General features: G+C 57.9%; 1 protein-coding gene across 3 annotated transcripts; it reads right to left on the bottom strand.

The window, feature by feature from the left end:
* Positions 1-29,329: 29,329 nt before the first annotated feature.
* Positions 29,330-84,408, bottom strand: PCDH1 (protocadherin 1). Of its 3 annotated transcripts, XM_041417939.1 has the most exons (7): positions 82,868-82,944; positions 81,596-81,748; positions 74,994-75,808; positions 71,265-73,457; positions 54,686-54,905; positions 32,046-32,088; positions 30,125-30,256 (listed from the first exon to the last, which is right to left on the bottom strand). In XM_041417939.1, the coding sequence occupies exons 2-6, from the start codon at positions 81,657-81,659 to the stop codon at positions 32,063-32,065; spliced, it is 3,318 nt and encodes a 1,105-aa protein (XP_041273873.1). In that variant the 5' UTR covers positions 81,660-81,748; positions 82,868-82,944; the 3' UTR covers positions 30,125-30,256; positions 32,046-32,062. The 3 variants fall into 3 exon arrangements, with proteins under 3 accessions (XP_041273880.1, XP_041273867.1, XP_041273873.1); XM_041417946.1 differs by lacking the exon at positions 32,046-32,088 and having other exon boundaries at positions 29,330-30,256; positions 82,868-82,957; XM_041417933.1 differs by lacking the exons at positions 32,046-32,088; positions 81,596-81,748; positions 82,868-82,944 and adding an exon at positions 84,308-84,408 and having other exon boundaries at positions 29,330-30,256.
* Between the last annotated feature and the right edge of the window lie 55,830 nt (positions 84,409-140,238).

The raw sequence follows: 140,238 nt of genomic DNA, 5'->3' as shown, positions 1-140,238 counted from the left end.
AATCTGTCAGATCCTCCCCAGCATGGGAGAAAACATTCCTCCTTGGGAAGGCAGGCAGTGCCTCTGGAAGAGCTCCTCTGTTTAGCTCAGACCCCTCAGGAGAAACAATCCTCTGGTGCTGAGTTCCCCTCTCAGGTGTGGATTCCGTGCCACGATTCCTGGAAAAGCTCCTGCCCCGCCTGGCTGTGCCCAGGGTGTGAGTGTCAGCAGGGATGAACTCAGCACCTGAGCTGAGGTGTTCCCACTTGGCTTTGGATGTCTGTGGCTCACTTCTCACCGCTCAGCCCCGTTTCATTCGCACTCTCTGCAGAGGAAAATCAACTTCAGGCACCACACGTCTGACAGAGTCTGGCACACACCCCTGAGCTGCTGCAGGAGGAGCCCAGGGTGATTAAGAGGGTGAAGATCCCACCTCTGGCCTGATTAGTCTGACCTGTGTCTGCTTTCATCTTCTCAGGAAGACAATTTTGCAAGGAGGGCCAGTAGCACAAAACGCTGCCGTGCAAAGGCGGCGTCCGTGGGAGCTGGGAGCTCTTCTTCCTAAATGGAGAGAAAGCAAAGAGCTGAAAGAAATCTGGGAGGCTGGAAGGAGTTCAAGCCCTGTCTAGAGGCTTTCTAGGAGACACAGAGCGATGCCCTCTGGCCAGGAGGGGTCAGAGCCAATTGCCTGGGAGCAGCAGCTCTGCCCAGGGCTCAGATGTTCAGGGATGGTTTCAAGGGCGGCCTCCAAGTGCCCAGTGCTGCAGAACGGGTGAGGGGCTGACCCCAAACACATCTCCCTGGAACCAGGAGAGGAGCCAGCATGCCCTGGCCTGGCACTGGATATGGGATGGGGGCCTGCAGAGCTGTGCAGTGCCCCAGCCTGGGGGCTGGCACAGCGCGGGGCAGTGCTGAGCCTGGGTAGGGTGTGGCGGCCCTGTCTTCCACATCCCCTGGGAGCACAGGCTGTTCCCACCCGCTCCAGGGCACCTCCTGCCACGGCTGCCACCTCCTCCAGGCAGCTGTGGCTCAGGGCCGTGTGGCAGTTCCGAGGGACCAGGCAGGGATGGAGCAGAAGGGAAGAGGGGACAGGCAGGGGATGGAGCAGGCAGGAGGATGAGGCTGCCAGGGGGATGAAGAGGGAGGGAAGTGAGGCAAGGGAGGAAGATGAGGTAGACACAGGGATGAAGAGGAAAAGGATGAGGATGAAGCAGGAAGGGGATGAAACAGGCAGAGGATGAAGAGGAAGGGAATGAGGTAGGCAGGGGATGAAGACACAGAGGATGAGGGAGACACAGGGAATGAAGAGGCAGGGAGTGAAGAATGCAGAGGATGAAGGCGCAAGGGAATGACGGAGGTAAGGAATGAAGAGGCAGGGAATAAAGCAGGCAGGGATGAAGCAGGTAGGGAATGAACAATGTAGAGGATAAAGCAGGCAGGGATGAAGCAGGTAAGGAATGAAGAGGCAGAGGATGAAGAGGCAGGGATGAAGCAGACAGGGGATGAAGCAGGCAGGGATGAAGCAGGTAAGGAATGAAGAGGCAGAGGATGAAGAGGCAGGGATGAAGCAGGCAGGGGATGAAGCAGGTTGATTTTAGTCCAAGCAGCCAAGCCCTGGTGCTGCTGCTGCTGCAGTAGTTTCCCTGGACTGATTTATCCAGGGCTGCCCTGATCCCTGCGTGCTGTGTGGGACAGAGAAGGGCCTGCAGGGGCTGGAACTCACAGGAGGCCCAGGTGAGGAGCTCCAGCAGAGCCTGGGCAGCAGGGTGGCACACAGGGTGGCACAGAGGGTCAGGAAGAGCAGGCCCGTGCTGGGGAGCTGTTCCCTGGCCATGCAGGGACATGGTGGCACCCACGGGCTGTGCACACCAATGTCCCTCACGTCCCTCTCATTTGATTAATGGTCCTTCTGGACAGCTGGAGAAATGTTTGGACTCGGCAGTGCAAGAACAGAGGTTGGCAATCATGTGAAAAATAAGGAAAAGGGTTCAGTGAAAGCCTGGTACTGTGAAATGAATGGAATTAATCCAAAGGCAGCCAGGCCACGGTGTCACCCACGTCATGGGCAGGCAGTGCCCTGCTCGGGGAGAGAGCAGAGCCTGGGAATGTGGGCATGGCCCCATGGCCACCCCATTGATCCGGGCAGGAGCCTGGCCCTGGACAAACAAGGGAACTGCCTGGAGCCACATGTGACAGCTTGAACAGGAATAGGAGTGGATGTGTGAGAAATGCCAAGGGGTGCAGAGCACGGGGACAGGGCAGTGCTGAGGCACAGCCTGAGGGAAAACAGCACCTGTAGTGCTGCAGGGAGGCATGGGGACATTGGGGAAAATGAGGAACTGCCCCAGATTTAATCACATTCCACCTTTGGTGGTGGGAACAGGTTGGCAGGTGAGCCACGAGCAGGCTGTGTCCCCTGCAGGCACTCCAGCAGTGGTGACACAAGTGGGGATGTGTGTGGGCAGCGGGGTCAGGCTGCAGCCAAGAGCTGCAGTGACAATATTTGCTGCTGCTGCTGTGTTTGTCACCTTAGAGCAGCTCCAAGTTCCTGGCTGGGCACAAAATGATTCTGTTTCATGAGAACGGAGAGAAAAGCCCAGAGCAAAAAACCCATCAAGGGACAAAGGGGAGCTGTCAGCACTTTGAAAATGAAAAGGAAAGCAGCACCAAGCAGTTACCAGGGTGCTGGGTGGGCTCCTCCAGCAGGATCTGCAGGACAGCTGGAGGGATGCAGGGGTCCAGGCAGGGATGGGGTGTGGTGGAGGGAGGGCTGGGGGATCTCATGCTGGAGGATCCCTCCCATAAAACTTCCAAGTGCAGCCCAGCAAGGCCAGAGGGAGCACAGAAAGCTCCTGGGATGGTTCCTGCTGGACTTCCCAAGATGCCTCCTCAGATATTTAAATCCCCTATGGCAGCTGGTTGCTTTCCAGCCCTACCCACGAGGGTATCCAAACCCTTCACACTTGAGCCCTGCATGGATTTAATTTCCATCTATAGGTGATGCCAAGGGATCACAGGGCTCCTCTGGCAGGATCAGAGCAGGGCACAGTGATCCCCAGGCTGTGGGATGGGATCCAAAACACACCTGGGATCCAAAGCACACCCCTTAATTCCCTGCCTGCTTCATTCTCTACTTGCTTCACTCCCTGCCTCTTCATTCCCTGTGTCTCCATCATCCTCTTCATCTTCATTCCCTGCCTGTTTCATCCCCTTCCTGCTTCATCCTCATCCTCTCCCTCTTCATCCCTGTGTGTGTGTCATGGCTCCACCCTGGCACTGCCTGTGGTGTCATCCCAGGTGTCCTTTGGGATCGGGCAATGTCCCTCTGACCTGCTGGATCAGCTGGTTCCCATTGGGAAGTGGCGGTAGGAGCCTGAGGGAGTCAGCAGGAGAAGGAGGGACGTTTCCAGCTGAACATCCCGATTTTGCCAGCTGAGAAATGGGAAGTGACAAAAGCCGGGCTCCTTTTGCCGAGGCAGGAGATGTTCCTGGCACGGGCAGTCCACTCAGCATTCCTCAGGGACAGGTCCCTGCTGCAGGCCCTGCCCTGGAGCTGCTGCCACCACAGCACAGGCAGCACCGAGGATCCCTTTTCCCTTGCAGGGATTTGCTCCTGCAGCCAGCGAGGCGTGGGATGTGTGCAGATCCCGGGAAAGGCCCTGCCCGTGACAGCTCAGCAGGTTCCGGGTGCTCTGTGTGCTCCACGCTCCAGGGTGTGCAGGAATTCTGGGTTCCAGCCTGAAGCACTCACTTTAGCCCTGGAAAATTGTGTCTGAAAACAAGAGTATGGTATCCAGAGATATCCAAGTGTTCTGCAGAAACTCCAGAAGAGACAAGGATGTGTCTGGGATCTGGACATGGAAGCTGAATTTTCCACCCTTGTCCTGCTCCTCCAGTCACTCACACTGGGATGTACTGGTGCACTTGGAGGTTGCAGCCTCTGCTCCCAGGAAACAGGGACAGGAGGAGAGGAACAGCCTCAGGCTGGGCCAGGGGAGGCTCAGGGTGGACACCAGCAGGAATTTTCCCATGGAAAGGGGGATCAGGGATTGGGCAGAGCTGCCCAGGGAGGTTTGGAACTGCCCATCCCTGGAGGTGTCCCAGGAAGGGCTGGAGGTGGCACTGAGTGCTCTGGGCTGGGGATAAGGTAGGGATGGGGCACAGCTTGGACTCGATGATCCTGGAGCGCTTTTCCCACCTGAGTGGTCCTGGGATTCTGGGATTCTGTGCTTCCACATTCCCTATCCTTACCTGATCAAGAGGAGAAGGGCAGAGGATCCATGGATGGAGATGTGCTCCTGGAATGGGCTGGAGCTGCTCCCCATGAGCAGCCTTGCTTTGGAGCTCCCTGTGATTCTGAGCTTCAGGAGCCGCTCCAGTTCAAAGGCATTTCCAGGCTGTTTTTGGGAAGATGTGGTGAACTCTGCATGAATGAAGAGCACATACAAGGAACTGGTGTCCAAAATCCAGACTCTGGGGAAACTCCAGGAACTCCTCTGACCCTTTCATCCCCCAGTTCAAGATGTGTGATGTTCTCAGCACTTCAGGCTGCATTGGGAACTGACCAGAAATTCCAGCTCATTTGTTTATAATCAGCTCCAAGTTTTCCCTGGATCCATGGAAGCTGGCAAGGGGACATGGTTGTTTATTCACCAGAGCTTTGCAAACACAGAGTGCAGGGGAAGGGGCTGGGAGGCTGCAAATGCAGCTTCCTGATCAAAATGTTTGCTCTCCCTTTTCCCCTTGGGTCTGCACAGTGTGGAAAGGGGGTCAGGGAAAAGCATCCCTGATTTGGTCACATTCCCATAGGAAGCATCTGCTGCTAAACATATGGTGTGGAATAAAACCCATCCCAGAAACACAAACACAGCCTCCTCCTTGGTTTCTGCCTCACAGAAAATTCAGGAAGGGGTTCTGGGAAGAGGGAGATGGCCTGTGGGATGTAGGTGGCACAGCACGCTCAGAGTGGGAGCAGGATCAGCAGAACTCCCCATGGATCCACCAGCTGAAGGTCAGGAGGGAGCTCTGAGCTATCCCAGCTGTGCCAGCTTCCCAGGAAAACAGAGCATGAGGAGATGGGAGTGCTGGGATGGGGAACACAGGGGGTGTCCAACCCATAAAGTACCTTTCTACCTTTTGGGCACGGGGTTGTGGCTGCTGCTCAGACTCTGGTGTCCTCATCCATCACCAAGAGGTGGGAACATGTTCTCCATGGAAGCTTGGCCTGGAGTGTCCAGGGATGTGACTCTGCACCCTCAGAGCCTCTGGTCTCATGCTGCAGGTCCCTGGACTGGGAGCAGACCCAGAGCTGTCCTCTCATCCCTGTCCTCAGCCAGGCATCGCCGTGCTGGGAGAGCCTGGGCTGGCCAAAGGGAATTCCACACCTGGAGCATCATATCCAGGGTGTAAACTGGGGGAGTTACTGGGAAAGGGCTGAGCTGGCATCAGTCAGGGAGTGGTGAGTTATTGTTTTGTGCATCACTTGTTTTTTGCCATTATGACAATTATTATTATCATTATTATTATCATTTTAATTATTATTATTTACAATTATTTTTTGCCATTATTATTTATCATCACTATTTACTATTAGTGTGGCATTTTACTTTTTTTTCAATTATGAAACTGTTCTTACCCAACACATAACTTTTATTTTGATTCTCCCCATTCCACCAGAGTGGGTCACATCTGGGAGGCTTCTCCAAGCTGCTCAACCTTTCCCAGGCTGGATTCCCAATAATTCCTTTCATTCCTCCATGTGCCCACAGGAATTCTTCCCTGGGATGAAGAACTGACTGACCAAAACCAGGGAAAAAACAGGATCTGGAGAAAAGACAACTTGAGACCTGACCTGAGCAAGAGGCCAGGCTTTAGGACAGACTTTAAAGGAAACTGTAATTAAACACACAGAAATAAATAGAAAAAGGGATTAAATCCCACATGGATTTACCAAAGGCACTCCATGGCAGGTTGGCTTTTTTTTAGGAAAGTAGCTGCTTTCCCAGACAAAAGAATTCCAGGAGATCTCATCTCCCTGAACCTCAGTCAAGCATTTGATGTAAGGCACAGAAGAAATTATTAATTAAACTGGTGAGGATGGGGATTAATGGAGAAAGGAACCTGGGAAATGCCCGGAGGGGAGGTGGCAATGGATGGAGTTAAACCAGCAAGCTCAGAGCTGCAGGCAGGCTGCTAATGGAGTTCCTCAAAGATCCATTTGGGCTCTGATTTTCTTTAATATTCCCACTAATGATCTTTGCACAAAGGGTAGGAGGTTGCTGATAAAACCTGCTGGAGGTTCAAAGGAGAAGCCGGTGATGGCAGCAGTGGAATATCAAACAGATGAGCTTGGGTGACCTCAAAGGCTGCAGGAAGAGACCTGGAAGGGATTCAAGAGTGCAAATGTGGGATCAGGGGCTCAGGAACTGATCCAAGAGCTCCAGAGCCGCCCCAGGAAGTGAAAAGCAGGAGGAGCTGCTGGGAGTCCCTCGGAGAAGGACCATCAGCTCAGTTTGGAGCAGAGGGGAAAAGGATGGTGAGCTGAGCTCCAGGAGCTCCTGGGGACAGAGATCCCTCAGTCCAGGACCAGCCCTGCCACTCCTGCTCCCTCTGAGCCTCTCCCCTTTCCCACACTCGGAAGGATTTGGCTTCCCTGCCCAGCAGGATTGCTCTGCCAGCCCAGAGTGCTCCAGGGAGGGGATGGAGGAGAATCCTCTGAGCTGAGGGGGGATGTGGCACAAAGGAAAACAGTGCTGGACAAGTCATGAGTCCTGGAATAACAGGGGAAAGAGGACAAGTTCCAGCAATATCCACTGAACATTTGTGTGGCTCTGGGAGGGCTTTGGGAGCCCCCAAGATCTCCAGCCCTCTGGCCACACAGAGATGTGAACCCCCTGCTCCGGGTTTGCACAAATTCAGCAGGAATTTCTCCATGGAAAGGGTGCTCAGGGATTGGGAGGAGCTGCCCAGGGAGGTTTGGAGTGCCCATCCCTGGAGGTGTCCAAGGAAGGGCTGGAGGTGGCACTCAGAGCTCTGGACTGGGAACAAGGTGGGCATGGGGCACAGCTTGGATGATTCTGGAGGGCTTTCCAGACTCAATGGCTCTGGGATTGTGGGATGGAGCCAGCTGGGGCAATGTTGTGTCACTGCTCTCTTCCCTGCCTGCTGCCAGAGGTCTGGCACCCAGCCGGGTGTAAGGGACATCCATCAAAACGTCACCTCCTCTACGTCACTTGGCTCCACTCCACAGCTCACGTGACGAGGTGTCCCAGTGTCAGTGTGGGCCGTGGCCAAATCCCCTCCCTGGCACTTCTTGGGGGCAGACAGGCCTTGGCTGCTGCTGTGGGGCACAAAGCCCCAGCGGTTCCCGAAGGACACACACCCCTGACGCCCCTTCCCAGGGCCGGTCCCTCCGAGATGTCCCCTCTCCCAGCAGCTGGAGCGGCATGCTGTGCTGCCAGGCAGGCTGAGGTGACAAGGCTGGTGTGTCACCGCTCCATGAGCTGACAGCTCGGGGATCCGTGGCGGTGGCAGGACACGCACGGCCCGTGCCCGGCACGGCTCATCCCGGCGCCAGCTGCTCCTGCTTCCACTCCATCGCTCCTTGGACCGGCTCCCCTGCTGGCAGCAGCTCCGTGCTCCGCGTGGCAGCTCCTGGAGGAGACCTGGGCGCGTGGCAGTCTGGTGGCCGTGACACAGTGACAGTGACAGTGACAGTGGCAGCCGGGCTGCCCACGGTGACACGGCCCCGCTGCCAGGGTAGGGCAGGAGCTGCACACGGGATGAAGGGAGAGGGAAATGCCAGGAAAGAGTTCCAGGTGTCTGGGAGGGGGTGGGTTAGAGGAAGGAGCCCCTCCCTGGGCAGAGGGTGCTCCTGTCTCCAGGAGATTTCCTGAGGAGAGGCCCAAGGCCCTCACCTTCTCCCTCCAGGGCCTCTCCCTCTTTCCCTGGAGGACATTCACTCCATGTTTTCATCAGGAAACAGTTCCACTGCCACTCCAGAGATCCCAAACTGCCATCAGCCTTGTTCAAACAAACCCAGCCTGGGCTGCCAAGGCCCTGCTCACAGGACAGAGGAGTTTTCCAAACATCCTGTGGGAACAGTTTGATCCTGGGGATGGAAAAGGAGCTCCAGAAAACTGCTTAGTCTCACCCTAAGTTGTCCTTAGGACCTTCCAGCTGCCAGCTCAGCAAGGCCATCCCTGTTTACCCCAGGGAGAGCTCGGAAAGCGGTGTGGATTGCAGGATGCATCCCTGGTGCCCAGGACAAACCACATTCCTGTCCCCTCCTGCAGCTTCCCAGCACCCACCATGGCCATTCCCTGAGGGATTGCCCAGCTGCTGCTGCAGTGCAGAGCTCTTTCCTGGCACTTCAGCACTTTCTCCACATTCCTGCTGTTATCCCAGCATCCAGAAATGGGAGTTGAGGTTCCCAAAGCCTGGCTGGGGCAGCAATCCCAGCTCCATCACTTGCCATGCATCCCAAGCAAGTGAGAAGAAGCAGGGAAGTTGTTCTGTGGATAAAGAATTCCCAGTGACCTCGTTGTGCCTGGAGCAGCAGCTCTGCAGCTGGAGTGGAGGGACATGCCCTGAGAATGGGGAAAAGCTGGGAATGAGCCCTTCCAAGCTTTTCCAGCCCATCCTGCCAAGCTGACCGTGTTTCCACAGTGCTAAATGTCGATCCATGGGCTGGGAGGCACTGGAATGACCTCTGTGCTGGAGCAGGGAAGGGACTGCCTGGAATGACACAGTGACTCAGGGGTGACCTTGTCACTCTCTACACCTCCCTGAAAGTGGCTGTGCTCAGCTGGGGCTGGGCTCTTTCTCCAGGCAGCACTGACAGAACCAGAGGTCACAAACCAAGGGAAATACAGGTTGGATATTAGGAAAAGGTTTTTTACAGAAAGAGTGATAAAGTTCTGGAATAGCATGCCCAGGGAGGTGGTGGAGTCACCATCCCTGGCTGTGTTTAACAAAGCCTGGATGTGGCACTGGGGGCCAGGGTTTAGCTGAGGTGTTGGGGCTGGGTTGGACTTGATGATCTTGAAGGTCTCTTCTAACCTGGTCATTCTGTGAATTCTGTGAATTCTGTGAATTCTGTGACTCAGGGACCTGCCAGCACCCGGTGTGGCACCAACCTGTCACCACCCTGCGCCCACCCCAGGACATGGGGATGTTGTTTCTGGGTGTCAAGCGAGCTGTGAGTCCACGCTGAGTGGCATTTCCTGCTGCTTCCCTTGGTGGATGCCATGGAAATCCAGCCCTTTCCCAAACAAGGGCTGCTTGTCTCCCCTCCATGATTGTTCTCCTCGTGCTGCTCGTGCTTGGCTGCTCCCTCAGAGAATCCCAGTCCCAGTGATACCTTGAGCAGGCTGGCCTAGAATAGAGACTAGAGGAGCTAAAGAATAAACAGGGATTTATTAGGAGGCCTCAATGGATCCACCTTGGGCAGCACAAGAGCCCAGCCAGGGCTGCACCCCAGGTGAACCAAAATGGTCACAAAATGCACAGCTGGTCACAGGGTCTCTCACTTTGATCAGTTCTGCTCCGTTTGCATATTGGAGTTCATTGTCCAATTCCAGCTCCAGCCCATGCAGTCCCATCCTTCTGGTTTTTTTCTCTTCAGCCCACGTTGTTTCAGCTCTTGGGCCTGAGATTTGGATCATTTGTCCCTGGTCCCCAGCTAGAGAAGGAATTGTTTTGTCTCCCTGCTCTGTGAAGAGAGCTCACCATCCCATAATATGAAGCCCAGACCCACAGAGTAAAGCATAACAGAACCTGAAAAATACAAAAGCTGAAACCTGAGGCATCACAAGGGCTGCTGATTCCTGCTTTTCTCCAGCTGGAAAAAAAAATCATTGGACACACTGACCCGCCAGTGTGGGCCTGCTGTGGGCTGAACCATGCTTCTTCCTGGTTCCAGGGATGGCATGGGGCAGCAGGAAGCCACTTCTGCTCCTGCAGGAATGCTGTGAGTGCTCCATAGTGCTGTGCTCATCCCATTCCCAGTGGATGCACTGGAAATGGGAATGGTGTCTCCTCAGCTTCCCCAGCATGGCAGAGTGCACTGATGGGCAAGAATGGAATTCCAGGATTTGATGGCCAGGAATAGAATTTCAGGATCTGATGGGCAGGAACGGAATTCCAGGATTTGATAGTCAAGGATGGAATTCCAGGATTTCCCGTGGGATTTGGGCTCCTGGCTGGATCCATGGCCAGGGAAGCAGGATGCTCCTGGCATGGGGCAGGCTAGGACACAGCCCTGGCTCCCTCCTAGGCAGGGGCTGTGTTTTCCAGCTGCCAGCAATTTCCATGAAAAACCTCATCAGTGCAGTCAAAACACGATGGCTGAAAACTCTGCAATTTTGAGGGAGAAAAAAAAAAGAGATATTTTAAGCAATGTCTTGGTTAACAGATAGAAAACCTGGGGAGCCTGGAGGAAGAGATGCAGGAAATGGGGAATTTTAAAGTGAATTTTTGAGGGCCAGGAGAGCTTGTGAGAGTTGGTGCCCACTGAGGGTTGAAGACAAGGCATGGTGGTGACAAAATGGCCCAAACCCTGGTGTGGGGACAGGCACTGCAGTTGTGAGGAGCTGTCACACTTGGAAATTCCCAGCTTGGGAATGCAGGGAGAGATCTGACAGGATCCTGAGCAAATCCCAGGACAAAGGAGCCACAGCTGCTGCCAGCCAGGCTCTGTTTTGCTCATTCCTGGCAATCTGCAAACACAATTTTGCTGTGACAGGTCCAGCTCCTGATAACATTTTTGTCTCCTAACCTGATTGTGCTCTGGAATGAAGTGTGCCAGGAGTTCATCAGTCCCACGACATCCTTGGGACGCAGCTGTGGAGCCAGGCTCGGAGCTTCCAGGGTGCCCAGCTGGAAATGAAGGAGCTGCAGCACTGCTGAGATCCAAGGTGCTGCGAGCACATTTCTTGCTCAAGAGATCAGCATTTCATGGCCTGTCCCAAAAAAAGGGATTTTTTGAGGGGCAGATTATTCCAGAGGTTCCTCAGCACATGGTCAACCACGGGATGATGCTGTGGGTGCTCCCAGGTCCTGCAGGATGAGGAAGTGGAGCTCCAGAGCTCCTTCTCCTCTCCTGACCAGGTGAGACAAGGAATAAGATAACCAGAGAAGCTATGGGTGCCCCTGGATCGCTGGAAGTGTCCAAGGCCAGTCTGGATGAAGATTGGAGCATCCTGGAACAGTGGGAGGTGTTCCTGCCCATGGATCTGATCCTTAAGTTCCTTCCAACGCAAACCAGTCTGGGGTTCCATGATTCAGTCATTGCCACAGCCCCAAATGCCTCCAACACAGAGCATCCCTTGGAGCACACATCCTCTCTCAAGTCAGGATTTTATCTTTTATGGTGATTTTGCCCAAATCAAAGAAAAAAAAAAGTACTAAAATATGTCTATTCCCATCTTATTTTATTTTAATAGGATTAAGTATCCTTGTGCTATCAAAATGTCTGTTTCAACATTTGCAGGCTGAGGAATTTCTCTCTCTGTTCCAAATGACATTTAGGAACAAAATTGAATCTAAGTGTTCCTTCTACTTGTGTTTGAAACAGTCCAAATTGCAGTGACGTATTTGGGCTTTGTTGACATGGAACATTTGGATTAATCCAAAAGAAACACTTCCCGAACTTCATCTCCAGAAAACACTCAGACTTTGATGGGCCTGTTTCATTTGCAAATGAAGAGGAAAAAAAGAGGGAGAAAAAGTCACATCCTCAGCATTTCCTGGGAAACTGCTGCTCCTTTCCTTCCCCGTGGTCTCTGAGGCCTGGGCTGTGCTCCAGGGAGGAACCAGCCGTGGGATCATGGGCAGCGGGGGCTGCTGGTGCTGGGCAGGGTGGGGGGGATGCAGTGCAGGTGGCCCTGGGCAGACTGGGACCGTGGCACCTGGGACTGGTGGCCCTGTCCCAGCAGTGGGACCTCCCAGTCTGATCCAAGTTGGTTTTCTAAGAAGCCCAGAGAAGCTGGAAGCATCCAAGGCCAGGCTGGACAGGGCTTGGAGCAACCTGGGATAGTGGAAGGTGCCCCTGCCCATGGCAGGGGCTGGAATTAGATGAGTTTTAACATCCCATTCCATGATTTTGTGATTCCAAGATTCCATCATTCTGTCATTCCAAGATTCCATGATTCCATGATGCCATGATGCCATCATACCATCATTCCCTGATTCCATCATTCCGTCATTCCAAGATTCCATGATTCCATCATTCCCAGATTCCATGATGCCATGATGCCACCATTCCATCATTCCATCATTCCCTGATTCCATCATTCCGTCATTCCAAGATTCCATGATTCCATCATTCCCAGATTCCATGATGCCATGATGCCACCATTCCATCATTCCATCATTCCCTGATTCCATCATTCCATGATTCCATGATAAGCTGTCCCAGAAGATGCCACCCACCCTTCTCCCAGCCCTCAGACCCAGTTCCTACAAGGTTGGATCAGCCATTACTGCATTCCAAGGGATGGGAAGCTTTGGATACCACTTCCAAGCAGCCCTGGAGCACACCAGGAGCATTTGCAGCAGCTGGAACTCATGGCCTGCAGGGAGCACCAGCAGTGATGGATGCAGTGATATCTCTGCTGCTGCGGGTCAGCCTCAGGGCTCCTCTCCCACTCTGTGGGCGTTGTTGGCTTATCCGTGTTCTCCATCCATCAGCTGTGAGCTCTGTGTGCCAGGGCACAGCTCACTGGCAGCGATTACACAGAATCCCAGGATCACCGAGGTTGGAAAAGCCCTCCAGGATCATCGAGTCCAAGCTGTGCCTGATCCCCTCCTTGTCCCCAGCCCAGAGCACTCAGTGCCACCTCCAGCCCTTCCTGGGACACCTCCAGGGATGAGCACTCCAAATCTCCCTGGGCAGCCCCTGCCAATCCCTGAGCACCCTTTCCATGAGGAAATTCCTGCTGGTCTCCACCCTGAGCCTGCCCTGGCCCAGCCTGAGGCCGTTCCCTCTCCTCCTGTCCCTGTTTCCTGGAGCACAGCCCGACCCCCCGGCTGTCCCCTCCTGGCAGGAGCTGTGCAGAGCCACAAGGTCCCCCTGAGCCTCCTTTTCTCCAGACTGAGCCCCTTCCCAGCCCCCTCAGCCTCTCCTGGGGCTCCAGCCCCTTCCCAGCTCTGTTCCCTGCCCTGGACACTTTCCAGCCCCTCCAGGGCTCTCTGGCCATGAGGGCCCAGAACAGGACACAGCCCTTGAGGTGCCCCAGCAGTGCCAGCACAGGGGACAGGCCCTGCCCTGGTGCTGCTGCCACACTGGTTTTGATCCAGGCCAGGTGCCCACAGCCTCTGTGCTCCCCTGGGCACCTCTGGGCTCATTTCTTCTCAAGTCTGATGCTGCTTTTCCTGCTCAGGCAGAGCTGGAATTTTGCTGGACTTAATCAACCAGCAAGGCACAGACCCTGCACTGTGTCCCCTCCCTGTCCCCCCAGGGATGCTGGTGGGAGATGTCACCAGGAAAGGGTGGCATTTTTTGGGGGGGTGAGGAGAGCATGAGATATTCCCTCAACAACAGGGCAGCTTCCAGCAAGTCACCTAACAAGGAGCAGGCAGAGAGCAGCCAGCAGAGCTGCTGGGAGCTGTGATGGCTGGGACGTGATGTCCTGGGGACAGGGGGACCATGACTCACTGCAACCTGCTGCGGGGGGGGAGGGAAGGCAGATGAACTCATGCTGCCAAAGAGGGGAAGGGGAATCAGATGGGTTTTACAAATATATCAGGGGAGTCTCAAATACTGGCAAGAAAGTAGAAGCCATTAATAAATTAGGAAGAAGATTAAATTAATGATGACTCTCAAATGGCTGAAGCACTGCAGAGCCTTCTAAAATCTGCCTTTAACCAAGAAGAAAAAAAAAAAAAAAAACACAAAAAAAGAAAGAGAAGAGAAGGTAAAGAGTTTCTGTGGACAATAAGAAAACAAAGGAAATCTTGTCAAATTGTCACATTTGAATCTTAAGGAAAGGCAGGTGAAGCTGAGCAGGGCTGGGGGTAGGCAGAGGGCCCGGGGTGGGACCAGGCTTCTGGAATAAAGCAGAGCCCACAATGAAGTTGTCTGAGTTAGAGAGGAGCAGGAAATTGCCCGAGGGGTTGGGCAGAGGAAATGCAGCAGGCTGCGAGGAGGGACAGTGACAGTGACGGCAGCAGCCAGAACTGCAGGCTCCATCTTCAACCCCACAGTGGGGAGCTCAGAGCCTGGGAGGCTTCTGGAAATAAAGGACTGGGGCAGGACACCAGCCCAGCACCCACAGCCTCTGCAGGGGAGTTTGCCCACCCACAGAATTCCTGCCCTTGCCCCACACTGCCCAGGGAACTGGGGAGAAGGCTCTTCCTTCCTTCTGGAAGCTGCCAGCTCGGTCCTGCTGCTTCCAAGAGAGCCATTCTGGGCTTCTGGGTCTGGGAATACATTGGGGGATCCAGACAATCAGAGGAGACAGCGGAAAGTCCTCACTGGGCACAGAGATGGGGACAGCAGCTGTAGGTTCTGGAATGGGAATGTTGATTTCATGGCACCTGGACAAAATGTCTTATTGCACAGGAATGGGAGAATCACTGAATGACAGACTATTCTGGGCTGGAAGGGATCCCCAGGGATCATTGATCCAGCTCCTAGCCCTGCACAGACCCCCAGCAATCCCCCCTGTGCATCCCTGACAGCACTGTCTAAAGGCTCCTGGAGCTCTGGCAGCCTCGGGCCGTGCCCATTCCCTGGGGAGCCTGGGCAGTGCCAGCACCCTCTGGGGGGAGAACCTTCTCCCAAAATCCAGCCTGGCCCTGCCCTGGCCCAGCTCCAGCCGTTCCCAGGTGCTGTCCCTGTCCCAGGGCAGAGCTCAGAGCTGTCCCTCGGGAGGAGCTGCAGTCCCGGCAGCTCTGCCCTCAGGCTCCTCTGGGAAAGAGCCAAGTGCCCTCAGCCAAGATGCCCCAAGTCCTGACCCAGAGGAGCAGGACAGATGCCACCCTCTGAGCTGCTGGCTCTCTGCAGAATCAGGGAAGCCTGGCTGGATCAGTCCCACATCCTCACCTCTACCAGGCTTCACATCATTTTGCATCATTTCCCCCCACAAATACAAGAACCATGGCTGGGTTTAGCCCAGAGCAGGGATTTTGGCCCAGATTTGGCAGGAGAAAGCCCTGCAGGAGTGAACCCCAGGCAGAGCCCTGGGGCTGCCTAGGAAAAGCCCTGCAGTGCCTGGGGCTGGGCTGGGGACAGCAGGATGCTGTGGCAAGGAGGGGATGCTGCAGGACCAGCATGGAGACAGGGGTGATTCCAGAATGTCCCATGGCTCCTCTCTCCACCCTGCTGCTCTGGCAGCTGTTTCCTTCCACACCATCCCAGCACGGGGATAAAAGGGGTCTCAGGAGGTCACTGAGGAGCACCCGTCACATCCCAGGGCCTTGGTGTGGGCAGAGAGGCTCCTGCAAGCAGAGGGGACAGCCCAGGATGTCCCCAGGCATCCTTAGGGACCCAAGCTCCCTGCAGGGTCAGGCCTGGCCACAGCAGGGCTGCCTGGGTGGTGCTGGCAGCAGATTCCCACCAGGATCCCAGAGCCTGGGCACAGCTGGAGGCCCTGCTGGCCCGAGGAGACAGAGGCACCAGGGAGGGGCTGGAGGATGGATGGGATTTGGGAGACAGATTAGATGAACTCAATCTGTCCAGCTCTGCTGATCAATCACACGGGCAGGGGACAGATCCCTGTCTCTGAGTGCCTGAAGGGTGGAAACAGAGGAGATGGAAATTGCTCACTGGAGCTGGGGGGTCAGAGGGGATGGGGAATGCCAGGGCTGCTCACTCAGCTCTTCCTGCCCTCCATGATGGTTCTTCAGGGGCAGGGATGGGGCTTAGCCCCAACCAAACGGTACCTGGGCAGCAGGGGAAGCTCCTGGCCCATGGCTGAGGGTCAAGGAGCTCTGTGGAAACCATCTGGGATGAGGGGATGGAGCAGGGAGAACATGGTGGAGAAACTGCTGTGCAAGGAGAGCAGTGGGGAAGGTGGGATGGGACAGGTAAAACCTGCAAAGGTTGGACAGATGAGAAGCTGCCAAGATTGGAATTTCTGTCGTGTCTGTGCTGTTCCAGACCCTGGTTTGGCACCGTGGTCCTGGGGATGTCCCATCAGCCCTGCAGGAGATGTCAGGGCAGGAGCCGTGGTGGGAGAGCCCAGGAGAAGGGAATGGGGTCCCTCCATGCAGAAATCCAGGCTCGGGGTGGAGTTATTCAAATAGCACAGGGACAGAGGTCACCCCAGTCCAAGGGTCATCACCAGGACATATCCCAGGGGTGTGGGGAGGGCTGGGATTGGGATCCATCCCTGCAGGCATCACTCCCATCGCAGGCACATCTCCAGTGCCACGGAGCTCCTCTGTGTGTCCCCTTCCCTGTCTGGAGCAGCACTGGTGGCTTTAAGGTGTCCCCCCCCTCAGTGTCCCCCCCTCAGCCCTGCTGTTTCTCGGGGCCTCTGGCAGAGCTGTGCCTCATTCAGGCTCTTTATCTGTTTTCATTTTCTATGCACACCTCTGGGGCACTGCTCAGATATAAAATAATCAAAATGACAGTCCCCAGATAAAGGCCACTTCTGTTAGGAACACGCCAAGCTCTCGTGGCAAAGCACACAAATGGCAGTTTATTTTCTACCTCAGCACCTTTCGGGCCTTGCAAGTGTTGGATCCAAAGGAAAACCTCCTGCTCAGCTCCTTCCCACCTGTGAAACGTGGTGCAGTGCATAAAGTTCAGAGGCAGGAGTGAATAACAGCGACTTTCATTAAGTGTCAAGTGAAAGCAGAGCCAGGCTGGAGCCTAATTCCAGTTGGGACCCGTTCAATAGGAAATTAACCTGCCAGTGATCTCCCAGGAGGCCACTGAGCAGAGCAGGAGGAATAATTTGAAACCAGGTTTGGAGAGCTAGGTAATATCTTTTTTATTAGATCAGCAGATAATTTGTAGCCAGATATTTATTCTGCAAGCCTCTGTGTGCGTGAGGAACCCTCTGCCTCCCCCTCTCCCTCCCAGATCCCTGAAAACCTCTCTGGATATTCCCATCACGGAGGCCAGACCCGAGCAGAGCTCGGGGTGCCCAGGAAGGGCAGGGGGCACTTTGGGCACAGGTTTGTGTGACCCCTCCCTGGCCGTGCCCGGGGGAGGGGAGGCAGAGCGAGGATGGCCACGGGGATGGCCGAAAAGGCTTTCCCCCGTTTTTTTTCCTCTTTCCCTGGCTGCTGGCAGGGAGAGGCCGGGCAGGCGGGCAGTGCCGGAGCAGCATTACCTCACCAGCGCCGAGCCGCGTTGGCTGCAGCCCCGAGGAGGAGGAGGAGGAGGAGGAGGATGCTATCTCCTGGCAACCCCCGCGCCTGTCACATCCATCACGGCAGCGGATGCAGCGCAGGACCCGCAGCCCCGGTGCCACGGGGGTCCTGCTGAGCAGGGCTCCCATCCCTTGTCAAAAATAAACCCTTGGAATGAGCTTTTCTGGGGCTGTGGTGACAGGGATGGCAGCTCAGGGATGAGAGAGCAGGGGCGAGGGCAGTCTTGGGAAATCAGGCTGGAGAGGATGAGCCCAGAGGCAGAAATCCCGAGCTTGTCCCAGCTGATGGGTCAGAACCCCCCCTCACCCCCGAGGAGGGGCTGCTGTGGCACTGAGGGTCCTTCCTGCAATTCCAGCTGGGATTCTGTCCATGCTGGGACACAGAGAGCTGCCAGCACGGTGTCCTCCAGGACGGGGAGCCCGGCAGAGCCCAGCTCCACGAGGAGCTGCTCCAGTCTGGGCCGGTGGATCCCTCTGCAGCCACAGCCAGGCCACTCAGCTTTCCAGCAGTGCAGATTTTCACCTCTGGCTCCCAAAAGGGGCAGGATGAGGTGAAATATTTGTGCCCTCTCTGCTGGGGGCCATGTGTGCATCATCCATCCTCTACCTTTGGCCAGAGATTCCTTCCTGAGCATCCATCCTCTGCCTCTAACCAAAATTCCTTCCTGAGCATCCATCCTCTGCCTCCAGCCAGAGATTCCTTCCTGAGCACCCATCCCTGGCTCTGAGCCCTCCCGCGGCTCAGAGGGAGGGGTTGGTGACTGCAGGGCCGGGCAGGCGGGCACATCCCGGCGGGAGCAGCACACACCTGTGGATGAGAGGCAGGAAAAGCTGGGAATCGCCCCGGGGCTGCCAGCCACGGCCTCTCCGGGCTACTGGCGACTTCCTTCAGCCTCACCCAGACCTCCAGCAGCAGCCTGTGCAGGGACTTGCACTGGAAAGGGAATGGGAATGGGAAGGGGAATGGGAATGGGAATGGGAATGAGAAGGGGATGGGGAAGGGGAAGGGGATGGGGAAGGGGAAGGAGAATGAGGCACCGGGCAGTGCTAGGATGGACTGCAGCAGGAGCAGAGGGATGGGGAAGCAGGAGCAGAGCAGATCCAAGGGGATCTTGGCTCCTCCTGAGCTGCTCTGAGCCATGGGCTCAGTTCGCAGCCGATTCAGCACCGGCCCCGCCAGGGCTGGAGGCGCTCGGCAGCCCCGGGATGCTCCTGGCAGCTCCCGGGCAGGGATGGAGATGGCGCTGGAGAAGAGCCACGATGGCCCCGCACCTCCTGAGCATTCCACGCTCCCGGGCTCGCGGCAGTGCGGGAGAGGGGAGGGAGGGGAGCGGGGAGGAGCGGGGGAGGGAGCGCCTGATGAGGAATCCGGGAATGGGAGGCAGACAGAAAAACTAATCGGGGATGATTGAGGGAGAGCAGGAGGATGAGTGAAAGATTGAGACAGAGTGATAAAGAATATGTCAGACGGACAGGAAAACTAATAAAGAATAATAACGGCTCCTGGCCCTGCACAGCGCCCGCACCCGCCTCGGGCTGAGCGGGGGGGCAGGCTGGGTGTGACACCCACCCCTGCCCAGGGGACACACGGGGACACGCTGTGTGTGTGAGTGTGTGTGTGTGTGTGTGTGTGACACCCACCCCTGCCCAGGGGACACACGGGGACACGCTGTGTGTGTGAGTGTGTGTGTGTGTGTGTGTGTGACACCCACCCCTGCCCAGGGGACACACGGGGACACGCTGTGTGTGTGAGTGTGTGTGTGTGTGTGTGTGTGACACCCACCCCTGCCCAGGGGACACACGGGGACACGCTGTGTGTGTGAGTGTGTGTGTGTGTGTGTGTGTGACACCCACCCCTGCCCAGGGGACACACGGGGACACGCTGTGTGTGTGAGTGTGTGTGTGTGTGTGTGTGTGACACCCACCCCTGCCCAGGGGACACACGGGGACACGCTGTGTGTGTGAGTGTGTGTGTGTGTGTGTGTGTGACACCCACCCCTGCCCAGGGGACACACGGGGACACGCTGTGTGTGTGAGTGTGTGTGTGTGTGTGTGTGTGACACCCACCCCTGCCCAGGGGACACACAGGGACATGCTCTGAGTCACCTCTGGATATCTGGTCCTGCACAGAGCAGCTCTGGTAGCTCAGCCTTGCACTCACAGCCATGTTGGTGCGCCCGGGGAGGAGGATGGGGTGTGTGGGTGTGCAAATACGGGTGGCACTGCCCCCCCACTTGTCACTGTCACCTTCCCTTCCCTTCCCTTCCCTTCCCTTCCCTTCCCTTCCCTTCCCTTCCCTTCGGTAGCTCAGCCTTGCACTCACAGCCATGTTGGTGCGCCCGGGGAGGAGGATGGGGTGTGTGGGTGTGCAAATACGGGTGGCACTGCCCCCCCACTTGTCACTGTCACCTTCCCTTCCCTTCCCTTCCCTTCCCTTCCCTTCCCTTCCCTTCTCTCCCAGCCCGTGCTTTCACCCCTCGTGCCCAGGGCAGAGCTGTGCCCGTGCCAGCCCCCTGAGCTGTCCCCTGCTGTCCCCAGAGGGGCTGGTGCCATGTCAGCTCCAGCCTCCTGCTCTCTGCTGTCTCTTGTGAGGTCAAACAAGTGGAGAATTTCTCCTGGAGCAATGTCCCTGCTGCATCCCAAACCTGCCAGCACTGGAAAGCTCCCAGAGTGCCCAGCTCCAGACAGGGAGGGGCTGGGTGGCTCTGGGGCAAGGGCAGCTCATGCCAGGACAGTGCCATGGCTGAGATTACCCTGGTGGCAAGGGACAGGGATGGGGGACAGAGCTGAGGCTGGCCAGGCCCTGCTGGTGACACATTCTCTGTCACCAGGGCTGGGGACACACTGCCAAGACAAGCAGGAGCTCTCCAGGCACCAGGCAGGCTCTGGGAGTCCTAAGGAGGGGAGGGGATGGGGTGGGAAGAGGATGGGAGGACAAACACGAGGGATGAAAGCCAGGAGGGCGAAAGCTGGAGGTGACATCCCACAGCTCCAGTGTGAGCATGGTGGGATTTGATGCTGCCTGGTGCTTCCCAGGCAGGGTGAGGATCTCAAGGAGCTCACTTGTGCCTGGAGAGGGGAAAACCAGCACCTCGAAGGCTCAGGCGGTGCTGATTGTCCCTCACATTTGGGATCCTACCGCATCCCCAGGCTGTGTGAGGGCCTGTGAAGGTGCCAGCTGCCTCCTGCTGCACCCAGCCCTGCCTGCGGGCTGTGCCCGAGCAGATTCCAGCATCCATCGGCCGGAGGCGGAGCCCTGGAACAGCGAGTGGGATTTGATCATCTCTTCATCTCCTGCACATTTGAGTCATGAGCATAATTCAGCAGCTCTCAGGCTACGGGGAGGCTGGGGAAAACAGCCCCTCCTCGGCTTCTCCTCCTTGGAAATTGTCTGTTCTTCCCCACCCCCTCACCCCAAGCGCTGACTTTTGGGGTGCAGAGGATGCCACCACATTTGGGATGAGCTGGCCAGCACAGCGAGGGAGCTGTGCCATGGCAGAGCTACCCTGGCAGCCAGAGAGGCCCTGGGAAAGGTGCCATCCTTCCCAGCAAGCTTGGAAAGGGCAGGGATGTGCAGAGCTTTTCCTGGGAAAGGACTGCCGTGCCCTGGTGTAAATTCCTGCTGGTGTAAATCCTTCAGGACCCACTCATGAGGGGGTCGTGGATCTGCTCTCAGGGAGCTGGGGGAGCTGGGTCTGTGTGTGGATGGAGCACCCAGACCTGCCACGGTGCCAGAGAACCAGAACCAGGAGCAGAGCAGTGACTGGGATGGGATGGAGAGCCCAGGGAAGCATTTAGGGTGGGGATGAGGGCAAGAAGGCTCCATCCCTCCTGACGCTTTCCCAGTGCTTCCCCACATCCCTGCCCTGCCCACCAGCCCTTCCCAGCACTCTGCAGATCCATCCCCACTGTCCTGGCTCCGTTACAGCCGAGTCCCTCTGGCCCAGAGCCCTCTGCTTCCTTCCAGGCTTTCCTTGAAGGCCTCTGTTCCCTTTTCCTGGCAACCAGGGATGCACCCTCAGGGTGAGTGCTCATGAGAGGGCCAGGCCAAGGTGGCCTCTGTCATCCATTCTCTAAGGATGCACATCCTTCCTTGGCAACCCTCAGCTGTGTTTGGGTAGAAAGAACTGACTTTTGGGGCTTTTCCTGGATTTGTGGGTGGTTTTTGTTGGAGTTTGCCTGGGTGAAGGAGGTGCCACTGGAATGTGGTGTCACTATGCAGGCAATGAGTTGTGAGTGGGCAGAGCAGCCTTCCCTGGTGGTGCCTCCAGAGCACATCCATGCAGGGAAACTGAGGAATGACTCAAGCCAGTTGATTCCAGAGGTGTTGCCCAAAGGCCACACAAAGTCCTAGGACCACTTTCAGCTCTGTCTCATTCCATAGGATCATAGAACATGGAATGGTTTGGAAGCAACCTTAAAAATCAGTTTGATCTACCCCCTGCCATGGCAGGGACACCTCCCACTGGCCCAGGCTGCTCCCAGCCCTGTCCAGCCTGGCCTTGGACACTGCCAGGGATCCAGGGGCAGCCACAGCTGCTCTGGGCACCCTGTGCCAGGGCCTGCCCACCCTCACAGGGAACAATTCCCTACCAATATCCCACGTGTGGCAGTGCCAGAGGAACAGAAACCTCTGCCCTGTGCTTGCAGGGTAACACCACAGTGGGTTATGGGGGATTCCTTCGTGTTATTACAACACTAATTAATCACTGGGCCTGATGGTTTTCCTGTGGGATCCTTCCCATGCTTCCCAGAAAGCCAAAGTGTCCCTGCAGTGCTGCAGCAGTGACAAGGCTGCTGCAAACAGGAAACTGAGCAGGGGCTACATGTCCAACCTCTTTTAAAAACTCATTTTTAAAGGTTTTGGGAAATAATCTTCTTTCTCTGGAGTCAAACCTTGCAATGTGGGGTTATTTCAGGAGTGCAGGTAGCCTCAGCTGTGTCCATGTGAGATCAGAGTGGAGATGGGCTCAGGGAGGTAATTCTGAGTTTTCCAGAGCTGCCTTTCCCCAGGGATGTGGGAGCTGGGATGTGATTGGCACCTGCTGGGCTGATGGACAGGCAGGGGGAGTCGGGGAGGGGGGCAGGCACAGTTCCCTCTGCATGGAGCAGAGCGTGGCTCCCGTTCCCGCTAATCCCATTAGGGCTGCTGGCACTAAGCCCCTGAGCCCTGGGCCGTGCTCTGGGCCTGGCTCAGCTCGGGTGGATGGGCAGGAGGGCCCGGGCCAGGCAGCCGTGCCTCCTTGTGGGATTAGATAATGGTGCCAGGCCAGCCTGGGTGTTCATAATGGGATAAAGGGAGGGTCCTGTCACTGGGAGGGGCTGGGAGCAGGGCCGGGATGGGGACAGGGTGGGGTGAGAGCTCTGGGAATGAGGAATGGGGACAGGGACAGGGTGGGGTGAGAGCTCTGGGGATGAGGGGACAGGGTGGGGTGAGAGCTCTGGGGATGAGGGGACAGGGACAGGGACAGGGGCAGGGACAGGGTGGGGTGAGAGCTCTGGGGATGAGGGGACAGGGACAGGTTGGGGTGAGGGCTCTGGGAATGAAGGATGGGGACAGGGAGAGGTTGGGGTGAGAGTTCTGGGGATGAGGGGACAGGGACAGCAGCGTGGGGGATGATCAGCTGGCCATGGAGACTCTCCTGTGTTGGAGTAGGACAGTTCCCCGCTGGCAGAGGAGCAGAGCTGCTGGCAGCAGCACCCCAGCCTTGTCCCCATCAATCTGCGGTGGGAATAAACGGAGCCGAGCGTTCTGCTGGGCTCCAGCTCCAGAGCCCCCCAGGGAGGGGGCTGGGCTGCCTCTAAATCTCCTAATCCCCTTCATCAGAGTGCCAGACAAGCAGAGACACCGCGCAAACTGCCTGGGGCTGGGCCCCCCTGCCTCCTCTGAGCTGCTGCAAATCCCAATCATCCTGCGGGCGATTACAGGGGCTTCTCCTGGAGCACAATATCCGATCTCTCCCAGAGGCCACCGCAACATATGCAGGGCCGGGCTCCAGGGGGCTGGTCTCTCGCCCATCCTGTTAGCGGAGTACGGGCAGGGCCGTGTGGGGCCGGGCCCCCGGGCCGCCCCGAGCCGCGGGCCCGCTCCTCCCTCACTCCGGGCTCCTCCCAGCCCCCGTTCGGCCGCTGCAGCCCCTCCTGCCCTCTCCATGGTCCTGCTCTGGAGGTTTCACAGCTGCCTGTGGGAATCGTGGATTTAAACACATTTCGTGATTAAAAAAAAAAAAGTGGTGTCAGCTTTTCCGTTCTTTTGGAACCTCTGCCCTGAGCACTGGGCTGGCTCAGCAGTGATCCAGAGCCCTGCTGCCGTGCCGGGGGGATTTGTGGCCATCAGCACAGCAGAAAGAGCTGTCCCATTGCTCATCCAAGGAAAAATCCACCCTGCTGGTCCCTCCCTGCTCAGGCAGCTCTGGGCAGGGCTCTGTTGGCTCACTCCGCATTTGCTTGGCCCAGGAACTGCCTCAGCACCTTTCAAATTCTTTAAGGACGCAGTGAGGATAGGTCAGGCTGTTCTGAGGTTCCCACCTGCCTCCCTGTTCCCAGCTGCCACAAATGCCCATTGCTCTGGGAGCGAGGAACTTGGGCAAGCACAGATGGGGGTGGGGGTGAGGCCCTGAGTGTGCCCAGAGCAGCTGTGGCTGCCCCTGGATCCCTCAAGTGTTCCAGGCCAGGCTGGACAGGGCTTGGAGCAGCCTGGGACAGTGGGAGGTGTCCCTGCCATGGCAGGGGTGGCACTGGGTGAGCTTTTCTTTCCCTTCCAGCCCAATCCCTTCTGTGCTTCTGTGTTCCTGTGGCTGCTGAAAATCTATCTTTAAACCTCCAGTGCTTAGGACTGAGCAAAGTCCTGCTGGGAAAACCCTCAGAAGGAAATGGTGCCACTGCACTGCTGGAGCCAGCAAGAGATCCCAAACCTCATCCCCATTACTATGCAAGCAAGGAAATGACCCTGCCAGGCCTGTGCAGGCAGCTGGACAGCTGGGGCTGCACGTCAGGCCCTCGGGAGGCACAGGAATTAAATTTCCCATCAAAATGGATGTCCCTGGCCTGGCACTCTCCCAGCTCCCGCTGTAAGCCAGGACCCAATTAAACCAGAGGTACCTGGAAAAGCCAGGTCACAACAGAGCTTTGGCACGAGCCCAGCCCAGCCCGTCACTTGCTGTCCCCAGCAGCCACCCCTCACCCCTCACCCCTCAGGGATGGCCAGGAGCTCCCACCTCCAGCCAGGAATGAATCCCCACGGACTGAGCAGGGACACTGAGGACACATCACCCCATCCATGGAGCCCTGGCAGCTGGGACAGTCCTGGGGTGCAAGATTCCTGTTCGCATCCCCTACAGGGCTCGCTGGGCACCAATTCCCATGGTGAGGGTGCTGCTGCTGGGGTCCCTGTGCCCATTCCTGTTCCCACCCCCTGCAGGGCTCCCTGGGCACCAATTCCCATGGAGAGGGTGCTGCTGCTGGGGTCCCTGTGCCCAAGCCCCCCGGCCGTGGCAGCTGCAGCATCCGCAGCATCCGCAGGCCCCTTCGCAGCCGGTAATTGATGTGTGCTGCCATGGAAACCAGAGGGCTCCAGCCCGGCTGGATGCGAGCTCAGGGCTCTGCTGGAGGAGTGGAAGGCTTCGTGTGCCGATGTGGGGTGAGGGGAGAGCACAGGAACCGGGAGGAGAGGCAAGGAGGGAACGAGGAGGGCAGAGAGTGGGTGGGACGGGTGGCACAGGGCCAGCAGAGAGGGGAAGGAGGCACAGATGGCGTCAGGGAGGGGTCTGGATATCCTGGGATGGCTGAGGAGGAGGAGGAGGGAGTGTGAGGGCATGGAATGTTCAGGACAGACAGGGAGGGCCTGAGACTGTCTCTGCTCAGGAAAACTCCCTTTGGTCACCTGTCCTGGGGACAGCTCTGCCCTCTGTGCCAGCTGTGCCAGCCTGGCACCACCCTCAGCATCCAGACCTCCTTTCCTTGGGATGGCAGCAAGGGGGGCTGCCTAGGGTCCCTGGGGACACAACCCTGCTCCCAGCTGGCCTGGGCCTGCCGTGAGGAGCAGCTGAGAGCCCCCCAGGCCTGAGCACGAGGGGCAACCCCACAGGAATGAGGGCATTGGATCCCCTCTGACAGCCCTGCAGAGCCCTGGGGAGGGGAGGCCAAACTTCATCTCCACGTGGGAACTCCTCTTTCCTGGAGTGTTCCCAGCTGGGAAGGAGCCTTTGTCTGGTGGTCCAACCACAGCGAGCCCAGAGCTGAGCAGGGACAGGTGCAAGGCTTTGTGTGAGCTCAGCACAGCCCAGATGTGCTACACCTGTATGGAACCCCCCAGAGAGGGGAGCAGCCCTACCCCAAGCCAGGAAACCACCCAGGATCATCAGGATCCTGTGCACAGGCAGGCAGGGAAACCCCACAGCCAGGGCTGGAGGAGCTCCCTGCAGCTGGGGTGGGAACAGCCATAAATGTGCCTGGTTTGGAGTGGCCCAGATGTTTCCAAAGGGTCTGAAATACCCCAAACCCCCCATTAATGCCTGGGAAAGGAGCTGGTGAAATGGTGGGAAACAGAGAAAGTCTCCAAGGAGCGGTGGTGGAGATGGGAGGGGATCCAGAGAGATGGATGGGATTTTCCCTGATTCCCACCTTGGCTGGTGACAGGTGCAGGCAGCCTTGGGGCTGGAGGTGTTTTTGCATTGAAATATTGGGGTTTCAGTTACAGAATCAATCATAGAATCACAGAATGCTTTGGGTTGGAAGGGGCCTGAAAGCTTCTCCAGCTCCAACCCCCTGCCATGGGCAGGGACACCTTCCACTGAAGCAGGATGATCCAAACCCCGTCCAACCTGGCCTTGCAGGAATCTGATCTGTGGGAGAGTCCTCTGGGGGCTCATCCTCCTTGTTCTTGTGCAGGAACATCCTCAGGCTGGCAAACAGGGAGCCAAGCGCAGGGCAGGGAGGCAGGTGGATCCCAAAGCCTCCCCAGCTCTTTCTTCCCCTGAGGGTGCTCAGGGGGAGGCGTGGGAAGGAGCAGGAAGTCCCAGAAGCAGCCGGGTTTTCACACTTTTATTGTAAAGCTTTAGGAAGGGCTAATTACAATGGAGTTGGTCATCTTGACAGCTCAGCGAACGAACGGAACAGGGGAGAACGGAAAGGGGCATCACGACGGTGTCATGCTCACGGCTCCGAACAGAAAGAGTTACAAGGGAATCAATTGTGCTCACAGCGCCCGGGGAAAACCAAGCCCAAGGCCCAAAGGCTTCCCCGCACAGGGAAATGCATCACACATTGAGCAGTACAACCTTAGCAAGAGGCGTCGCCTTAGACATAGGGCACCATCTGAAAAATAGTGGGGGGACTTTACTCTGCCATAGGATTTCTCCTTTTAGAAAAGCTACACCTGCATGTACATAAAACTGTACAAAAAACAAGGCATCACAAGCAAGGAAATGAAATCTCGTATAAATAGAACCAACACTGAAGAGCTACAAAGGGGTCGCTTAGATCCTTCCCACGCAGCCCGCCTGCTCCCTGGCTCCCACCTTTGGTTTTCCCCCTGGCTTGTCCTAGTGCAGTGTGAGATACAGTGAACCCTCCTCCTCCCTGTGCTTGTCTGGACTGGAGCCCGTGGGGAGCTGTCCTCCCCCCACGCGCACAGAGGCTTTATCCTTCTGGCTTATAATTGTGCAAATGAGCTTCTTCCCACAGCACCTCTTCCTCGCCCTCCCCCTGGACTGATCCCCAGCGACACTGGCAGCTTCCCCCCGGGACAAATCCCCTCAAACCCCTCTCCCAGGACTGATGGCTGGCACCCTCTCCTCCCCAGGGACCCATCCCCCTGCACCCCTGGTACCCCGCTGAGGCCCCGGTCCCATTGCCCCCCTCTGGCCTTCCCCACACACCCACCAGTGCCCGAGACCCCCAACCCCTGTGTGCCCCCAGACACCCAACCCTGGCCCCACCGTGCTCCCCTTCAAACCCCCACAGCCCTCTGTGCACGCCCACAGGACTCAGCCACCCCCAAACCCATCCCCACCCCCCACCTCCACACCGTGCTCGCACTGAGGACCTCACCAGGTGCTCCAGGAGACAGCACAGCAATTCCATCCACAGGAATTCCAGCCTCGGGATCCCTCTGGAGACCCCAGGACAAGGTAGGGAACCCCCAGCCAGGATGAGGTGGTCTTGGACAAGCCCCCCTGGGATGTGGCTCTCTGGGGTCCCCAAGAGGGGCACTGGACACTGCCACTGCCCAGGGGAGGCGTGAGCAGCCGAGTTGGCAGTGGAGTCAAAGATCGTGGCCAGCGCGGCCAAATTGCACATTCTGCCCAGGTTGGCCCTGAAACTACAGAGCTACAATAAAAACAAGGTCAGGAGCGGCACCTGCTCAGGCAGCCACACCGGGGGAACGCGGCCCCGCAGGGCAGAGCAGGAATCCTGGCCGGGCGGGCGGCCGGACCCCCACCGGGAGCATCCCCCGGCTCCAGGGCCACCGGCCGGACGGGAGCAGCAGCGGAAGGCCGGGAGGAGGGTCCTGCCCCCTCCGGCTGGCACCGCCGGCTGCCGGGGCCGCGGGAATGCGGGGTGGCAGCGGTGCCACCCGGGGAAGGCAGGGCTGGGGCACGAGGGGCACGAGGCAGCGGGTGCGAGCAGGCGCCTTCTGCCGCCCTTCCTTTGTCCCCCGGGCTCGGCTGGCACCGGGTCCCCTCGGGAAGCTGCGTCTGCCACCGCCCCATCGGGGGGAGAGGAGCTGCTCAGAGCGGGGTGCTGGGGGGGAGAGGCTGGGCAGGGGGTCCCGACAGGCACTACAGCTATGGCAGGGCAGGCCCTGCCCCGGCCCTGCGGGGTCCCTGTGCCCCGGAGCCCGGCGGAGCCCCGCGCCAGCCCCGCGGGCACGGACCGGGCGCTCCGAGGATGCGGCGCCACAGGAGACCCGTCCTGCCGGCCTTGCTCCCTAAGGAAGGTGCCGGAGCTGGAGACGGGAAGCACAAGGGTGCAGCACGGCCCCTCCCGCGGCCCAGACGGGGAAGGGCTACCCAGGAATGAGGCGAGAGTCGCCCAGACCCCTCCGGCCAGGGGTGCACCCCAAAAAACAGGACTGTGCCCCGGCTGCCGAGGGAGCAGCGACAGAGCCAGGGGTCCCCCTCAGGAAGCCCTGTAGGGGCAGGGGTTCCTCTCCCCCCGCCCCAGGTGGGGACCCTGCACGGGAGCTGAGGATGCCGGGGCAGCGGGGACCTGCCAGGGAGACCGGTGGACCTTTGACAATGGAAGAGAAAGCTGGACCCCGTGAGAGTGGCCCTGTGGCCTAAGGGCAGCGGAGTCCAGCGGGCAGGGGCTCGGCGGCCCCCGGTGTGACCCTGAGACAAAGCTCCTCCTCACAAAGGCAATGGTGGCTTTACAGGCGGATGGGACGGAGGTCGAGGGCACGGCACAGCCTGGCCTCGTGGGCATCCCCTGCCCCGGAGGAGGCCCAAGGCGATGGGCTGAGAGCCGGAGCCGCTGGCGACCTCCCTGCCAGCAGAGGCGGACTGAGGGCTTCTCCGGACCCAGCCGGTCCCTTCCTGGGGACATCCCCTCCCCGGACCCAGCCGGTCCCTTGACTGGGGGCTTCCCCACCCCTCCTCCACCCGCCAGGCGCAGGGCCACCACCGGGGACTCCCCCCACCCCCAAAGCAGCCCCCACCTATGGCACCGGGCAGTCCCTAGGGACCCTGCAGCTTGTGGGCACAGTGACAACGTTCAGAAAGAGATCCAGGCTGAAAAACAGCAAAGTCCCTACAGTCCGGCCAGGATGCTGCCCCTCTCCTCCAGCTCCCCAGCTGCTGTTTCAGGGACTGATCACATCTCTATTTACAATATAGAACATGAGTGCGGGCCGGACGCTGCGCTCCCAGGGGCTCTTCCACGCAGGAAACCATTCAAAGCTGGAACTTGCTCCCTGTGGTTTGTTATTTTTTTTCTCTTTTTTTTTTTTTTTTTTTTTTTTTTTTTTTTTTTTTTTTTTTTTTTTTATTTTTTTTTTTTTTTTTTTTTTTTTTTTTTTGTTTCGTTTTTTCCTCTTTTTTTTTGTCTGCATTTTTTTTTTCTCATTTTGTTTTGTTTTGTTTTCTCTTTAAACGTCTTTCTTTTTTGTTTGTTTCAAGGACAATAAAAAGTTGCGATCAGGCAGGACTTGAATGTCATTCCTATAAGATTCGTATTTACAGGAGTCTACAGCAAAGAGACAGGCAGCTGGCTCCCCGTGCTGGGGGACACTCCTCGTCCTATGCCCCAGGAACTCCACCAGCTCTGCGTGGACCTTTGGTACGTAAGCCCTTCTCTCCCTTCTCCGTGCCCTCCGCACCAGGAGCCTGCCCAGCCCTCCCCGGCAGCAGTTCGGGATGCTCGGCAATCGGGGTTGGGATGCTTTTCACCCCCCCCACCCACCCCCAGCCCCGGGCAACACGGGGTTAAAAAGGCGCTCCTCTCATCCCTGCCTCGCCCTGCCCTGCTCCCCGCAGAGCCCCCAGCCTTGGAGAAGGGCCGGAGCCATAAAGCATCAAAGTGGAAAATGTTCCTCTGGCCTCAGCTCCCTGCCCCTCACGCCCAGCCTCACAGGTAGATCTCTCTCTTGGTGGTCTGGGCCGAAGGGGTGGTGGCTGGCTGGAAGTCCGAGGTCTGGGTGAGAGGAATTTCCTCCATGGGAGAGTCCTTGCAGGGCTCATGGCTACTATTGGAGAAGGCACTGTACGTGGGGAGCAGGCGGAGGTTGGCCATTTTGGTGCTGCGCTCTTCTGACAGTCTGGGGCTGCCGTTCCCGACTTGCTCTTGACTCCCTCTGTCTTGGTAAGGCACAAAAGTGGAGAGTTTGAGGGCGTTCTTGGGCCTGCGGCTGGGGGAGGACTGGCCAGGCATCCAGCAGGTGTCGGAGTGGCCGAACTCTGTGCACTCCCGGGTGCAGGTCCCAGTCATGGCTACATCGGGCAGAGGCCGGAGATCTGCGAGGAACAAGGGACAGCGGCATTACCCCCGGGAACTCCAGCTTGGGAACCCTGCCTCGGGAACCCCAGCTCAGGAACCCCACCTTGGGAACCCTGCATTGGGACCCCTGCCTCAGGACCCCTGCCTTGGGAACCCTGCCTTGGGAACCCCTTCTCGGGATGCGGGGATGAACAGCAGGGACTGGACATCTCCGTCCTACCCATGCTGGGAGGGACAGCCGGACTCATGGACACCCTGGGAGCCGGACCTACATGAACACCTCAGGAGCTGGACCCATGGACACCCCAGGAGCTGGACCTACGGACACCACAGGAGCTGGACCCACAGACAAAAAAATGGGAGCAAAGCAGAGCTGGGAGGGAAACCCAAAGCCACAGAGAAACAGGAGGCAGAGCACAGGACAGAGCTCCCCCAGCCCCTCTGGACACCAGGATTGCACAGGGAGGCTCCACAGCTTGGATTTGCACCACAGGACACACGCTGCCACACCAGGCTTGATCCCAGAAGTTGAGGTACCACCTGGAACCTGCTAAGCTCCAGGAATTCCCACTGGGCACTGTGGCATCCCATGGCATCACTGTGCAGAGACAGAACTGCCCTGGACTCAGCCCCGAGGCACAGTTGTGTGTCCTGGGCAGCATCCTCGGGCACCCCTGCCCTGCTCCCACTGGATATTCCAGGCCCAAATTCCACATTCCAGCCCCCCCGGCACCCTCAGCAGGAGCCACAAGCCCAGCCAGAAGTCCTGGTCCCCTGTGGAGCTGAAATCCCCAAGCACATGGAGGCAAAGCCCACGCCGAGAGAGGCCAGAGATGCCATGGGGTGCCCTGTGCACCAAACCCCTGCCCCCGAGGGAGCCCAGCACCCCAGGACACCACAGCTCCCTGCTCCTGGCACAGCCGGGACACTGAGCACCAGTTAGACCAATTCACATACTGGTGTCCTCACACACCAGCCACCCCCTGCCCCAGGTGTCCCTGAGCCTTGGCCAGGTGTCCTTGGCACAGGCAGCGCCTGTCACGAGGCTTCTGAGGCCAGAATTTGGCACTTCTATGCAGAGTTGAGTGTCCCTCCCAGAGTCATCCCAGCCATGAGCCATTCCTTGATTTCTGCCCCAATTTGGGACACCACAGAGTGCCCCAGGACACGTCACTGCCTGCTGCCACAAGCAGATCCAGCCTGGTGCTGAGTTGGGGTGGAAGCAGGGGCTGCTCATGACCTTGAGGCTGCTCGGACTTCCAGATGGTTCCCAAAAATCCTCTCCATGTCTCCACCACTGTGCACTCTCCACCCCATCCACTGACAGACTGATGGAGGGAGACACTAAGGAGCTCTGGGGACCTGAGACCTGTGGGGCACCCCCTTCCCACAGGACACACACTGGCCCACACAATTCCCTCATCCCAAAAGCAGGGCAGACCCAGAGGCACCCCCTGAGCCCTGGAAAGAAGCAAACTGGACAACACTCCCTCCTGCCACCAGTTTGGGACTGCCACACACCCGAGTCACCCTGGCACAGCTTTCACACACAGGATGGAGGAGAAGGCTCCAGACAATGCTAGGAATGCTTGACACCAGCATGGACGAAGGGGTGAAGTCAGCAGCCAACCATTCTGTGAACACATCTTGCCCTAAACCAGCCCCCAGTGACGCTCCCCAAACCCTCAGCGGGCGGCTGAGGCAGCCCAGTTCCCCCCTGGGGCCTGTGCCGACATTCCATCCCTGGCACCCACGGGAGCTCCCCCTGGCAGCTGGGATATCCTGGCGGGAGCCACACGGACATACCTGATGGCAGCCCCCCTTCACAGCCTGCTCCGCTCAGGGGACTCTGATGAGGGGCAGAAAAAGGACGACAGCATCACATCAGTGCACAGCCCTGGCTCCACACCCCCTTCAGCCTCTGCCACCCCTGTCCCCCTGGCCCCCGCTGCCTCCTTGGCCTCTCCTGGCCCTGCTCCAGCCTCCTGGAGGCCGCTTGGCCACTGCTGCTCCTCCCTCACTCCTTGCTCCAGCTTTATCCTGATCCTCCCTGGAGCCCAGCGGCCCTGGCGGGACTCCCACAGGATGCTGGGAGCCACCTGGGTGGTGACACACAGAGGGGTTGGGGCTGTGCACACACACAGGGATACACATGGATACATACACAGATACACATGGATACACACACATGGATACACACTCAGAGATACACACACATGGGCACACACATGGACACACATATGGATACACACAGGGATACACACCCAGGGATACACACACAGGGATACACACATGGACACACACAGGGATACACACCCATGGATACACACGTGGATACACACACATGGATACACACCCATGGATACACACCCATGGATACACACATGGATACACACAGGGATACACACACAGGGATACACACCCATGGATACACACGTGGATACACACACATGGATACACACCCATGGATACACACCCATGGATACACACATGGATACACACAGGGATACACACACAGGGATACACACACAGGGATACACACCCAGGGATACACACACATGGATACACACACATGGATACACACAGGGATAGACACAGGGATACACACACAGGGATACACACCCAGGGATACCCACCCATGGATACCCACATGGATCCACATGTGGATACACACACATGGATCCACACTCGGATAAGTCCCAGCAGGATGCTCCACCCTGCTCGCGGCGCGGGGGACAGCCATGCTCACACTGCGGGGACAAAAAGCAGCAGCACAAAGCAGCCCAGGGGACACGGCGGTGGCATGGGCAGCACGGGAGCACAGCTTGGCAGGGCACGTCCTTGGCCATGCACCAGTGGCCTATTTCCTGAGGAGTTGCCTTGATTCTCTCTCCCACATGAGAAACAGAACCAGAGGCACAACGGCTCCGTTTTCATCCCTACTCTGGGCAAGCAGCAGCAGAGAACGGAATCTGAATCCAAGAGGATTAATCAGGTTTTCCTCTCAGGACCACAGGATGCTCCAGTGGCCACTCAATGGCTTGAACACTTTGGCGTCATGTTCTGTGGTCTTTTCCTTGTGTCCATGAGGAATTATCACCATCCTTTCCTCACCAACTTTCCTCCTGGATGTCCTTCCTCTTGCAGAAAGGCCCTGGTGCTCTGTGCTCCCAGGGGAGTGGATGGGAGCCATCCCCTCTTCCTGGGGCAGAAGGAGCTTTGCCGAGCCCACAGAGGGGACTGGCAGGACTGAAATAAAATCCACCTCTGCAGGGAACAAAGCTACGGAGATTTCCTCGTGCCAGCAGCAGCTTGGGAATGGCAGGATCAAGCAGGAACGCTGTGTTCAGGGTCTTTTATTCTGCTCTACCCATTGTCTGCTCCTGGCACTGAAGCCTTTTTCCAGTGTTGTCCCCTTGCTTGCAGAGCCACTGAGGAGCGGATTCTGTGCCATGAGCCCGGAACAGGGCAGGGTGGAATTCCTGAATAGCTGGGACTGAGGGAAAACACGACCCCATGGCCTAATTCCCAGCACATGCTAGTGGCTCAGGGACTCCAATGTGCCACCAGACAAGCACAATTCCCTCCTTGGTGGGAATTTTGCCCACGGATTTTCCCCAGTTTTGTGGGGTGGTAAGGAGGCAGGCCCACACCTCGGGGTGCACAAAGGGTACTCGGGATTTCCGATATTCCTCCACCCAAAACACACTTTTGTGCCTCTGAGGCCCTGAAATGTGACAACATTCCCAGGGATGAAGAGGATGGCCACGCCCTCTCTGGTATCAGGATGTTCTGGTCACACCAAATAAAGCTTTGTGCAGCTGCCGTGTTTTCCTGAGCTTTGGCCCATCCTGGTTATTCCAAGCCACCAGACTGTGCTTCCCAGACAGGGAAGTGGTTGCTTGGACATTCACAACCCTCACATCCTCCTGGCTCCCCACTTCCTGCAGCTTTGCCTCTCTCTGGCATCCCCTGGTTGGCTGCCTCAGGGTGCTCTCATCCTCAGGGATGAACCCAGGGCAGGAAAATCCGGATCCCTTTGGTTTCTTGGGGAGAAAGGTTGGGGTTTTACACCGGGATGCCCTCAGAGATGCCAGGTTGGCTCCTCTGGGAAGAGGCACAAATTGGTGTTGCTGTTAATTGTTCCTGTCTCCCTCTCTCCTCACCCAGGCCATGAGCTCATCCGGTCACAGGGCTCCTCCAAAACCTTACTGGGAGATTCCAGCACAGCTCTGGGGCACTTTGGGAACAAGACAAAAGCAGCACCCTCAGCCAGCAGCGCTTCCATCTCCTGCAGGAGATGGGCAGAGGTTCCCTCACCCTCTGCCAGCCTGGGAGCTCCAAGCAGAGGCTGAGCCAGCCCCGAGCATGTTTTTTATGCCAGCCTGGTTTTTATCCCCAGCCTGGTTTGGTCCTCCCATGTCTTCCACTTGCGTCAGTGCAGGGAGAGCAGGGATGGATGATGCAGCACAGGAAAGGTCTTGGAAGGGAGGGGAAGTGCTGAAGCAGCTCTGGGAGGGGAAGCAATGGGGTTGTGACAGAGCAGAGCATGGCAGAGGATGCAGAGAAGGCCAGGAAAGGGGAGGAGGGAAGCACAGCATGCCAGGAGGGACTGGAGAGGCTCAATGGTGTGGGGAAGTGCGGAAGGGGAGTGTGGGGAGAGCTGCTGGGAGGAAAACCAGATGCTTTCCCAGAGCATCAGAAAAGAGAAAAAGGATCAGAAAGAGCCTTCTTCCCTCCCTGGGGAGAACTCATTCCAGCCAGCTGCCCCAAAAGTAGAGCCCCAGAGCCCTGACCTGTGCTGGCCCTGGGGACAGAGGGATGGAGCAGGGCCCACGCTGCACCCCGGGGTGCCAGGGGTTCCAAAGGTCTGTCCTGAGCCAGCGAAAGGGGCAGGGCTCCCAGGAGAGGCAGCTTGGCCACCATGCTGTGGACACCTGGAAACGCCTCCTCTCCCATTCCAAGCCCTCAGTGCTCTGCAGACTCCTCTGGGATGTCCCTGAGGGTAGTGCCCCCCCATGACATCACCTCCCAGCAGCACTGTCCCTCCTCCCTGTGCAACAAGGACTCCCTTCCCACCCCACAGTTCTTGGCAGTCGGCACCATTCCCTATTTCACCATTCCTGGTGCTGTTCTCCTGCACTGTGGCTCCTACAGGAACCATTCCCATGGGCTCCCCGCTGCCCATGGCAGAGCTGCTGGCAGGCCCCATCCTGCCGTGCCAATGTTCTCCACAGGTGCCACTCTCCTGCAGCGCCACTCCCCACAACTGTGTCCCCCCCAGGTGTGTCCCCCCAGGTGTGTCCCCACGGCACACTCCCCAAGGCACAGCTCTCCCATGGCGCTGCTCCCTCCAGGTGCCATTCCCTGCAGCGCCATTCCTGGGAAGAGCCGTCCCCCACAGCGCTGCTGCCTCCAGGTACAGGTCCCCCAGGGTGCCACGTCCTGCAGGTGCCATGTTCTGTGCTGCTGCTGCCTCCAGGTGCTGCCTCCCCCCGCTGCTGCCTTCCCTGCAGGCAGCACTGCTGCAGTGGAGCCATCTCCTCCAGGTTCCATGTTTTACAGCGCTGCTCCCTCCAGATACCACTTCCCTGTGGAGCTGCTTCCTCCAGGCACCAGTGCTGCTGCTCCCCTCCCTCCTCAGACACCCTTAGGAACAGCTGGGATTGTGCAGCCCAACATCCCGTGTTCTTACACTGGCTAGCCCCATTGCTATCTTATTCAATTCCATCCCATTGCTATCCTACCCTATCCTATCCTCTCCTATCCTATCCTATCCTATCCTATCCTATCCTATCCCAACCCCATCCCATCCCATCCCATCCCATCCCATCAGGAGCTTCCTGCAGGGAACAGGAGCTCCGTGCCTCATTCCCAACACGTTTTCCCCTTGCCAGGGCTGTTGGGAGAGGGGAGTTGTGCTGTAGGTGGCTCTGGAGCCAGGATCTCCTTCACAAGGCTCACAGACAAGGTCTTTCTTCACAGTTCCCAAATGAGGGGGACACAGCCAGTGCATTATCCCAGCAGGGAATAATGAAATATTCTAAGCTGGGAGGGACCCACCAGGATCATCCCAGTCCAGCTCCTGGCCCTGCACAGACCCCCCAGCAATCCCCCCTGTGCATCCCTGGCAGCGCTGTCCAAAGGCTCCTGGAGCTCTGGCAGCCTCGGGCCGTGCCCATTCCCAGGGGAGCCTGGGCAGTGCCAGCACCCTCTGGGGGAAGAACCTTGCCCTGGTGTCCATCCCAAAGCTCCCCCTGCAGCCGCTCCCTCCTTCCCTGAGCTGTGCCCTCGGCTCCTCTGCTGCAGCTGAACCAGCCCAGTGCCCTCAGCCCTCCTCGGGTGGCTCCTCCAGAGCCTTCCCAGCCCTGGCCCCTCCTCTGGACACTCTGGAACAGCTTTGGGTCTCTGATGTTGTGGCACCCGAACTGCCCCAGCACTGGAGGTGAGGCTGCCCCTGAGCAGAGCGGGACAATCCCTCCCTGGCTGATCCCCCAGAACACTCTTTGGATGCAGGATCCCTCCCGCAGCTCCTCACCCATTTCTGGCCCATATTCCCGTGTGGACAAGCCCAGAGCTCATCAATGTCCCCTGCAGAGCTGCTGGAGAGCTGCCTGTGCCCCCGGCGGGGATGGATGGGCACGGAGCGCTCGGAGCCGGAGCAGGGGCAGGAGGAGCAGGAGCGCCCGCAGCTCCCGCAGCTCCCGCAGCCCCGGACCCCCCCGCAGCTCCCGCAGCCTCCCCGCGCAGCCAGATGGCTTCCCAAACTTCCCACCCTCGCTCCAGATGGCTCCCGGTGTCGGAACCCGACCCGGCACTGCCCACCGAGGGGTGACTGCGGCTCCAAGCCACACCTCCAGCTCCCGGGGCAAGAACGAGCAACACCCGCTCTTCCCCACATCCCCAGAGCTGCCCGGGTGCTGCCGGCGCACAGACGGGTTTCTCCTGGGCTCCGCAGTCAGGGATGGAACACCCCCCAGCATCCCCCGGCCCCTCCAGCCCCACTGGCTCTGCCCCTGTGCTGAGCAGCGCAGGGAGCGGGCTGCCAGCCCCCAGCTGCACACACGGATCAGCCCCTGCAGGACATCCCAGCGCTCCAGAGCTGCAAACGGCTTCCCAGCCCCTGCCGGGGGGAGCCCAGCACGACTCCGCAATGGATGTGGACAGATGAACCCACCAGGCTGAGCATCGACAGCACAGCTGGGGCTGGGGCGCTTTGCCTGGCTCCCAGGGGATGTGTCCTTCCTTTTCCCCACTCCCAGGGGATCTGTTCTTCCCTCATCTGGCTCCCAGGGGATGTGTTTTCCCTTTTCCCTGCTCCCAGGGGATGTGTTTTCCTTTCCCCCACTCCCATGGGATGTTTTCCCTTTCCCCCACTCCCATGGGATGTTTTCCCTTTCCCCCACTCCCATGGGATGTTTTCCCTTTCCCCCACTCCCAGGGGATATGGTTTCCCTTTTCCCCATTCCCAGGGGATGGGTTTTCCCATGTGTGCTGGAGGAGCCACCTCCCTGCTGCAGTCACCCTGGCCACATCGCCAGGGCAACGGCAGGCAGAGCACCCAGATGGATGTTCCTGGACACTGAGAATGTCCCTGCACGGCTCAGAACACACTGAGGGCTCCCAAAATCCCCATCACCCCACAGCTTCCCTGTGATACCCAGCAAAACAAATTCAACCCTCCTACAGTAGATTTTGTGGTCATGGTGCCACCCCCATGATCTCCTACCCTGGCACAGAGGGGCTTCAACCTTCACTGGACTATAAAAAGCAGAATTATTACATTAAACTGCTGAATAATTATGTTAAGAAGCACCTAAATACGATTATGGGGTTCAAAGGTTAGGATATGCCAAAATTAGGATTGTCCAGGCAGCCTTATTTCTCCTCCTGCAAGTGCTTGGTGATGCAGAGCAGAGTCTCACTCTGATGGGAAGTATTTCCCCTGGGGTCCCTTTGTGGCTTCCAGGGAGAGCACAGAACCCCTTGGGAAGTTTAACAGGGAAGAAGCTGATTTGCCAGTGAGACTCAGCCCCAGAGGCTGCAGAAACTGGGGAAGGTACAAGGAAAGGGTCAAGAGTTCACAGAAAACTCCTCCTCTAAAAAAGGGCTGAAGGATGGGGGGTGTTGCTCTCCTAATGAGAAAAAACAACAATTTTATCTCCTCCTTCCGGAAATAAAATATCAGGCACATTTCAATGGCACTTCTCAAAACATTTGGTACCTGGCACATGCCCTCTACGAAAAATCAGGTCCCTGCAGCTAAAACTCACAGCAGCCAAAAGCAAAGGCACAGAATGAGCATTGCTGGGCAATCCCCTCACTCACACTGCATAAAACAACCCAATCCAGCTCCAGAGTGAAACCCTGGATCCATTCATATCCCAACATTATCCTCTGGCTGTCCTACAGACCAGAGGCATTCCGCAAATACCCACCAGAAAGGTTGGGGAGTTCCAATCCATGGAATAACCAAACCCTCTTCCAGCATTGGCTCCTGCAGCACCCAGGTGAGCAACAGCACCTGAGGTTCCTTTAGGGGCACACAGAGCCCTAAAACCATGGAATTTGGGCAGTGGAGCTGCCCTCCTTCCCTCCCTGCCCCAGGAGCTGGGACAGGTGGGAGCTCAGGGCTAATGATGGTTATGTAAATCCCAGGGGAGCAGCACCACCTGCCATCCCCGGGGCTGCCAGCTCATGCATGCCTTGGATGCGCATTCCTGCTGCCCAAATTCCTCCTGATTGCTCCAGCCTGCATTCCTCATTCCCACCTGGCTCTGCTGATGGATGCACGGGATTCCACCCCTGGGGGGCTGGGAATGGCCTGTCCCCCCTGCAGGCAGGGGCTCCCTGGGGACACAGGAACGGCTCTCCCAAAGTTCCTTGGGGACACAGGAGTGCCCACCCCAGAGCTCCCTGGCACACGCTGGGTACCCTGTGCTGCCAGCCAGTGTGACCACAAGGGGCCAGGCCAGCAGGAGCAGTGTCACCAGTGCCACTCTGAGCACCCACTGACCTGGTGGCACAGTGCCCACAGCCCAGGTGCCCTTCCCAGCCCTCTGGTGTGCTTCACTCTCAGCTGGACCTGGGTGAGGGACAGGGGTGCCCCTGGTGGCACCAGGTCCTGGGGAGCTGCCAGCCATTTTATCACAGGTTGGTGACACACAGTGCTCCTCTTATCCTGTGTCCCCAAGTCCCCAGCTCTCAGAGAATCACTGGTCGTGGTTCCAGAGGGGCTGGAGACCTGAGCCATGGCAGGATTGTGCCCTGTGGGGCTGGGGACAGTCCCCCCACCCAGCAGGGACATGTCACAGCAGCAAATACTTCTTCCAGGAGAACCTGAGCACATAATCCTTGAGCTTTGGAAGTGCCTGAGCCTGTGAAAGGCCAGGTCTGATCCTTCCTGACCTGTCCCCTCTGCGCTGGGCTGGGGGGAGCACAGAGGGTCCCCTCCAGCCTCATCCCTCCCAAACCATGGCATTGCACCCTGGCATCCCTGGGGCTGGCCTGGGCACCCTTCTCCTGCTGCATCTCAGTGCTCACCCAGCACCTGCAAGGGTTAATCTGACTCTCCAGAGCTTCTCAAAGCTAATTAGAAAGAGCCTGGGCAAGTGTGGTGGCAGACACCACTGCACTTATCTCCCCACTTCCGGGGCTCTGCCCTTATCATTTAATTAAAGCTGCAGCCTGCTTCCCTGGCTGGCAGCAGCTCATCACCGAGGGCACTGGAGCTTGAGGCAGCCTCTGCCAGCTCGCCAGGAAGAGCAGGAGAAGGGAGGAACAGTCCCTGGGAAGGACAATCAAAGGGAGAAGATAAAGGAAGAGTCCCTCTGTGGGGGCTGGGGACTGGGAAGGCAGTGAGGGACCCCAGAGTGCCACCCCTGTGCCTGGGGGGACATGGGGACAGCTCTGCTCCAGGGGGACCTGGGCCGTGTCACAGCCTGGGAAGGAGCCAAGGAAAGGCCTTGGTGGGAGGCACTTCAGACTGGCTCCATCTCCCAGAACCCCCAGAGCAGCTCTCCCACAGAATCCCAGGATCACTGAGGTTGGAAAAGCCCTCCAAGATCATCGAGTCCAAGCTGTGCCGGATCCCCTGGCTTCCTTGCCCACCTGGGCACCCCTGGGCTCCCAGGAAGGCTCCCTCAGGTGAACCCTGACCCCAGAGTCCCAGAGCAGAGCCAGCCATGCTCAACCCTCCCAGAGGAAAAGAACAATCCCTGCCATGCTGAACCCAGCTTCCCAAAGAAAACTGGGGACCACAGAGCACTGGGAATGTGCAGGAGGGAGGGAGGCCACTGAGCAACTGATGGATGTGATTCAGGGAACAGGACAGATGTCCACAAAGCAATGGCAGCGAACGCTTTCTGCTCTCCAAAAGAGAGCATGGATCACAGGACCATGGAATCACAGAATAGTTTGGGTTGGAAGGAACCTCAAAGTTCATCTTGTTCCCTGCTAGGGGCAGGGGCACCTTCCGCTAGCCCAGGCTGCTCCAGGCCCCATCCAACCTGGCCTTGGGCACTGCCACGGATCCAGGGGCAGCCACAGCTGCGCTGGGCAACCTCAAGGCCTCACCACCTTCACAGGGAAAGATTTTTTCCCTAATATCCAATCTAAACCTCCTCTGTCAGCTGGAATCCATTGCCCCGATGGATAAACCCTGGGAATGCTGTTGTCTGAGGCCACACGGCAGTGTGGGCACAGCTCCCCAGGGATGTGTTCTGAGGTACATTCAGTGCACGTTTTGGGACAAGCAGCCCCCAGCCGCTGCTGGCAGCTCCCATGCCAAATCCCACACCTCCCTCCCAAAGCGTGGTTAAGCTAATGGATCTTGAAAGGAAATTTTCATAATCACTTTGTTAGCAGGGCTGAGGCAGCACAGCTTGTTCTCCAAAACTAGCTGGAACAGCTCTGCTAGAACTCATGAAAAACAGAAAAAGAAATCAACCTGAGGGAAACCCAGCATGGAAAATTGAAGCTGTGGCGTTGGAAAGCAGCTGAGGCGATAAGTGATCGGAAAGGAGCCCGTGCAGTACAAAATGTCAGAGCCTGAGGCTGCGCAGTGCAGGGCAGGATCCTCACTGCCGGCTCCCGGAGCTGCTCTGGAGGCATGGCCTGGCCGGAGCCGTGTGGATTCTCACTGCCGGCTCCCGGAGCTGCTCCGGAGGCACGGCCTGGCCGGAGCCGTGTGGATCCTCACTGCCGGCTCCCGGAGCTGCTCCGGAGGCACGGCCTGGCCGGAGCCGTGTGGATCCTCACTGCCGGCTCCCGGAGCTGCTCTGGAGGCATGGCCTGGCCGGAGCCGTGTGGATTCTCACTGCCGGCTCCCGGAGCTGCTCCGGAGGCACGGCCTGGCCGGAGCTGTGTGCGCCAGGAGCAGAGCCGCGGGAGCAGCCCAGAGCCACGGGAGCACCCGGAGCCAGTGCTGCACGGGGAACGGGAGCACCAGCCCGGGGAGGGGCTGGGAAGGGGGCTCAGCTGGAGAAAAGGAGATTCAGGGGACAGTTTGTGGCTCTGCACAACTCCCTGACAGGAGAGGAAAGCAGGAGCTGCTCCCAGGGGAAAAGGATAGGATGAATGGCCTCAAGTTGCAGCAGGAGAGGTTCAAATTGGACATCAGGGAAAATTTCTTCCCAGAATGATGGTCAGAGCTGTCCAGGGCAGTGGTGCAGTCACCTTGGGGGGATTTCAAAGCCATGTGGATGTGGCACTTGGGGACAGGGGTTAGTGGTGGCCTTGGCAGTGCTGGGGGAATGGTTGCACTTGATGATCTCAGAGGTTTTTTCCAACTTAATTCCATGATTCTGTATGAAGGGTGGTCCTCTCCCCACCCCGCTCATGTCCTAATCACACAAGCCAGTATTAACAGGAAATAATTGGATTATTTTTAATTAATTTTCAGCATGGCCAGTCCTCTCACCTCACCTACAGCCACAGAGAGCACTCCAAGGAGCACCAGTCCATGCACACAGCGATTTGGGAATACCAGCCTGGCTTTGTGAGTCCTCTCCAGTGTTTGCTCCTTGGTGGCTGCCTCTCATTGTTCCCGGGTATTAAAGCTCTTGTGTCAAGGAGAAAAGAAGTGGCGTTCGCATGTCTGCCTTTGAACAAAACCATTGTTCAGCTCCATCAACAATTTAATAATCCTTCCCTGGCAGGACAATGGACGGGGGGAAATCGTGGGTGCAGGGGGGCCGGGAGCCACAGAGCCAAGTGCTGTTCCCAGCCTTTGAAGTCAGGGAGGTGTTTAAGTGACGAAAGAAATCACAAGTTTATGAAAAGGGCTCCTCTCTCCGTCTCTCTGCAACACTCTCGAGCAGGAGATCTGCAAACAAAGGGAACTGAGACCACTCAGAGGGAAGCAGAGCAGGGAGAAGGAAGAGTCCTTGGAAGAGAGTCAAGCCAAACCCCAAGGAAACCGGGAGAGGAAATGACAGTATGGATTTGCATGTGGATGCTTTGTTTCCTTGCCACGGATTTTTCCTGGGCTGCTTCCGAGGAAAGGGATCACCCTCAGATCATTGCAGCTCTTTTACAGCCTGTCCTGACCCTGTCCTGCAGATACTGAGGGGGAAGAGCCAGATCCCTGCTGGAATTTTTGGTGGCTGTGAGAAGGATCAGGGGACAGGCACTAAATGCAGGGTGAGGCTCTTGGGCTGTGCTGAGGGGGAAACGTCTGTCCCTGCTGGAGGCACACACAGCCCTGGATCCCAAACCCAGCCCTAGGGAACCCAACCCACCTGAAATCCAACATACAGCAGTCCTGGGAGCGTTAGAACAGGAGATACAGCCAGGGATCTTTGTGGGAATGATCCCACATCAAATGGGGCCGTTTCTCTGCTGATTGCTCTGAGATCCAGAGCCCGAACCCCTGGGCTGCCCAGCCCCTTTCTCTGCAGTGCAGCCGTGCCACAAAGCAGCTGAAAACGCTCCTTATTGACGCCTCCAACGCCCACAGACCGTGAGGCTGAAAATCTGCAGTGGGAGCACCACGGGGAGAGGTTTTGTGCTTGGCACGTGGCAGGAGCAGCACCGGTCACATCCTCCTGTGGTGCAGGCAAAATTCACCCCAAGGAATCAACCCCTCTGCTTGAATTGGAGCATTTGCCCTCCTGCTGTGATTCCCCACCGAGCACTGAAAGGATCTGCTGCCCTAATGGCCAGGACTGGGGAGAAATATCCTTCTCTAATGGCCAGGACTGGGGAGAAATACCCTTCTCTAATGGCCAGGACTGGGAAGAAATCCCCTTCTCCTGGAAAAGCTGGCGGGATCAGTGCCAAAGCATCCGGCTGAAGGAGAAAACACGGGATACGGGGAAGTTTAGGAACAGGGAGGGCTGGTGATGGCTCATTTGAGAAAAAACCCTGATCCAGATGAATTTTGCTGTGTCCTGTGTTTGTTTTTAGGATGGCAGCAAGAAGCCCTTGCGGGAAAGCAGGGAAAAGACAGAAAATCGCTTCCGATAGGGAATATCAACCTCCAGCTACCCCTGGGTGCTGCAGTTTACAGGCTGCTGGAGGAGAGATGCAATAAAGTTTGCACCACTCGAGGGAGGCCTGCCAGAGGCAGTCCTAAAGGCTGCCATGAATAAAACACGCTTTAAAGAGCCAGCGAGGATTACAAAATCCTAAAACCCAGGCGGGACAAGTGGGATACATCATCCCCCCCCACATCAGAGGCAGGCTGGCAAAGAGGATGTGCTCAGAGCACAGCACCAGGAAGCAGCAGGATGATCACAGGAAGATTTGGATTTCACAATCCAACAGAGATGGATGAAAATTTCCAGAATCGGTCCACAGGCATCATTTTTTGCAGTTATTTTTCCAAAGGGAGGAGACGGCAAGAGCAGGTCTGCTCCTTGTGCGAGGGAAAATCCATGTGCGGCACGGAGCAAAGCAGCGTCTGTGCCCAGGTAGAGAGCTCCGAGGGATCCGCGACTGGAGAGGTCCAGGCCAGCAATTGACCCTTTGAAGGAAGCCGTACATCATCATTAAAGAGCTGCACCTCCCGGGGGATCCAGAGGCGAAATAACCCCGGCGCTGCTGTCCCGGTGTAGGAGAAAACAGGGCTCAGGGAATGACAAATGGAATGCGCGGGGGCGGCAGGGTTTACCTGCAGCCCGAGCACGGGAAGGGCTCGGGATCTGCTCCTCAGGGAAGCTGATAGGGGAACAATAGCCTGCAAGTGGCATTGTTTGCAGGAAAGGCGAGATATTTGCCTTTTCTCACTGATGTTGCTGCATCTCTGTGGGGGCCCCTTCCTGTGTGGCTAATAAGCAGCAAGACACCAGACGTGGAATACAAAAATTCCTTTGGCTTTGATTCCTTTTCTTTCTGGATAGAGTCAGCCTTACTTTTGTCAAGATCCCTGTTGTCTGGATAATTTCATCTAGAGATCCTCAAGGAGGAGAGATCTCCACATCACTCCGAGTTTAATATCTCGGTTTGAGCTGGCATATATTCCAGCAATAATTTATACAGCTGAAGAAGGGAAAAAAAAAGATTACTTCTGTCTAATTGGCATTACACTAATTACCAGCAAAATACATCAGGCAAATATCATATCTCCTCACTCTCTGTCATTTTGCATTCCCTGCTCCATTTTCTCTTTCCTCGGCAGCAATAAAACAACACGACAGCCATTCCGACATCCCTGAGCAGGGATCACATCCTGCCCCCTCCTCCTTTTCCTGCTGCCTCCTTGTTTCCTCACGTCCAGGCAGGTTGCACGAACCCAGACACACACAGCTGACAGAGAACTGCTGTTCCCAGGAACCTGTTCATTCCAGCATCTTGCGCTTCCCTGCTGGATCCCTTCCCCAGCCTCTCCCATGCTCCTTGTCCAGAGAGTTCATCCCTGGAAGAACATTTTATACCTGGGTAATACAGAACACAGACTACAGGAGAGTCACAGGTTTCACCCATGGGCCACCTGAGCTGATTTATTCCTGATTCACAGCATCCCTGCCAGTCTCCCCCAAATTATTGGAAAAATGATGTTATTTTAGCCCAACACCAGTCTCATGCCAGAGTAAAGGTGCCAAATGTAAATCCAAGCATGTCCAAGAGCTACCACGAGCAGAGTCCTCATCATCCAGCTCATTCTGATGTGAGCTCCCTGCCAGACAAGAGCCCTGGAACAGAGCACTTTGGAAGGATCCTTCCCTGTTCTTGTCCCCCAAGCCCAGGAATGAGGTCTGGATGTTTGTTTTTAGGGATACAGCCCTGGAAGGAGCATCCAGGTAGGACTGTGTCCGTGACACCCTGGGAGGTTCCATGCTCCCACCAGTGAGGTTCAGCCCTCCTTTTCCACGAAGACCGAGGCTGAAATGCCTCACAGGGATCATTTGGGAGCCTTGTACCCTGTTCAGAGGCACGACCCCGTCTCCACCCCGCTGGGGACAACACACACAGACAATGTCCCTGCATGTCTCTGCTGGGAAAACAGCCTTCCAGCCACCAGCACATAAATTCCCTCATTCCTGCTTGTTGGAAGCTTCTTGTCCTGCTCAGACGTGCTGGAAAGGGAGCCCAGCTCCAGCCACACTGGCCAGGGAACAAGGACTGAGCCCCACGTGGCTGCTGTTGTGTCCCTGAGCAAAGCGTGGCCGCCTCAGCTCCCGGGAAATGAGCCCTGGATGCTGGCGGGGAACTGAGCTCTCAGGAAGGAGAGGCAAACGCAGGGGCTGCCACGGTTTGATAACCTCTGAGGCACAGCAGCCTGTTCCTGGGATGACTCGCCACATCCATGACTAATGGGAGATTTATGGAGTGTCCTCTCCACCGGGGAAGCGGAGTGCCAGCGTTCCAGCCACTTAACGGAGGGGACTTCAAATCAGGATGGATGAGAGCCCGTGGGAAGGAGACAGGAAGAGAGATTCTTTAATGGTGACAGCACAGAGGATCAAATCCCGGGGAAGAGCCAGAAACTGAGACTGACACCTGACCTGTCTCAACAGCAAAGCTCCCATTGATTTCACCAGGGACAGGGATGAATCCCTTATCCTCTATCTCCTGCCGGCGAGAGGGATTTTCCATGTGAGGGATCCACATCTGACCGATCCTTCAAACTCAGCCACCTGCTATTTTTATGAGAAAGAAACTGCGGTGTGGAGTCCACGAGAAGCTCAAATGGGAGAGTTTGTAAGCTCCTCTGGCATTAAGTTTAAATCCCACGCTAATGCAGGTCCCTTGCACGGGCAGAGGCACTGCCAGGCAGGTTTATGGAGACATTCCGGAGCATTGGGAGGCAGATAAAGGGGAATAACTGCGGTAGATCACACGGGAGCTGGAAATGGCACGTCAAATTACTTCAAAAGGAGCTTTCTAAGGAAGCAGGTCTTTGAAAACAACAAATAGTCTGGGGCTGCTGAGGGATCCTGCCTGTCTGTTGCTTTTACACTCGGTGGCTTTTTCTGGTTTAGACGTGTTCTAAAGCTGAATGCCAAGCTCAGAATCCCTGCCTCCCGCAGAATCCCGGCTTCCTGCAAGTTCAGCTCTTTGTGGAGCCACAGAGCAGGCAGGGTGGGAAAACTTGCTGTCTGGAGAGCAAAATTGGCCCAAGAAATGTGACCCAGCAAAACCTCAGCCTGGTCACTCCCCTGTCCAGCTGACCATGGAGCTGAGCTGGGACAGCAGGACGGCCCAGGGACAGGGGTAAGCCAGCCAAGAGGGACAGGAGAGACCTGCCTATTGTGCTCCTAAAACACACACAGCATTATGGCTCAGGAGAAATCATCATTCCCAGTCCTGGCTGTCCCCCACCTGTCCAAAGAAGCCCAAGCTCAATCGTGCATTTTAAAATGAAACACAAAAGAAGAGCCTGAAGCAGCTTCACCCAACCCCTCACTCCGAGGAAATGTCCTCCCTGAAGAGGAACGTGGGACAAGCAAAGAAGGGCCCCACCCTCCCATTCCCATTGCAGATCTAATTCGGAAAACTCTTCCTGGAACCGGGTTTAAAGAACTGGAGCTGAAGACATGAATAGTTGGAGGCTGACGTAAACTATTTTTGGAAAATTGACTTTCTACCAAAGAAGGGATGTTGAGATTTGGCCCAGAGATAAGAATAGCTGTTCGTGACCATTTGCATGGGCATTTGCATTGGAATCTGCAACCATTGCCAGGGAAAAGGAAAATGCCAAGTCGTCTGTGGGTTGGGTTCCTGTTTTAATGTCACTGGGGTCACATTCTGCCAGGTGAGAACCTTCTCCCAGGCCTGCTGAGGTGGAATGTGATGGAAAACGTTCCTGCCCTGGACTGGAGGAGTTCCATGACACAGTTTAGCCTCCCTTGTTGGGAAGATGGGAAATCCTCCCTTCCCTGGGACAGAAGAAGGCGCCTTCCCTCAATGAGCTAATTTATAATTCTTAGCTAAAAACTTCCATATTCCCATCTGTTTGTAGCTGATTCCCTTAAGGAAAGTCTCAAAGTCTGCCATGGAGCTGACCAAGCCCAAGAGTGGTTCCAAGGAGCAGGGTGAGCTTGGGGTCAGCAGCTCCCAGCTGTTCCCCAGGCCTGGGTCTCTGCAGGATTGCCCAGAAAATCCACACAGTGAGGGCAGGGTCATCTCCCTGAGCTGTGCCCTCACCATGCACAGGGACAGTAGCATCCTGGGGAGGGCTTCCAGAGGGAAAGAGGAATAAAGATCAGGAGAAATGATAGAATTTTCTCCACCCAGTAAATTCAGAGCAGGAGGAATGTGATGGACATAACACGAGCGAAAGGGCATTCGTAGATTTCCACTGGCTTGCCACAGACAGCAAAAGGGAATGGAAGAGATCCCAGCCCAGGGTCACAAGGACCAGCAAGAAACTCCCAAATTCCACTCCTGAATGCAGCAGGCACACATAGGGCCATGGGGACCTGGATATGCTCCAAGAGAAGGCATCTTCCCACTGAAATATGGAGTTTTTGTCTCTGTTGACTCCGAGTGACTGCACTGCCTGGACCTTTCACAATCACACCACATGGGCTCAGGGACAGAAAGGGGGGGGGGGGGGGGGGGGGGGGGGATAAAGGGCTCCAGGATTTACAGGATCCAGAGAGGGATAGATAAAGGATGCCACGGTGAAAGCAACCAGAATCCAACAGGGAAATTTGGGTGCTACAAATAACACCTCTAAAGATGTCCAGGATCTGCCAAGGATCTTTGGAGAACTCGAGGACAGTCTTATGTGTGTGCTACCACATAATCCTGTGAGGCAAGAGAGGCAGATAAATTATGGCAGCTATTTTGGACAATGTCTGAAGCGAGGAGCAGCCTTCTTAGAAGGTCTTGAGAGGATTAAACGCACTCTCTGGAGCTGGGAGCAATGTGCTTGTTCCTGGGGCAGGGGAACAGCCGTCCCCTGTTTACCCCGGGCTCCTGGGGACAATTAAGGAAGGTCACCTGGCTGGTGTGGCAGGACAGCTGCCCTGCCCCGAGCAGCTCTGGCGTCAGAATCTGCCCAGACACAGCCACTGGAAAACATGAAAAATAAGGAAATAGGGCTGGAATTACAGCTCAGGCAGAAATGTTGAAACTGGGATGGGGTAATGCAGGGCCATTTGCAATCTGCTGGATGTTGTCTGTCCTGATAAAAATCTTTTCCCATAAGTGATTAAGCAAACCAGGAGCCAGTTTTGGGGATGAACCAACATTAAGTGTGGAAAGGAGAGAAGCTCCCAACTTCTTCTGAAGAAATGCAGGTGCTGAGGATCACTGAGGGACCCAGAAAGAAATTCCAGAGGCAGATGATGAGCAGAACATGGTCACAAAGAATGTGGACACCCTAAACCGAGGCAGCGGTGGGAGCTGCTGGTCAGGACAAAAGGAATTCCAGCCCTGAAGTGTTAAAAAGGACTGAAGATCAGTTACAAAAACCCCAAACCCACAACGTCTCAGCTAGAGAGGAGTCCAAGCAGCAGCCAGACCCGAGCCCAGCTGGACAGATGTGTGACCTGCTGGATCCCAGTCAGCAAAGGCCAGGAATGGCATGGATCTAGTGGGAATCCCACACCCCAGACAAAGCCCACTCCAAAGCATTCCTCAGCCTCTGCAACAAAGCAGAAGTGCTGCATGGTACATTTGAAAAAAAACCCAACTCCACAGACTGCAAATGTGCTGGAACTCTTTCTGCAAGACAAAAGGGACATTTAGAGATAATATAGGAAACAGAGAATAGGTTTTAAGATCTAGAGGAGTCTCTGTGCCAGGGAAGGAGACAGAATGTAATTTTTTCATCCCATCTGTTGGCTGTGAGGAATTGAACAACAATCACAGTGAGAACCTTAAAAAGCAGCTCATGACTGGCACTAAAGCAGAGGCAGGAGGCAATGACTGCCCAGGGCTGCAAATCTATCCTTGTGGAGAGCAGGAAAAGAGGATGGCTGGCTCAGGAATACTCTGAGCCATCCACTTCCTCAAGGAGCTCAGAGCTGGGGGTGCTCAGCATTGAGGAAACTCCAGGGAGAGCTGAGAGCCCCTGCCACGGCCTTCCACGAGAGCTGGAGAGGGACTGGGGACAAGGGATGGAGGGACAGGACACAGGGAATGGCTCTCACTGCCAGAGGGCAGGGATGGATGCGATATTGGGAAGGAATTGCTCCCTGGGAGGGTGGGCAGGCCCTGGCACAGGGTGCCCAGAGCAGCTGTGGCTGCCCCTGGATCCCTGGAAGTGTTCACGGCCAGGCTGGAGCAATCTGGGATGGGGAAAGGTGTCTTTGCCCATGGACTGGATGGGCTTTAAGGTCCTTTCCAAGCCAAACCATTCCACAATCCCTGGCACTGCAGGATGCACACACAGCCAGGTGCAGCCATGTTTCCATGCCATGGTCACGCTGTGAACACAAACACTCCCAGACGCATCATCCCTGCACCTGGAGCTGCTGTGGATGTCACCAAGTGCTGCTGGGGGGCCTGTGGGACATCACCTGGACACATCCAGCCCACCAAAAGCTTGTGGGCAAATTGGAGACCATGCAGAGAGGAAAATGAGCTGAAGGAACGGAAGGCTTGAACCATAATCAGAAATTAGCAAAGAGGAGAAGGGAAGCTTCTCCCCAGGGTGCCTCTGCAAGGGTTGCCAAAAAAGCACCACACACATCCAAGATGTGTGCCAGATGTTTCTGCTGCCCAAGAGTGAGGCTGCAGGTCTGTGGCGGTGGCAGGAGCAGATGGCAATGACTGGGAGGAGCGCGAGGAAGGGTGGGAGGAGAGGAAGAGACACCCAGCTGCCAAAATCCCTTGCCTTGGCTCTGCTCACAGGGAGGGACTTGACTCAGTTTTCTTTCAAAGAGACCTTAAATGCTGAGTTGCCTGAATGGGCTCTCCGAATACGCACCAGGAGAGGGAATTCTGGTGTTGCGGGACTCAGTGGGAAGAAATGGGAGGAGCTGAAGCAGTGTTTAAGTGTAGACTGGTGAAACTGGGGGCAGAGAGGACCTTCCACTGGGAAGGCTCGCCTGGGGTCTCACACACTGTGCTAACCAAGTGGGATATTCCTAAAGGGATGCTCCCAGCAGAATCACAGGCAGGGATTTCATGGCCAAGCCACACACAGGTAAGACAAGCTGCTCCTTCTTCCTTTGCAATGCATCCCTCTAAATCTTCCCTGAAGCAAAGGAAAACCTTGGCTGGGGGGGTTTTATTGAGCCCAGCAGCCAAACCCGGGAAGTGGCATCTCCATCCATCCACTCCAGCTGTGCTGAGGTGTTGGGAGGGGCCCCGACAGCACCGGGAAAAGGCTGGGCTTAGCAAAGCCTGAACCAGGCAGGAGAGCTTGAAACCAGCTCTGCCACAAAGTCCCAAAGCCAAGCTCAGCTCCCACCTTGGATGTCAGCAGCAGCCTGGGCTCTGGCATCTGGGAGCAGCTGGATTCCTGCCTCATGCCTCTGGAACACCAGGATCCCAACACGCAGAGGGAGGAGCTTCAGCTCATCCAGGGTGACCTGGAGCAAGCAGCCACTGAAAAATGCAAATTGCAATTTTCTATTTCATTCCCCACCTATGGCGGAGTTTCTTTCCTGGAACTGTGAGGATAAACTCATGAACATCTGGGAAGTGCAGATCCTACGGCATGGAGAGTGCTGGGAAAGCTCATGAGGTGGTTGTTAATTCCATACTCGGAGCACGGTTGTAACTGCATGCATAAAAAATGGCATGGGGTCCCCACTTTAAATAACAGCCGTAAAACAGATTTTGGGGGTGGGAAAACATGAATCAGGAATGCCTCATCCAATAAAACACAATCTCAGATATGTTTGCACCACACAGGGACAGAGGGAAAACAAGCTCTGTGTAACAATTCCCAAATTGCTCATATTTGGTCCTGAAGTCCTGTTAAATTCCCTCGATGGAGAGTGACTAGCACTGTCCCCATCCAAGCCCTCTGTGCATTATGGCAGGGCAGAGCCTCCATGGAGCATCAGCATTCCCAGGCCCTTCCAACCAAAGCAAATCTGGGATCCGGGGGAACAGATGTCTTTGGGAAAAGCAGCGGGTGGCCAAGTGGGAGCCTGAGCTTCGTTCCCAGCTCAGCATGCCCCACCTAGGTGGGGAACAGTGCAGGGAAATGTTGGGGAGGAAACAGTGGGCAGAGAGGGAAAATAGCAGGGATGACAAACGCTGGGATGAATGAGGAGCTGCCACGTCAGTGCTAAGCTCCTGGAGAAGTCTTCACCAGAACCAGCGTAATTCCTCCTGCAAGGGGCCTGGCTCAGCCCCTGCAATACAGCATTTTACTGCAGTCTGCACAGCAGAAAGGGTCCAAAAAAGGAGGACACTGAGATGTGTGTTAATCAAGTGAAGAACCATCTACAAAGAAAAGGCATGGATCTGTCTTCCAGTTGAAACGCTATAAATAGCCTTGCATACTTGCTTATCAGATTGGTTCGGCTGCAGGGATAATCTCCTGGAGAAAGCAATGGAAGCCCTGTTATGTTGGATATTTATAACCAGATGAAAGCTGAGAAAACGCACAGTCGTGTCAGCCTGGCGCTCGTGCCGCGGGATGGGGGTGCGGGATCCAGCGCATCTCCACCGTTCAACAGAAGGTCAAGAACAGCTTAGTCTGCCCAGACTCCCAAAAAACCAAGATATGACCTCCCTGAGGGGGCTGGGGCTGCTGATGAAACCAAGGATGTGGTAGGATGGTCCCCAAAAGGTCATGATGGTCCCACATCACTGGACAGACTTTGCAGGAAACAAGTCATGGTTCTTCTCGGGACTGACAAGGGCTGGCTGGAAGCACAGATGGGGATGTGCCACACCTCGGGCAGGGAATGGAGCAAACACAACTCTGGTGAGCTGGTCTAACACCCCAGTGCCTCCTAATCCCCAAATCGCCTGTCCCAGTGCCAGGATGCCCTCACAGTCTGCTTAGAGGATCATGACCCTGAGCCCAGCTCCTCAGGTCCCCCCTGAACTGCCATGCCAGATTATCTGCAGAGCACCAGGACCAGCTCGGGATAATGCTGGTGGATTCCCGAGAGCCTTGACCTGCCATGGCCTCTGCACCCAACACAGAACATCCTCCAGCATCAGGACAGACGCTGGAGCCACTGGAGCCTGATTCCCAACCACTGCCGTGGGAAGGGAGCCAAGGCAGGACGTTCTGGGGGATGGAGAGCGAAGCAGGGTTGTGGTTATTCCTGGAAGCCTCCTCAGGGTCTGTACCACACAGGGATCCAATGGTGGATGGGCGTGGGGTGATTCCTGCTCTCCTGGGAGGTGAACACACACAGGGCATCTTGTGCCAAGACAGGGAGCTGGTTTGTAGGGCAGGTTTGTGATGCTGTGGGCAAGGAGCCATCCCTGGTGGCTCCAGGCAGTGTCCCTTGGCCTTCCTCAGCTCTGCCCATCCAGCCGGGCACATGACGAACATTCCAAGGGATATCCCAAGACAACCCTCTCTACCCTCCACCTTCCAGGTGCTCTTCTCTCTCTCCTCTTTCTACTTTTAGTCCTGCTCCTCCCTGATTATTCCCAAGTTTCCTGTCATATTCCAGGGCTCAAGCTTTCCTCTTCCAGATCCATCACCCCCACTACCTGGCCATATCCATCAGCTCATCCATGAGGTATCTCCTTGCTCACCACCCTTCCAGCCTCTCTTCCAAGGACTCAGGGAAGCCCAGTACTGTTACCGAGTGCCAGGGCTCCAGGAACTGCTCCAAAGTGCTCTTCCCAGGTGACTGACTGGCACTGTTGGGGAGAAAGTCATCTGCACAACACTCATGGACAGGAGGGTGCAACAGATGGATTTGGGAACCCCACCATGTCTCGCTCCAATGGTCTGTGTTGTAACACAGAGAACTCCAGTGTTACTCCAGGAATAACCTGGAAATTGGGAAGAGATATTCCACTACACCTGTCTATTTCCAGAACAGAGGGACCCAACAGGTTTGCAGCTCCCTAAAAACCATCTGAACCCACACTCAGCCATCTTCCCACCACGCACACACCTGTCCCAAAGCCAAGGATGCTCCCAGAAACAGGAGGAGAAATCAGAAGAGCCCTCTGCCACCTGCTCCTCTTCCCTCCTAGAAGTTTCTTTGACCCTGCCACCTCCACAGCCACCTCCCCTGGGGACACAAGCACAGAAGGCAGCAGGTGCAGGAGAGATGTTATGTGCACAGCCAGAGCCAAATCCAAGGAAGCAATGGGAGCTGGCCGGAGGAGACAGCTGGGGGGGTGGGCTGCAGCCAGGGGGGCAGCACAGAGGCAGCACGAGCAGCACGACCGCGGGTGAAGCTGCGTCGGGACAGGGGAAGCAGCTCTCTAGTGGTGACACCACAGACACCTCCAGGGGTTCTCAGGGGAAGCTGGACCCCACTGGGAGGTGACCTAAGGGGCAAGGTGAAGGGACATGTCGCTCTGGGGTTTGCCGCCACCACCACCACGCTCGATGAGCCTTCGCTCCACAGATCTCCTCAGCCCAGCCTGTGCCACTAAACCTGCTCTGCCCCCTGGAACCTCCCACAGCTCCAACCCCAAACACAAATGGGGAGCTCCAGCACACCCCAATCCCCCTAAGGTGGGGACAAGCAACCATGGAACCCCTGAGTGCAGCACACGAGCTCCCCATGGGCTGGGATACAGCCCCTCTGCTCACCCCTGTGCTACCATCTCAGACCACAGTGTAGGGCCAAATCCACCTGTCCCTGCCATACCCACCTGTCCTCTGCCCCACCCACCTGTCCTCTGCCCCACCCACCTGTCTCCTTGACTCTTCCCATCCCACAGCTCACCCAGACCTCCCCTCCCTCACCTACCTGTCCCTTCCCCATCACTCCTTGCTGCTCTCTTGCTCTGAGCCTCACCTCTTCTCCACCCTTCTATCCCCACCAAGCTGAGCATGTCCCAGCCGAGCTCCACATCACCCACACCAGGGACATGGATCATGGAGGACCAGAAGCCTCGGGGACAGGTCCCAGGGGAGGGGACAGGCGCGAGGGGCAGGCAGGTACCGTTCTCAGGGTGCTCCATCTCCCCGATGCTGCCATCGGGCGTGGTGCGCTCGTAGTGGTCCTCGGGCAGGGCCAGGGGCCCGATGCGGGGCCCCGACGAAGATTTGCTGCTGGGGGTCTCGGATTCCTCCAGCCCGCTGTCGTAGTAGCTGTGCTGGGAGGGGTCCTGCAGGTCCTGAGCCTGGCTGGCTGCGGAGAACGTCACTCGGCGATGAGGTAACTGCAGACAAGAGAGAAGATGTTGCATCACCCACCCTGCAGGTGAAGGCAAAGGGTGGGGTCATCCAACCTGACCCCATCCTCAGCCCCCAGAGCCATCCTGGCAGACTCAGCACCAGGCTCCATCCCAGCCAAGTGCTTCCCATCACATGTAGGAAGCACACTTTGCATGGTCCCTGTGCTCCCCCAACCCATCACTCCCTCCACGGCTCTGTCCCAGCCTCTTCTGTCACCCAGGTGTCCCCTCCCATGGCAGGACGGCTCTGGAAAGGTCCCCCCATCAGCACAGCCTCCTGAATCACTGTCCCCACCCTTGACCAGGGCCCCCCTTGGCAGGCTCCCGACACAAATCCAGAGCCTTGCGTGGCCAAGGCCACCCCAAAGCCTCTCTGATGGCATCGCTGCCCAGCACAGAGCCACGGCGACATCCTCCCTCCCCTGCCCGCCCCTGGCCTGACCCCAGCTCCCATCCTCAGGATTCTCCTCCCAGGGTCACCACCAGTGCCTCTTTTATGTGCTTATTAAGCGTTTCCAAGACCCCACTTCACACTCTCCCTCCCCAGCTCTGCCTCATGCTCAGGAGCAGCTCCCTGCCAGCAGCCATTGAGCCACATCATTATCCCGCTCCAAATCCTTCCACCAAATCCTTCTTTGGTGTGATTACCGAGGAGTGGAGTAGAGAGTTCAAGGGGCAAGAGAGGGGAATGAAACACAACCACCGAGAGCAAGAAAAAGCCACCACAATGTTTCTCCACTAGAAATGTGGGGAAAAGCCCAAGACAGGAATTATTTGATGGGGATCTGAAGGTGATGAGGCGAGAGAGAAGCCAACACGCCGTTTAGGCTGAATACCTTTTTTTGTGCTGGTGTCTTTCTTACAAATCAGTGGCAATCAGGCGTCCCACACACAGCGAGCACCGGCCAGGAAGGGGAAGGAATTGAGACGAACAGAGGGAAGGAACACAGAGGGAGCATTTAGATGAGCTGCTTTAAGGTTGGTTGGACCTGATTAAATTCACCACAGATGCTTAGAGACCTGATTTAAGTAACTTCAGAGCTGTTAGGGCTGTTTTTTTTTTTTTGTTTTTTTTTTTTCCCAAGACTTTTTTTTTTTTTCCTGAAGAATTTGTAGAGAATCAGGGAGCTTCCAGAAGACTGGAAGTGAGCTAAAATAGCGCCTGTCTTTAATGATGAGAAAAAAGAAGAGCTGGAGAATTATAAAACAGTTAGCTTAATTTCAGTTCCTGGAAAAATACTGAAGCAGATAAAAGAACTCTTTGTAAGTACCTACAAGATAACAAGGAAATGAGTAACAGCCACTGTAGGTTTGTCACAAACAAACATGTCAAGCCATTGAACTCGTTCCTTTGAAAAGACAGCAGGCCTCGTGGAGGGAGGAGGAGCAGTAAATGTTCTAGCTCCACTTGAGGAAGTTTTTTTTTGACACTGTTTTAGCTGATTTTCTCATAAGTAATGCAAGCAAACAGCAGAGGTGCAGCACAGTACATCCCTGCCTGGGTAATGTGGGTGCAAATCATTTGGAAAGTGCTATTCCTGAAGGAATTACTGCAGACAGCCTTTTTTAGCTGGGATCATGGATCAAATTAAAGTTCCGGGTTGTGTCCCGAATCCATTGCTGGGCTGTGTTTTCATTAGCTGCTGGCATGACAGATGTGGGATGGATCTGTCACATCTGCACCCTTGTGAGGAGCAATCACAGCTGGCTGAGGATCCTGCACATCATCAGCTGGGGATCCACCCCTGCTGCCAACCTCCCACCCAAAAATGCATCAATATTGGGATGTGTGAACAGGCTGGGATGTGCCAGCTCTGCCGGGTGCCAGGAGGCTCAGCTGGGCACCAGTTTTGAGGAGCGTGCCCCACTTCAGCAGAGAAAAACAGACAAGCACTCATTAGAAACCGTGACAAAATATTTCAAAAAAAGAGAGAAATTGGTTCAGGGAAGAGAAGGTTAAGGGTGGGAAAGGCTGGAAAGAAAAGCCTCTGCTTGGGACCACTGGCAGATGAGGAGTGACCTCTACCTGCAGCAGGGAAGACCAGGTTTATCACTGTGGCAAAAAACCCACAAGTGGTAGCTTTGGCCAAGTGCAATGACAGAATCATGGCAGGGTTTGAGCTGGAAGGGCCTTAAAGCTCATTTCATCCCACCCCTGTCGTGGGCAGACACCTTCCACTAGCCCAGGCGGCTCCAAGCCCCGTCCAGCCCGGCCTCGGACACTTCCAGGATGGGGCACAGCACCCTGTGCCAGTGGGCTGCCGGAGCAGAGGGTGCAACCCCTGTCCTTAAGGCACAGGCAGCCCCTCCCGGGAGGGCTCTGCAGGAGCTGAGGACAAGGCAGTGCTGCCCAGGTGCCAGTGACCCTCTGGAGTCGCCTCCCAGCCCACAGGGATTGTGTAAAGCCTGGCACTGCCCTCTCTCTGCACCCTCCCCACCCAGCTGAAACCAGTTTCCTGCCTTGCCTGGCCCATCCCGAGCTCCTTCTTTCCCTCCGTGCTTACAGCAGCCCCGCCAGACCAGCCGGGCTCCTCTGGGTGCTGAAATAACACAAATAAACAACCTCCCAAAGCCAGCTTGTGACAGCCACCATCCCCCCACCCCGAGGGGTTCCATCCCAACAGCAGCGCTTTTACCTGAAAAACACCTCCTTTAAATGTCACCTCCTGCCAGGCAGCCCTCGAAAGGGCTCCTCTCACTGCAGGGCTCCCAAGCCCTGTCCCTGCAGCCCCACAGGGCAGCGTGGCACTGGCACGAGGAGTGCCCCCTCCCTCTGTGCCCAGCCCCACCAGCAGATGCCCTGGGAAGCTCTCGACCCGCACAGCCCGGCTCTGGAATCATGGAAAGGCACGGAATCGATTTGTCTAGCCTTGACTCACAGAAATTGGGTTTGGCGTGACCTTTCTGGGGGAGGTTAAAGAGTCTTTGAGCAGGCAGTGGCCTCTGCACAAGGAGCTGCTTGTGCACTGCAGTCGAGGCATGCCAGAGCCTCCTGTTTGAGGAGTCAAACACAGCAGGTCCAAGTCACAACCGGAAAACAGCAAATCTGTTTTGGGGACCTCATCTTTGCTTGCCCCAGTTTTATCCTGCTCCTCATCAGAAGTGACCTTTGCAGGTGCCATCTCACCAGGGCTTCTTCCAGTGCATTCCTGCCCTTCCAACCTCGCAGGTTTTTCCACCTGAGGTCTGTGCCAGCCTCTTAACCCTGAGCTACTCATGCAGCATGACCCTTGAATCCATTTTAAAGTCAGCACTTCCCAGGATATCAGCAGCGTTCCGTTTCTCCACGCGCAGCTCTGCGCTGGGCCGCGCTGAAATGCACTTTGTTTAAATGGGCCCAGTTTACCAAGCAATCGGGATTGCTCTGCATGGCTGCTCCGTCCTCAGCACCATCTCCCACTCCACCAATCTCCGTGGCAGACGCGGGTTTATCAGCTGTGATTTCAGATTTCCTTCCAGACCATTGATTACAGTGGTGAATGGCAGCGGGCACGGCGCCGCTGCCGAGGAGCAGCTCAAGGAGAACCTCACTCCACAAGGAATCCCAGCCAAGCTTCCCTTCCTGAAGCTCTGGATAACCAGATCTGCCTCACAATGCTGTGCTGAGAATCCCAGAATCCCTGGCTGGAAAAGCCCTCCAAGGTCATTGAGTCCAATATGTGCCCGATCCCTAGCCCAGAGCTCTGAGTGCCATGTCCAGGTGTTCCTCAGACACCTCCAGGGATGGGCACTCCAAACCTCCCTGGGAAGCTTCTCCCAATGCCTGACCACCCTTTCCATGGAGAAATTCCTGCTGATGTCCAACCTCAGAGCAGTGTTCAGGCAAAACAATAAAAAAAATAATAATGATAATGATGAAATCCCCATTATCAGCTAGGAGCATCCATCAGTCTCCAGCTGCTCTGTACCCAACACAAACCAGCTCTGCCTCTCCAGCCCTGCAGGAATGCCTGCAGCAGCCCTTGTTCCTCACAGAGGCCAGGACCATGCCTAAGGAAAGGTTTAAAAGCCAGACCAGTCACGTAATGCCAGAGCCCAGTGTCCCCTGCCATCAGCCACGGTGACTGACGTCAGTGCTATTTCCATCAGCCATTCCCTGCTTTAGCCATTAATCCAGTTGTTCCCTGGGGCTGCCGAGGGCAGTGAGCACTGCACAGCCCCAGCCAGCTCTTCCAGCTGCTCGTGCCATCACTGCCTTACCAGTCCTGCCCACCCCAGGCTCCCAGCTCCATGGACACCTCTGGAGCAGAGAGATCCCACTCTTTGCTACAAATTATTCCATTCAATTATGTCAAATATCTTTATTTTTAAAGTCTTTGCTGGTTCCCAACACATGGGCAGGTCCCACATCCTACGTTGTTATGTCTCAGCCCAAATTACTCCAACTATTTAGTCAATACTTTTGCATTTTTCTCCATAATTAACAATTTTGCAATCTCCACTTGGAATTGACAATTCCTGAATTCCACCTCTTCCCGGCACATTTTTTAAAGTACTTATTGTGTTGACTTTGTAATAATTGATTTTCCCCCAATGTCTTTGGCTTTGCTTGTTAATTTTCTACACTCCAGAACGACTCATTTCTCCTAATTGCTGTAACTCCCTCCTTTTACCCCCAGTATTTATTGGTTTCCTACTTCCAACTGCTGCCACTGTGCTGGAAGGGAATTTGGGGCAGAGCTGTCTATTTTCTCAGCTGAGAAATTGTGGCTTTGGATAAAAAAACCTGCATTTTCAGGGCTCCCCAGTGTCACTGTAACATTCCTGATGGGGACACCCATGCCAGTGCCACATCTGAGGGACAAACTGAGCCCCTGTCCCCCTCTTCTTCCCGCAGGGATGCTCTGATGAGGGTGTTCATCCCTGGGAAAATCCTGCAGGTTCCGTGCTGCTGCAGCTCAGGGATTTTTCCTGAGGAGGAATCTTTGGCAGCTCTCCCTCTGATGACCCCCATCCTCTGTGAAGTGCTCTCCTGCCTTTTTGAGTCCATGCCTGCTCCGGCCTCTGCAGATTCCAGCAGCAGTGAACTCCCGGCCCATGTGCTCGCTGGAAAAGCTCTTCCCTTTGCTCCTGCCTCTGCTGCCTGCTCGTTTTGCCTTGAACTTCTCCTACCTGCAGGGTTGTGAGGAACGGCAGTAATTACTCCTCGCTCTGCCCCCTTCCAATTCCACATATCCAGGCTGCATCCTTCTCTGCCAGGTCCTGCTGCAGACACCAGGCAGGTCTGGCCAGCCCTGCTGCCCTTCCCTGCGCCCCTTCCAGCCCTGCTGCCCTTCCCTGCGCCCCTTCCAGCCCTGCTGCCCTTCCCTGAGCCCCTTCCAGCCCTGCTGCCCTTCCCTGAGCCCCTTCCAGCCCTGCTGCCCTTCCCTGAGCCCCTTCCAGCTCTTCCTCAGTTTTCCAGCCACAGGCAAGCCAGGCCCAAACCCCCAGCTCCAGTTTTGGGGCTCGTGTGGCAGTAGCAGGAGCTTTGTTTTGGTGAGTAATTTTTGTGGGCTGTCCCCAACCTGCCTGGTCCTGGCTGTACATACCAAACCCTCCAACACCAATTCCTGACTGTGCTGGTTCCTTCTGCCATGAGGGCACATTAGGAAAAATTATACTGGGAGACATTTCTTCATGGAAAGGGTGGTCAGGGATCAGAAGGAGGGTGGTGGAACCACCATTCCTGGAGGCATTCAAGGAACAGCTAGAGGCGACACTCGGTGCTCTGGGCTGGGTGACATCAAATCTTGATGATCTTGAAGGGTTTTTTTCCCAACCTTAATGATTCCATGAGGATTCCCGCTCATGGATGCTGGATGGAGCTAAGGGGACCCCACACTCCTCAGCCCCTCTGCTCCCTCCTGCCTCTTCCTTTCCTCATTCAAACATCTCCAGCTCCCAGCACGACCTGCACCAGGCTGATTCTCCTTGCCAAACGCAGGGAAAACAAACTCAGCCCAAGCAACAGCAGTGCCAGGAGGCAATAGGAATTTGGGATGTCACCATGTCCCCACAAACCCACGGCATCACCGCCTGTGCAGAGGGCAGGGACCAAGCAGCAGGAGAAATTCCATTGTTCACAAAGGAAACCACAAAATCCGCCCCGGGCACCCTTTTCCTGCTGGCAGGGACGGAGGGAGCCACCCTGCTCCCCCTCCCTGAGCGCAGTGGGGAAAATCCAGCCCTTGTTAACTGGCTCGCTGCTGATCCCAAAGCGGGATCCGCGGCTCCCCTGGCCTCCTGTGCCTCCCCACACGCCAGAAGCCTCCTTTCAGGCAGCTGCCAAGGGAGCTGCTTCCCCAACAGCCGCCACAATGCAGCAACTCACAGGGCTGGGAGTGAAAGGCAATGTCAGAGCCAGCGCCCGGAATATCAAAATAACCCACAAGGGAGCCATTGTGGCACGGGAGTTACTCAACTTCACAGGGATTCATCAACCCCTCTCCTTCACAAACCAACCTGGAGCCATGCAACATCCCTGGATATGGAGAGGAAGAGAGAAGGATAAGCCCAGGGACCGTGCTGTGAGTGACCCAGAGCCAGCTTTCCATGGGTGGAGGCTTGGGAATTGTTTGCTTTGCCTGACGAGGAGCAGGGCTCCAGTGCAGTGCAGCACAGCCTTGGGAGCAGGAGGCTGAGGGGAATATTATGTCCATGGAAACCAGGGCAGGCCTCGAGGAAAGCTGGAGCTGAATTGCCAAAACCACCCAGGGCAACGCTCGAGCTCCAGGAAAAAGGACACAGCTCATCCCTGAGCCGACCATTTTACAGCTCTGAGCCACGAGAGCTTCTGCTGCCGTGCTAGGGTGAGGCTGGAGCTGAGACAGCTCTTCCCATCCTGTTCCATGACCCTCCAGCAGCACACTGTGCAGCCAGTGCACTGATTTTTGGAGGAGAAGCCCCCCAAGAGCCCTCCCTGCTTGTTCTGCACTCACCCTGCAGGTGACGGGAAGAGCTCAGGGCATTTCCTGGCACAGCAGCACCCTGAGGGACAGGGACAGGGACAAGGCAAGCACTGCCCTGGCTTGGTGTCACCTCCTGGCATCTACAGCTCCCCTTTGCTCCCGTCCTTGGTGGCCTGGGAGTCCTGTCTGCCCCAAGGGTCCCTTCCTGCCCTGCCACAGAATCTCCAGGGGTTCAGTTGGTTGACAAGACCCAGCTGCATTCCCAGGATTGCTCCCTGTTTGCCCAACACAAAGGAATTGAGGGAAGGGCTGGGATCAGGTCCCAGGGGCTGCTTTGGACAAGGGAGGGATATGGATGGACCCATCTCTAAGCCAAGATCTGTGCACATCTGTGAGACCCATCCTTTAATTCAAAACACTCCTTCAGGCCCTCCCAAGATTTTGTCCCTGAAGATGGTGTCTCCCAAAGAACCCTGACATTCCTGGAGCGCAGTTAGAGGCCCAAATCTGTGATCTACCAGTCTGATTTTACTGGGGTCACCTCCACCACAGCCACTGGGGTCCCACAGGGCACAGCAGCCATGGGGTGACCGCCCTGGTCTGTGATGCTCACGGGGCCTTGTGTGGTGGCTGTGTCTGCCCACAAATCCCTGTGTCCATCCCCAGCTCCCAACACCCCTTCAGCTCTTTCACTGTTGACAAACTAGAGAAGGAATCCACAACCAGAGTTGAAAAGCACAGGAATCCATGGAATCCCAGCTCTCAAACCCAGGTATTATCCCAAAAAGCACCTGCTCCCCTCCTGAGTGGCTGCTCAGCTGACAATTAGCGAGTGCTGACCTTGCAGTCAGCAGAGGCAGTCTCCAAGTCCTGCCGAAATAATGATAGCAGAGCAGCCAGCCTCAAATGGACATCAGCTCCCGAGGCACTATTTAATGAATAAATCCAGGGAAAATGCGGGCTGACTCCACAAAGGTGCCCTGAAGCCTCCTGAAATTTGCATGATGCTCAAAGAAGCCGCCAAAGCCCGGTGCCAACCTGCCTGGTCAGATCGAATTTATCTAACTCAGAGCAAGATCTAACGCAATTAGAGACCCATTTAGGCAGCCTAGGGACAGAGCCTGCCTAACCCTCAGCCTATCCCAGCTCTGAGCCCATCAAGGAGGTGCCATTTGGCTTTTCTTTGGGTGGAATGAAGATGGGCAAGGAAAATACGGAAATAAATCAGCAGAAGGGCGAACGGTAAAATGGAAAGGGGTCATAATCTTTACGGAATGATGTCTAAATTGGCCTGGCCGTGCTGCCCTGGAATATCTGTCACCATCCAGCTGATAATGGAGCTATTCTGGAGATGGTTGGTGTGGAGTGGAAATTGCCCTGGACGCAGCAGGAAGCCTCATAATCACGTTAAAACTATCTTAAGATCCCAGGGAGAAAAAGCTTTCCGGGCCTGGGAGCAACATTTGAATAAAACCCTCGAGGAATCCAACAGCTGCAGAGTGGCAAAATGATGCTGGGAAAATAATGAGCTAATCTGGCTCCCAGTTGAACCCAGTGGAGCTGACAGGGAGCGTTGAAGGCTCTGGGGAGAGCAGGGGGTCTGAAGCTGTAGACTCAGGACTCTATCAAAAACAATGGAGATAGCCAGGAATGCCTCCATGGAAGCCTTTCCACAGAAAACCTGTCAATTTGCTGAAATCAGATCATTATTCAAGCGAGCTCCCTGTTTCAGGGCTGGGGTATGGGGGGAGATCTTTGCTGACACATGAAAATGAAAAAATGATGCTCTTGCAAAGGTACCCTTCACTTCAGGACTCCAGACAAGTATTAATTATGGAGCTCAACTCAAAAAGGTCAGGCAGAATCATGCCTTTAGACATTACTAGGAAAAAAATATTTATATATAATATATATTCTGACTGACCTGGGAAACAGGGGGGAAAACTCTCAGTTCTTCCTGATTTGCTTTCAAATTGAAAATTTTCCTCTGAGGGCAAACCTGTTTTGCAACCAGCTCTATTTCCACTGGCAAAGGGCAGCAGCTTTTCCTGTTTGCCCAAGGAATTGTGCCTGTTCCAGAGGTCTGGGCACCCACACGCTGCAGAGAGGGGCAGAGCCCTCACTTTAGTGGTCTGCACCTCCCGATGAGTGGAGATACCGGGTGAGACAAAGCTTCCTTTGGAGACATCAAACAGGTAGGACAAGTTATAGGAAGGCTTCTTAGGGCCACTTATCTTGCCTGCACTGCTCCAATTCCCATTCCCACTGGCACAGGACCCCTGGGATGGATGAGTTCTTCAAATCCCAGGATTGCTGTCACATCCTTGGCCAAACCAGATCCTGGCTCCAGACAAATCTCCAGCACATTAGTCAAAGGTTTCTGAGCTCTCTGGGCAAGAGACACCCCAATAGCCCCTAATAAACTGTGATCTACTTGAAATCCTTGGAAAAAAACCCCACCCCAGCCCCTCCAGGCACTTGCAGAGCCTGGAATCACAACACCTCAGAAGGTCTTGCCCAGCTTGAATGAGAACGAAGGGCTCTTCAAACATCTGAAACACGGGTTTTGCTTTCCACAGGGCTCAAGTGCTTTTGATGAACAAGCAGGAAGATGAATGGATGAGTGTGAGAGGAACATCACACATCGCTCCAGCAGGACACTTCCAGCAGGATCCCAGTCCAGAGCTCAGCCATGAGGTGCTCCCCCAGCAGCTGCTCCTAAGCGCCAGGGAGCTGGGAGGATGTGAAAACCAGGCCACGTGGGAGAGAAATAGCTGCAGGCTTTCAGGTTGCTTGGGCCTTTCAAGATGTCTCCGAGGAGCTGAATCAGGGCAGGCTGCTCTGACAGCTCTGGTGCGGGATCAGCTCCCAGGGAGAGAGGTGGGATCGCTGCCCTCCCCAAAGGATGGCTCCCAGCTTTGATGGAACGTGCCAGGATCCCTGTGCCATGTGCAGATAGGAGATCAGAGGGGTATTTTGCAAGCCAGGAGGTGCTCAGAAGGATGTTTACATCCTGGGAAAGGGGCATCTTCAGGGATCTCTGGGCAGGACCCACGAAGCCTGGCTGTGAGTGCCAGAAGGATGGAAATAATGAGGTGGTGGAGCTTTCTCCTGCTCTCCTGGCAGGTCACAACCCACGCTCCCACCACAAACCCACCCACGCTTCCCTGCAAGCAGCTGAAGGGCTGAGGCAGTAAACAGCTTCCACCACACAAGGCATTGATGCAAAACAAGCAGGAATGTTTTTTAAGGGATCTGGGGGAGTTGTTTTCTTTCTGGTCCTCTGACCAACCTCCTCTTCCTCTCCAGAGGGTTGGGTTGGGAATCACACTCAGAAAAGAAGCCTTTACTACAGATAGGATGTGGAAACCAGGTACTCAAGTGTGCAGAGAACTCCATAAAAGTTCAGAAAGTCAGAGAATAGAACCATGGAATGGTTTGAGTTGGAAGGAACCTTAAAAGTCCATCTCATTCCACCCCCTGCCATGGCAGGCACACCTTCCACCATCCCAGGCTGCTCCAAGCCCTGTCCAGCCTGGTCTGGGACACTGCCAGGGATCCAGGGGCAGCCACAGCTTCTCTGGGAAATCTGTTCCAGGGCCTGCCCACCCTCACAGGGAAGAATCCCTTCACAATATCCCATTTAAATCTCCTCTTTTAGTTTCAGAGAGATCCCGTTGTCCTATCATTCTCTGCCTGTGTAAAATCTCTCGCCATCTTTTTTGTAGCTTTCCTTGAAGTACACAAAGGGTCAGGACAAAAGGCAAGGTCAGTGAAGGACCTGTTGGGAGGAAGCTGAGTGAGGCTGAATTGCAGGTCTGACTCCAGAGGGAAAGCCAGGGCTGAGCTTCACCCAGGCTGGACTGATGGACACTGCAGCCACAGTCAGAGGTGACAAGAAAAGGGGCACCAAGATGCCAGGGGTGATCTCCTCACCCCTGTTGAACTTTCCTGTGCCCCAGCTGAGCTGTCTGTGCTTCCTGGGGTGCTGAAGGATCAGGGCACTGCAGGAAGAGCTTCTTTTGGAATAATCCCCACTGACCATCTTGGTTTCTGCCAGGAGCAGAGCTGGGTTGTGCAATGGCAGCACAGCCGTGCCCTGGGGATGGGCCGTGCCCAGGGCTCCTGGCAGGTGCTCTCAGAGGGGTGTGTGGGGATGAGGGCGGAGGGGCAGGAACGTGATTTGGGCCTGGCACAGCGCTCAGCATTCCAAAGGATGTACCAACCAGCGGGAGGTTTGCCAGGGCACCACGGGTGCTAAGTGTCCAACACCCCACAAACCATGAAGGGGCTCTTTTGGACCTGCCCTGCCACAGCCCCACACAGGGGAATTCACTCTGGGGGTCCCAGCTGGCCACCAGAGCACAGCAGCCACCCCTTTGCTGTTGTCCCATGGCTCCCAGGGCTTCCCTCCCTAGCCCTGACACAATTCCAGCCACTCTGTGCCCTTTGCTCCAGGCATTCCTTAACCCTTGTTCCCTCCACAACAACCTCCCTAGCCTGTCCTACATCCTGCACCCTCTCATTACTCCAACCTCCTTCCATCCCATCCCAGAACATCCCAGAACATCCCAGCTCTGTCCTCACCTGGGAACACCCCACCCTCCATCTCCTCTTGCTGCATCCCACTCTCTGTGCTTCATCCCATCCACACCTCTGGGTGCTCTGTGGGCTGAGGGACCACTGAGTGCCTGGGGACACGCAGGGACCATGGGGACACACAGGGACCACGGGGACACACCCTGCCACAGCCCTGGGTTCTGCCCCAGGATTTGGGTGTCGGGTGAAGCAGCCTGCAGGGCTGGGCCCCGCTCCAGGGAACAGCACTGCAGCTGAGAGCCCAGCCGAGCGGGCAGAGCAGTGCTGGGAATATCAATCAGGGAGGCTTGGAGCGGGCGGCTGCACACACAGCCAGGGCTTTCATCCCCCAGGATCCACAGCTCGGCCGGCAGAGCCAGCCAGGGGCTCAGCCCTGCACTGGGAGGGCTCAGCATCCCTCTGTACTGGGGCCAGCATGGTCAGCAGAGACTGGGGAAAGCCAGGGAGAAGGGAGAGATCAGGAGAGAGGGTGGAGAGGAGAAGACACAGTTGTGAAAGAAGTGGGAAGATTTGGGGGGGAAAAAGGAGGAGTTCCCTAGATCCAAGCTAGGAAAGGCCAGTGCTGGCTCCAAGGGCATCAGGCAGGGGAGAGGCTGAGACTGTGAGGAGGGAGAGGAAGAGGAGGGCAGGGAGGAATGAGAAGCAGGGAGGAATGGCAAGACGGGAACAGGGCAGTGCTGTCATCCAGCCCCATGTGAGGAGCCCCAGGCAAGGAGCACAGGGTGGGTGAGTCTTAAAGGGAGAAAGGACGAGGTCCCCAGCACTGGTAGGGCCAGGGACTGCCATGCAGGAGAAACCTGATGATCTCCCTAATCTGTTAGGGACAGCAAGTGCCACTGTCCCCTTGCAGACACTGCCTACCTGTCAGAGTTGTCACCTGGCCAAGGCTGCCCACCCTGCTGTCACCTGCTGTCACTGTGTCCATCCCACTGCCACCCTCCACACAGCACAGCCTGTGCACCCCCTGTGCCACCTCCTACTGCAGTCCAGGCTGCACAATCCCCACTGCCTCCTTGGGGACAGGGCCTGTACACTGCCCTGTGCCACCTTCCCCCCAGGGGAGACTCCGGCTGCATGCCCCACATCCCCTATCCAGCCTGTGTGTGTGTCCCTGCCCCCCTTGTCATCGAGACCACACTCCCCTCTGTGCCACCTCCACAGGGTGCTGGCAGTGAGCACCCCGCTGTCACCTCCCACGTGCAGGGGCATGGGCTCTGTACACCCCGCTGTCACCTCCCCCCGCAGCACAGCCTGCGCACACCCACGCTGCGGCTGCCTGAACATCCAGCCTGTACCAGGGGTTGCTCTTCTCCCGTGACTGAAGCTCCTCATTTTGAGGTCCCAAATACCCCTCTGTGCTGTCACTCATCAACCCAAGACCCCAGCACAGATGCACCAGGAGTCACCGCACCTTCCTGCCTCACCCGTGGTGGCCTCAGCATCCTCACCAATGCTCCAGCACGGTGCACTGCCCACTCCCCACCCTGTCCTGTGCTCCCCCAGCTCCCCACTGATGCTCAGAAGCTGCTGTGCTTTGACACAGCCACTCTTCCCAGCAGATCCAGGGATCTGCAGCCCTTCACGACACTTCCCTCATTCGATCTCAGCCCAGCAGAGCAAAATCTGACCAAAGCCCAGCTGATCCCAGCAGCAGGAGCTGATTCACAGTGTGGAGGAACTGCTCCCAGCACAGCTTCTCTCTGAAACTGGGGGAAAGCAGGGCAGGTCCCCCATGAACCCTCAGCTCCATCTGCAGCTCCTTGCTGGATCCATTTATCAGCTCATTCCACGTGAACGACCTTGAGAAAACCCATTGACCCAGGACAGTGGGAGACTTTCCCAGACATCTGCCAGCACCTAAACCTGCAATTTATGGGAGACTCTGAGCTAAATTCTCAAACAAGACAATTTCATTTCTGTCCATTACAGCTACAATATTCCTCTCCTCCCCTCCCACAGAGAGTAATTAATGCTGCACCGCGCTGCGAGCCCGCGGGCAGGTGCAGGAACCTCTGCTGAGCTCGCCCAAGTTCACACCACTCCAGCTGCCTTCCCGGGTGGTGGGGGGCTGTAAGGACCCGGGGCAGCTTTTGGGAAAGGATGTAGAATATCCCCTCCCAGTAAAAAAGGGATGGAGCCTGGGAGCCAGGCAGAAGAAAGAGCCGCTCCCCATGCCAGCGCCTGAGTTCTCACCCCAGGTTCATCAAAGAGCTACTGAGGACGAGGAAGGAAGGGAAACTTCTCTCAGAAAGTTCCCAAAGGGAAGCAGATAGCAGGGCTGAGCCAAGCCCCCAGACTGCCCGGCCCAGCCCTGCGGGGAGCAGTTATTGAGGTGGTTGCTGGTGTCTCCTTTCCTCCTCTGCAGCCATCGCATCTCCCTGCGGGTCCCAGCCCTGCCTGCCCAGGAGGCCCAGACACTTCCTGGATGGTTCAAGATAAAACCTTATGCTGTTAGCAAAACAAACGAGGAGGCTGTGAGAGCCAAGGCTGGCACAGGGCTCAAACCACCGAAGCCAGAACCACTGGTTTCCCCGGCTGATCTAATCTCTCCCAGCGCCAGAGCTCCTCAGCCCCAGCAGGCTGGTGAGGCCACTGGAAGCCCTGAGGAAGAGGTGAACTGGTGTGACAGGAGCAGGGATGGGTGCCCCAGTTTGGAAGAAAAACCAGGAGAAACAGGAACGGGTGGCCAGGGAGGGGGGCCCTGAGATGGGATAGTGGGATGGTGGGAGAGGGGTGTTGGGACTGTTCCTGCCTACCAGGGTCCATCTTTTCTCCAAACAGCTGGAGACAAGACTCTGAGTGAGCCCCATGGCATTGGCATCATCCCCATCCATCCCGCCAGGAGATCCCATACAGGGCAGATCCATCTGCGTGGGAAGCAGGACCACCTGGCTCCAGCAAGCCTTCCTGAGAGGATCTCTCCTTCCCATCACCTCCCAGGGTGGGGGAGTGTTGGGATCTGGGCGCTGCTGACACGCCGAGGCTCCATCTGCAACCATGTGCGCCCTCATTGCAGCACTGCGGCGGGCGGGAGCTGGCTGCTGCCAGCCCGCGCCAGCGGGATTTGGGTCAGGCTAGCCAGGCACAGGGATCTGCTCCGCCACGCTCTGGCTGTGGGACATGGGTGTGGCTCAAGAGGATGTGGGGATCAACAAGAAGAAGCTTTGAGGGAGGACGTTGGTGTGAAGTGAAATGGAAGCTGGGTGGGCTGGGCTGTGGCTCAGACTGCGACCGCATCCACAAAGGTGTGTGTGTGTGTCTGTGTGTGTGTGTCTGTGTGTGTGTGCAGCTGTTGGGAACCCTGTCCTGAAGGGACATCTTCAGAGGGCCAGGTAGTGACTAGATATGGGATATTGTCAACCTGGGGATGAAGGGTCAGCACCATGAGGCCTCTGGGCTGACCACACTGGGATGTGGTGGAGGGTTTGTGGAGATGGCCAGCTCATGTGAGCATCACTTCTGGCCTCCACAGGGTCTGAGTGCTCCAGTAGCCAAGGACATGGAAAATATGCCTGGGAAATTGCTGGGAGAGCCTTCTCAGGGGCAGCAGGGACAATAAGGCACAACCGGTCAAAAATAGAAAACTTTATTGAAGTCAAATCCAACAGGGAAGCTGAGCTCAGCCCCACGGCAGGAGCCCAGCCTGCCGCTCACTGGGGTACAAAGAAGGGGGCAGGGGTCTCATGGGGCACGGGGGGTACAGCACGGGGGGAGTGGGTGGTCCTCACCCATGGGGCCCAGGACGAAGACAAAGCCACAGGCACTCGCACCCGCTCTCCCTCCCTGGCTGGTTAAGGACAGATGTGCCAAAGCAGAAATGTGGTGCAAGCTCCTAAGTGGCCAGACAGCCCAAGAAAGAGGGTCCTGCAAGCTCCACACTCGGCCCACGATCTCGTGGCTCAGCTCTAAGCTCCAGTGCACACCAGCGAGCAGCCAAGACCTGCCTCCACCCTGCCCCACACGCAGAAAACCCCCCGGCAACACCAAGAGCAGTGACCCGACCGCAGCAGAGACCTCAGTGCCCCTCTCCCCCAGCCCCCAGCACAGCACCAGCCCTGCCACATGGACAGGCCATTCCTGTGCCACCAGGATCTGCGGACCATCACCTGCAGAGCCACAGCTCCAGGCCCAGTGCTCATGCTATGGGAAGCCCAGATTTCACCGCGCCGGCTGTGGCAGAGGGCCCGAGCCTGGGGGAAGCAGGAGCCTGAGCCTGAGAAAAAGGCAGAGCTTTGCTCCTCCACCCAGCCCCACCTGCCTGGGCAGCCACAGTGGGTGCAGAGCTCCCTTTGAGGCACCCTGGCGCAGGGATGGTGGCATGCTCTGCTGCACCAGCAGAGCTAGGCTGGCAACAGTGAAGCCAGAGCCTTCCAACTGCTCCCTGGAGCAGGGCAGGGCTGGAGCCCAGCTGTGGCAGGAGCAGGACCAGTCCCTCCTCCCCATGAGCCAGCCCAAGCAGAGGGAGGGGTGGGAGGGTGGGCATCGCCTTCCTTCGTGCTCTTAGAGTGGTCCCCAAAGGGGACGCAGGTGGGTGGCATTCCCTGCCCGGAGCCCCACATGCAGAGCCACACGCATGCAGTGCCCTTCGCGTCACCATCACCCAGGCAGCGCCACCAGGACCCAGCCCCGGGTGCTCTGATAAGGACTCGGACAGTTTTTGGCCTTCCCCACATCATCCCCATCCCCTCCCTGCACCACGCCCAGGCTCTGAGGCTCGGCTCCAAGGTAGTCCAACACCAGACCCTGGGCCACACATGCAGGGCTGGGGGCCAGTCCACGCTCACTCCCACACCTCTGTCCAGATGGCTCCCCGGTGCAGCGGGGGCGCCGCTGCCGGCCTCAGGATGAGCTCTCCTACCTGCTTGTTGGTGTATTTCTGGGGGTTGGTGCGGTAGCTGTAGTCCGAGTACTGCTCGGAGCCCGTCGAGTTGTTGTCCCCGGTGCCAACAAAGGTGTTGGTGGCCGGCAGGTCCTGCACCACTTGGTGCTTCTTGGAGGCAGAGGGTGACTGAGGCTGCAGCTGGATGGAGGGCAGCGGTGAGTTGGAGCGGTAGTGGCGGCCCAGGTCCGGGCTGCCCGGAGGGTAGTTCAGGGGCAGGTGGATCCGGGGGCTGTCACTGACAGAGTCATTCATGAGGTTGAACTTGAGTGATTTCTGCAGCCCCGTCTCCTCCTCATCCTCTGTGGGCTTGGGTGGCTTGGGAGACTTGCTCTTCTTCACCTTGTTCTTGCTCTTCCCGCTCTTGCTGGCTTGCTTGGGTGCATACAGGTCCTTGGTCTCCTTCTTGCCCGCCTGGTAGCCGCTCTTGGCCTCGCGCTGCCGGCAGTAACGCACCAGGACCACCAGCACGATGACCAGGGTGACAGCCACGATGCCGGCGATGACCCCGAAGAGGATGTTGCTCCGCTGCTTGCTGCGCTCGTACTCAGGGTCGCCGGCGATGTCGATGTCCAGCGGGGTGTCCAGGCTGTGCCCCACCAGCGTGTCCAGCAGCGTGCGGTTGGCCAGTGTCTCGTTGACGTAGAAGTGCACCAGAGCCGTGCCGTGCCGCGAGGGCTTGCCCTTGTCATTGACGCGCACGACCAGGCGGTGCAGGCCGTGGTGCTTGCGCAGGATCTCCTTCTCCAGAGTGATGTCTCCGCTCTGCGGGGAGATCTGGAAGAGCTCGAAGGGGTTTCCTCCTGTGATGCTGTAGATCAGCTCAGCATTGATGCCCGAGTCGATGTCCTCTGCCTTGACCTTGCTCACCTGCTGGCCGGGGCTGGTGTGGGGCAGGATGTGCTTGTAGGTGGCGTTGGAAGGGGAAGTGATGAAGGGGGCATTGTCATTCTCATCCAAGACGTTGATAGTCACCCCCACATAGGCAGACCTGGGGGGATCCCCACCATCCACCGCCTTGAGTCGGAAGGTGTAGGTACTCTGCTGCTCCCGGTCAAAAGAGATGCTGGAGAGGATGGTGCCAGTGCCATTTTGTATGACAAAATCCCCGTTGTCTTGCTCCACCGACAGCTGGATCCGGGCATTTTCTCCTTTGTCAGCATCAATGACTGTCACCATGCCCACAGGGCTGAGGGGTGGCATGTTCTCCATCACTGAGAAGTTGTAGCCACTCAGCATGAACTTGGGGTCGTTGTCATTCCTGTCCATGACGTTGATGGCCACAGATGCTGTACCCTGCTTGCTGGGGCTGCCCTTATCTTCCGCCACCACCAAGAACTCATAGCGTTCCCTCTGCTCTCGGTCCAGCACCGCCTTCACCCGGATCTCCCCGGAGTCAGGGTCAATGGTGAAGGAGCCCTTGGAGGAGGGGTCTGTCACCAGGGAATAAACCAGCTTGGCGTTGGAGCCGCTGTCAGCGTCAGTGGCACTCACCTCCATGACCAGCTCATCGGGCTCATTGTTCTCAGGGAAGGCCACCTCAGTGAAGCTCTGGCTGAAGACAGGGGCATTGTCATTGACGTCCATCACCTGCACCTTCAAGGAGTTGGTGCTGGAGAGGGGCGGGTTCCCCGAGTCCACAGCCACAATCTCAATCGTGTACTCCTTCACTGACTCATAGTCCAACGGCGTGGTGGTCTGCAGGAAGTATTTCTTCTTGCTGTCACTCCCTGTCTCACTGGCCTGGCGCAGCTGGAATGGGACGTCACCGGCCACCACACAGGTCACCACAGCGTTTTCACCCTCATCTCGGTCAGACACCTGCACCAGAGCCACTGCTGTCTCTACTGGCACGTCCTCCGAGATGTTGGCCATGCCATCCTGGTGGGTGACCAACCCTATGCCCCGGATCTCTATGGAGGGTGCGTTATCATTCATGTCCTTGATGGTGACCACCACCTGCGTGCGGGCGCTCTTGGGGTTGGCACCCTTGTCCTTGGCCATGACGGAGAACTTGAGGGTGCCGATGTCCTCGCGGTCGATGGGGCCCTGCACGGTGATGAGCCCCGTGGCGCGGTCCAGGCGCAGCAGCCGCCGCACCATGTCTGAGGCCTGGTGGAAGGAGTAGTCGATCTCAGCATTGGCGCCCTGGTCCGAATCGTTGGCTTTCACCTAGGGGACAGAGGGACAAGCAGTGAGCAGGACAAGGGCACGGCAGAGTGAGCCTCTCCGCAAACCGCCGTGGCCTTCCCTGAGGACAGCCGGGGGGAAAAACCAGGATTTCCTCTTCTGGGGCCAAGGACTGTGGGGCAAAGAGCCTGGGACCGGCAGAGCAGCTGGGAGCCACCCTCAGGCACGGAGGCTTTGCCTCGCTCTTCTGGAGAAACCGGCTGGGCCGGTTGGCTGCGCTCCCCTCCCAGCCAGCTCCGGCACGCAGGGAATCCTCTGGAACCATGGAACCGTGCGCTGAGACCCAGCCAGCAGCAGGGAGGGACAGCTCCAGCTGTGCCTCCAAGGAGGGGCTGGAGCAGCTGCCTGGCTCAGGTGAAGGCAAGGAGGGAGGCAACCATGTGTGGAGCTGCAGCAGCTCCATCGCAGCATCTGGGGATGCAGCCACACAGGGATTGGGGCTGCCTGAGCCCTGCACAGCACCGTCCATCCCTGCCCGCCCGCCAGGAGCCCTGCATCCCCATAAACCTGCCTCTACGCCTATTATTTGCTTTCTAAAGAAGATGAGGTTTGTCTAACATTTGCCTCCCTAATCGGCTCTCTGAGCAGCCTCTTCTCTGCACCATTTGCTGCTCCACCGTTATCTTGCTCAGCAGATTTGGATGGAGAACGAAAGTTGTTAAATGTAAATTCCACCTTTTACCTCCACTCACAAAACAGGCGGAAGTCATTTTCCCCCTGAAAGATAAAAGCTGAGCAATGGCAGCAGCGGCATCTCAGCCCATTCTCCTCCCGGCCATGCAGCTCCCTTATCTGCTTCCAACTCCCATTCTCTTAACAGTGAAAAATGAATTCTTAAAAAATTCACATCAGAATTAGCAGGCAGATGAGAGCTGGCCGCGCTCCGCTTATTAAGATGGCAGCTGCAGATAAACAGATGTCGACTACTATCATCTCAATGCCCCCTCCAAGCCAAATCCACCACGATCCAGCCCCCTGGGCTCTCCGGGCCAGTTTGCAGTGCTGCCTGAGACGAGGCAGAGCCCCCGCTCCCTGCAGACAGCAGGGCACCTCCAGAGCTGTGGCCAGCCCTGTGCACGGGCAGCAGGGATGCTCCCTGTCCCCACCTCCTGAGTTTCCATGGAGCCGCCAAGGGAATGCAACTTATGAAAGGGTCTATGTCTTGTCTGCGGGCAGCACTGAGACCGCGCTGGCCCCAAGCCAGGCTCCCAGTGGCCCTCAGGTCCCAGCCCTCCCAGTAACCCGGAATCCTGCTCCCTAGAGCTCTGCTGCTGCCCCTCAGCCCAGTCCTGCAGCCCCACTCCAGCTGTGCCTTCCTGCACATCCTCTCCAACCTCGCTTGAGCAGGTGTGCTATCCCAGGGACCTGCCTGCCTGCTGGCCTTAGGTGACACTCCAAGCTCCGCCATCCAACCCTCCCTCCTCCCTGGAGGAACCATGACCATGTTGATGCTCCTGTGGCTGTCCCTGAAGCCAGGCAGGAGGGGAAATGGTGAGGAGAAGTGTCCTGTGCACTCACCTGGAGGACGGAGTGCCCCACAGGGCTGTTTTCAGAGAGCTCTGCCTCATACAGGGCCTTCTCGAACTTGGGTGCGTTGTCGTTCATGTCCAGGATGGTGATGCGGAGCAGGGCACTGCTTGCCCGAGGTGGGTTTCCCCCATCCTGCACCTTGATGGTCAGATCGTAGGAGTCCCACTGCTCCCGGTCCAGGTTCCCCATGACAATCAGCTGAGGCTGTTTCTCATCCTGGTCCTCAGCCACCTGCAGCCCAAAGAGCTCCTGCGCCTCCGGACCAGCCATCAGCTCGTAGGAGGCAACGCCATTGGGGCCCGAGTCCCGGTCCATGGCCAGGGGGATGGGGAAGAGCGTCCCGACATTGGTGTTTTCAGGGATGGAGAGGGTGAGGACGGGCGAGGCGAAGTTGGGGGTGTTGTCATTGATATCGAGCACCTCGATCTGCCCCTCAAGCAGGCGAGGGCTGCTGTTGGCGTTCAGGTTAGTGATGGACACCTCGAACTCCAGGAAGCAGGGGTCTCCAGGCAGGAGGTGCTGGCACTCCCGCAGGCTCTCCCGGTCAATGGAGGTCTCTGTGGTGTAGATGTCCCCAGTCTTGCCATCCACACGGAGGTATGGGGCCCCCACTTCCAGCTTGTAGAGGTGCCCCATGTCCGGTAAGCCGTAGTCGGAGGCCAGGCTCCCTATGAGGCTGTTGGGGGGTTGTTCCTCCTGCACTTTGTAGACCGCACGTGTCCCCGAGGCCAGGGCGGGGAGCTGGCAGAGGAGCCACAAGCCCAGGCAGGACGCCAGCGGGTTCATCCTGCGCTGCAGGGGAGCTGGAGGAGACACAGACACCGGAGGTTAGCCACCAGCCCACTTCCCTGGCTTACCCCACTGCGCCATGTGGGACTGCACATGGTCCTGGCACAGCTCCCAAAGGGAAGGGGCTGCTGGGGCCAGCTCCTGGCAGCCTCCAGTGCCCTGAAAGACCCGTCCCAGCTTGCAAAGTTCCTGCAACGCCCTGCTGGAGTGAGTAACCCTGTCATTGAAACCTCAGCCTTGCCACTTGCAGGAAGCCACTCCTGCCACTGTCCACCCTCTTCGTCACCACACCAACTGTAATTAGACCCAACGAGGCACACTAACAGGGTGGACTGCAGGCAGCCTGCTGCCAACAACCCGATGGGAGCCGGCCAGACTCTGAGACAGCTTCTCACCACCCAAACACAGGAGCATTGTGTGCCACCAGTGCAGGGGCACTGCCTGCCACGCACGGCAGGGACACACGGGCACTGCACGCAGCTGCCAGCACTGCAGAAACGGGAGCACCAAATGGGGAGTTCTGCCTGTTCTGTGGGAATATGGGACTGACACCCATCCGGTCCTGCAAGGATGTGGGGCTGACACCCATCCAGCACTGCGGGGATGTCACTGCTGATGCCCATCCGCCACTGCAGGGACATGGGACATGGAAAGGATAGAGGACTGACACCCACCCAGGGACACAGGGCACTGCAGGGATGCAGGGCTGCCATGCACCCAGCACTGCAGGGACACAGTGCACTGCCAGCATACAGCTCCCTCCCATCCATCACTGCCTGCACTGCAGGAACAGCAGCAGCCATCACTTTGGGGACACCGGACACAGCAGGAATGCAGGACTGCCACCCATCCAGCACTGCAGGAACACGAGGTGCTCCAGGGATGCCGCCTGTCCAGCACTGCAGGGCTGCAGGGCACTGCAGGGCCATGGGGCGCTTTGGAGATGCAGGGCTGCCACCCCTCCAGCACTTCAGGGACACAGGGCACTGCTGTGGCAGGAACAGAGCAGCACTGCCCTTGCTGCACTGCCAGCACAATGGCACTGCCAGCCTTGCACTGCCAGGTACAGAGGCACCACCCACCCGGCACTGCAGGGATACAGGGGCCCTGAGCATCATCCCTCCTGCCCTGCCTGTGGAGCACTGCCACCCCCGGTGCCCCGGCAGTCAGAGGACACCAGGTCCCTGCCCAGGCTGTGCTGCAGTGCAGGAAACCCCAGGCAGCCCCAGCAGTGCCCAGCCCCAGCGCACTGCAACGGCAGCACAGCATCCCCCTCGCTGCACAGTCACTAGGCAACCCCACACCCTGCGCCAGCAGCTCCTGTTCCCTTCCTCGCTGCAGACACACTGTTCCTTCCCATTCCCTCCCACTCCAGTCTGGGACATGGCACGCACTGGGTGCCCACTCCGTGCCGGTGCCCACTCCTCTGCTGCAGCCGCGGTGCCGGGAGCACTGCCCCCCTGCATTGCAGAGACACCCCTGCACTGCTGCACCCCTGCACCGCTGCCCCCGCCACTGTCACCTCTTCCCTATGCCCACACACTGCCTAGGCCATGCCAACCCCACAGACTGTCCCCTCCTGTGACAAGCCACATGCCCTGCCACCAAGCCCCCCTGTCTGGTGCTGTGCTTGACCACCAGCTTTCCTGCTCCATTCTGGGAACACTTTTTCCTCCTCTAGGTTCCAGGAGCTTCTGCTGAGCTGTTAGCATAAAGTGGTTCAATGCAGCTCACTGGCATCCAAAAACACAGGGACCTGGTGCCCTAAAATTAACAGGCACAAACATCTGCCAAGGCCCCACAACATTACCCTGCTCTCACTGCTCCCATCACTCCCTCTCTCCACACTCTGCGACCAAGGACAAACAAACGCTCCATGGGCAAGCGCTCCCTCACCATCCCGCTCTGTGGTGCCATGCTGCAAGTGCCCAGTTCCTGGTTAGCCTGTCATGGCACGGATTGTTAGCAAGTGGAACATCCTGCACTGTCCTCCTTGGTACTTCCCACAAGCCAACAGCTCCTGGTCCCCCCACCCCTCTGCTTCCCCATGGACATGGGGACATGGACGAGATGAGTGCTGCCTCTGCAGTGAAAACACACCTCCGTGCCTGGAGAGGAGAGGGTGGCCCTGAAGCCAAGCTTGCCTCTGCTCCCTTGTCCTGCCCCTTCCTTTGTGCAGAGCAGAGCTATCCCCAGCTGGCTGAGGCCGTGCAGAGCCGCCCCCACCAGTGCTGGGATGTGTGACTCCAGGAGGAAGGGATGAGGAGAGAGAGCAGGACATCTTCCATCCCTGGACTGGGCTGAGGATGGAGGAGGTCAGGAGCCAAGCAGAAACACAACAGATTTTTGCATCAGCATAGGCAGTGTGTGCAAACACGTGTGTGTGTCTGTGCTGGGTGTGCACTGTGAGCGTTCCAGAGGTGTGCACCTGCCTGGAGCACAGCTGTGTGTGCATAGATAAAGGCAAACAATCACACCTGTGCCCTGGCAGGGTGTGCAGCTGTGTCACTCGGGGCAAGGAGCACATCCCTGCCCGCTCTGGGCCCGTGCCCCAGGTGTGAGCTCGCGCTCCTGCACGTGTGTGTGCCGCACACAACGCGTGTGCCCGCGTGTGCGCATGCCCCTGGCACCGCTGCCTGTGGATGTGTGTGATGTCACCCGTGCGGGGGCACCGGCACCTGGGTCATGCTCGTGTCTGCCACCCCCCCCCGGTGCGCTCACACCAGACCCCCCTCACCCAGCTGCCTCCACGGGGTGAGCCTGCCCCGAGGTCTGCCAGCCCTGCGCTCCCGTTGGGGATGGCCGTGAGTGAGGACAGGGAAGATGGGCAGCTCCAGCTGTTGGGAAAGGGCTCCTGGAGGATGCCCGAGCTGGGAGAGGCACTGTGCCCGCCGCTGGGCTGTTTGCACGGGGCTGGGCCTGCCTGCAGGTGACGTAGCCACGTCCTGACTAAGCCCTGGTGCGAGGTGAAAGATCGCAGGGAAAGTCTCAAGGCAGTGCTGATGCCTCACATGGCTGAGCGATCTGGGAGGGAGGGCCCAGAAGCTGGAAACACCAGGAGCTCTGTGCCAGCCAGGAGGAGGAAGGGTGTCACCCAAAGGTGCCCAGCACCCAGGATTTCTGCCCCAAAATCAGGGCTGGAATCTGAGCCCAAGCCCCATTCCTGCAGGTGAAGGAAGGCACCCTGCAGAGCAGGGAGGTGCGAGGAGGAGAGGGCCTGAGAACCTGAGGGACAGTGCTGGAAGGCACGAGGGGCCCTGGGCTCGGCAGGATAAGGAATCAGTAGGGTCAGGAATCCTGCTCGGCACCCAGGGGTGTGAATGACACGGTGAAGACACGAGAGCCCAGAGCTGGGCGTGAGGAGGAGGAGGAGGAGGAGGAGGAAGTCTTCACAAGCACGTCTGTGCAGGAGACACAGGCTTCCCAGGGGCCAGTCCAAGGCACCAGGCTATTTTCCCATGGGATCTAAGGACCATCCCACACTTTCTTCTCTAGTGCCAGGCACCTTTTTCCAACCTGCTGGCAAAGCACAGAGCACTTAAAAATAAAAGCCCCTCCCAAAACAACTATTCCTCCGCACACACAATTCTCCCTACGGGGAGTGTGTGAGAAAGACTGAACCACATGAGAGAGGCGTTAGTCACGCTGCTTAATGCATGACTGGGAAGCTCTCAGAGGACAGTGGCATGCAAAATCCGACAGAATTCAGCCATCCCCACCAAAAAAAAAAACAAGCCTTAATGAGAGAGAGGTTATAAAGCACCGCGAATTTAAGCAACTGCTTGAACAAGCCTGTGCTCCCTGTGATTCCCACAGCCCGCTGGCCCTGTTCCACGGGAGGCAGCACAGCTTCGGGAATGGGCACCAAAGTCCGGCCTCTCCTCGCTTCCAGCGGCTGATTGCGTGGCTCGGAGCCACGGCTCACAGGTCTGTCCAAACCCTGCACTGAGCACACAAGTGCTAATCCCCCCTCCACGCTCCCCCAGCCCTGCTCCGACGCCCGGAGCTGGAGCGACATCCCAGTAAGCAGCAAACGGCTCATCCCAGCTCCACGCGGAGATCAGGGATCGTGCTAGCCGGGAAAACGGCCGCTGATGGTCAGTCCTGCGCCGAAGGCACGGATGGGCTGAATCCTGGGTATTCCGTTGCACGTCCCAGGATTTGCTCCAGCTCTGGCTGCCACTGCGGCTGCTCGGCGTTTCTGCAGGCTGGGCCCGAGCGCGGGGAGCCAGAGCACCCCGCGAGGAGGAACCCCACTGGCCTGGCAAGAGGATCACCCCAAAATCATCCCTGAGGAGCTGGGCAGTGATGAAAAGCCGGCAAAGCCCAGGGCCCTCCCTCCTCTTCTGCCTTCTCCACATCTCTTCCAAATCTGGCAGCCAACGAGGCAGAGACCTGTCAGAGCCTCCCTGGAGTGGCACCCCCATCATTCCAGCCGTGGGTGACCCACCGCCACTCCGGGCTCCTGTCCCCTGCCGCAACCATCCCACCCTCCACCCCGGCTGGAGAGGGGCCCTGGGGGAAGACAAAAATGTCGCGGGCCTGAAACACCCTGGCAGGGCCGCTGGGAGCCGGGCACAGCGGGAGCGGCTCTGCTCCGGGGATGCAGCCGGGAGGGTTGGGGGGACCTTGGGGAAGGGGGAAAGGGTTCCCCCCGGCCTCGCAGCGCGCCGCGGGAGCCGCTGCTGCCGGCTGCGGCGGCTGGGAGGGAGGATGGAGGCCGGGCTCCGCTGCCGGCCGCCGCGGCCGAGGCTCCCCGGTCCCCGCGGCGCTGCCCGGGCTGAGGCTTCGGCAGCCGCCGGCTCCGGCTGTGGGCACGGAGGGGAGCGGAGCCCCAGGCGCCTCCGCCAGCCCCGCGCACACGCACAGAGACACGCACAGAGACACACGGACACACGCACTCAGACACCCGTGACAAAACCACGGGAGCCGCTTTGCCGGCACCGGCTTCGCGCTCAGCCTCGCGTACCGGGAAACAGGGATCCTCCGCGGCGGGGCACGCACAGCCCGCTGACACACTCAGAGCCCGCTGACACACTCGGAGCTGGCCGACACACTCGGAGCCCGCTAACGCACTCAGAGCCCGCTGACATACTCGGAGCTGGCTGACACACTCGGAGCCGGCTGACACACTCACCGCACGCACACCCGTCACACACACAGCTCCGCACACAGACACGCGCACCCCACTCGCGTCCCCGCACCCCGGTGTCACTAGCACCCCACGCGGATACCCCTCCACGGCCCCGGCGTGCGCTCCTGCCAGCCCCTCGCTCCCCTCCGCTCACCCACAGCCCCGCTCCCAGCCGGCTCCCCGTTCACCCGCAACTTCTGCGGTTCCCACGCAGCCGCGCACCCCGTGGGCGCACACACCCAACGCTGGACGAGGGACACACACCCAGGGCCACCCCCACGCGGAAAAATAAACACCCCGAAACACGCGCACCCCCCGCCACAGCCGCCCTCCCGCAACCTCCGCCCGCCCTGCGCCGCGCCGCGCCGCGCTGCGCGGGGCTGGCCGCGCTCCGCTCCGTTCCGCGCCGCACAACAAGTGGCAGCGCCGGGCGGGACCGGGGACAAGAGGGAGCCGCCCCGCCGGCCGCGGAGCTCCGCGCAGCCCGGCGCGGACCGGAGCGGAGGGATGCGGGATGCTCGGAGCGGAATGCTCGCCAGCGCCGCTCCCGCCGCCGCCCGGCCCCGCGCTCCCGCACAGCGCCGAGCTCCGGCGCGGGGCATCCCGCACCCCCCCCGCGGCTCTGCCTGGCAGCGGGCGGGGGTCCCGGCCCCGCCGCAGCTCTTACTTGGATGGTGTCGGCGCTGCGCTCCGTGCCGAGTCCCTGCGCGCTGGTCCCGCGGCGGCTCCATCGCCTCCTTCCCGCCGGGACCGCGCTCCCCCCACCCCCCCGGCTCCTCTCGAGCGTTATCCACGGATGAAAACCAAATGGAAAAAATTACTGGGGAAAAAAAAAAAAAAAAAAAAAAAAAAAAAAAAAAAAAAAAAAAGGGGAGGGGGGGCAAAAAAATATAAATGTCCCGTGGGAACCGCCCCCCTCCCCGTGCCGGGGCTGCGGCTCCTCCGGCGAAGCGGCGGCTCAGGCTGGAGGCAGCCCCGGTGGGCAGCTCGGTCCGTGCCCGCCTCCGTCCCTCGGTGTGTGTGAGGATGTGCAGGGGAAGCGCAGCGCAGGCACGGCCCCTTCCCCCCCCCGCCCGCCGCTGCCTCCGCCTCTCGCCGCCACCACCATGGGGAGGTGGAGCTCCGGCTCCTTATCAGATCCCGAGCGCGGCCGGGCTGCCGGGACGAGCGGGCAGCGGCTGCCGGGCAGAGCCACCCGGCTCCGGGCTGCCGGCACCGCGCCCAGCGCCGTGCCCGTGGAGAACGGGGCTCCCCGCGGCCTCCCGGAGCCCCTCACCCCGGGGACCCCTCCGCTCTGCGCCCGCACACGTGCGGCTCGGGTCTCCCTTCTCACTCCCCTCTCGGTGCTCTTAGTAATTAATTCGCTCATTTATTCTTCCAGCCGGCGCTTCACAGCCCCACGACCCCGCTGCACAGGGCCAGGGACCCGGGCCAGCGCAGCCGGGAGGGTCCCTCCGTGCGACCGAGCTGAGCGGGGGCTGTGCCCGCCCCTCCCCGGCCCCCAGCCCAGCAGGGCTGCGGGGCAGGCTGCAGAGCTGCCCTGCTGGCTGCAGCGGTGGGGCTGGAGTGGCCGCCGTGCCCTGCCGTCACACCTCGGTGAATCACGGCTTTATTTATTGCGGGGTGTCGGGGCGCAGCAGGCACGGAGCACCTGCGGCTCCCAAAAGCACCCGCGAGCTCCCAGCGCCCTTGTGGTGCTTTCACAAGCTGTTCTCCCTCAGCTGGCTTCTCACCCCGGCACCTCGGCTGGCCAAGCGAAGTCCCCGGGGGCCTGGGTACAGCGTGTTCCAGGGCTGCCCCTTCCCTTGCTGCCTCCGCCGCCTCCGCGCTCCTGCAAGGAGCGGCCGCGCTCCGTGCCAGGGGCTGGAGCTGCAGCCCGACCCTGCCAAAACCCTCAGCACCCCCCGAGGGTCGCGCAGCCCATGGCGCTGCCCCTCACCCGCCTTCCGGGCCGGTTGCGGCGCGGATTTCTCGCCAGGATGCTGGAAAGTCCTTTCCGCTCCGCCGCAGCGAGGATGGGAGCGCGTCTCCCCGCTGAGCTACGCCAACCTGTTGCGCAGCGCCCTTCGCTGCACACATGCTCAGCTCGGCTGCATGACTGCACCATCTAGAGGCTGCGCCTGCCTGCTCGGAGCAGCCCGGCTCTATTTCACCCCTTAAATCGTCGCGTTTTCCCCCCAAAATTGCCGTGCTTTTCTCCCAAATCTCCCCGCTTTTCCCCGGCAACCACCGAGTGCAGGCCGTGGCAGGGCTGCATCCCGCTAGGCAGGAAAAGGGGGCTGGCGAGCACAGCTCTCCTCCCAGACTTTCTGCTCCTCCAGAGATGTCGGCTCCTCCGCGTCTGTGTGCGAGGCTTTTTTTCCGAGTGTCAATTCACATGAAGCCAATTTAGCAGAAGATGTGAATTGAGAAGCCAGGGAAGGTCACAGCTCACCTTTGGGGCAGGGAGAGGAGCTGTGGGGTTTGTCAGGCTGTGCCCTGCTGATCCAGCATGAGCTGGGCAGGGAGAGGGAACAAAATTCTCCAGAGACAAGGGCAGATTTGATGGATCAGTAACTGGCAGCCCTCCTTGGAGGGACGGAGAGCTGGAGCGAAGGGAGAAACCGAGGGAGTGACCTCGTGGATCTGAGGCTGCCTATGGAGCAGGGACAGCAAACTTTAGAGATTGCTGGGGACCAAAGGTTTGTGTTTCACAAGAGTCACGGGGCAGTCAACGAGTCAATCAACAGCGGCACAGGGAGCACCGAGGAGCTGGGCATGTACATGGATCACTGGATGCCGCTGATTTGTGGGGCACCCGTGACTGTCACCTCAGCCTCTGCTCACACTTGTTTCTGAGGGACAGGTCCAGGCTTTAGGAATGCAGGGGAAAAGTGTCCTGGCATCAGGAACCACCTCTGTGCAGCCCAGGGGAGCAGCCTGGCAGAGCCCTCCACAGTGCCAGCAGCACCCATGGCCTGGTGAGCTGGGGAGACACAATGTCCAAGTCCCTGTTGGCCTGGCATCCCAGGGTTGCTTTATCCATCTCTGCCTTCCTCCTCCACCCCACTGCCTTTGAAAGCCCCTCCCAGAGTGCTCCTTGCCCTCTGACAACACAGGAAGCTTGCCTTTCCCTGTACTTCCTTCTCCTGGGCATTATTGTAGAATCCCAGAATGGTTTGAGTTGGAAAGGACCTCAAAGACCATCTTATTCAACCCTTGTCTGGCAGGGACACCTTGCACTATCCAAGGGTGCTCCAAGCCCCATCCAACCTTGCCGTAAACACTTCCAGGGATGGAGCATCCACAGCTTCTCTGAGCAACCTGTGTCTCACCACACTAACAGGAAAGAATTCCATCCTGTGTATGTACCAGCTCCAGATGAGTCACCCATCCTCACCTTGTCTTCACCGTTCCCAGAAAGCAGAGCCAGTCTGAGCAACAAGAAGCCCTCAGGCTGCAGCTCTGTCTGCAGAGTTATTCCGTGAGCCCCTGCAGGGCTGGCAGTGCCACCGTCCCCCGAGCTGCTGCTGGAGGCTCTGACTTGCCCCGAGCTCCAGGTCCCCCGTGCGGGGCTGCTCCAGGTACCCCATGCTGGGCTGCCCTGGCATCACACAGAGGCAGCTGCTTCGTGGTGCCAGTGGGGCCTTGTCAGAAGAACAAAGCCTGAGAGGGAAGAGCATCCAGCTAAATCTCTGGGAAAGCGAGAAGAAAGGGAAACACGGAGAGCAAATGAACCTTACAAGAGAATAAATACCCCCTCCCCAACACACACACGCAGCAACCTGGCTGCCGTCTGCTGCAAGGAGTTCAAAGGCTCCTCTGTTCTCTCTCTCATCAGCTCTGGGCTCCGCAGGAGAAGCAGCAGCTCGGATTTGGGCAGCAAATGCTAATAACACAGATGTTCTGACAATCCGCTTGTTTCTACAATTAAAAACAAAAAGATCCTCAAAACCCAAATGCGAGGAAATGAGCACATTAAAGAACTTCTCCTCCGCTCGCCTCCTGCGTCACCGAGGGCTGCAGGTTTGCGGGGGAAGGAGCTGGGTGGGCGCAGCCCCATCCGGAGTGTCAGTGGGATGGTGTGGGAGCAACGTGTCCCTGGGACCGCGGCGATGCTCCGGCCAGGGGCTGGGATCCAGAGTGTCCCTGGGACCGCGGCGATGCTCCGGCCAGGGGCTGGGATCCAGAGTGTCCCTGGGACTGCAGTGATGCTCCGGCCAGGGGCTGGGATCCAGAGTGTCCCTGGAACTGCAGTGATGCTCCGGCCAGGGGCTGGGATCCAGAGTGTCCCTGGGACCGCGGCGATGCTCCGGCCAGGGGCTGGGATCCAGCATGTCCCTTGGACTGTGGCAATGCTCTGGCCACAGGCTGTGGGCAGCCAGCCCCAGCTGGGATCCACCGAGGAGCCACGGGGCTCCCATGTTCACTGCCTGTCTTGCCTGTGGGATGCTCACTGCCAAATTATTGGGAGATTGTTTTTATTACTGTTTTAACTCTTTTTTTAACCTTGTTTTTCTCTTGGCTGCTCTTTCACTCACTCATTAATTTTGGTATTTTTCTCACGGTATATAACCCCTGTCACGGCTGCCATGGCAACAGGAGGGAATGTGCTCAGCGCTAAAATATCCTCTCAAAAATAACAAAAATAAGACAACAGAGGCAGCTTCTGTGGGCCGCTGCAAATGCAGATCTGGCCTGGCTTTGTGGTGACGGAGGATGAAAGATCCTGCAAGCTGGGGAAGCCCCTGAGCCCCAGTCTCCCACAGCGCTTGGCCCACCCCACATCCCAGGGCACAGGATCTGGGAGCTTCTCCTGGGATGGACACTGGGGCTGAGCATCTCCAACCTACTCATCCGGCCTTGAAAGCTCTTCTCCATCCTCAAGGCCACTGTCCCTTGTCCCTCAAGGCCACATGAGCTCCACCATTGCCACAGTGGGAGCTCCTCCTGGGATGGACACTGGGGGCTGAGCATCTCCAATCTCCTCATCCAGGCTTGAAAGCTCATCCCCTTCCTCAGGGACCTTTCCTCAGGGCCACATGGTTTCCACCATTGTCATGCTGGAAGCTCCTCCTGGGATGGACATTGGGGCTGAGCATCACAGAAAGCTCCTCCCCTTCCCCAGGGAGCAGCATTCCCTCCATAATGAGGGGAAAATGTGGGTCTAGGCTTGGAGAAGATGGTGAGGGCATTGCTCAGGGGGGGATGCTGGTGTCCCATGGGTTTCCATCCACACGTGGATCCCTGGGACACGTCCCACCTGGTGATGTGATGTCCTCAGACTCGGGAGCTGCAGGCAGCGTTGGTGGCAGGGCCAGCAGGGCTGTCACCCAGACCTGTTGTCTGCATGTGACAGGATCACCGGGCTGGGGGAGAGAGGCACTTGTGTTGATAGAGCACACTCGGATCTCTCCGAGGCATTTGACTTCCTTCCACCTGACATTTTGATTAAAACTTGCATTAGAAGGAATTAACAGGGCACAGATGAGATGGATTCAAACTGCTTCCCTGGCAGATCTCCGAGGGGGCTGCTAATGGGGAGAGAGCAGAAAGGAGCATTATTCCCACCTCCCTCCCCCGGGGCCCCGCGCTTCGTCCGCTGCTATGAAACATTTTTATCAATGATGGAGATGAAGAGATGAAATCTTTGCTGGGAAAGCTGGAAAATGACACCCAGAGTGATGAGACAGAAAGGGAAGAGGATGTTTTCAGCTAGTTAAATGGTCAGGGGGTGTTTGACTGCAGATATCCGGAATATATCTGGGACTGAAGCTTGCATTTGAAGCCCTCAGGCAGGATCTTGGAAAGCAGTGACTCTGGACATGCCCATACAGGCTGGGGAGATGAACCCTGGCTTTTAACCAGCAACCAAGCCAGCTTTAAGCCCTCCCAGGAATATCTGCCTGGTCCAGCGATGCAAATTTGTCTGTGAAAGAGTAATTAGGGATCATTGTGTACTGGTGTGTGGGGGCTGCAAATCAGTGAACAGTGCCCTGCTGGAGCTCTTTGTCTGGCACCCACACTCGGGAACGTCAGGGGAACACCAGAGAGCTGGAAGGAGCACCACAGACCCAACCACAGGCTGGAAAAGCCAGGCCTAGGGGTGTGATGCTGCTAAAACTCTGTCATCAGGTGATCTGAGCACCTTGCCTGTGTCCTCCCACGTGGAAAACTGAGCAGGGAACCTTAAATCCCACAGCAAGGAGTAACAAGAGCAGAGCTGGAGCTGAAGAGAGGCAGATTCAGCCTTGGATTGAAATCCAGCATCCAAGTGGTGAGAGCATTTGAAGGCTGGAGGAGCTTTTCTTGGGGAGATGATGGGCTCACAGCACTGCTGCAGCTTTTGTCACCAGATTAGATCTCACTTTTAAAAAGAAACCATTTAATCCTGGGAGCAGCTCTGAGGCTGAGGCGAGGAGAGGCTGGGGTGAGTGACCTGCCTGGCCTGATCCTCCACCTCATCCCTTCCCTCCACAGGAAGCAGAATGTCTGCAGTGCCCTGCAATTATTCAAGCACTGATTAATCAATCCCCTGCTCCAGGGCTCAGGAAGGTTTCTCCAGTCCCCACCCATCCTCTGCAGCACCAGAGATCTCCTCAAGAAGAAGCAGCAGAGCCCCAAAATGAAACCCTGGGGGCTGATGGAGCTTTGGTGCTCAGTGTTTGAGCTGATCCCGGGATTCAGACTGGAGAGGAGCTTCCCTGGCACTCCCAGGCTGTTGGAAACCCATGGGATGCTCCAACAGCTTCCCCAGGTTGGGAGCCACCCCCAAGGGGCAGCTCCTGCTCTTCCCAGCACTGTGCCCATGCCAGTGGTCTGGGCTGTGGTGGCCTCCCTCCTATCCCCTGCCCCTGGCACATACAGTCCCAAAATACTCAAATCCCTGCTCCTGGATATAAGGAAGGAGTGAGTAGAGCTGTACACTCTGAGGTGTGGGGTCACAGAGTCATGGAATCATAGCATGGTTTGGGTTGGAAGTGGCCTTAAAGCTCATCTCAATCCAAAATGGGGATGTCACCCACTAAATCACATTGTTCCGGTCCCCTGGCCCCTCAGGCTGTCCCCATCCCAGGCTCCCCGTGGCCTGACAGGAGCAGGTTTGGGATCTGCAAAGGCACCCTGGCCAGGACTCTGGTGGTTTCTGTCCCACTGCTGGGGCTTCTGAGGCTCTGGCACAGCTGTGGAGAGGCTGGAGAGCAGCAGGAAGGGGAAGCTCTCAGGAAGTGCAGCCTTAGGAGGAATGAGCCCGAGTTTCTCACGTCCTGCTGCTCCCTGAGCTGGCCTCGCCTCCTCGGGGGATCTGCTATTCATTCCTCCTCCGAAGGAGAATTACACCCATTTCCTGCTTTTGTTAGGGTCCAACGGTCTCCTGCCTGAAACGCCACTTCCAGCTGCTGCTGGGAGATGGTCCAGCCCTGGAGACAAGCAAGCAGGCACTGTGGAAGGGAGGTTTCCACATCCTCTCAACAGGAGCTGTCGGGGAGCCCTGACCTCCCTCCACAGGATCCTGAGGCCCAAGGGAGCAGGAGGAGACTCAGGGAGAGGAGAGGAGTGGAGAGGAGAGGAGAGGAGAGCAGACCTGCCCTGCCCGTGACTGGCACGGGGATGGGACACACAGAAACCTCTGCTCAGGCTGGGACTTGCCCGTGGAGTCTGGGCTGGGCAGGAGAGGAGCAGCTCTGGGCATGGAGAAAGGGAGAGGCTCATCCCCCATCCCTGGCAAGGAGGGACCCACGGCCAGCAGAGTTCTGTAGGGTTTGGGGACAGATGGGACCATGGTGGGGGGGTGCTGGGTGACAACAGCAGGGACTCAGGGACTGTGGTGAGGGCATCAGAGGGGGAGAGCTCAGGAGCTCAGGGTGGGTGTGGATTTGGCAGCAGATGGCAGGGACAGACTGAGGGCAGGGTTAGGGCATGGGGACAGCAGAGGAGACAAGGGGGACAGGGAGTCAAGGTGCCACGAGCACCAGCAGGGCAGGAACAGATCCCTGTGGGCATGGAGGGCAGGAACAGGCAGCCCTGGCACTGGGATGGGGGAGAGCAGGGCAGCACGGGCTGGGAATGGGGAATTCCCAATGGGAATGTGCTGAGGGTAGGCTCTGGGGGCAGGTCATTGTCCCTCTGGAGCTGGCACGTGGCAGGAGCACTGGGCCAGCCAGGGGCTGGGGTGGGGAATGTGGCAGCAGGATGGACCTGAGTGACCTCTGCAGGGCTGGGGCTGTGTTTGCGTCGAGGGGGTGATGCTGCCCCTTTATCTCCACTCTTTGTTTGCTCTGCAATATCCTGGAGCCAACACTTCTCAGGTCAAAATCCAGAGGCCCTGGGGTGAGGATCGAAGGGGAATGCAGGGCTAAACAAGTGGCAGACAAGCTGGGATCCGCAGGAAAGGCCAGCCAAGATCAGATACAGCCCCTCCTGAGGGAGAGAAGGAGCCTCAGAGAGATGGCTGGAGTGGGGGATCCTGGTGGGGATCTTCTCTTGGGGTTGGGGCACAATGGCAGTGCTGACCCTGGGATGCAGTGGTGGAATATTGGGGATGAGACATCACTCCCAGTTGTCTCCAGGTGCCAGGGTGATGGCACAGAGCTCACAGCACATCCTGCTTCCTCCTGTGCCTGAGCATCACCACCCCAGGCTGGCACCCAGTGGGGACCTTCAGTCCTGCAGGGGGACAAAGTCCATCTGTCTCCAGAGACAGCAGCATTGCTGGGTGCCACTCAGGCCAGCGTGCCCTGCCCAGAGCAGGAAGGCCGAGGAGGCAGGGAAGGGTGGCAGGGCTGAGCAGGGACGGGGTGAGGCAGCTTTGGGGAAGGATCCTGAGGAACTGGGAGCAAGCAGGGAGAGCAGACTTTGCCCATCCTGGTAAACAAACAGCATGGATCTCTCCAAAACAATCCCTGACTCCACTGTCCCTAACAGACACAACCTGCAGGGCCCTGAACTTTTGTGTATTTATTTTAGAACAAAAGCATTGAAGGGAAAATATCAAACAACAAATAATCTCCATGCACACCGGCCTGCCAGACGTTCTCTGCTCCCCAGGGCAGGCTGGCTGCTACAGCCTGTGCTGCTGAGTGCCTCATCATGTGCCCACATCTGCCTGTCCCCAGGCCCACTGCAGGGCTGGCCCCTCCACATCCACCCCTTGTCCAGCAGCTCCAATCAGGCCAGCCTGGGTGGGTTCCTCCAGAGGGGCAGTTTTTCTCCAGGCTCATTTGCTGCACTGGCCCTTGAATTCCTTTTTTCCTTGCAAAGGGGCCTTGTGGGCCCTGGGACCTGGAGGATTTGAGCAGCCCGTCGCAGTGCAGAGTGTGCTTTGAACACCTCCAGCATCTCCACATAATCCTCTCTCCCATCCCTTTGTTGGTTGCCTTTCATGGCACACAATTCCCAGCATAGGAATGAGCCAGAACAGCTCGTTGTTGGTGGGCTCAGCACCAGGGGCACCTTCCAGCCTGGAGGGCAGCTCCTGTGGCCAAAGTGGCCAGGCCAGGGCACCCCCAGACCACTGGCCAGTGCTGCCCAGCAGCCCGGTGTCCCCAGGAGCTGCAGCTCAGCAGCGATTGCTGGCGCTCACAAACAGCCTTGTTTCATCTCCAGAGGAAACTCTTCAAAGCCACCCAAGCACTTTGATTTCAGAAAGGTTTTCATTCCTGTGAAGATAAGAAAAGCTCCCTTGGCACGGTGCAAGGGCCCCCAGGAGGGACTGCAGCCCACATGCCTGGGAGCCTGGCAGCCAGGGCGGAGAGCTGAGCAGGCAAACGACCCCGTGGCCACCAGCAGCATCCCTGGTGGCCTGGCACAGGACAGAAGCTGGCCCTGCTGCCGCAGGACTGGGCCCTGCCCTCTGCCAGGCTCGGGATGGCGTGGGGTGACATGGAGAGAGGCTGTCTGAGACCTGGGGATGGGCTGGGCACCTCCAGGCACTCGGGACAGGGAGGTGCCTCCCTCCAGCATGGCTGGCACGGCCTCTCGAAGGGACAATGGGTTGGTGGCCCGGGGGCTGCTCCCAGCTCTGGGCTCTGCTGCCCTAGGGCTTGGCTGGAAACAGGTGGAATGTGGCTGGATGTGGAGGAGTGAAATGAGGAAGCACCAGAGGGATGGACTGGGAGCAGGGAATTCTGGGTCTGAGAGCCATGCAGGGGCTGGAGAGGGTATGGAGCTGGCTCTTGGGACAGTCTGGGAATGACGGGGACAGTCTGGAATGAAGGGGACAGTCTCACCATGGGGGGGATGTTCTTCCTGTCACCCCTCCTGCAGCCAGAGCCTGGCCCTGACCCTCCAGCCTCATCCTGGCTCAGAGTCATCAAGGCCTCAAACACAAAAGAGACTTTGAGCTGCAGGATGTGGAGGCCAAGAAGCAGAAGCCTTTTTGGTGTCTGGGTCTTCACCACAGCAAGGAGTAGAACAAATGAGACGATTTGGAGGGGAGATTTGGGTGATGACATCTCATTGTCATGGGATAACAAGATCCCGGAGCCACCTCAGCTTGAGGTCCCAGGCAAAACCACCATGAGCTGACCCAGAAGCCCTCAGGAAATCAGGACTGAGCGTGGAGATGGCACGGGGCGGGGGGGGTCACAGGGAGCTGCATCCTTTGGGAGGAGCTGCAGGAAACTGAACCCATGGTGTCCCCATCCAGCAAATCCCACTGAACTGTGGCTGCCGTGGAGCCAAGGTGGGACATGCCACCAGGGTTAGGGAAGGCTGTGCCAGGCACACCAAGGCTGGGGCAGAGGAGCAGAGGAAGGAAAATCCCTGGAGAGTGTTGGCCTGGCTCGCAGTGAGACGTTTGGAGTGAATCTAGTCACAATTTTGCTCACAAAATGAAACCTCTTGGCCTGATTGCAGCAGCACCACTCACACTGGAGAGGGCTGAGGGCACATCCAAGGGTGCTGTGGAGTGGGTAGGGAGCTGTTCAGCCCCTCTAGAGTGTAAGGAACGTGAAGGAGGAGTGCTGGTGTCACCAGCGTGCTCAGTGACAGGAGGTGGGGGCACAGCCAGCACCAGACTGCAGAAATCTTGGGCAGAAGGAGATCTGGGCCCCCCTCCTGCTTCCCTGCCCCATAGGGGGGCTGCCCCACAGCCCACACTGGGCTGCTCTGGGTGGCAGCTCTTGGCCCGTGTACGACACCCATGGCACCACCACAGAGGTGTGGGATGGGGCAGCTGTGGAAAGCCAAGGAGGGACAGGGAGGACACTGCAGTTGTGCCCCCACTGCTGCTGTGCCACCTCCACTGCTGTGCCACCACCCCTGTCAGGGACACCAGCACCACATCCATGGTGATGCTGGGCGTCCATCACCTCCTGGTCCCTCCTGGGGGTGACAGGGGGTGCAGGTGCCTCACCGAGCACCAAGAGGCTCCTGAGTGGTTTTTCAGGTGGGTGAAGGAGCTGTCCCCAAGCTGGGAACTTCCTGTCCCTCTTCCCTGCCCTACTTTGGCTCTGTGTGACCCCACAGCTGCCCTGAGATTTACCAGACAGGCCCAGCTCAAAGCGGGGGTGGTGAAATCGGGGCTCCCTTGGATTTGAGGATCACATTGGTGGAGCAGGAGAGGGCAGGGTTAGCAGGAATCAACTGGAGACATGCTGGGACTGATGGAAGGAGCACGGCAGAGCCTGGGAGACCTGTCCTACTTTTCCAACAGTGAAGAGCCAGGGCAGGGGTCCCTCCTGATTTCCCTTCCCAGGCCCCTGGGCTGGTGCTGAGGGAGCTGCATTGGGGACTCCCAGCCCGCAGTCCCGGAGGTGCCAAAGCTCCGGAGGAAGGTGCACGAACGCCCCGGGGCACCAGGCAGGCAGAGGAAGCCCTGGAGGGAGGCGCTTGCCCTCCTTTCTGCAGAGAACAGCCTGGGGCAGACACGCTCCCCTGTGCCCGCTGCCTGCCCGGCCCCCACTCCAAACAACGGGGAGCTCCACAGGCACACAAAGAGGGGCACCCCGAGCATCAGGATGATCCCAAAGGTGCTTTTCAGGGAGCTTTGTCACCAAAATTATTGCAGAAATGCCTTTCTCACCTGGTGGGGGTTTTTTGTTTTTTTTTTGTTTTTTTTTTTTTTGGTTTTTTTTTTTTTGGTGTTTTTTTCCAGCCTGAGTCAGGTATTTAAAACCCTGTGGACCTTTCTGTGCCACTCCACCTCTTTAGGAAAGTGGGAGGGGAGGAAGCGATACAGAGGATCCCATAATTGAGTTTTGGTTTGCAATCCTATTGTTAGCAGGACAAAAATAAACCCCAGAGCAGCAGCAGTGGGAGGCAGCAGCCCCAGCCCTGCAGGGACACCCTGGTGCCTCAGCGGACTGCCAGGGCCTTGGGCACTGCAGGGCTGGGCTTCATTTCCTTCTCTTTCAGCCAGGTTTTCTGAAGCAATGAGGTGATTTTAGCTCCTGGCTGATGTCACCGATGTGAGGGAGCTCTGCAGGATTTAGATCCCAGAATCAGAGAATTGTTTAGGTTGGAAAAACCTCCAAGGTCATCAAGTCCAACAGTTAACCCAGCACCACCATGTTCACCGTGAAATCATGTCCCCAGGCGCCACATCTGCACATTTTTTAGAACCATGGGTTCTCAAAATTCTAATAACAGAATTATTTGGGTTGGAAGGGATCTTAAACTGGAATGGCTGCCTGGGGAGGTGGTGCAGTCACCATCCCTGGGTGTGTTTAACAAAGCCTGGATGTGGCACTGGGTGCCAGGGTTTAGTTGAGGTGTTGGGGCTGGGTTGGACTCAATGATCTTTAAGGTCTCTTCCAAGCCAGTGATTCTGTGAATTAAACACCACCTTATTCCAACCCTCTTGGCTGGCATCTTCTTCTAGACTTCGTTGCTCCAAGCCCCATCCAGCCTGGCTTTGAACACTTCCGGGGACTCACTTCAATTTGAGGCCAAATTGGTGTCTGGATATGGGGAGGTGCAAAAAGTGCCCTGAAGGAGGAAAAGACCCACTAGGAGCAAACAACAACCTCTGGCAGCATCTTCCTGGCACTGCAGCCCCCCTGAGCTGGTGACCTGCAGCTCTCAGGGTGGGTTTCAGGAGTTTGGCAGAGCCTAAACCCCTCTAAAACTGGGTCCTGCTGGCCCTGAGCTTTGCTCACAGTTCTCCTTGCTGCCAACCCCTCCATCCTGACCCAAACTGTGCCTGCTGCTGCACGGGCATGGCTTGTTTGTCCATGGGGGGAAGCAGCCCCAGGAATAACCCAGCCTGGAAACCAGGAGCTCACGTGCTCGTTTGAAGTGCTGGATACGGCAGCTCAGGAGCCCCTGCTCGCCAAGATTCCTAATTACGCTTCTGCATAATTGTTCCAAGCATTTGCTCACGCTGAAGCAAAGCTTATTGGTTTGTGAGCCCGAGCACACCCCGGGGCCTGCTTTCAAATGTAGGCCCAGCCTTTAGAGCCCCCGGTGCCGTAGTTGGAGGATGTGAATTTGTGTGTTATTGCTGAGAGCTCCATCACCGGGCTCGGGGCTCTTGGAGGGCTCCAGATGTGTCATCTGGGCCAGGGGATTTGCTGCCTTTGGTGCATTCTGGCCTCGTGGCTGTGAATCCTCCATCTCTGCCTCTGCTTCCCTGCCTGAGGAGGAGGATGGGTTTGGGAACATGGCTTCTGCTCCTGCATGAGGTTTTCCCAGGGTTTGGCCCTGTATTCCCACACTTCCCCCCTTTCCCCATGCTCCCTGTGCTCCATGTGTTCCCAGCCATCTCTGTGTCCCGATCTCCATCCCATGTTTTACCCCCTGCATTCTCTCCCCCTCTCTCCTGGCTCTCTGTGGTTTAATCCCAGTTTTCTCCACAGCATTTGGCTCCCTGTCATGGATTTGCCATCAGAGCAATAGGAACCTTCCCTGTTTCTCTTCCCAGTATTCCCAAAGCTCTGCTGAGCAGGGGCTCAAGCCCTGGTCCCATCACATTCCAGTCCCTGCCGTTCCCACAGGTCTGGGATTGAGCCATCTCCATGTCCCAGGAAATGTGCCACAGTGAGAGTTGCTCTTGCTCTGACCCCAGGCATGGCTCTGTGTCTCTGGGATTGCTTTGTGGGAGTCACAGCACCTCTGAGAGGCAGGATCAGAGCCAAACTTAGGGCAGGGATTGAGATTAAATCCAGCTCTGGCTCCTGCCAAGCTTACAGGGCACTTGGATGGGGCTTGGGGCATCCTGGTCTCTGCCCATGGCAGAGGCTTGGAATGAGAAGAGCTTTCATTTCCAACCCAAACCAGTCCATGATTCCATGATTCCATGAGAACCTTTACCATTTTCATGAGCCTTTGTGGAAGAGTGGGAAGTGCTGAGCTCCAGTTTGCTCTGCCAGCAGGCAGGAATCCCTGCAGGGTGGAACACACAATGGTTGTGTTCCCAACCATCCCATCACAGATGATTGGGATTTAGGGAACCATCCCTGGCAGTGACTGCATGGGGTCACACAGAAAATTGGGAATGTGTCTCCACCACAGCCCCAGTGAGCCTTGGGAATGTGGTGCCAAAGTCACCCATTAAGTCCTTCATGTGTTGAACACTGGGAACAGGGACAAGTGACATCCATATGGCTCCTTCCTAAAGCCCCAAATCCTGGGACTGCTGTCCCCTTGGGATGAGGGAAGGATTTCTTCTGTCAGAACTGTGGAGGCTCCTGAGCAAACAGGAGGGAGCAGGTTTGGTCTCCAGACAGCAGAACCTCCAATGGAGCAGCAGCACCAAGGGAGAAATGTGCCCACAGCAACAACTTCCCCTGCTCCAGGGATGCTTCCCGCTGCTTGACTGGTGATCCACTTTCCTAGGCTGGAGCTCCCAGTGCTCCCCTCCATGGACAAAGCCCCTGGAGTATCTCCAGAACTGCTGATTTCCCCAGAGGAACCCTGAGCACCTTGTCCAGGACACAGCCACCCTTCAGCTGGGCTTCTCCAGGCAGGATCTCTTCCAGGACAAGGCCAGCACGAGTCCCTGGGGAGCTGCCAGGCCTGGCTGTGCCGTGGTGCTGCCCAGGAAGGGGAGCAGGCAAGAACATCAGCAGCAGCCCTGCGCAGTTATGCAGTAATATCCAAATCTGCTTACTGTCTGCTGCTGTGATTGAAGGAGTTTCTGTAATAATGTATTAGCTAAAGCTTCCAGATTATCCCAAAAACATCAGCTTTAACAAAGGGGTAATGCCTCTTTAATCCCCGCATGATCCCAGTTCCCAGTCTCTGCAGGACATTAATTCACGGCTAATACACAGACCCGGGCTGCTGGTGTGGGCTGCAGCCCAGCGGGGCCAGCCGGCCGCTGCTTTGTCCCCCCTGCTCCTGGCAATGCCGGGATCTGCAGCCTGGCCCCGCTCCCTGGGCACAGCCCCCACTTTGGCTGCTGCCGTTGGGCTGGGAGCAGCAACTCGGGATGTCCCTGTTCCTGCCTTCCCTGCACCGTGGGACGGCCACGGAGGGGACCCTGTGGCTCTGCACAGCTCCTGACAGGAGGGGACAGCCGGGGGGTTGGGCTGTGCTCCCAGGGAACCGGGACAGGAGGAGAGGGAACGGCCTCAGGCTGGGCCAAGGGCGGCTCAGGGTGGATTTTGGGAAAATTCTTCACTGGAAGAAACATCCTTCACTGGATGCTGGATGTGGGACGTGATCCTCACCGCCACGTCCCTGGAGGAGGTGTAAAGGACACCCTGGAGAAGATGTCCAGAGAAACTGTGGCTGTTTCATCCCTGGGAGTGTCCAAGGCCAGGCTGGACAGGGCTTGGAGCGACCTGGAAATCTGCTGGAAATCAGTGTCAAAGAGATTTCGGCCTGCAAAACTCTGGTTGCACCCTCTGATTTGTTTCAGCCAGCTCTGCAGAAAGCTTCTTGCCTCTCTGGCTCAGAAGGAATTCCCTCCATCCTGCTTGGGAAATGTTTGATGGTGGGATAGTGGAAGGTGTCTGTCCTCATGGCAGGGGTTGGAATGAGGTGATCCTTAAGGTTTTTTTCAACCCAACCCATTTCATGAGTCTGGGATTCTGTGAAAATCAGCTGTGGTTCTGTTGCACTTGGCCAACAACTTCTGGTGGGAAATGCCATGGCCAGGGGTGATGGGAGCTCCAGGATCCCAGCAGGGCTCCACCCTGGGCCCATCCCTTGCACCAGAGCAGCTGTCCACATGAGAACACCATGGAGCTGGGCCAGGGCAGGGTCAGGCTGGAGGTCAGAGAAAGATTCTCCCCCCAGAGGTGCTGGCACTGCCCAGGCTCCCCATGGAATGGGCACAGCCCCGAGGCTGTCAGGAGCCTTTGGACAGTGCTGCTAGGGATGCACAGGGGGGATTGTTGGGGTGTCTGGGCAGGACTTTAGGGATCTTGGGGTCACTTCCAGCTCAGGACTCTGTGGGGTTTGGAAAAGGACATGTCAGGCTCCTGAAAACCCAGCAAAGGCAGCACTGCAGAGCCAAATCCCAGAGCTGTGTGCGGACAAACTGGGAAATAGGACAAGAGCTGGAGGAACAAACAGCAGATGGGGACCAGGCCATGCCTGTCCCCTTCAGCAGTACCTCAAGAGCCACTTTGTCCTGCTGACAGGTTGTGCAAATTGCTGTTGTCACCCTGGCTTGCTGCAGCTGAGCCTCCCCTCCCAATATCCCCAGCTCAGCCGTGCAGGGTGAGGATGGACCAAGGAGAGATCCCTTGTGGAACAGCTTCTCTGCTTTCTCCTTCTGCACCCCATTCTCATCTCCCCAGGCCCAATTCCACAAGCAGAAGGAGCTGGAACTGGATCTGATGATCATGGTCTGAAATCTGCTGTGCCAAAGAGATTTCGGCCTGCAAAACCCTGGTGGCACCCCCTGATTTGTTTCAGCCAGCTCTGCAGAAAGTTTCTTGTCTCTCTGGCCCAGAAGGGATTCCCTCCATCCTGCTTGTGGTGGGCACATGGAAATGTCTGATGGTGGGAGGGAGCCCTGGAGTTTTGAGTTCCCCTCCCAGTGCCCATCCCCATCCCTGGGACAAGGCCAAGGCGTACAAAGCACAAGCCAAAAAGCTGAGAACAACCCCAGCATGGCAGAGAAGGCCTCAGAGGTGCTGCCTGCCCCGCACAGGTGGGATCCCTGGCCAGCAGAGCTTTCATCCCCCTGGCTGTTCCCCCACAAAGCAAACACTTCCACAGGTCTCCAGTCTCATCTCAGAGCTACCTGAGGATGTCACAAATTATCATCCGGAGGTGTCCGTCCTCCCCGCGGCCTATAAAGGGCCGAGTGAGCACGGGCTCCGTGGGGAGGCAGTTTGAGCTGCCAGGGACTCGTCCCACCCCATCTGCCAAGGCCAGTTGCCATCTGGGTGAGGACCTGAGCACAGTTCAGCCACAACCTTTGGGCTGTCTTTTCTCAGCTTCCTCTTTTGATGTGGAAATCGGCAGCTACCTCAAAGAACTGCTCCATGGCTGAATGCAGCAGCAGGTGCCTCTTGCAGAGTGCTCCTCTCTCCCCAATTACCTTTCTGGTCTCCACGGTTACGGCTCGGGGAGGTTTCTCTGCCTGCTCCTCCCTCACCTGAGGGGCATCGCTGCCAGTCCTGCCCTTGGGTCACAACAACCCCATGGACGCTCCAGGAGGGGCAGAGTGACTGGGAATTGTCCAGAGGAAAGGCCTGGGGGTGCTGGTGACAGCAGCTGGACACGAGCCCAGAGGTGCCCAGGGGGGCACAGAGGCTGTGGGCACCTGGCCTGGATCAAAACCAGTGTGGCAGCAGCACCAGGGCAGGGCGTGTCCCCTGTGCTTGCACTGCTGGGGCCCCTCGAGGGCTGTGTCCTGTTCTGGCCCCATGGCCAGAGAGCCCTGGAGGGGCTGGAGCGTGTCCTGGGCAGGGAACGGAGCTGGGAAGGGGCTGGAGCCCCAGGAGAGGCTGAGGGGGCTGGAAAGGGGCTCAGCCTGGAGAAAAGGAGGCTCAGGGGGGACTTTGTGGCTCTGCACAGCTCCTGACAGGAGGGGACAGCCGGGGGGGTCGGGCTGTGCTCCAGGGAACAGGGACAGGAGGAGAGGGAACGGCCTCAGGCTGGGCCAGGGCAGGCTCAGGGTGGATATTGGGGAAATTTCTTCACTGGAAGAGTGGTCAGGCACTGGAACAGGTGCCCAGGGAACTGGTGGAGTGACCATTCTTGCAGAGTTCAAAAACACATAGCTGTGTCACCTGGGGACATGGCTCAGTGGTGTCTTGGGCAGTGCAGGGAAACGGATGGACTGGAGCATCTTAGAGAACTTCTCCAACCTTGAAGATTCCATGATTTTGTGACATTCCCCAGCTGCTCCTGGCACTTCACTGCAGCCCAGGGGACATCAGGCACCTGCCCTGGCTGTTCCCCCATTTGTGCCACCCTGCTGTGTGCCAGCAGGGGTTGGGGCAGGGACCAAGCTGCTGAGGGGACACACACATGGATCCACAGGCAGGTGGAATATCACTTGGACACACACAGGCCGAAGCACTCAGGTCTTCTTTAACCCTCAGTTCTTCCCAGGCCGGGTGAAGGCTCCTGGGTGGAGCCTCTGCTGCAGCTGGCATTAGGCACCAGCCAGGAGCACTACTGGTTATACTGGGAGCCTGGTGGGGCCGAAACCAGCCCTCCCACAGTGTCTGGGTGGCAGTGAGTCAGCCATGCTGGCTGCTCCCTGCCATGTGGGCCTGCACTGCACAGGCTGCTGCTGCAGGTCCCTTCCCAGGGGCTCTTCCATGGCTGGGCATTCCCAGAGCCGTGTCACTGCAGGGACAGAGGACTACAGAGACACATGTGTGACACAGAGGTGTGCAAGGGATGGGGCTTGGAGCACCCTGGCGCAGCGGAGGTGTCCCTGTCCATGGCATGGGTGGAACTGGGATGGGCTTTAAGGTCCCTTCCAACCCAAACCATTCCATGATCCATGATGTTATCATGGGATGAGCCACAGAGGGTCTGGGGCAGCAATCCAGCAGGAACTCTTTCCTGCTCAGCCCTGGAAAAAGTCACCAAGGGTCAGAGCTGCTTCCCCAGCTCTGTTTTGTCCCCGTGCTCCATCCCCACCGAGCAGTTTCCACAGCCAGGAATATCTGGGAATGCTGCCGCTGCCTCTGCTCCCAGTCCCAATGCCAGCCCCAGGAGCTGCGGCAGCACACCCGGCCTGGTGCCAGTGCTGGCACTCTGGCTCTGCCGTGCCACACCCGCAGTGCTCACAGGGAACAGCCCCTGCAGGCACCTGGGAGCAGCTCCTGTGGATCCGAGGTGTGACATCCACGAATGGATGAGGCTGGAATCACCCCCTGCATCCCCCAGCCTGTCCCCTGCACAGGAGGGGCTCCACAACGTTTCTACTAAAGTGTTGTCTTTGTCTCGTGCAGGAAGTGTGGAATATGCCCTTTACTTTAGTAAGTGTTTACTTAAAACATAGAAATGCTTTGTTATTGTAGCTAAAAATTCTTAATCAGAAAATCTCTGAAAAATCCTGTAGTTTTCTTTGACTGTACCTATTGAGAGTTGTTTACCAACTATTGCTTTGTTTAAAGTGTGATCTTTTTATTTTCTTGTCATTTTTTCTCCTTGAGTTTCTGCTATGACTTGGGCAGACCTCTGTAATATTTTGTATGCCTTTCAAGCTGCATAAATTAATATTTGGATACTTGATAACTTCTTTTATTATGTAATTGATAAAATGATGATGTGCATTAATGTTAGTTCAATCATATATTTATACTGAATTGGGAACTTGTGGTTATAGTTCTGTGGGAGAAATACTTTTGCCAGTGTTCACCAGCTTGTAAAATCTAGTGCGAGAGCTTAAAACATCTAAATAAAGACTGAAATGCACTTAAAAAAACAGAGAGTAAGGTCCAGATAAGCTGGTAGCTCTCAAATCATCAGAACCACAACCACACGTGCGGGAACAACATTCCTGCTCGTGCCCAGCCCATCCTGGAGCTGCATCCAGCAGGGCTCTGCCCGTGCCAGGGAATGCATGATCCTTGCAGGGAGGGTTCCGTGTGCCAGGGAGGCTCTGCCAGCCTGAGCAGCTCTGGGAAGGCACCTGACAGGCTGGGTAGCGTTTTCCTGCAGGGCATCGTTTCACAGCTACGAGGTGTTTGCTCCACGGGCATTCGTGTGCCGGCAGGACAGGCTGGGAGCACCAACAGCTGAGTCAGGGCACTGGCAGGAGAAAAAGTGGGTCCAGTTTGGGCATGGGCACATGGAGGGGAGGAGGCAGCTCCTGAAGGCAGGACACACAAATGCTTCTGCACAGAGCCTGAGCATGGCTTCCATGGGCTCACCTGTGCTGGCCAGGCTGGCTGAGGTCCTGAGCAACCTGGGCCAGTGGGTGGCATCCCTGCTATGGCAGGGCATTGGAATGAGATGGTTTTCAAGGCCCCTTCCAACCCAAATCATTCCCTGATTCCATGATTTGTGACCCTGAAGTTCACCTGTGCTTTACCTACAGCTTATGAGCCGCTCATTGGGTCTCTTGCATTTCAGCTTCCATGCAGCTTCCCTGGGCAGAGCCCTGGGCTCAGGATGGTGGGGGGAAGGGCCATGGGACCACCCCAGAATCCAGGGATTTTGAGGTCAGGATGGTGCCCTGAGCCCGTGTGAGGTCCATGCCTCCACTTGTGCTGCCTGCCACCCCAACTCCAAATATTTCCACGACAAATAAATGCCACACACCGCCCACAGCCAGAGGGAGGGGAGAGATAAAAATACCCTCCCCTCATGGCTGCCAGCAAAGCCCAGCAGGGCCACCTGCCAGCAGGGAGCCAGAGCCACCCCAGCAGAGCCAGGCACCCTCGGGAGCAGGAATAATTCCTGACCTGGCACTGCTGGCACGGGCTCCTCGGAGCCGGGATGGGTGCCCAGGCAGCTCAGCCCTGCTGGCAGCTCCCCATGCTGCCTTCAGACACAGTGGGAGGCACAGATCCTGGGGAGACAGGAAAGGAAAACCCCGAGGGGGGTGACATCTTTCTCTCCAGGGAGCAGTGTACTTGCCAGACCAAGGGGAAGGGCATCAGTGAGGCCATGGAGCTGCTGGCACAGGGGTGGGGGACAGTGCTGGGGACAGGAGACATTGCTGGTGGGACAGGGGTGCTGAGGTGTTGCTGTGGGGTTGGGACAGGGACATGGGAGCTGCCTGTCCCACTCTGGAGAGAGGGATGGGGATGGTGGGGAGGTGCTCCTGGGCTCCATCACCCTGCATGAGGCACCCCCAGTTCTGGGTGCTGGTGGCCCCTTCCCAGGGGACCAGCAGTGTCCTGGTCAAGCAGGAGGGCACAGACAGCTGCCCTGGCCCCAGATGTCATGCAGGCTCAGCCTCTCCCCTGAGCAGCTCTCATGAAAATGCCCATAAGGATCAAGGTTTGCTCCGCCTGTGGAAGCTCCTGGACTGCCAAGGATGGTCCATATTGACTGTGGCCAGCAGGAGCAGGGAGGTCATTCTCCCCCTGGACTCAGCACTGGTGAGGGCACACCCTGAGTGCTGTGTCCAGTTCTGCCTCCTCAGTTTGGGAAGAACCTTGGGATGCTCGAGCATGTCCAGAAGGGGCAACAAGGCTGGAGAGGGACTGGGAGCACAAACCCTGTGAGGAACCACTGAGGGAGCTGGGGGTGCTCAGCCTGGAGAAAAGGAGACTCAGGGGTGCCCTTATCACCCTCTACAGCTCCTGAAAGGTGCCTGTGCTCAGCTGGGGCTGGGCTCTTTCTCCAGGCAGCACTGACAGAACCAGAGCACACAGTCTCAATCTGCACCAAGCAAAATTCAGCTTGGATATTAGGAAAAAGATTTTTAAAAAAAAGGGGGATAAAGTTCTGGAATGGCTGCCCGGGGGGGTGGTGGGGTCACCATCGCTGGGTGGGTTTAACAAAGCCTGGATGTGGCACTGGGTGCCAGGGTTTAGCTGAGGTGTTGGGGCTGGGTTGGACTCGATGGTCTTGAAGGTCTCTTCCAACCTGGTCATTTTGTGAATTCTGTGGTTCTGTGAATTCTGAGATTCCCTGATCTCTGGGCAGGCAGCACTTCAGGAGCTGTGGGAAGCTGCTCCCTTCAGCCCCTGGGAGCTCGGGAACAGGATGTGATGGGCAGCAGTGGGCCACACGCTGCCTCTCATGCCCCCAAATGAAAAGCTGAGATCCTGGAGGACACATCACAGTGTAAAGAGCATGAAAGTAGAAAACATCTCACAGCTCCCTGTCTGCCTGGCTCCGCAGAGAACTGCCCACTCAGGCCGAATCTGGAGCCGTGGAAAAGGAGCCAGAAGAGCTTTGTCTCTGTTCCAACCCTGTGGAGATTTGAAACTTGACAACAACGCAGGAGAGATTTTCAACCTGCTTTTACAGATTATCAGTGCATGAAAACGCTGCCACACTCCATGCCAGAGCCATGGAGCAAACCTCCTCTCAATGCCCAGGGAGAAACCTCCTCCCATCCCCACAGCCAGCAGCTCCCAAGCTGTGTGTGTGTCCTGTCAGCACCAGGGCAGCCACAGCTGCACCCACAGCTGCACCTACAGCCCCCTGCAGCACCCACAGCCCCCTGCAGTACCATGAGCAGCCCCCCTGCCACTCCCTGCAGGGCTGTATGCAACTCTGGGGTCTCCAGAAGGACCTGGAGCTGCTGGATGAGTCCAGAGAGGCCACGGAGCTGCTCCCAGGGCTGGAGCCCCTGTGCCATGGAGCCAGGCTGGAAGAGCTGGGGATGCTCACCTGGAGAGGAGAAGGCTCCAGGGAGAGCTCAGAGCCCCTGCCAGGGCCTACAGGGGCTCCAGGAGAGCTGGAGAGGGACTGGGGCCAAGGGATGGAGGGACAGGACACAGGGAATGGCTCCCACTGCCAGAGGGCAGGGATGGATGGGACATTGGGAAGGAATTGTTCCCTGGGAGGGTGGGCAGGCCCTGGCACAGGGTGCCCAGAGCAGCTGTGGCTGCCCCTGGATCCCTGGCAGTGCCCACGGCCAGGCTGGACAGGGCTTGGAGCAGCCTGGGCCAGTGGGAGGTGTCCCTGCCATGGCAGGGGGTGGAATGAGATGAGATTTAAAGTCCTTTCCATCCAAACCATTCCCTGATTCCATAACCCAGAACCCACCCAAAACTGCAGAGGCCCCTGCTCAGTATGGCTTTGCTTGGGCTGCTCTGCACCCCAAATGTGACCTCTCTTTCCCCTTCCTCCATGCATTCAAGATTCCTGCCCTGATCCTGTGTTTGCAAAATCTGGAGCCCCCAGGAGCCACCACCCCCACCTCCCTCCCCCCCGGATTCCCCAGGGCAATCCCAGCCGGGAGGACCCCGATTTCCCACTGAGGAGGAATTTATCCAAAGGGAGAAAATCAAGGTAGGACCCTGAGCCTGTGGCAATCCTCTGGGCACCGGAAGCTGCTGCAGAGGAGCTGCATTGCACAGGACTGAGTCATCCACTCTTCTTGCTGCCTCATGTCGGATAGAATGGACATGAGGGAAAAAAAGCAGGAGTACGTTTTCTCATCTCCTGCCAGCCACGATCCTGAAGTGTGGCACAGTGGGGACCAGCCTGGCTCCTTCTGGAGCACAGCTCGACCCTGGAAAGTCTGGAAAGGTCTCCCCTGGCTGTGTGCAGGTTTTCCCACGGGCAGGGAGCAGGTGAGATGCTTCCTGCCGGGATCTTTCCGGGATCAGGGTGTCCGCAATCAGTGGGTGCCACACGGCAGGCTCTGAGCTGTTCCTTTGGCATGTTTGTTCCAGCAGCCCGGGGCTGAATAGCCGGGGTTAGGAAAGGCTCTGATTCACCCAGTGGGCTCATTCGAGGGCAGTTTCCTGTCCCTGCTCCCTGCTCCACCCTCCGCCGCTGCTGCCGGACTGGTTGTGCCGCTGCTGGGACAGGACAAACACCCCTGGGACTCCTCCAGGGCCAGGGGGCATTTCCAGCCCCACAGGCAGCCAGCTCACCCCACAGTGGCCAGGCAGCTCGTGGCAGGTCCCCTCCGCTCCTGAATCCACCCCGGGATGCTCCCGCTGGAGACTTCCCCAGTGGATGTGGAGCCCTGCTGCTCCTGCTGGGCCACCTTTCAGCAGTGGGCTGGAAATAAATCCCCAATCTCGCTGCTGATATCTGCAGCTGACACACGAGCCTGGCAGGGCAGTAAATAGCGATGAGGAGCCAGCAGCCTTCAACCCAGGCTGATCCAAGCATCCCTATTTCATCCTCCAGCTGAGAGTTTGAGCTGGAAACAAGCAGTGCTGGCTGCTCCTGCCAAACCGAGCCTGGGCTTTGGAGAAGAAATATGCAGGATCAGTAGGAAGTGAGGTTTAGCATCCCTGCAAACCTGAGGGAAGGGGAGATCTGCTGCTGGGGGCTGAGAAAGCCCAAGGTGGGCTGAAATTCCCGTGAAAGACAGACAAATGTGTGGGGAAGGAACAGGAACAGTGAGGGGGGTGTCGGTACTGGTGGAGCCCTAGGGAAAATAAATGCTGCCATGTGCAGGGAATTCCCATTTCCCCCAGGAATAGAGTCCAACTCCATCCCTGCTCTGGGAGCTGTTACCCTGGCTGAGGGGAGGCTGTGGAGCAGAGAGCTCGGGGAGAGATCCAGGGAGGAAGGGATACTGCAAAGGGAAGAAGGAAAAGGGAAAAGGAGTGGTTTTTTCTCCCAACTGACTCATGTCTGCATTGCCGTGAGTCAGCACGGCAGGATCACCTGCCCAGGGCAGCCTTGGGATGGAAATGATCTGAAAGGCTCCCTCCCAAAACATCCTGGGATGCCATGCCCCTGCAGGTGGGGATGGGGTGGCTCTGCCCCTCCAGGTGATCTCGCTGCCCTGGGCAGGGTGCAACCCCCTGGGGGTGACCATGTGTCCTGGTGTTTGTCCTGCCAGCCCAGGGGGCCCTGTCCCCTTGGTGCTGCCCCGGTGCCACCTTTGCACACTGCCAGGGGGTCAGATCCCCATCCAGGAACTAATCCTGCCTAAAAATACTCCTTTTTTATTGGCTATTTTAACTACCTCAGTTCTGCAGGGAAATTCCTCCAGTCCAGCGCTGTCCCAACCACTGCCCAGTTGTCCCAGTATAACTGGGGCAGCAGTGGGGAGAGTCCCCCCAACACAGGGGACACAAAATGCCAGGAACCCCCTGGCAGTGGGGTCCCCTCGGTGCCCCCGGGCAATGCCCCACACTGGGGGTGAGCAGCACCCTCTGCTCGCTGTCACAGGGCAGAGGGTGACAGAGCTCCCCTGGCCGGGTGCAGAGGGTGACAGAGCTCCCCTGGCCGTCTCGGGAGCAGAGGAGCGCCCGGATCCCGCGGCAGAGCGGAGGGAGTGGGATTTGCATCTGCCCGAGGTGCGACTGCAGCGGGGCTCCCACCTCACCCTCCCTCACTCCCTCGGGAATTCTGCCTCGCTTTCCTACCCTGCTTTCCGCCCTCACTGCCTTCCCACCCCCTCCCACGCCAGCCGGCTCCCGGGGCTGCATCCCGGCAGGAGCATCCTTCTCCTCCTCCTCCTCCTTCTCCCCCCAGGCAGCCCCCGCCCAGCCGTGGCAGCTCCCACCCCGCTACCAGGAAAGCGCAGAGTGCTGGGATCCCTGCCAGAGCCCGGCTCCTGCGCCTCAGCTTCCAGCGAAATGCCAGGAACGTGATCTCCGGAGCCTGCCAGGTGACGGGAGGGACGTTCTGCAGCGCTGGCGCTGGGGGGGGGAGGGGGGGGGGCTCAGGCGGGCCACCCTGGGCCCCTTCGCTTTGGGGTGCACACATCGAGCACCCCAGTGTGACACCCCAGCGCTGAGCACTCCCCTCTGCCCCTGCCTGACCCCAAACCCTCGGGAGCCTCCCCGAGCATCGGAGTGGCTCACAAACACACCTGGGGTGGGCACCTGCAGCTCGGGGGAAGTGGGAAGGGCCCTGCAGAGCCTGAGGGGAGCTGGACTCTCACCCACACGAGGAGAGCTTCCTGCTCCTTCCCTGGGCAAAGCAAGGTGGAAAATCACCGAGGAACGCCCTGGAGGTGGGTGATGGGGCTAGGTGCACCCAGACCCCATCCCCACATCCCCACTGCCCCTGCCTGGGAAGCCCGGGAAGCCACCGGGAGCTGGATCTGTGCCCACGTGCCCGAAGGACACCTGTGGCTCCATGGCACAGGCAGCAGGGGAAGGAAGCAGATCAGTCCCCTCCACACCCTGAGGCTGAGTGCTGGAAACCTTCACCCAAAGGCTTTTCTTCCAGTTTTCTCCCTTTTTCTCACCATTCCTTGTGGTTTTTCCTGCATCCCAGCACTGATCACTGCCCCTCCAAGGATTGCAGGTTCCCTGTGACCTGCACAAAGCACAGCCCTCTGTGCCCTCTGTGCCCTCTGTGCCCCTGCTGTGTGGCAGTGCCGTGCCGGCCTCCAGGGACATTTGGGTGATGTCCTCTCCCAGCCCTGTCACCGCCATCCCCATCAGCACTCCTGTGAGGCCATGGGATGCCTGTCACCCATCAGCCCTGCAGGGATGGTCCCTGGGAAGAGGAGGGATGGGCATGGATCATCCCTGGCTGCTCCTGGCACCGTGTGCCCTCTCCAACAGGGTATTCTTGTGTCAGAGAGCATCCAAAGAGCAGGGGAAACACTGCAAACTGTCCCATTTTCAAAAATGGCACTGCAAAAGGTGAGGGACGTGAAGTCAAGTCTCTGCTTTCAAACCTCCTTCCTCCCCCCGGGAACAGGAAAGTGAGGGAAGCACGGGGAATTCTGTGTGACCCTTGCACGTGGCACACTCAGGAGTGGCAGTGAAAGCTGGGCACACCTTGCTGGCAGTGCCCAAAAAAGCTGTGCCACCCCTCCAGAAGCCAGAGGAGACCAAATCCTGCCCTGTGAGCACCCCTTGGGTTCACCCTGAGTGCCCACACTGCTGCTGCTGCCACCACGAGCTGCTGGCTCTGGTGCTCCCCAGGTGTTGGCACCAGGTTTATTGCCAGGGCTGTGTCACCCTCTGCCTGCTGAAGGGCACAGAGGCCACCACCTGATCCCCATGGCACGTGGCCCCTGCTCTTTGTCACTCCTGGGCAGCAGAGTCGGAGCTGCCAGGGGCAGGAACAGCAGGGCAGCACCCGCTGAGCCCCCAGGGATTTGTCCTGGCTGGGCTGGGGGAGCAGGGATGGCACCTGCAGCATTCCCAGCCACCCCACACGGGTGGGACACATGGGGCCCAAGTATTTTTATCTTCCCCAAGTGTGTGTGAGTCACTCATTTGTCTCTCCTCCACATCAATCCCTTCCAGCACAGCGCCAGCTCAGAGGGAGCGAGCAGGGGAGAAGGATTTCAAACCCAGCTCTCCTCACAGGATGGAGGAGGGGAAAGAATGGGATCCATCCCTGCTCACCCTCCAAACCCCCCACCCTCCCTCTGCTGCCATCCCAAACTCAACCCCAGAGCTGCAAACCCCCTCTCTGCCAGTGTGGTCAGCCCCAGAACTGCCTGCTCCTGTCCCAAAGAGTTGGTTGGGCAGAGGGTGGCACTCAGCAGGAGCCAGGAACCAGCACATGGCCAGGAAAGACCTGATGTCCCAGTTTTCTGAAGGCCTGAGTGTGGCTGTGCCCAAAGCAGGATTTGTACATTTCCTTTGTGAAGAAAATTTCCCTGGATGCAAATTCCCCCTCTGCAGATGCCTGTGGCTGGCACGGGGAGCTGGGGGAGCACTGCTTCAGGTGCACCCATGGAATGGCTGACAGGATAAGGGAATGGCTTCAAAGGGACAGAGAGTGGGTTTAGATGGGATATTGGGATAAAATTCCCCACTGTGAGGGTGGGCAGGCCCTGGCACAGGATTACCAGAGCAGCTGGGGCTGCCCCTGGATCCCTGGCAATGCCCAAGGCCAGGCTGGATGGGCTTGGAGCAGCCTGGGACAGTGGGAGGTGTCCTTGGAATGAGGTTTAAATTCCCTTCCAACCCAAACCGTTCCATGATTCCATGATGCCACCACCAGGCAGGGTCAGCTCTGGCTCTGAGGGGGGAGAAGAGAGACCTGAGCAAAGGGCTCTGTGTCCATCCAAGATGATCAGGACAGATGAGACTTTGGGATCTTGGAACAGAGGCCTGGGGGCTGCTTCCCTCCCTGCAGCCCCCCGAGCTCTGCAGCTTGGGCTAGGGAGCCTCAGCCATGAGGAGCTGCAGAGTGAGGGACCCCTGCACCCCCTGGCTCCATTTCTGGTTCCTTTGCCAGGAACAGATCCAAGTCCTCGTGGCTGGCTCAGGTCAGGGGGCTGGGCTGCAGCACCGTGGGGAAAGCACATCAATGGTATGAGCACTGGGATCTGGGAGCCTGGCACGTGTCCCTAGCACTGCCACCACCCTGCAGGGCTGCTGCCAGCGCCTCCAGCACTGGAGCAACCAGAGACCCAGGGCTGAAGGCTCCAGCTGCTGGTGCTTGCAGTTCCAGCTGGTGGTCTCTGGCAATCCCAGCTGCTGGTCCCTGGCAATTCCAGCTGCTGGTCCCTGGCAATCCCAGCTGCTGGTCCCTGGCAATTCCAGCCTCTAACCTTGGGTGGGATTTGCAGTTTTAGCTTCACTCCTACACTGCAGAGGTCGGGGCTGTTTCCTTGCTCCTGCTCCCAGCTGAACCCCAGTAGTTCCTACCCCAGAGCAGTGCTCCAGAGAGGGAGTTGGAGGCCTTGGGGACTGACAGGACAACCCCATCCTCACCTGGGACCAGCCAGGAGCTGCTGTGCTGGCACCTCCTGTCCCCCCAGAGTGGTGCTGGGAGGGGCCAGGGTGGCACAGAGGGTCCCAGAGCCAGGAGGTGATGGTGCATTTGTCAGGGATGAGAGGTCCCTGCTGGCTGTGGGGACCTGAGGACAGCTCATGATGTCATTTTTCCACATTTCCCTGTTCTCCATGATCTTCCCGTGTGTTGCCCCTGCTCCCTGCCATGGTCTGTGCAGGAATGGGGGAAAGGCTGACTTGTGAGGATGAGGCAGGTGGAGTCAGGCCAGGCTTGGGCTCGGTTGGCACTGTACAAGGTGGGTTTACATCCCCCTGAGGGGGCTGGATCCCACCAGGGGGTTGGAGCCCACCAGGGATTGGGTGAAGCTCTTTTCTGCAGCTCTCTGCATGGCCCTGACACCCTGGGCATGGACCCATGAGGGACCAGCAGACCTCAGAGATGGGAGCACGATTTTGGGGTGTCTCTGGAGCTCTCCAAACCCACCAGCCCCACTTCTGGCTCAGTTTGCTGCACGGAGCAGCCCCGCATCCCACAGCACTCCCCGCTCCTAATCGCCCTAATCCCTTGAAACAAAGCCTTAATCCCGGGGAGCTCAGCGAGGCAGAGCAGGGCTCCTGCGCCGTGCCATGGCTGCACAGTGCTCTAATCCCAGAGCAAACTGCTCTAATCCTGGAGCACGGCTCCCTGCCCCCGCCCGCCGATCTGTCACCGAGCACACCGGGCGGGGCTGCCCGTGGGGCAGGGCCACCCCCGCTGTCACCAGGGAGGCTCAGGAGCACACGGGGGACACTGGACGAGGGCAGCAGGGCTGGGGATGCTGTGGCTGAGCCCTCCCGTGCCGGGCAGCTCTTGGCAAGGGCCACGCTGGGCTGCTGCCCGCGCCGTCAATTGGCTCCAGCGATATTTAAAGCTCCCGTTTAATTTCCAAATGCAGAGGAGTGGTTTCCACTTGTCTGGCTGGCTGTGAGCATTTCCAGCTCTGCTGGGCTCTGGGAGGCCGGGCAGGGAGGGGGCACAGAGGCCTGCGGGGTGCCCAAGGAGGATCCGGGCTGCTGCAGCCGGGCTGGCTGTGCCCGGCTGGGCTGGCACGGGAGCGGTGCCGGGAGCTGCAGGGCCCGAGCCGGCCAAGCCAGCGCTGCCTGGCAGGATGCCCGTGGGGCCATTGCGGAGCACCGGCGGATGGGGAGGGCTCTGCAAGCGGGAATCGCCTCCCTCTCCCCGGCAGACGGGAGGAGGAGGATTCCCCCAGGGCTTTGAACCCCGTCCTGCCACTGCCCAGCTCATCCTGCAGCGCCAGGGAGCACCAGGCAGTGCTGGATCCCGGATCCCCAGTACCCACAGCAGCACCCGGGGCTCCTCATCCTCCCAAATCCCCTGCAGGGACCTCACCCGCATGAGGAAACGCAGATCCGGCAGTGCATTGCCCCATGCTGCAAATTCCCAGCTCAGCATCCTCCCCAGCTCGTGTGGTGCAGATCCCAGCCCTCAGCCCTCCCAGCTCCCAGAGAAAGTGGTTTTATCCCGCTGGAATAGCTCCCCTGGGGGCAGTGTCATAGCTCGGGCCGTGCTGTGCTCTGGCCAGGGCGATTCAGCCTGCCTGGCTGAAGCTGCTCCCCTCAGAGCCTTTGAAGCCCACACACGCCGTTAAAACACCGCCTGAAATATTTATTGAGTCAATTTTCAACTCACATAAACTCCGTGCTTACTAAGGGGGAAAAAAAAATAAAAAATTCCCTCTCATTTTCCGTGAATCCCTGAAATGCAAATCGAGCCCCAGGTGGGCAGAGTGCCACCCCATCTCTCGGGGTGCAGGGTGTGCTCTGCACCCCACCCGCCAGATCCTGCTCCCCATGGGCTCATCGGGCTGTGTCCTGTCCCTGTCCCCATTCCTGTCCCCATCCCTGTCGCCATCCCCATCTGTCCCTGTCCCCCGTGACCACTGTGCCTGTCCCTGTCTCTGTCCCGCTGTCACCGCTGTCCCCATCCCTGTCCCAGTCCCCCGGTCCCTCTGCTCCTGGCACAGGGATCTTTAGGCCGGGCTAAGCAGCAGCAGGAGCAGCTCCCAGCAGGAGCAGCAGCAGGAGCAGCTGCCGGGCCATTGCTGTCCGAGCGGCCCTGGCTGGCCCAGCGCGGGGTCCCGCGGGCAGGAGCGCCGGGAGGAGCCTTCGTGTCCCTGCCGGAGCAGCGGGGGGGCAGGGGGGTGCCTGCAAATGGAGCTGCGGCTGTTCGAATATCCCCGGCGAAAGAGCCATTAGCGCTAATTGCAGAGCAGAGGGCACTTCTATCCGCAGCCTCGGAGCCATTTCCCCCAGCTCCTCACCCCGCAGCGCCGGAGGGTGTGGGATGCCGGGGATGCTCCTTCACGGCTCTTCCACCGCCGGAACGGGAGGGAAGAGGGCTGGGATCCATCTCCGTGGCCCACAGCCCCCAGCAGAGGTGGTAGTTCACTTATCCTCTCCTTCGAGGACTTTTCGTCACCTCCAACAGGTCTCTCGGAGACTCTGGGGCTGGGGATGGGTTGCAAGGTTCATCCTACACAGACTTGCCTCATCTCCTAGGCCTGTGGAAGACAGGGAGTGCAGGGACAAGTGCCCAGCCATGCCATCAGAGCCTGGCAGTGACCAGAATTTCATCCCAGCCAGGGCCAGGAGATGCAGGGAGAGGGCAGGGACAGACAGGGAGCTGCTGTGGTGGGAGCTGCCCTCTCCGTGGGGCAGGGGGATGTGGGAAGGCTTTCCAGGCAAAGCCCACGGCTCCAGGCTGAGCTGTTGCTGTAAGAGCACTGCAGCGGGGCTGGGAGAGCAGCTCCGACAGGCTCTGGCAATGAGCAGGAATTAGAAATGCATTAGGAGCCGCCTCAAAGCCCTCCCCGATGGGAGCTGCAGCGTCTGATGTCACAGATGCTCTGTGCTGAGGCAGGGAGAGCGGGCTGGCACAGGGCTCTGCCTGCCCCGTGTCCCCACACCGTGCCAGGGTGGTGCCTCCACCCTGCTCCTGTGTGCCCAGTGAGTGCCACGTCCTGGGGAAGAGCTGTGCCCCCTCAGTGCCAGCTGCTGGCAGCTGCCAGCCCATCTCCCTGGATGCAGGAATGCCTGGGTGCTCCCGGGGTGTCCCGGTGTGATCCCGGGGCAGGGGGATCACACCGCGGCAGGGTTTGTGCCTTGGGGCTACAGCAGCGAGCAGGTCCCTTCTCCTGAGGCAGGGAGGAGGGGAGAGACAAGAAAATCCCAAATGCTGCCCCACCCAGCCGGGTGGCTCCTGGGCTGGGGTTCCCAGCTGCCTTTCCCACACCAGCCCCTCTCTGCCAGCCAGACCCCAGGTGGGCACGGGCAGAGGATGCCTTTACCTGGATCCTGCACCTCTTTGGGACATCCCAGATGCATTTAGGGACATTCTCCCTCCTCCTTCCGAGCAGGACATTAACCCCAGGTTCATTTTCTAAGCCAGTTTGCCGTGACTCCCAGGGGGCCATGCAGAGGCCTGGGATCCCAGCCAAGGATATTCCCACCAGAAAATCCTATAAGGGAGAGCTGCCAGCCCCCAGGCCCATCCTGCTGATCCCTCCTGCGTGCAGGCTGCAGTGTTGGGGTGCAGGGGTTAACTCTGGGGTGCAGCTCCTCCTGCCAGCCCCAGGGCTCTTTCCACGCTGTTTATTTTTATCCTCTCTCCATGGATCCGCGTCGATGGTGCCAGAAGATTTCCCCCCCAGTTCCATCACACGGCAATTTAAGGTTAGTCCAGCCTGCCAGAATGAGTCAAAAGCTTTTAAAAAGCCTATAAAGCAGGCATCTATCTTGCCCTGGTTTGATTCCACTCCTTTGTTTATGGCTGAGGTCACCGGCTCGAGCCTCAGGGAGGAATCCAGGTCACCGCTGGTGGTGACGTGGGGCCAGGGAGGCACTCCCTGCCTGGCTCACACACCTCTGCTCCTGCGTGGGCCCCACGTGATGGACTCGCCCCTGGATGCTCACACAGCGCCTGGCACGGACCCAGGGACCCCCGACTGCTGGGAGCAGCAGGGAGACCCCAAAACAAAACCACCTCCCCAGGGAGGAGATTCCCCTTGAGGAGCTCACCAGCCCCAGCAAGAGCCCAGCGCTGGCCAGGAAGCCAAGGAAGGATTCTAGGGAGCAGGAGGCTCATCCCCAGCAGGGCAGGGGCTCACCTGGGGCCACAGGGATGTCCTGTGACTGGGCTTGGAGCTGGGGATGCCCAGCTGGCAGGTTTTGGGAGGCACAGGGGGGTTTTGTCCCCAAAGCAGCGCTGTCTCTGCTGCCAGGGCAGATGTTGGCCAGGCAGCAGCTGGATGCCCCTCCAGCCCGCTGGTGGAAGGCACACAGAGGCACAGGGACACCCGCGCAGGCATGGGGACACCCGTGGAGGCACAGGGACACCCAGGGAGGCACAGGGACACCCACGGTGCTAGCAGCCCCTCAGGCAGTGGCTTAGGATCAGCACAGCCAAAGCGATTCCCTTAATCCTCCTCCCAGCCCGGCAGTTGCCATGGAGAGCGCCACGGAGCACTTCTTGTCACCCCCTGCCCTGCCTGAGACCCTCCTCCCAACCCTCCCTCTCGCAATTTTCCCATTCCAGGTGGAAATCCTGATGGTTTCCCCAGTGCAGCATCCCGGGGAAAGCTTTCCCAGCCTGACTTTCCCCTTCCTCCCAGCCAGGACAGCCCACACCCGTCTGTGCTGCTCCCAAACCTGCCAAAGCCATCCCCACCTCCCGCCCCAAACCTGCCAGGCTGGCTCTGTCCCCTCGCTGCCTTTTCCCAGGGATGGTCACCGTGTCCCCTTGGAGAGGGGTGCCAGCTGTGCCCACGTGCTCCCAGTGGGGAGGCAGCGGCAGCTCCCAGCCCGCGGTGGGGCAGAATTCCCAGGTTTTCAGAAATCCCGGTGCCACGGCCTGGGCACACCCCTCTGGGAGGGCACGGGGCACCCCAGGCTGCTCTTTCTGCTCCCTGCCAGCCCCTGCCCAGCCCCTGCCCAGCCCGGCTGGGGCTTTGGAGAGTTATTTGGAGAGCTGCTTTGGGGCTGCGCCGGCACCGAGGATCCGCGAGGCCAGCCCGGATGGAGGGACAGCAGCTGGAGCAGGAGGATGGGCAGGATCCCTTCATCGGCATCTCTGCTGATTGCAGGGCACCCCAGCCCGCCTGGCCGTCAGGGGAGGGGAGGGCACCCGGGATGCGTCAGGAGGGGAGGACACATGGCCACACGTCACCTCTGTGTCACCTGCAGTGACCCCCGGGCTGCAGAGCAGCTCTGCCCGGCTGGTGCTCCCAGGGAAGGATGCAGCACAGCGGTGCCAGCAGCGCTCAGCCCGCCCGGGAGGAGGTGCAGGGGGATGAGGAGCAGGAGGAGGAGCAGGGAATGTCCCCTGAGGTCTGGGCTAGGCTCATGGCCTGCTGGCACTGTCACGGACAGGGTTATGTGGGGGTTCAGGGTGTGACACGGGGCAGTTGCTGTGACTCCCTCCCAGCCTGGCAGCTCAAGGGGTGGTCTGTGCCCGCGTAGGGGTGTGGACCCCAAATTCCAGCCCAGCCCCATGAATTTGGTCTCTCTGGTCCCACCAAGGGAACAGGGAAAGCCACAGCTGAAATCCAGCCCAGCTTCCTAAATTTGGTCTCTCTTTGGCCTCTCCAAGGGAACAGGGGAAGCCACAGCTGCCCCACAGACCACAGAGATGTGATGGAGCCAGCTCTTCCTGCAGGGTGTTCCTGCATCCTGGAGGTGCCCAAACTCCCTGAGAATGAGCTGGTTCTTCCCTGAAACCCCACACAGCTCCCAGCCTGCATCAGCTAGCCAGGATGTACGAGGATGCGAAGCTGGTGCTGGGAGCATCCCCTCAGCTCCGGGGAAACTGCTGCTCCCTGCCTGCTGCCCACCCCAGGAGGGACATTCCCATGCTGCAGGTTCACTGAATTCACAGAATTCACAGAAACACAGGGTTGGAAGACACCTTCAAGATCTGAATCCAGTCCCAACAGCTCAGCTAAACCCTGGCACCCAGTGCCACATCCAGGCTTTGTTAAACACACCCAGGGATGGTGACTGCACCACCTCCCCGGGCAGCCATTCCAGAACTTTATCACCCTTTTTTTTAAAAATCTTTTTCCTAATATCCAAGCTGAATTTTGCTTGGTGCAGATTGAGACTGTGTGCTCTGGTTCTGTCAGTGCTGCCTGCAGAAAGAGCCCAGCCCCAGCTGAGCACAGCCACCTTTCAGGAGCTGTAGAGGGTGATGAGAGCACCCCTGAGTCTTCTTTTCTCCAAGGTGAACACCCCCAGCTCCCTCAGTGGTTCCTCACAGGGTTTGTGCTCTCAGCCCCTCTCCAGCCTCGTTGTCTCCTCTGGACATGCTCAAATGAACCCCAACAAATAGCTCTTGTTCAAAGCTTCTCAGGGTGAGACATTCCAGGAGGATAAATCCCTCCCCAGGGGTGCAGCCACCTGGGAGCTGCAGTCTGGGGCAGGTGTGGTCACAGTTCCAGCTGTTTGCTGTGCCCCATGGACCCCAGACCATCCCAAGATGTGTGTGAGGTGCCTGTGTGCCCCTCCCACCTTCCCTCCCTCTCCTCACGTGTGCTTTCCAGGGAAAGCAAGTGAGAAATCACCAGCCGTGAGTTGCTTTTGAAAGAAATTCTGCCCAAAATCAGCTCCCAGAAGTGTCTGGCCAGAGCAGGCAGTGCCTGCTGGAGCTCAGAAGGGAACAACAGCTGCTTCCTGTCAGGAACCAGGCCTGGAGCTCCGATGGTTCCATTGGAATGGTGCCCTGGGAAGTGTTGGGCACCTCTGCCCGTGCACTGGGCCAGGCTCAGCTCTGACAGGGGGGTCAGAGGGGCTTTCTGTGCTGGCTCCAGCTGGGTGTGCAGGGTGCCATCCCCCTGCTCCCTGGTATTCTTGCTTCCCAATTCCTGGCTCTGTATCAGGCTGAATCAGCCCAGGGCTGATCCCCACGGTGAGGGGATGTGGATTTCCCACACCCTGCCTCTCCCTGCAGGGAGGCAGTGGGCCTGGCTGTCCATACCCCCACAGATGGGCAGTTCCAGCTCTGGAAAAGCACTGGGCTGCTGGAGGGTTCAGTTTGGGCCAGCACCTGTGATTTTGGGCAACAATGGATAACAAGAACCATCTGCCTGCCCAAGGGCCTTCAGGCCCACCCAGCTGGCTCTCTGTTGGCACACTGGGAACAGCAGGGTCCATTCTGGATCCTTCCTGTGCCCCCCGCAAAGGGCTGGGTTTCACCTTGTCCCTTGGTCATGATGAGCCTGACACAGGACCCTGAGGAGTCACAGAGAGGGTCAGGAGTGGCTGGGCTCTTGGCAGGGTGACCCAAACCGTTGTGACGTGAGGTGACATGGATGAAGCCCCCTGCCCTTCTTCTGGAGCCTCCTGCTGCAGGGTGCCCTCCCAGCCATGGGCCACAGCCACCCCTGAGATCCTTAAAAATCCCAAAACAGGGATGGGGCTCCTACACTTGCCTCTTTGGCACAGTGACCCAGTGATGCTGGTGCTGCATCTCTGCTGCTGGAAGGTCCCTGCCGCCACCACCTGCAGTGTCCCTCAGTCCCCACCGTCCTGGGACCCCCCGAGCCCCACCCTGGCCAGAGGCTCCCCCAGAGGGGGCAGGGAGCAGGGCTGGCAGCGCCAGCGGGGGCTGGCAGTGCCAACGTGCCCACCCGTTTGTCTGTAATTAAAAGTCGCGTGTAGAGATTTCCTGTGACACGTCCCGCGAGTCCAGCTGCAGACACGGTGCCTTGGAAGCAGGAGATGCTAATGAGTGCTTGTGCATATTAAATACCTTGTTTACACTTAGACAACAGCCGGTGGAGCTGGGGGAAGGAGGGGAGGTGGCTGCAATCTTCACTCAGGCTCTCTGCCCCTCAGGAGCTGCTGAGCCTGGCTTAGGCCAGGCCCAGGCTGCAGGGACAGTCCAGAGCTCTCTGCAGTGATCCACCACTCTGTCTGAAGCCCTGAGTGTCACTCAAGACTGCCCAGGGGTCCCCAGTGTGGGGACTCAGGGGGGTTTTGGGGGACCAAGCTGCCCACAGTGCCTGAAGCCTGCCAGACGGCTGGTCCCACCTGATCCTGGGCATGGGGGCTGGGGGAACTGGGAAAGGAGGCAAGGCAGCAGGATCAGGGGGCAGCAGGGTCCACCCTGGCCAGGCACTGCCCACACTTAGTGGTCAGTCCCTCGCTGCCCACAAGATACAGGAAAGGTCCCCAGCCCTGCCCTGCCCTGCCCCAGGGCAGGATCCCACCCTGCCCAGAGGGACAGCTCTGGCTCTGGGATGTGGCTGCACCGGGGTTTGCCAGCACAACCTGCACTTCCCCAGCACTGTGGGCGCTGAGCTGAGGGCTCAGGGGCTGTCCTGGCTGATGGTGGCCTTGGGCTGCTGCCCATAGCCCCTGTCCCCTTCTCAGCCAGAGCCCCCAGCCCAGGGCCCTTCAAGGCTCCAGGAGAGTCCCCATGTCCCTGAAAATACAGAAGGGCAGGCACAAGGGCAGCAGCTCCAGCCCTGGTGCTCCCCAGGCTCTCAGCAGGGCAGGAATCAGGCAGCTCTGTCCACCTGCGTTCAAAGAGCTGGACAAACTCCAGGAAGGAGCTCCAAGGACGTCAAACAGCCCCCAGTGTGACCCCAAGGTCTCTGCCTGGGCTGTGGGTCACCCTTTCCTGGCATCCACCATCTCCATCCACACCCAGCGAGCTCGTGTAGCCCATGACAACCAGCACACCGTGGGCAGGAGCTGTGCCAGCTCCGCCCTCTCTGGGGCATCCTCAGGGGGCTGCTGGGTCCCTGCTGCCCTGAAACCACAGCTTCAGCTCGGCTGCTCATTGCTGCTGCCTCGGGAGGAGACACCTGTGCCACCCCACACCACAGCCCGGCGTTATCCCACAGCCTCCTTCTGGGCACGTCCCGGGAGCCCTGAATGACCGAAGTGATCGCTGCCAGGCTGCCCGAGCTGGGCACCGCGCGATTGTTTCTTCTCCAGCTCCCTCCACGGACAGGAGGCGGCGGCGCCGGGAGCTGTCAGAGGAGGCTGGGAGCGCTCAGCTCACCCAGAGCGGAGCTGGGACCCTCGGGGACACCCCCCCCCACACCCCCCAGCAGCAGCTGCACCTCGACACCATGGCTGCTGTGCTTTGCCGTGTTCTCTGCGGCGCCTGGAGCAAGTTCCCGCAGTGCGCTCCCCAGCCGCGCACGCCTGAGCGAGCCGGGCCGGGGCACAGCCCCTGCCTGGAGCCACGGGCGCTCCAGTGGGGAACACCGAGCCCTGGGAATGACGAGCTGCCTTGCCTTGTGCCAGGCTGTGTCGGGAGGGCGGGCAGGAGGATCCCAGGGACCCCAGCATGTGTGGGGTGACAGCAGCAGGGCCCTGTGGCAGCACCCCCCAGCCCCAGACACTGCTCCAGGCATCCAGAGCCCATCCCTGTCCCCGGTGATGGTGCCCTGGGATAAGGGATGGTCCAGGGAACGCCGTGTGTCCCCACATGGTGATCTCACACGGACTGTGCCAGCCAGGGCTGCCTGCTGGATTCACACCCTGGGAACTCCCAGTCCCTGTCTCCAGGGCACCATGGCTTCCTGCCCATCAGTCTCACACCTCACAGGAGAGGGGATCCTGTTTGCACCCCTGCCTGGTCCCCTCGGGGTGTTCCCCACCTCTCATGGCTCCTCAGGTGCAGCTGGATGGCCAGAGCAGGGGGATGACCGGGACAGGGAGATGGCCGGGACAGGGGGATGGCTGGGACACAGGGATGGCAGAACAGGACTGGCACCAGGGGCACCCAGGAGGCGTGGGACTGAGACAGGCTGACCCCAATGCTCATGGTTGCTGTGGGGAGCCTGTAGCAAAGCTTTTTTTCTGGGCGGGGGTGGGGGGCGATGCCTTTTGGAGTTCAAGAAAGCCTTGGGGCAGTGGGCTGAGCCCCTGGGACACATCCCCTCTCCTGGAGCCCTGTGTGCCCGGCGTGGGGCAGGTAGGTGTCCCTGCCTGGGTGATGGATGTCCCCTCCCCTGCCTCCACTGTCCCCAAAGGCTACAGCTCCTAGTGAGCAGCCGAGATGCCACCAAAGTGCCACCAAGAGCCAGGTGCTGGTCGCTGCCCACGCCCACTGAAGAGGATCCAGTTGCCTCCCCCTGCGTGGTGTGCTGGGGGCTGGCAGAACCAGCTCGGTGCCACCCTCAGCGTGTGGCTCTGTGGCCCTGACCCCGTCAGCAGTTTCCCCATCCCACCTGCACCCTGGAGCTCTGCCCACCCCTCCTACATCTCCCACCCAGCCCCAGCGTTCCACGGAGCTGCCAATCGCGAGCGTTTTAAATGTTAATGACGACGTTTCAGATTTGTAGTGGAAACTAATTAAAATTGTTATTGTTAGCGGGTTTGAATTGCCCAGGTGTGAATCATTATCCTCATTAAAATAATCAGGGAGACGGGGATGTGACAGGAGAGCAGATGGATGAGGATGAGTCTGAGCCAGCGACCCGGCCGGCCGGGGAGCCTCGGTGCCCAGGGGGAGAGGGGGCAGCGCTGCCCAGGTGGGCACAGAGCTGGCTGCAGCCCGGCCCAGCATCTCCTGCCCCATGGAAGTGTCCCGGGCACAGCTGCAGGCGTGATACCGGCAATGTTCAGAGCAGGAGCACTGCGGAGAGGCTGCAGGGCTGCATTTGGTCACCACCCATCGCTCCCCCAGCACGGCTCCTGCTCCCCCGGAGCCATCCCGCTGTGTCCCGGCTGTGCTGCCCAGTGTCCCCGCAGCCTGGGGGACCGTCACCTTGCCCTGCGTGGCTTCCCTGGAGCAGCGGGCTGTGCTCCCTGCCCGGCTCACTGGGAATGGGGTGACATTGCCCAGGCTCGGCCCAGGAGCTGGAGGCTGAGGGGCTCCTGCTGCAGCTGCCAGCCTTGGGGACACGGGTGGCTCCCGACGCCGCCCCGCCGGAGCCACCGGGCCGCTCATGGCCCGGGGCCGATGGTGGCCCGGGTGGCCCCGCGTCGCCGCAGCTGCTCGGGGCCCTGCGGTTCTGTCTGCAGGGAACAAGGGCCCCTTTCTGCCCCGTGAATGGGCTCAGTGTGCGCAGCCCCCGGCCGCACCCGCAGCCCCCGGCCGGCGGCGCTGGGGTCAGCGGGACCCCGCGGGCACGGAGCTATTCAGGGAAAGGGCACGGACCTCGCCGCGCTCAAGGTCGCCTTTGTGCCATGAATCGCAGAGCCGCCGCTCCCCTGGGGACGGGCGGTGACACCAAAGGGAGGAATGATGGCACCCGGCCAGCGCTGGGGCTCTCTACAGACAGCTCCCCCTGAGGCTGTGTCTCGTCCCTCGTCCCCGCCTGTGCCGAGTGGCTCTGGAGATGTCCCCAGCATGCCAGCCGGGAAAGGTGGCACCGGGAGCTGCTTGCCAAGCGCTGGCCACGGGTGACTGCGGGGATGTGCTGGCCAGGTGGCACTCAAGGCTAGTTTATCTGCTGATGTTTTCATCTATTGACAAATCTATTATTGATGATACACTTTCCTGGGCTTGGCACAGTTCTGTCCGTGCTCCAATCACATCCATCCCATAAATCTCAGCCAGGGCTTTGCCATTGCTGCTGAATTAATTATCCCCAGATTGTTTTTTCATAAATATTTGACAAGCACTAACAATGCAAGGCGTGAAGCCCCCTGGTAATTCCGTGGCTCCAAACTCCCCTTCAGAGGGAGCTGTCACCTCCAGCACTGCGGGACCAGGGTGTCTTTGGGAGAAAAGAAAAGCTGGGGCAGAACCTCGGATGAGGAGAGGCTGCTTCCCCTGGGCTGGGGGGTTTCACACAGGGAGCTGTCAATGGGGTACAGCACCCAGACCCGTTTAATTTATGCATCAAAGGAGCACCAAGAGCAACAAACCAGCCCAGACTGGATGGATGAGGATTGGGCAGGACAAGGACAAGGTGTGGAGCTCCTGGGATGCACAGCTGGGATGCTCTGTGACCCCCTCTGTGACAGCACTGATGAATTATGGAACAGCCTTGTGGGAGGGACCCACAAGGATCACCCAGCCCGGCTCCTGCTGCTGCACTGGACATCCCAACAACCCCCACCCTGTGCCTGGGGGCATCGTCCAAATGTTCCTGGAGCTCTGGTAACCTCGGGGCTGTGATCACTGCTCTGGATGTCTTGGGAATTTTGGCATTATCCAGCAGAAAGCCTTGGCATGGTGTTTGCTTGGTGTCACTGAGCTGTGATAGGGTGGAGTGGAGCCCTGGAAAGGGTCACCAGTGGTCGGTGGGGCAGCAGAGCCCAAACCTCTCTGCACCCTGATGTCCTCAAACTGCTCTTCCTGAGACACAACCTCCATGCTGTGCCCCTGGAATGGGATGATGTGGAAAAAATGGAAAAGCTCTGGGATCAGCCTTGGGGTTGGTTTCCAGACATCCACGCTGCCCCACAGCCCAGCTTGCTGCAGCAGCTGGGGAGGGCACTGGGAACAGGATGGGACCCTGTGCCAGGGCTGATGCCAGGGAACCCCAGCCAGCCATGCTGCAGGCACGGGGAGGGAAGGGATCCGGGTGCAGTCAGGAGGCTGTGAGAGGCACCACGAACCCAGAGCAAGCACTGCAGGCAGTACAGGGCCGGCTCCAGCCCAGTCGAGGAGAAAAACTGGAAGCTTCCCAGCAAAGCCCGCAGCCAGCAGGGAAATGTGTGCTGGAGCAGGAGGGACCAGAGCCGCTCTGCAGCTCTCCCTGCCGGGCCTGGGGCTGGGAGCAGCAGCCAGGGTGCTGCTGGAGCCCAGCACAGGTACCCAGAGAGTACCCAGGGACTCTGCAGAGCTCACAGAGCTCTGAGGTAGGAAATGGGCTCATTTCATGGCACTTGGAGCGCAGCCTGGAGCAATCTTTGGGAAGGGCTGGGCTGTCCTAACCCCACAGAATCCATCCTCTGCTCTCCTGCTCAGCCCCAAGTCAGGCAGTGAGGGGGTGCCACGAACTGAAACCCACCTGAGGAGGCTCTTCCCACCTGGCCCAAGTCCTGGCATCTTCTCTGGGCTGGGTCTGAGCTGAGGCCAGAGCTCTGAGGGCTGACAGTGCTGCAGGCAGAGCTCTGGGCAGCCCTCACACCCTGCAAGGATTCCCAGGATGAACTGGCAGTGGACCAAGGCATGGATGCTGAACTCGGCTGGGCAAATTAAACTGAGAGAAAGGAGGCCAAAAGCACCCGGGAGAGGTTGGGAATGGCTCTGAGGCTGGAACCTTCCTCACAGCTCACCAAGACGTGCTGGAGGTGGGTGTGTGGAGCCCTCCCTCAGGAAGGGGCTGGCACAGGGCAGGGTGACTCTCAGCTGGTTCCTGGAGTTATCCAACAATTAAAGAAGTGATAAATTTAGCCAGTGGAACAGGAAATTGGCAATAATGCCGAAATGAAAGGAAGCAGTTGAGCTAACTGCTGGGCACTCTACAAAATTGGCTATAAAAAAGAAGGACTGCCATAAATAGGAGGGCAGCCAGGAAAGGACATTGCTGGTAATGAAACCCCTGCTCCCCATGCGGGAAATGGGAAGACACAGAGCTGGAGATGGGAAAATATCAACTGTGGCAGAAGGAGTGGGAACGGACAGACAGCAGCCAAGACTGTGCTGGGTTCTCTCATTCCTGAATTGATGGTGTTGCACTGAGAGGCTCCAAAAACTACAAAACCCTCAGAGCATTGTGCTGAGCTCCAGCAATGTCCCTGAGGAGAGGTGGGAATGGGCTGGGACAGGCAGCAAGATAAGGGAGAGCTCAGCCTCAAGCTGCCCCAGGGGAAATACAGGTTGGATATCAAGAAAAAGTTCTTTACAGAAAGGGTGATAAAGTTCTGGAATGGCTGCCCGGGGAGGTGGTGGAGTCTCCATCCCTGGGTGTGTTTAACAAAGCCTGGATGTGGCACTGGGTGCCAGGGTTTAGCTGAGGTGTTGGGGCTGGGTTGGACTCGATGATCTTGAAGGTCTCCTCCAACCTGATCATTCTGTGAATTCTGTGAATTCCGTGAATTCTGTGAATTCCCTGGATTGCTTTCCACAATCCAGCATTTTTAAGTGCCAGGGGCGGGGTCAGGCAAGTGCAGCCCATGGAAGTGGCCTTTGGAGCAGCCTTTGGGAAGCTCTGGGCTCTGCAGAACCACTCCCCAAGCAAGGCAGCAGCAACAATAGCTCTCGACAAAACCGAGCTAATGAATTGTTAACAGTGACTGGAGTTATTTTCAGCTGATCCAGGACAAAACATTCAGCAAAATTCCAGCTACGGGAGGAAAAAGCCTAACAACACAGCTGCCTTGTGCTCCAGAGGCAGGGAACCGGGATCTCACGGGATGCAGGCATATCCAGGGCCCCTTGGGCTGGTGGCCATGACCCCTCCATTCCCTCTGCCTTTTTATGGAGGGGGCTTGGGGGGGTTTCACTGCTCTGCCTCCAAGAACTGAGCAGGGTTTGGCTGCTCCAGGCCACCCTGTCTTGGTGGCATCCCTGGTGGCACATGGAGCTGGTGGCTGGGAGCTCAGGCATGGCCGGGGTTTGTCCCATGGGGTTTGAGGAGCTGCTGGAATTCTGGAATTGTGGCTCAAGGACAAAGCTGCTCTGGGGAATGTCCATCTCAGAGAAGGAGGGGGATTCCCTCAGCACAGAGCTGCTGGGTTGTCCCTCGGCCCCCCCATGGGGGATGAGACATCCCATCCCTGCCCTCCTGAGGAGGATTGGGCAGCTAAAGGGGCATGGGAAAGGTTCTGGGGGGTCTTTGAGACACTCCAAGGAGTGCAGGGGTCCCCACACACCCCAGCTCTGGGTGGCTGCTGCAGCTCAAGTGCCTCCCTGCAGGGCACTGTGCTTTGATCCCATTCCCAGCTCATCCCTGGCATTCCAGCCTGGCTCCTACAGCCCTGCTGTCCCCTGCCCTGCAGCCCTCCCTCAGCCTTCCCCAGCCTGCAGCAGGTCTGGCCACCTCTGTGACCAAGAGAGCACCTGAACATCGATGCCAGGCTTCATTTCCATGGAACTGAGCTTGACTTCAGGCTCAGAGACCTCAGGGAGAGGCAGTGCAGAGCAAATGCTGTTCTATAACACCCTCCTGCCCATCTGCTGTGATCCTGAACCTCAGTCCCAAAAAATGCCCCTTCCCCTGCTCTAAGGTGGTCCCTCCTCAGCTCTCTGCTGGCTCCCTGCCCCCCAGCAGCCCCCAGCCCCTCTGTGGGGCAGGTTTCCCCAGGCTGGGGGTGCTGCCCCATCCCTCCCTGCATCCAGCCCATCCCCACAGCCTGGCTGCTCTGTGGGGACCATGGGATGAGCGACTGCAGGGGACTGAGGTGACCCTGGCAGTGTCCAGACCTCCCCCAGCATTCCTGAACCTGCCTGGAACACCGGAGGTACCGATGGAGGGACAACCCCACATGAGGGGGCTCCTGGCTTGGAATGGGGGTGGGATTGGGCACGTCTGCAATCCAAACCCCCCTAGACACCCAAAGGAGAGCTCCAGCCATGGGAGAGGAGAGCAGACCTCCAGCACAGGCTGCTGCCTCTGCGGGAAAGCTGCTCCAAGAGGGAAAACCTCTCACCCCTCAGCAGAGCGGCCGGAATTTCCATCGGGCACCGCCGGGCACGTGGGGCTGCCCCGAGCTGGGCACGGCTGAGGCCACACGAGGCTGCGGTGCCGAGGAGGGGACAGCTGAGTCACCTCAGGGAGCGCAGCCCACGCTCAGCCATCTCCCAGCAGCAATTAATGGCAGCTCTAAATCCAAACACGGCCCCGTTAGTCAGCAGCGGGACGCGGCCGGGCGGCAGCGCCGAGCCTTCCCCAGCAGCAGCTTTAAAAATGAAACAAACTCCCACGTGGAAACCTCCAGCTCCTCTTGGATCTGCTAATTTATTCCCCTTGCTGCTGCTGCTCAGCCTGCAGACAGGCCCTGGTGTGTGGGATGGGTCCAGAGCTACCCGTGCCCACCTTCCAGGGAAAGAGCAGCCAGCAAGGGGCAGGACAAGGGCAGAGCAGGGCAGGCAGGGCAGGATGCAGCTCTGATGGGGGTCTGACGGAGCAGGTGGAGGAGAGCTGTGGGAGGACAGCCCCGGCTGAACCACACAGGGCTTGAGCTGCACCGGCGTGGCCCCAATCTTCCCTGGATCCTGACTCCTGTGGGGTTTTATGGATCACAGCTCCCTGCTCTCCCAGCAGGCAGTGGCTGCACACATTTTGACAGCTCCCAGTGCTTAATGCAGCTGGTGGCCATGACCCCACATTCCACAGCAGCTGGAAATCGATATTTTCTCACCCAGGCTCAGTGAAATCCAAGGGGTGACAGGAAAGCCCCCCCTCCTCTGCCAGGGTTATCCCAGGATGAGGCAGCACAGGTTCCCGCTGCCCTCAGGGCTGGGCACCATCCCGGTGCCTCATGGTCCTTTTGGGAGCATCTGCTGTCATTTGATAGAAATAACGAGGCAGAGCCCAGGCAGGCTTTGTGTCACCCCTGGAGCGTGTCCTGGGCTGGGCAGAGGTGGCTGGTCACTGTCCCTGAGTGCCACCCTGCTCTGCCGGGCTGCTGCTCCTGCTCCCTCTTCCTGCCATCTCCAGGCCACCTTGTGCAGCAGCAGAGCAGGAAGAGCTGTCCTGGAGCAGGGACCTAGGTGTCATCCAGCCATGGGACAACAGAACCCACAGATCCCCCAGAGTGGGACCCCCAGAGACGGGAGCCCCTCCAGCTGCTGTTCATTCCTCACCTCCAGAGACATACTGGGACCAGTACGGGGCAGGGACAGGGTGTCCCAGCCCCCTCACATCCCTGGGGTCCTGCAGAGCCCCCGAGGGGCCGTGGGGCACTGGGAGCTGAGTCTGGCAGCACCCACGCACCCCCCTGGCAGCGGGGCCCAGCTGCCTGGGCACCTCTGGATAATCCATCTGCTGAACATGCTACAGGCCATTAGCTTTAACTAGAGGGAGTTGCAGGGAGAATCATTAAAGAAAAGTTCACAACGCAATTAATAAAGCACCTCATTAGGTCTCCTTCCTCTCTGAGTGTGCAGCTCCCACTGCCAGCTCTGGTGCTCCTGCTCCCCTGCTCTCAGGAGATGCCTTTCCCTTTCCCTTTCCCTTTCCCTTTCCCTTTCCCTTTCCCTTTCTTCTCCTTCTCCTTCTCCTTCTCCTCCTTTCCCCTCAGGCAGCACAAGGCTGGAGATGGCACTGATTTCTCTGGGACTCTGATGGGCCCCAGATGGTTTTACCCTGCCAGGCTCCTGCCCAGGTGTCCCCCAGATCTGGGACCCTTCAGGACAGCTCTCCATGTCCAGGGCACCCAGAGGGACAAGCAGGATGCAAATCCATTCCTGGAGCGGGATCTGCTCCAGGCCCCATCCCCTGCGCTGCTCTGTCCCGTTCATTGTGGGGATCCAATAGCATCCCCGGGGCTCTGACACTTCACTCTGTGCTCCTGGGGCTTCATTCCATCCAAAACCTGCATTCCTTACCCCCAGGGCTCTCTGCACCCCCCACAAGCTCCTGGCAGCCGGGCAGTGCCAGTGCCCTGGGCCGAGGGGTCAGCACCTGCGGGGCACAGGGGGGAAAAGGGGGCCGGGGGCTGCATTTGGGGGTTTGCCACCCAGAGCCCCTCCAGTGGCACACGGGGGTCTCCTGGGCTGGATCCAGAGGTGTGGAAGGGCAGTCCAGGCGCTGGGCTGGCTCCTAGCTGTGCTTGGCTGGCCATGCTGGCCACGGGCAGGGCTTTGTTGCCACTTTGGCCACCGCCAGACACCGGGGCTGCTCTCAGGGACCAATCTCACGTCTCCTCTCTCAGCTGCTCAAGGTCTCTTTTGCTTCCCTCTGCCAGCACCCAGGGGAAGCTCCTGGGACCCTCTCCCATACTTGTCTGCACAGCACCCAGGGGGACACAGCCTGGGAGTGCCACGGAAGGAAGGGACGTGCCAGGAGGGGCTGTCACTCCTGACTGCTCTTTTTGCTCCCAGCCCCTGTCTCTCTTCTCTGGCTCTGTTTCAGATTCCTTCATCTCATCCTCACCCTTGAAAAAGCTGCCAGGTCCCAGCTCCCATTAGGATGGAGGATGTTCCAGAGCCATCTGTGCCTGCCAGATTCCAAGGAGAGCAGCATCCTGATCCCAGCAGGAAAGGAAAGACCATTGTGGTGGGGTCGGGGGCTTTCACTGCCTGTGCAAGCAGGAGAGGGGAGAGCAGAGATCCTGGGAAACCGTGGAAGTCTTGGGCAGTGGAGCATCTCCATGGGATTCAGGGCTGCATTCAGCCGCCCCTCCTGGCAGGTGGAATTTTAAGGCAATAAGAGAATTGCTTCCCTTGGAGCAGGGAAAGAGGCTGGCAAGCATGGAGGTATCCCCAGGACAGGGCTGGAGCTGTGGGAGCTGCGGCAGTCCTGGAGATGGATCCCTGAGGGAAAGGGCAGCAGGAAATGCCAATTCCTTCCATCTCTTCTCATCTGCAGGCCCAGCAAGGGGTTTGTCCGGAGCGGAGCGGGGCAGGATCCCGTGGGAAGCCACCAAGACTGATGCTGACCATGAGGAAGGAGGTGCAAGCACTTCCAACCCCACAGAGGAGCCCAGAGAGGGAAGAGGAGCTCTCCAGGCCCCTGAGCTGGGTTGGTTCGGGACCAGCTGTCTCATTCCTGCACCACGAGCTGCTGGAATGCATGGCCGCGGGGGGGGGAGGGGGGGGGTGCAGCAGTTATCCCATCTAAATCAGACTCCTTCTCTCTTAATCCCAGCTGGTACAAGTGGCTTAACCCATCGGACCAGCTCCAAATCCTCCTCTCCTCCTCCCGATCCCACTTAAGCCCCGAGTTTTCCCCTCGATAAGCTCTGATTCGCTGGGATCACAGGATTGCTCTGCCAGCTGCACAGATCCAGATGCTTTGCTGCTGGGCAGGCACCCAGATGGGGATGGATGCAGCTGGGGGATCTTAGGGACCCCTCCCTTCTCCCCTGCCCTGCCCAGCCCTGCTGCTCCCCTCATGGGGAGCCTGGGAAAGAAAAGCCATGGCACTAAGCAGGGAGAGGTGCCCAGATTCCATGAAATCCACAGGTTCCCGTGGCAGGGCACAGGTCCAAACATCCCTCTGGGAGCCAGGATGGGATAAAGGACCTCCTGACCAGAGCTGGGATGGCTGGTCTGGGCCATGGGCTGTGCATGTGCTCCAGAGAATTTCCAACTGAGGCATGGAAAACAAGGGCAGGGAATGGAAAACAAGGGCAGGAATGGAAAACAAGGGCAGGGAATGCTCTGCTCTGCCAGGCTTATCCTTCAGGGTCTGTGTAACACCATCGCTGCATGGAATCTTCTTCCAGCCATGCAGCCGTGGGCTCCAGAGGCACAGGCAGGGAGCGGGGAGCAACTCCAGGCTGCTGGAAGCTGGACCCTACAGCTCCTGCAGTGGGATGCTGTCATCCCAAAAAACAGACTAAAGCCACTCCAGCCCTTCCCCTGCTGCTGCCCTGATTACTGGACAGGACAAAAGCAGGGAGCAGACTGGGAAGAGCCTGCCTAGCCCAGGGCATATCTGAGTCCTCTTTTCCTGCTCCAGACACATTGTCCAAGGGGAAAATCCCGACATCAGAGGTCAGGGGGCTTCACATGGCCGAGCAGTGCCCAGCCACACATTCCACACCCCCACTTCTTGTAGGGAAATGTTCTGACAGTGCCACTCTCCCAAACTGCCCTCTCCAAGCTGGGACATCCCTGCCTGCCAGGAATGAGGCTCAGGCTTGCTGTCTTGCAGCCATTTTGGAGGCATTTCCTTCACATCCTTCTGTGGTTCTATATTTTTGTTTTGCAGCCTGAATTCCCTACAATATTTTCTGCCCCTGGGAAGGGGCTCTGTGTGCTTTTCCCTCTGGAAACACAGACTACCCCCAGCATCTCATGTAGGGCAGCATGGACGAGTGGGGCAGTGGTGTAGGAGCCCTGGTGGGCTCTGCTCCCACATCAGCCTTTCCTCCATCTCTCCTATAACAGCCTCCTGCCTAATGACATTTGCCTAATTAGCAACATGCCCAATTGTTTTCCCCAGCAGGAGAATGGGCTGCTCAGCTGAATCTCACAGAGCTGAGGGGGACCCAGAGCCCCAAAACGAGGATCTCCACATGACAGAGGAACATTTTTCAGGTGCTCTGCTCTGGCAGAGGGCCTTTGGCTGGGGGATTGTGCAGCACAAAGGCCAGGCTCCTTGCAGCCTTTGTGAGACTGGGATATCAAAGTTTGGTGCAGCGCTCTGGGAGAGCCTCTGTGATGGAGAGAGGAGCCCTGCAGGAGCTGGGGAGGCTTTGGCCTCTTCGGGGCTGTTTGTTCCATATTTCCTTGCCTAATGGGCTGCACGTGAGCAGAGTGCTGAAGTCGGAGCCGGCCCTGCTGCTGTGACCTTGGCTGGTGATTTTGCCGGGGAGGAGCCGGGAGGGGCTCCTGGTGAATGGTGGGCGGTGACCCTGGGTGGTAGTGAGCAGCCCCCGCCATCCCATCCCATTCCATTCCATTCCATTCCATTCCATTCCATTCCATTCCATTCCATTCCATTCCATCCCATCCCCTTCCATCCCATTCCATTCCATTCCATCCCATTCCATTCCATTCCATTCCATTCCATTCCATTCCATCCCATCCCATCCCATCCCATCCCATTCCATTCCTTTCCTTTCCTTGTGATTCCAAAGGAGTTCCGTCTGGGATCAGTGGGTGTGTGCTCCGCAGGAGCCCAGCAGAGGTGGCTGGGAGGGCTCCTGGGGATTGCTGCAGCCAGCGCTGGCTCCGGCTGTGGATATGCCCTGGCAACCTCCGAGGGCAGAGGGAGCTCCAGATCCCAGTGACCGCTGTGGCACGGGGCAGGGACAGCAGGATTTGGGCTTGGAGTGGGTTTGCAGCAGGAGCTCCGTGCCCATCGGGCCCCTCTGCCCTTCCCCAGGGATGGCAGGTCTGGAGCAGGGCTGTGGCAGGGACAGGACCCTGCTGTCACACACCCCACAGGGGACTCCACGAGCCCCTGATGCCAAAGCCACTGCAGGCTTCCTGGACTATGGATCCTGGACAGCAGCAACCCAGCCAGAGAGGCCTCTCCAGGCAAACCCTGGGGCTCAGAGCCTGCTGGGCAGTGTGGCCACCCCAGAGCTGGCTGGGGGCATCCCCGAAGCAGCCCAGGGGTGAGTTTGGACTCCTGTGCTCGCATTTGGCTGTTGGTGCACAGGGCCGAGCCTCCTGCAGCTCCTGCCCAGGGCAGGGCACAGGGAATGGGCATTCCTGAGAGTGCAGATCCTGCTGCTGCTGTGCCCACATCCACAGGGCAACACCAAGCACCGCGGCAGCTCCATCCCAAGGATGCTCCAAGGACTCCAAGCTCCAGCCCTGAAGCAGGAAGCGATCAGTCCCCAGGACAGCTGAGCTCTGACACATTTCCCAGGACTGAGTCTTCCATTCTTGCTTTAACCTTTCCTGGTGACTTGTGGTGGCTGTGTTAAACCATGATATGCCTGCAACATGACAGTGATTTGTTTAAAGAGCCCACACTCGTCCTTGTTAGCGCTCACTTGGGGCTCTGACACTCCTGTCAAAGCCTCGGCACATTTTTCTGTTCTCTCCCTCATTTGCTGCTGTCACCATGGGGAAATATCTGGATAACAACGGCCCTGGTGGCATTTGAGCGGCTCAGGGCCCTTGGCTTGGCTCCTGGGCCCTGCCCAGCATCCTGAGCCTGGCCCTGAGCAGCAGCAGCACCGAGGAGCCTGTGGGTACCAAAAGGTACCCACATACCGGAGCAGGATGCTGATCCCAAACCCCTCCACAGCCTGGATTTGGCACGGCTGGATCCTGGGAATGGGCTGCACGAGGAGCAGGGGCTGGTTCCTGCCCAGGGGAAGGTGGTGGAGTTTGGGAAGTGAGCAGCTGTCCCAGACCCAGCATTTTCCAGCTGAAAGAGATCCCTGCTGCCCTCTCCCCTGGGACAAGTGAGCAGGAAGGGGATGGTGCTGCCAAGGTGGAGTGGCTAAGCCAGCACACAAGGCCTCAGACTGAACATAACCAGGGCAGGCAGAGCATCAGGGATGCAGGAACTGTCCTCTCCAGGGAGCTGCTGGGGAGTGAGGTGCCTTTCTGAGCATTTAAGAGCTAATGCTTCAGTGTCCAGGGAACTCCCACATGGATGAGCTTCAGGGCTGAGCATGGCAGCAGGGAGAGGAGATTTATACTGAGGTTTGGGTAAATCAGAGTGAGCTTGGAGGTGGTGTGGGAGGGCTGGCAGCAGGTTTGGTGTGCAAACAGCAGTCTGCTCCAAGCTGAGAGTTTCCAGCCTGGATGATGCTGGAAACGTTGGGAAATCCAAGTGGTGCCTGTGCTGTAAATGCTGCAGATAGCCCAGAAAAGGAGACAGAGAGGGCAGTGGAAACTGAAGTGAAAGAGGGGTACCCAGAACTGACTGCAGCCCTGCACCAGACAGAGAGCCCTTCCCAGCCCATGCAGTCTCCTCCCGCCTGCTCTGAGCACCACAAGGAATCTCCACCGGAGCCTCCTCACACCCAGCCCCCCCCCTGCACCCTTCCCAGAGGGTCCTGGCCTGTTCCCTGTGCTCCAACAAGGGTGCAGGGGTGTCACCTCCCACTCTGCTGCCTCACCTGGCACCTGGGACCCTCCATCCTGTCTGTCTTAGTTTGCAATATGTGGCTGGGTGTGTATTCTATCCCCATCTGTCAGAGCTGGGGCAGCTCTCTGCTGTTCTTTGGGCAGTTTTCTTTATCTCTCCCACAGCCAATCCTCCCTCCAGGAGATCTCTGCTGTTCATGGCCACTGAGTGTCCCTGCATGGCTGATCAGATTCCATCATCCCATGGGGAGATGCTCCACCCAGGGCAGGAGCCAAGCATTCCTACCTGGATACAATCTGAGCCTGGAACAGCACAGCAGCCTTTGCCCACTGCATTCCCAGAGGAGCAGCTTTCTCCTGCCCTGCATTCCCAGAGGAAGAGCAGGCCCATCTCCAGCAGCCCTGGAGCTTCAGAGGGAAACTTCCCCCTTGTGCAGGATCCCTGCTCCAGCAGAACCACAGCTGGCACTGCAGGAGGGCTGAGCCTCCATGGGATGGGACTGTGCCAGCACCCTGACCCACAGGGCTCAGCTCCTGCTCTGACTCTGGCAGTGGTTTGTTTTCTGTTTGTACTATTGCATTTGTATTTTTAATTTTCCTAGTAAAGAACTTTTATCCCTGCTCCCATAGCTTTACTTGAGAGCCCCTTAATTTCAAAATTATAATAATTCTTAGGGTGGGGGTTTACATTTTCCATTTCAGAGAGGCTCCTGCCTTCCTTAGCAGACACCTGTCTGTTCAAACCCAGACACCATCCTGGCACATCCAAGACCCTCCAGGATCCCTGGAGCTGCCCAGGGATGCCGAGCCCAGAGCAGCCCATTTCCCAGAGATAATGTTGTATTTCCAGAGTGCGTGTAGACAAATCTGGCCAAATGTTCCCCTCCCTGAAGCCATCAAAGCCCCAATGACTCTGTAATATTTAATGGCTTGTTTTGCTCCCTAAATGATACAATGAAAAGGATTATTAATGTTAATAGCGTTCTTATCATATTTTAATAGCATCATGCATAACCCAAATGTCATCTCAGCACATATTTCTCCTGCTCTCACCCAGGGTGCGGAGCAATCACGCTCCAGGGATGTGGAGAGGGAAGAGGCATCGGGCAACAGAGTGGAAAAGGGGACTGGAGCCTGAGGAGGAGCTGGACTCAGCTGGGTGGAGAGAGGGGATGCGAAGATGAGTGGAGAACTGCTTCCCTGGCAGCAGGGGAAGGAGGAAATCCAAGGGCTGTGAGGGGAGGTGGGCAGGGAAAGGGACACAGGGTGGGCAGGGGAAGGATGTCCGGGATGGCAGGGGAAGGAGGCACAGGATGGACGGGGAAATGGTGGATGGGATGGGCATGGGAAGGATGCCCAAGATGGGCACGGGAACAATGGATGGGATGGGTAGGGGAAGGATGCCCAGGGAAAGTTTTTGTGGGATGAGCAGGGGAAGGATGCAAGGGATGGGCAGGGGAAAGATGCATTAAATGGGCAGGGGAAGGATGTGTGGGATGGGCAGGGGAAGGATGGCCAAGGCAGCTCCAGGCAGGCCCCAGGGATGCACAGGAACCCCAGGCATTGAAGGAGCCACTCCTGTCCAGGGGGTGAAAATGGCTCCATCCCCTACAGCCGCCAGATCCTACAAATCCATCAGGCCTGGAAGGGGCTGGATCCTTCAGACAAGGGAGATCAGGCCACCATTGCAGGGCAGGATCCCCCAGGACCTGCCAAAGCTGCTGCTGCTCCCAGTTCTCTTACCAACACCCGTGACTCCACCAGGAGCAGCTGTCAGTGACACACTCCAATTTCCAGCAAATCATTTCACAGTCCAGAGAGCATTTCCCTATTTTTCCCCCATGCAATCCATTTTCTAGATTGGTTTAACTGGCTGAAATCACCCATTTTTCACACGGGGCTTGGTTTCCCTTGCATCCAGCCCTCACCTCCTTGCCAGGCAGAGATTGCACAGGGACCTCAAGGACATCATTTCATTTTCCCAATCCTCAGACCAAGCCATGACATTTCTACAAAGGAATTGCAGAGGGAAGAGCCAGAAAGACTCAAGGAGAAGCCATGAGTTGCTAAAGTTTCCAAATAAAGCTCTGCACCTGCAAGAGCTTTGAACATGTGGAAGTTTTCACTGTGCTGTGGATGGAAGTGGGTTTTCCTCCTTGTCCCGTGCCAAGGGCTGGGCACAGGCACAGCACCACCCCCTGCACAACCACGCTGACCCCAGTCCTCTCCCAGACTCCCAAGCACTGCTTGTACCACCCCAAACCCACCTATCCAAGGTGCTGGGAGCATCCCCTGTGGATGTGAGGGCATCCCCCATGGATGTGGGGGCATCACCCATGGATGTGGGGGCATCCCCCATGGATATGGCAGCGTTCTCCTATGGATGTGGGAGCATTCCTGTGGATGTTGGAATATTCCCTGTGGATGTGGGGGCATTCCCCATGGATGTGGGATCTCTCCCCTGGATGTGGGAGCACAGGTGCTCACCAGTGCCGGCTCCCTCCCATCCAGCTGCTTTGTGCTGGGAGATGAAAGGGGGCAGCTTGGCTCTGACCTGCTCATATTTCACTAAAATGTTATTTTAACACTTAAAAGGGTAGAAAATACCATCGGCGGCTCCTCATTTATCAGATCGATGCGCGGGGAGCGGGGCACGCACGCGCTCCACATTAATGAGCCCGGGGGAGCGGGCAGCTTCCCGGCACGGCCCTGGCACGGCCCTGGCACTGCCCTGGCACGGCCCTAGCACACGGGAGGCAGGGACAGGCTGGGGGCTCTTTTCCCCTCCAGGGAAAGCCACGGGTACTCAGTGACTCCCACGGGACCTAAGCAGGGAAGGGAGGGCAGCAGTGAGGGAGACCCAAAGGCTGGGATGGATGGGATATTGGGAATTAGGAATTGTTCCCTGGGAGGGTGGGCAGGCCCTGGCACAGGGTGCCCAGAGCAGCTGTGGATGCCCCTGGATCCCTGGCAGTGCCCAAGGCCAGGCTGGACACTGGGGCTTGGAGCAGCCTGGGACAGTGGGAATTCTCCCTGCCCATGGCAGGGGTGGGATGGGATGAGCTTTAAGTTCCTTCCAGCCCAAACCATTCTGTGTGGAGGAAGTGCAGATGCTGAACTCATCTTCCCACAAGACACATTCCCACAGCAATGTGGTGGCTCCAAGAGCCTGAAAGGTGCCACATAGACACAGTCCCATGGACAACAGCAGTGCCAGGCACTGCCCACCTCCAGATAGCCCCGGGGAGGGTCACAGGGATGGAGACACAGCACCAGGAATGGAAACACAGCTGCAGGAATGGGGGGCACAGGGATGGAGACAGCCCCCGCGATGGTCACAGCCCCCGCGATGGTCACAGCCCCAGGGATTGTCACTGGCACAGGGATGGAGACACAGCCCTAGGGATGGTCACCCTGTCCAGCAAAGCCTCAGGCACTGCAGGAACTTTGTCCACACCTCCATCTCCATGTGGACATCTCTGCCCATGCACTGCCCACCCTCAAAGCCAAGGACAAAGGACAGTTACAAGGATCAGACAGTGCCAGGAGGACTCCAGGGAGCAGGGCTGGCTTTGCTTGTCCAACACCTCCGTTAATAATCCTGGCACAGAGAGTAAACAGAAGCAGCAGCTGTGAGGGACTTGCAGGGACTTTCCAGTTTCAAAGCAATATTTGGAATTTTTCACAGGCCTCAGGACACTTGTGAAAACAGCTTTGAGTCCTAAAGGTCTCAAAGCTTTAGGACAATGATTTTACTTATCACATTTTCTTCTCTGACTCAGAACACATCACCAGAAGGCTTCCCAAAGGGCCCCAGAGGCCATGGACACAGGGAACTGAGAGATTCCAGAGCTCCACAGACACTGAGGTGGGAATGTCCTCACTGACCACACCCAGAGCTGCTCAAAGGGTGGAGTTACCTGTGCCTGATAATGGCTGTGAAAATACCAGAGATGCCATCATGTCCTGTCTGCCTTCACACAGGACATGCAGTGAGTCATAAAGCCTTTTTCCATGAGATTTCCTACAATCTTTTCAGCAGCTATTGGGACTTGGGGGCATCCCATAATGGATCTTGAAGCATGCCCGTGGTGATGCAAAGCAGCCAGAATGATACAGGGCGTCCCCAGGGACCCCCTGTTCACAGAACTTGTACTAGAACTGGTGTCACACAAAATGTTTTCACGCAACTGAGTGAAAAAAAAAATCAGAGAAAAATCAAGAGTTTTGCAGAAATGCAGAGGAGTTTTTTAAGGCAGGAACAAAAGTGATATTCCCAAGTGGTGCTGGCTGGAAGGAGTGAGACACCACTCTCCTAAATAACACACCCCTGGGATTTACAGAGGAAACCAAACTGGGGAAGAGCTCAAAATCCCAAGGAGGAGAGAGGACCCCACTGAGCTGGCAGGAATGTGATCCAATTGGAGAAACACAGTCAGGCCATTGAGGAGAGAATGACCCAAATCCCAGGCTGAGGCACTGGTTATGCCTCAGGTTTTAGCTTTTCTATTTTTCAGGTTCTGTGCTGCTTTACTCTCTGGGTCTGGGCTTCATATTATGGGAAGGTGAACTCTCTTCACAGAGCAGGGAGACAAAACAATTCCTTCTCTAGCTGGGGACCAGGGACAAATGATCCAAATCTCAGGCCCAAGAGCAGAAACAATGGGGACTGAAGAGAGAAAAACAAGAAGGATGGGACTGCATGGGCTGGAGCTGGAATTGGACACAACTCTAATATGCAAATGGAGCAAAACTGATCAAAGTGAGAGACCCTGTGACCAGTTGTGCATTTTGTGCCCATTTTGGTTCACCTGGGGTGCAGCCCTGGCTGGGCTCTTGTGCTGGCCAGGGCGGATCCATGGAGGTCTTTTAATAAATCCCTGCTTTATTCTTTAGCTCTGTCTGGTCTCTGTTCTAGGCCAGCCTGCACAGGGGCAGCCCCGTGGTGCAGCGAGACTGAGCAGGGCTGAGCAGGGCTGCTGAGGGGGTCTCACCACTCAGCTGCTCCCCCTCCTCACCATCCATCCCAGTTCCCAGAGGACTGGAGCCTGCTGAGACCCCTCTCTTTGAGCCAGGCTGGCTCCCCACGAGCCCTGGGGATGCTGCCCTGGGAGGGTGGCGATGCCTGCAGGGAGGTGAGCTGGATCAGTGCCTAACCAGAGGCTTTTTTAGGGTTGTACAGCCCAAAATGCAGCCTCTACCCCAGTTTCCTGGGATTCCAGGAGCCCTGGATGCATTCCAGCATTGTCCATCCTGGAGTAGCTTTACCCATCCTTGCTGGGACAATTCCAGCCTCAGACCCTGCAGCCACAGCTGGACCATCCTCCCACAGGCCCTGGGTTCCCTGGAGAGTCTCTGGGCAGTTTTTGTGCCTGCTGGGGCAGGGATTCCCTGCAGGAAGGCACCCCAGGGGCAGAACCCTGGAATGGGGACAGGAGCTGCGCTCAGGGAGCAGCTGTGCCGGGATCCGAGCGAGGGCTGTGGGCATATGGCAACCCATTCACTGCAGGAAAAAATTAAATTACCCACGACTATAAACCAGTCAATTTAGAGCCATATCCTGACTGTAATCAGGCAATAGTGTTTCATTTACTGCCACTCCAGCAGTGCTGTGCAGGAGTGGAGCTTTGGGGGGTGCCTTTGGGGGACACCCTGGATGCAGCCAGGTTAACAGCAGGGGTGAGGTGCCAGGCCTGGGAGTGTCCCACAGCCCCACCCTGCTGGGGCAGCCCCTGCTCCTGTCCCACTGCTCTCAGGCTCGCCGTGGGCACTGCAGTCTGCAGGACGTGCAGCTGAATGTCACATCAGCCTAATGGGCAGCTGCCTCATTTCCAGGTTCCACAGCCTCATTTTCCAGGCGCAGATGAGATGTTTGTGCCACGGCTGGTGCTGCCTGTCAGCAGGAAATGCTGATTCCCTCTCCTTGCTGGAACGTGGAAAATGGAAGGATGCTTTGTAACCTGGTTATGTGGACCCTGAACATCTTTCAGCTCCTGCCTTTTTTTTTTTTTTCTATTTTCTGTTTTTTGGGGGGTTTTTTTGGTTGGGGTTTTTTTGTTGTTGGTGGTGGTGTTTTTTGTTTTGTTTTGTTTTGTTTCTGCTCATGGAAATGGGATGAGCCTGGCTTGGTTGGGAGGGATGGGAGGTTTGCCCAGAGCAGCTGTGGCTGCCCCTGGATCCCTGGCAGTGCCCAAGGCCAGGCTGGACAGGGCTTGGAGCAGCCTGGGACAGTGGAAGCTGTCCGTGCCATAGCAGGGGTTGGAATGAGATCAGATTTAAGTTCCCTTTCAACCCAAACCAGGCTAGGATTGTGTGATTATGAGGATTCCTGTTTCTCCAGTGCTGTCATTCCTCAGGGACCCCATCATCCCATCCCTGAGGGCTGCAAATACCAGGCAGCATTTCCCACAAACTCCCTGGAGTGAGGCACCAAAAGCTCTTTAAAAGGAGCTGTGGAGGAGGGGCTGTGATCATCCCCGGGGCTCCACAGCGAGCTGGGCAGGATAGAGAGGGAGCAGAGAGGAGCTTAGGCCACCCTTTGATGCTGCAAAGCACTCACCAGCCTCAGCTGGCTCTCTGCAGCCCTTTTCCCTTCCAAGCAGACGCAGGCAGAGTTCAGCTCCATCCCCATGGATGGGGGAGCGTGCACAGTGCCAGGAGTTCTTTGGGGAAGCTGTGATGAGGGCAAGCAGGGAGCCGCCGGCCTGGGGCGCAGACCCGGAGCAGCCCCCGCTGGTCAGACCTGCTCTCCCTGCCCTTCCCAGGCTTCCTGCTCCTCACCCAGCCCTTTCCCTGCCCTTTGGCTGCTGTCTGCCCGTGTGGACGTGAGCCTTGCCGGGTGCCACGGGTCCCTCCTAGCTGCTGGAATTGCAGAGTGCAGAGTCAGGGGCAAGCAAGGGCAGCGGCTCCAGCAGCTCGTTTTTAGGTCAGAGCACAGGTCCAGGTGTCCTGCAGCACCTGTGGGCACAGCAGCACCAGGCTGGCTGCAGGAAGTCATCCCCAGCTGTGCCCCGTGGTTCTGGGCACCCTGAGTGCTGGGGTTTGAGTGCTCTGTGCCCCACAGGTGGCTCGGGGAGGGGGTAGCAGGGACGTGCGGGCTCAGCAGTGTTCCTGGCAGCAAATCACCCCGGGGAAGGGCTTTGGAAACCACCTGGCCACGTGGAATTCCACTGCAGGAAGGAGAATTTAAAACCACAACACCTGCAGATGCTGATTGACACCCCACCCCCCAGATGGTTTCCCAGAGGGATGGGACAGAGCCAGGGAAAAGGTCACCTCTGACATCCTCCCCTTCTCTCTGCACAAAGCTGTTGGGTACAACCTGCAGGGCTCTCCAGGAACCCTGGGAAAGATTCTCCTGTTGGCTGGGGGGGGGGCTCTGTGGGACAGGCTCAAACAACACCACGTACAGGTCATAGACTCATGGAATCATGGAGTGGTTTGGGTTGGAAGGACCTTAAAGCCCATCCCATTCCACCCTCTGGCATGGCAGGGACACCTTCCACTGTCCCAGGCTGCTCCAAGCCCCATCCAGCCTGGCCTTGGGCACTGCCAGGCATGGGGAAGCCACAGCTTTTCTTGACCAGGCCTTCCCCAGACTGATCCCCTTCCAAGTCTACTGTTCCTTCACCGTGAATTTCACATATATTGAATTTTTCAGTTTTCTGACTTCCTTTTCCCACCCTGCTCCTCTCTCCACCCAAACACAGCCAGCATTTCACTGCTGAACAGGAGAGATCCCTCTGACCCTTCCCATGCTTGTGCTGGGCTCAGTCCTCTTGGAGAACCTTCAGGAATTGCTGCCACCAACACTCCTTAGAGCAGGACATGGGCTGGACTCTCCACACAAGGATTTTCTTGCTGACTGACAGCAAGAGCTGCTGAGACATCTCCCACCACTGGGCAATGTTCCCTCTGCTCCCAGCCCCTGCCAGGGACCCAGATCAGCTCCCCACACCTGTGCACAATTGCCTTTTATCCAAGCTGAGCTCCCGTTAACACCTGCACCTGGAAAGGAGCTGGTGAGCTCTTCAGAACCAAGATATCCCTTGTTTCCACCTTGTCTCAGGAGCTGCTGCCCTGTGGGTCCTCACTGGCACTGCCACGTGTCCTGGCAGGCAGCCCCCTGCCCAAACATACCCAGAG

Source organism: Onychostruthus taczanowskii, unplaced genomic scaffold (assembly GCF_017590055.1).
Source record: "Onychostruthus taczanowskii isolate IOZ18803 unplaced genomic scaffold, ASM1759005v1 scaffold107, whole genome shotgun sequence".
NCBI classification, from domain to species: domain Eukaryota; kingdom Metazoa; phylum Chordata; class Aves; order Passeriformes; family Passeridae; genus Onychostruthus; species Onychostruthus taczanowskii.
Note: the sequence above shows the minus strand (reverse complement) of the source record. Positions and strands in the feature narration are given on the sequence as shown.

Excerpts from the sequence above, each read along its gene's own strand:
- PCDH1 (XM_041417946.1), bottom strand. The coding sequence starts at position 81,659 with ATGGAGCCGCCGCGGGACCAGCGCGCAGGGACTCGGCACGGAGCGCAG. Across the intron at positions 73,458-74,993 it reads TGGGGCACTCCGTCCTCCAG|GTGAAAGCCAACGATTCGGA; the intron begins GTGAGTGCACAG and ends TCTGTCCCCTAG. Across the intron at positions 54,906-71,264 it reads AGAAATACACCAACAAGCAG|TTACCTCATCGCCGAGTGAC; the intron begins GTAGGAGAGCTC and ends TCTTGTCTGCAG.